Genomic DNA, 144,179 nt, shown 5'->3' with positions numbered 1-144,179 from the left:
ACTGTCGGTACACGATCCGTTCTGCACATGCGCAAGATATTACTGTTTACGACCTGCACAATCTGTTCCACGCTAGCCTCTGGCTAGCCTCCACCGGGAAGCTAACGTTAGTTTAGTACAGCTAATTCGGCTAACCACTAGCTGACAGCTAGATTCAGTCTAAAATAACGTTAAGTCAAACTTAATGGGAAAAGCAGGCTACAGCTAAATTGAGACTTTACAGTAATAACAATAAAGACAAGTGTTGAGAGATTGTATTTTAAATGAGCACAAGTAAAGTAGAACTGACGTAACAGCTGTTATATATGTTAACGTTTATTTTTACGTTTTATTTTGAGGGTCTTTTAAAGTTATTACATGCTGTCTCAGCTAGTGGTTAGCCGAATTAGCTGTTAGCTAAACTAACATTAGCTTGTCATTCTTAAAAAAGTAAGATGTGTTCGGAGTTTTAGTCTATCAAGTAGCTCCGCTACCTTCTTCGTTGCTCTGGTTGGTTGTAGCGCTATCCTCCCCCTTTCCTGTCTATCCACTGTCACTATCGAATAAAAAATAACAAAAAAAAAAAGATGAATGACTAGTCCAGCTGAGCAGGCATCAAGTATGCCTTTCCAGTTCAATAAACCAAGTACTGCCATCTGACTCACACATCACAAGACAGTGTTACAATTAATTAAATCATACCAAAGCGTTGTATGGCTCAAGACTATGGCGATATAATATTCACTAAAAATCAACCAAGCAGAAAGCACAATAGTAAGTCTGAAACGTGATTGACTGAAGATACAACGATGCCATCACACAACACAGCTGAGTGCAGGATGCAAAATAACAGTCACTTAGTCAGCTGCAACTTCACAAACTGCAAAAGCCAACATATAGGCTACTGCACTTGACCACTAAGTCTCACACAGGCCTATAGCAGCAACACAAAATTATGATGCAATACGTCTGATATGCATGGCATTTCAATAAACTAAACAAAATATGTGCATTATCTGGTCACACGGTCACAACAGATTATATTAACCTACTCAATTTACAGATAGAATAATAGCTCTTACCTTTAGAAGTTCTAATTTCTTGTCTTTTTCTTTGCAAAGTCGCAGATCAAATCCTCAAAGTCCAGCTCCCTCAGCAGCTCGCTAACCCCTACTACACATGCGCTGCTGTGTGTTGGGAGCACTTTACAGGCAACACAACAAATGTCTCCGGTGGACAGTGATCTAGAATCCACTCCCGCGGTACCGTTTCACCGTTGTGAAGGTGTCGGGTCAGTGCCTCGTTAGTGAGAGAGCGGGTCTTTCTGCCGCCATCCTCGTCCCCCCTCCGAGATGCTGGACATTTAGCCGCCAATTCTGAAAGGCTAATATCCCTCTGGGTATAACTTCCTCCCGGACGGTCTCTGTAATCGGTCCCCGTAGTGCAGGCTCTTCAGAGATGATGGTACCTGAGGGGCCATTACCTTGTTCTGTAATGCTGATGACCGGCCTCATCTCTGTCTTTTTCCACAACAACTTCGCTAAAGTTAACGTTAGCCACCGTTAGCTGTGGCTGAGTGTAGCTGGTAGAAGGCAGCGATTCTTCCAAGATAACGTTGGCTAGCTCCTCGACATCCTCCTCTTTGTCATTCCCAGCTCTTTTAAAAAAGCTATTCATTCGCGGGACATTTTTATAGCAGCCGCTTCTTTCTCTCTCTTTTCCACACTTTCACTCGCTGATGCAACCCAATCTGACCGGGGATCAGTTACACATTAATTCCACTCTTTCAATCTCAACTCATTCTTAGAAAGCTGATCTTGGATCACGCGGCCTTCTCCCAATCATTACATTACATTAAACACAACTTTTATTTTATGCTGATTGGATAATTATCACCATAATGATTAATGCCCATTGGGTAATACGGGTTTGATCGCAGTTTGCCAATAACGGGTGCTGCCACCAACAGGGGGTGCTGCAGCACCCCCAGCACCCCTACTTGCGCCTATGTGCTAACGGTCGATTTTTGTCACCACCTCCACTCCTGACAGGTACAAGGAAAAAGACACCTTTCTGTCTGAGGAGAGATTAAAAAGGAACGCATGTAACACACGTAACCCCACAAACAAATGTACTTTCAGCTAATGGTGTAATTTGCTTTGGAAATAACACTCTGTTTCTACTGTAGCTAGTAAGCTAGTTAGCTGGGCATGCTAACGATTGCACCTTACGTCAGAGCGGACAAATACACTTCTGAATTAATTCCTTACACTTTAGCTCTTTTGTTTTTGGTCTTGGAAAGTAAAAAAAAAACAACCGTCTAAACTCTTTAAATGCTGATTATCTTTCTCACTAAAACCCCCCACAAACACCGTTACTAAACTTTCTTTTTATGCAACGCCTCTCCGTTTATTGTTCTATGCACATGTAAAAGAGTGTAAACAACTCTGATTTGACCATTTTAGCTGCAGTTAAAGGCGATGTCAGAGGTAAAGGAGAATGAGACAGGAGGGAGCCAAAGAAATAAACTGCAGACAGATGGACATTATTGGAGGTAAAAGGTCAAACACACTCAGACATAAACAGGTAGAGGCTAAGATAGAGACATAGATAAACATACAGACTGTCCCCCATTAAGGAAAATAAACACGCATTAAAAGAAAAGTTTGGTGGTATTTGATAGTTTTCTTATTGTCAACAAATGGAAGCATCGTAGCATTCGTATCCTTTGACCTCCACTCAGCCCTTGGAGCAGGCAGCTCGTTCATCTAAATAAAGCCACAGCAGAAACGTCAGCAAAAGTCTGGCGCTCAACATGCAGTGTCCTCCCGATTAGAGGATCACGTCTGACTCTGAGTAACAATATCAGCTAGTCGGGTCCTCTAAGAAGACAGGAAATGAATCAGGCAACCTCACAGCTCAAGCAGCTTATACTTACAGTACTTAGAGTAATACCTTGAAAAGTTTGGAGATGTTTGACAATGACATGCCTCTGACGTGGAGTTCATCGATCAAAATCTGTTCCTCAAAGTCTGGCTCAATAAAAGTCAACAGTCTCCCTCTGTGAGTGTATGAGATTACAGGTGAAGATGACATGCAGTGATTATCCCATCTCTGCAGACTGCACCAAACACCACCAAGTCAGCTTTTACACCGAACAGCAGCGCCAGCACTCCTGAGGCAGTCTTTAAAAGCGGGGAGCCGCTTTCAGGAGTCACTAAGAGAGTCACACAACATCTCGACCGCTGCTCTATTTCAGACAAACAACGTTAAGGACAATCAAATTAAAAGATTACGTTGATTGCCTCCATCGGTCAATGGCGAGCTCTGTGAGTGAACTTGAGAGTCTTGCGGAGACAAACAATGGCACTCATTGATTGATGGGGAGGATGTTTTAAAAATAAACTCCTCGGATGTGACAATGTGTCCTTCACTCCCCACAGAAGCCTACATTTTGATTAGTGGTAAAACGATTAGGCGAGCGACAGAAAATCAACCGATTTTCCTTAACTTCTGTCAAGATTACGCCTTGGAGGCGCCCGATTGCTCAGTTGGTAGAACGGGTGCCCATCTATAGAGGTTTACTCCTCGACGCAGCGGGCCCGGGTTCGACTCCGACCTGCGGCCCTTTGCTGAATGTCGTTCCCCCCTCTCTCTCCCCTTTCAGCTGAAAGCAGAAAATGGCCAAAAAAAATCATCTTAAAAAAAAAAAGATTCAACCAGGGGCAATTCCAGCAGTCGGGGGAGACATTTTATTAGACTACAGCATAGAAAATCTGCTTAGAAATATAGGAAATATTAATTTAAACAAATTGTATATCCAATGGTGGTACATTGGGGTGGGGCAAATCCCATGCCCCCCTTCTAGCCCCGCCCCTGGATTCAACATTTCATTATTTGTCCCAAGGGAGATTTTTCTCAGGCAAAAGGCTGCCATGTAAAAGTAGATATGAAACGATACATACATGGGCAGACATTCAGGATCACATGAAAATCCATCTTTTCATTACCATGAGTTTAGATATACAGTACGTCGCTGCTTATTGGATAACATCTCTGACACACCCACCAAACGAGAGAAAACATACCTCAAAGCCTGTTGCATACCGTTTCACACCGTTCTGAGGAAACTCAGAAACCGTAGCAAAACGGTGAGCACAGTTTTGAGATTGAACGTGCTCCAGGCTTCAAGTCCTGCGTTTGTTTCCGAGCTACTGATGAGGGAGTTTCTGGTTGCTACAGCGCGACATGGTCGGTTAACGCTTATCAGTTCAATTTTTTTAAGCACAAACTGACATTTGGAAAAACAGAAAAATGGGTTCAAATATCCAATTTTTCATTGACAAATTGACAAATTAACAGAATATGCAGGTCATTAACTGCATAAGTAACTAGGCGGAACGAGGGAAAGAATACCATTGCAGTATTGAATAATTGGAGCCCAGACGCAATTTTGTAATTTTTATCAATTTCTGATCCTCTGAATAAAAACAGAAAATTGGAAAAACTGTTTTTTTTATTTGTCAATGCGGAAAAAAATGAAAAATTGGATATTGTAACCCATTTTTCTGTTTTTCCAAATGTTCGTTTGTGCTTAGAAAATTGAACTGATAAACGTTACACGGACTGGACATGATAGCCAGATGGTTCATCCAATCAGTTGCCAGGTATTTTTTTTAAAGTGGCTGCCTTTTTTCAAACAGTTTTTTATCAATGACAGCTCCTCAGATGGTTCTGTGTGTCAAACCATCTGGTGCATCAGGTTAGGAAGCTGGAATCGTCAGACAAATCTAAGGAACGGCAAGAGACTCGGTTTGTTTATGACCACAAACTGGCTACGTGATCCACGTCATGTCCTGCGTACTGCACACTCTACCCAGGCGCCACCCCTCGTCTAAACCAAACGGAGGATTTCCTGTAAGTGAGAATGGGTCTGACACAAACTCAGACAATCTCCTGTCGTGTGGTACATGTGTGAAAGGGAAACTTCAGACAATGCCCATACCTGATTTGTCGGATATTGTTCGGAGTTCATCTGGGAGAAAACATCTTTGAAAAAGAAATCCTTTCTCACCTCTGTACAGCTGACCAATCCCAGCGTTAAGGGTGCGTTCTTTTTGTCAACCGAAGTCGATTTACGAGTCGTTTTCCGGAGTTACGAACCGGAAGTTGCAAAAAGAACGCCACCGAGGTCATATATATACGACTCGTCAAGTCGTCTGAACTCAGAGGACCCCGAGTTCACTTTCAAAGATGGCTACGTCGTGCATCACACGTAGTAAACATTGTGGTTTTAAGCACTTTTGTCTTTGTCGTAACCAAATGAAGAAGTCGTACACATAGTGCTGTATACTGCTACCTATAGACATGTCTCTACAGTCTTATTAGGAGTTAAACATAGTGCTGTATACTGCTACCTATAGACATGTCTCTACAGTCTTATTAGGAGTTAAACATAGTGCTGTATACTGCTACCTATAGACATGTCTCTACAGTCTTATTAGGAGTTAAACATAGTGCTGTATACTGCTACCTATAGACATGTCTCTACAGTCTTATTAGGAGTTAAACATAGTGCTGTATACTGCTACCTATAGACATGTCTCTACAGTCTTATTAGGAGTTAAACATAGTGCTGTATACTGCTACCTATAGACATGTCTCTACAGTCTTATTAGGAGTTAAACATAGTGCTGTATACTGCTACCTATAGACATGTCTCTACAGTCTTATTAGGAGTTAAATACCACCTGATTAGTTATTTTGTAGCTTGTGCAGCTGAAATTGGCTAGAGACGCTCGGTTGCTATATGACAACAACGAATTAAGCCGAGTCTTGAGCAGAAAGCAGAGCAGTAGCCTAACGTTAACGTTAATCAAAACCTAATTTTCATGTATCAAACGGTGTATTTGTGTAATGTGTAACTGGGTGAATAGAATCCTAAATGTTACTAAAAATGTTACAAAAAAACATCTTTTCTCCGACTCGTAGTATTGTGTGACAAAAAGAACGCAACAGTCGCAATTACAAGACAAAAAGAATGCACCATAAGTGTGAATGTCGGATTAGGGGTTTCGTGAAGTTACAGAAGTGGGCGGACTCAGCCTCCGACATTTTATATCTTCATTCTTTATATTCCCTCTCGTCCCACTTTGTGTTGCAACTGCAGCAAGTGCCTGATCCGACTATTCACACAGGAGATGTTTAATTAGATCTCAGATTCATCGTCCTGTATTGTCCATCTAATGAAATGCCTGTAATGAGATACACAGGCTAAGGATGTAAAAGAGCAAACTGCAGCCATTTACCTCAAGGATAAATAAAGTTTTATCTTATCTTAATCCGACGTCAGAAAGGTGTGGAGGGAGGCGGTTTCCGAAGTTATTTTACCATTTTACCAGTTGTGAAGAGGTATACTGGACACTTTAAACCTAAAAAATAAAAAAATACTAGAATTTTTCCTTTAAAGGAGAGGATTTTTACCCGAGTAAAAAAAAAGAGTAAAAATATTTAGCCGCGCATAACAGAGCTTGTGATTTATGTAACTCTGCTTCTTGATTGAACCACTTGGAACTAGATAAACTGTGATATCACTTGCTGCTGGACACACAGTGAGACGTTGTGGGCTATCAAGCGTCAGGAAAATCAATTACTGGCATCCAAATGTTACCAAACAGCCAAGATTTAAGCCTGTATATCCCCCAATACTCATATTGCAATGTTCCTGAGTGAGCAGCACGACACAACAAGAAGGCGCTTCAAATTCAGATTAGATTATCATCATTCAAGCATGTTAAAACGTAAAGGAACAAAATGTGTGACCCAGGCCCAGCAGTGTACACAATAAATTACATTTGCAGTGTTTCAGCTAAAATAATGGAGACCCTCTAAATAATAAATAAAACCTAAAACAGTTTAAAAAAAAATGTCAGTAGAAAGTGCCTTTACAACAGATTTGCGTTTTATTAATCCCACAGGATCCAAGCCCCTGCAAAGCGCTCCATCTGCACCACAGCCAACACACAGAAAAGGCCTCGCAGATTGGAGCAGCTAGCAGCAGATGACCCCTCATTACACGGACACACAGCAGGATTGTAAAATGCTAATGTTCGCCATCATCACACACGCTCACTCCCATCCACATGCTAAAAGGCCCCTTTCATTGCCAGCGCTCTCACCTCCAAAAACACTCCCACTGTCACACCTCTGAAAACGTATATTCTTGGCTTTCAGCGCTGGATATTATGAGCAGAAAACACAGCGTATAGCTCTTCATTACACTTACATCGATTTTACTGTTGCGCTCGTGAAATCTGCTCAGTTCTTTGAAACAAAAAAGGCAACCAAAAAGCTGTGAGCAAATGATGACAAAAAGACAGAGGCGGTAGTGAGAGGGAGCAAAGAGTGAGCGAGTGTAGGAAGAAGTAAAAACAGACGTGGGAAGCAGACAAAAACGGTAATTCAAGACCACTTTGCTCACTAATGCTGTTTTCTCAGTCAGCACCATTGACAACAGGAGAGCAGAGGGGCTGACTATCTAAATCTTCCAATAAGAACGGATGGGAGCCCAAACATTGGTAGCACTAACCACTTTGTTATCACAGCTCTCACACAGGCATGTGTGTGTGTCCTTCTTCCAACAACACAACCTTGTGTCCTCTAACTGAAGGATAAGCAGGCCGATATTCTGCGTTTTTATTTTTGTCTAGGGCTGCAACTATTGTTTTCATTGTTGATTAATCTGTTGACTATTTGCTTTATTAATCGATTAGTTGTTTGGTCTATAAAATGTGGATCAGTGTTTCCCGAAGCCCAAGACAGCCCGGTCTCACAGAATTCGGTGAAATGATCACGAACTGTTAACAGCGCATTACATGGTGGCGGCACGGAGTGTGTGAAAACTCTGTGTAAAGTCAATGAGAAGATGACGTAGCATTAAGAGCTACTACGGTAGCGAGTAGTGTGAAAGCCCGAAAATCCGCATAGGGACGTTGGTTGGGGGGGTGGATGGGTCAAACAAAACATGACTTTCAGTCAGGAGACTGGAGATTGTGTCCCGCGTGTCACATTTCCTAAACCCAACTGTCACTTTCTTCTTTTCCTAAACCCAACCGTCCCGTTGTTGGTCCCGTGTGTCATGGAAACGTAAGCCCACCCGAGACCTTTTCCTTAACTTAAGGGACCGTGTTCATTTCACGGAATTCTGTGAGATCAGGTGACCCAAGATGACATCCTCGAAGATATTCAGTTTACTGTCACAGAGGAGAGAAGAAAGTAGAACATATTCACATTTAAGAAGCTGGAATCAGAGAAATTTGACATTTGTTTTGATAACAAATGACAAACTGATTAATTGATGATCAAAATAGTTGGCGTTTAATTTAATAGTTTACAACTAATAGATTCATCTTTGCAGCGCTATTATTGTCACTTCATTTAAAGGTCCCATGGCATGAAAATTTCACTTTATGAGGGTTTTTAACATTAATATGAGTTCCCCCAGCCTGCCTATGGTCCCCCCGTGGCTAGAAATGGTGATAGGTGTAAACCGAGCCCTGGGTATCCTTCAGACTTCAGATACAGTATTAGGGGACCATTAAGGTCTATAGACTTCAGATACAGTATTAGGGGACCACTAAGGTCTATAGACTTCAGAAACAGTATTAGGGGACCACAAAGGTCTATATAAAAGAGACTTCAGATACAGTATTAGGGGACCACTAAGGTCTATATAAAAGATACTTCAGATACAGTATTAGGGGACCACTAAGGTCTATATAAAAGAGACTTCAGATACAGTATTAGGGGACCACAAAGGTCTATATAAAAGAGACTTCAGATACAGTATTAGGGGACCACTAAGGTCTCTATAAAAGAGACTTCAGATACAGTATTAGGGGACCACTAAGGTCTATATAAAAGAGACTTCAGATACAGTATTAGGGGACCACTAAGGTCTATATAAAAGATACTTCAGATCCAGTATTAGGGGACCACAAAGGTCTATATAAAAGAGACTTCAGATACAGTATTAGGGGACCACAAAGGTCTATATAAAAGAGACTTCAGATACAGTATTAGGGGACCACTAAGGTCTATATAAAAGAGACTTCAGATACAGTATTAGGGGACCACAAAGGTCTATATAAAAGAGACTTCAGATACAGTATTAGGGGACCACTAAGGTCTATATAAAAGAGACTTCAGATACAGTATTAGGGACCAAAGGCAGGCTGGGGGAACTCGTCTCACTCATAAAGTGAAATGTTCATGCCATGGGACCTTTAAACCAAAAAGTAGTAGTGTAGATGTAGCTTTGGTCTTTGACCTTGTCCTTCAACTTTTTGACTCTTGTGAACTAATTTAGCAATCTGTGATCAACTACACAAGATGCTGAAATCGATCCTGATTGTCACAGCAATTAAAGAACTAAAGCAACATGACGTTTTATATCTGCAATGTGACTAACACAAGCAGATCGCATGTGCAGCTGGTTCCACAGAGAGAGACGCTCTGACAAACAGCCCTGCAGACGTGACGGAGTCGATGTATGTGTTTCTGTGTGTGTTTCTGTGTGTGTGTGTGTGTGTGTGTGTGTGTGTTGTACTTTTCTCCAGGAAAGGTGAGAAGAATAGAGTCTTTTTTCTACCCCCACCGTGCGTTCTAAGTCTAGACTGAGCCCCAGATGGGGGAATTCATAAACTGCAACAAATGAAGACAAAATGCTTCCAGCTGCCCTTGGCGGCCAGCGGGGGAATGGATCTGTTCTCCGGTTCACTTACTGGGGGGGGGGGGGGCATTTGACAGAGTCTTCAACAGGACATGCAGCTCTGTCCTCACTGAGCTGCAGAGAAGACACTTTTCCTGCAGTGTCATTTATCATCAGGAGCATCCAATCGCATACAGCCAAAGAATTGGGTTTCATTAGGGCTGCATCGACCAATTATTTTCATTATTCATTCATTTTCTGACTATTTTTCTCAATTGATTGTTTGGTTTGTGAAATGTCAGCAAATTCGGGAAATGGCCTTTACAACTGTACTATCAAAGAAGATAATCAGAATAAAGTATATTACAATTTGATTAGCTGGAACTAGTCAATTTTTGTTAAAAAAAAACATTGACAGAATATCAAAAAGGGTTGAAGATGAATATACTGTCCAATCGACTAATCGATCATTTCTGGTTTAGATTTCATTCATGAAAAGCAAGAAAAGTCTTTTGAATGGATTGAAAAGTTTGTGATTGTTTTGACTGATACACCAAATTATGCAATGCAGAAAACATCTGCAGTGAGATATCACAATTTTTTTTGTGAGCATTCATTCAAAAATGAAATCTCATTATTTTAGGCAAAAACAAATGTAGCCTATATATCTTTGAGGACGTGGGGATAGCCCAAAATCACCTTTTAGAAGATATGATTCAAAACAAAGCAGCTCTGCATTCACCTGTGTGTCCTGTGTGTGTGTGTGTGTGTGTGTGTGTGTGTGTGTGTGTGTGTGTGTGTGTGTGTGTGTGTGTGTGCGTGTGTTCAGGTGCACACAAACTTATCTAAAACCTTTTCACGTACACACTCACCTTAGATTAAACACTCACGGTGCCAACTTTTCCTGCCAAGGGCGAAACTTAGCTGAGGCTATGCGAGGCTATGCGGGGCTGTGCGCGGCACGCACGGATGCGTCAACGGCAGCCGTGTTTGTGAGGTGTCTCCGGGGGCTCTGCCTCCTACAGGTCCGGCTGGATGTGTCAGTGATGCAGTGCACCCTGCCTCTCTCTCTCTCTCTCTCTCTCTCTCTCTCTCTCTCTCTCTCTCTCTCTACAGTACGTGGCTCAAGTTGTGCACTTAAATACTGCACGTAGGGGCAGCAAACACGCAAAAAAAAAAAAAAAAAAAAACGCAACGAGCTGCTGAAAAATAACCGTCATTCCTTGACTAACACGAACGCGGCTGGCTACAGAGAGGAGTCTACTCACCAGAACACGGGATGTTATCTCTGGAGCAGCAGCGGCGTTTTTCTCCCAGAGATGGTGATGAGATGCTGCAAATGAGACACTGCGGTCCACATATATCCGCTTCCTCCAGATCCGTGTGGGATCAGTGTGTGTGTGTGTGTGTGTGTGTGTGTGTGTGTGAGTGTGGAGGGGAGAAGGAGAAGGGAGGGGAGGGGAGGGGGGAGAGGGGGGTCTCTTTCACGTCAGGTGGAAACAGACGCGATGAAATGGACAGATCTTCGTCGTGTCTTCACTGTCCGCCTCAGCTGCTCAGACATCTCAACTCTTTTCTCCCTCTCTTCGTCTCCTCCCCTCCTCTCCTCTCCTCTCCTCTCCAGCCTCCCCTCCCCAACCCACCGGGCTGGGCATGCCCTGACCACTTTATTACTGATATCAGCAAGGGCGGGGGAGACACACGAGTTGGTCCAAAAAGTACCTCAGAACACACCGGAGAGATGAGACGTAATACGCCTCCATAACAGCAGGCAGCGCTAATCTGTATTGTCGCCCAAAAATGAAAACCGGCAGCTGATTGGATGAACGCGTCACGTGGGTCTGGTTTCTCCGGAAATTCAAAGACAGACTGTCACGGTGGCTCGATCTCATATTGTATTAAAATAGTTCACCGAAACATGTATCTGAAAACATTTTAGGCCGTACTGTTGCTGTTGTCTCCATTTCAGATCGACAAAGGTCAGTTTAAAAGATTTTCGTCAGATTTTGAGAGACTCCAGTCACGCTCATCCCGCCCCCTGTTTACGGGTTAGCTCTCCACCAATCAGATGGGTCATTTGAGTCCGACTGCCGGCAGTGCCCGCCCCCCCGATTATACATCGGCCAAAATGAACGCCGACGGCCCCTCGGACGGACGACGGCACGGAACACACGGAACAGACTCGAGTCACTGACCTCGCCCACGGCCGATTATCGGCTCGGTGTGTCTCTGGCTTTATACTATATATCCATAGACAGTTAATGAAGTGGACAAAGTGACGCCGTTGTTTTCAACGGAGACCAGTGGAGGATATCAGAAGTCTCTTTCCCGGTGCTGGCTGAGTGTTACTGAGCAGCCTCCAACTGAGCTTGAAGACGTAGATGTGACGTGAGCAACGTGTCTGAAAGTGTGAAGTCTTCTGGTAGCTGTGAGAGAGAAATCTCAATCATTCCCAATCTTACAGAGACGGAGAGTGTAGGTATATGTAAGGAGATAACATAGACACAGGCTAATTACTGATCACTAACATGCTAGTTAACATTAGTAATTAAAACTAAACAGATAATGTGAGTCCAAACTGCCTGTGAGCTTCTCCTGTACTATACGGTAATTCCTCTACTGTGTAACAGTAAGTCTCGTGGTTATGACACAATCGTTAGCCTATTTTTATAAAAGCGTCTGCTACGGAGCCATAACGTGAGCTACAAGGTAATGGAGCCTTTTATACATTGTCGTGTTTCTTTAGAAATAAACAATGGACAAATAGAGTCTTTATACGCTTCAGATGTAAAGTTATTCACTGTCAAAGTGGCGCCAAAAAGCCGGTCCCTTGCTCTTTTCAATCTCCTTTTTCTTTTTCTGGGTGAAGAAGAAGAAGAAGACTCCTGTTCCTGAAATTTGGATTTTGAATACGTGTGGTCCTCCATCTTTCCTTCTTCATACTTGCCGGAGCCGGGAAGCTACGATACCCGTTAGCAGCATTAGCAGCTGTGAGTTTATCATGTGACAGAGAAAACATGAAAGGCGGAGCAGTATGTCCTGTATGTCCCTTACCGGCTAACGTAGTTCAAGATGGAGCATGAATATGGAGAGTTTACCCCAGTTCATGCTAATGCAAATGTAACATTTCAACTTCAAGCCAAAAGGAATACTTGGAATTGATGGTGGAGGTAAATATTCATGAAAAAGGAGAAGTTGGTGAACGGGCAACACAGATTTTCATAATGAACAATTAAACAACTTACACACTGAGGCTTTAAAAATGTGTAATGCTATTTATGCAAAATGCCTATACCCTGCCAATGTTATGTAACTTAAAAAATAGAAACAGCCGACAGTTTTCCCCCCCTTATGGCAGGAGTGAAAATGAGTCATCCTCAACATTTGTTGTGTTCTGGTTTCAAAATGAGGAAGACGTCTGGAGAACAGTTAGACATAAAACAGGATGGAGGAGCTCTGCAGGAGGATTCTTTTCCTCGACAACTATCATGTTTTCCCCAAATGATGTGCAGATTTTTAGGGATTCTATTATCAAATTGCTTGAAAAATAGTGCATGTTGCTGCCGCAGATGGAGCATGCCCCTGGACCCCCCTAGGTTTGGGCTGAGCCCTGAATGTTCCCAATATCTGGCTCCGCTGCTGTACATATTTAAAGTACAAGATCTACATGCATCAGAGATTTAGTTTGAAGGTGACAGAAATGATTCTGCATGCACACCATCAATAAAATCTGTTGAGGTGTTTACTGGTAATAATGAAACTGATGATTTCCACGGGGAAATAAAAACATTCCCCCACCTCGACCCTTACTTTGTCCTCTGGAGTGTAATAGCCTGTCTGTTGTTTATGTGGGATGATGAGCTCATCCTCATATCACTGTGACCTGAATGTTAATAGACAGGAAGTACTTTGAGGGAATAAGCTGCCCTATAAAAAAAATGAAATAACTATACACATTATGTAGGTAGAAATGAGTTAAAACCGACTTTTGGACATTCTGTTTTATTATACAATAATTATTATGCCAGCAGTCAGCAGTTGTGTCCGTTATAATTCCTGTTATAATAATTTTTGGAGGAGTCCTACTGATGCACTGACTGGAAAGCTGATCATTTAGAGCAAAGGTGTCAAACTCGAGGCCCGTGGGCCAAATCCGGCCCCTCGCAGATTTTGATCCAGCCTGCATATTCATTTAGGTTCACAATACATTGTGGCCCACCTAGCTTTTGTTGCTTTTTCAAAAACAATTGCCACTTTTTTCAACGTTTTTGGCGTTTTTTTAGACAATTTAAGCGCTTTTTTTGACGCTTCTTTTAATGTTTTGCCACTTTTTTCAATGTTATTGGCGCTTTTTTAAGACAATTTGTCGATTTTTCACTTTTTTCAACATTTGTGTTGCTTTGTTCTATGAAGGCTAAGGACCTTTGTCTATCTATTTTAGGGCTTTATGAGGCCCAAACTGTAAGTTAGAAAGCTATATGAGACATTCAATAATACAGTCAACATATTTGACTTTTTCTGTTAAATAAAAGCATGTCAATAAACTATACATGTCTGGCCCTTAGAGCAAAGGTATCAAACTCATTTTCCCTAAAGCCCCTGACACACCAACACGAATATCGGCCGTCGGACGGTCTGGCGAGGTCTGTGACTCGAGTCTGTTCGGTGTGTCCCGTGCTGTCGTCCGTCGGAGGGGCCATTGGCCTTCATTTGGGCTGACCTGACATGCTCAGACGGAAGGCGGGCACTGCCAACATTTGGACTCAAATGATCCATCTGATTGGTGGAGTGCTAACCTGGAAATGACGAGCCGGATGAGCGTGACTAACGCCTCTCAAAATCTGACGAAAATCTTTCAAACTGACCTTTGTTGATCTGAAATGAAGACAGACTCAGCAACTGCACGGCCTATTTTTTTGAAATGTTTTCAGAAACACGTTTCAGTGAACTATTTTAGTCCAATATGAGATCGGATTCTGAACGAGCCGCCATGACAGTCTGGCTTTGAATTTCCGGAGAAACCAGACCCACGTGACGCGTTCGTCCAATCAGCTGTCGGCATCTTGTCGGTGTGTTCCGAGGCACTGTTTTTTGGCCAACTCGGGGAGGCAGTCGGTCCGACTGCCTTGTCTGCCGAAGGTCGGCCGTCGGGTTGGTGTGTCACCGGCTTAAGGGTCACACTGGAAAACCTGAGGGGCCTTGACTTTGAAACGTGATTTAGAGATACGGTTTATAGCATTATGTAGCGTGCGTCTTCTCAAACTATCAGGAACCCGGTTTAAAGCATGTGCCTGTCTCCACCTTACATCCCTTAATGCTGCTGCTGTTATTTTTTTCCTCAAGATTACTTTCTTGGGCATTTCCACCTTTAACAGAGAGGAAAGCTCAGGTATGAGAGAGAAGGGGAAGACATGCAGGAAACAGCCAAAGGTCGGACTCGAACCCTGGACCTTCTGCGTCGAGGAATAAGCCTCTATGTATGTGAGCCTGCTCTACCAACTGAGCTAACCTGGCCACAAGATTCACATCTTCAAGGACAACGTAGGATATCTTACAAAAGGTTATGCACAATTAACCGGCCACTCCGCTGTTATTTTCGTGATCAGATACTGAAACACTGCACGCTGCTTGAAGCTCTTTAACTTATTACTCTTAATATTAAAATATGTAGGAAAAATTGAAAAGGATCCAGAGAAGAGCTACTAAATTAATTCCAGGAATGAAAAATATGTCTTGTGGAGATAGATTGAGGAGATTAAATTTACTGACTCTCATATTTAGGAGATACAGAGGTGATAAGGATTCTGGTGTACAAGCTTATACAGGGAATATATGATGTAACAGTTGAGCCTGTCTTTCAGTTTTGGAACAATAGGTATGAGACACGAGGGAATTCTTTAACATTTTACCCTAGAACAGGCTTGTCATTTTTTTTTTTTAGATCAATTTTGTATTGTGTTTTTTTTATATTTAGAACATACAGAACATACAAATATAATTGAACAAGAACAAGCCAGCTTTGAGCTATCTTTTTCTTGATTGCGGTTGAGCCGGCTAGCCAAATTTTCTTTTGCCTCCCAAGCAGGTGTAATTTAGAGTCGTCATTGAGTAACAAGACAATCGGGTCAGTAGGACTTCGACATCCTATCACATCAGATATTATTGATGTTGTTTTAGAACATAGTTGTCTGAAAAGAGAAAGAACGTTTTCACACTCCGTGTGGTAAAATCTTGGAACAAGCTTCCAGAAGAAGTGGTGCCTTCCCCTTCAATTAATTATTTTAAGAAATAGGTTGGATGCATTTTGCCTGTCAAAAGGAGTAATCAGTCCCTCCAAAAAAAGTGATTATTCGATCAAATAATTCAATGCATAATCAGCCATAGTCCGCATATTTATCCGGGGGCTGCATTTTTTCAAATAGCCTACGGCGCATTTTATTTATTTATTTATTTAATTCTTTATTTTTTATTATTATTTTTTCATATTTTTTCTGTTATTTTTTAAATTTAATTATTTTAAATTTATTTATTTTTTTCTCTCCTCTTCTTTAACTTTTTAGGGTAAGGACAGTCGTGCGCTACCAGAAGTCATTTTGGTGTGGATGGTGGTTTATTAAATATGCAGGTCTTGCATGATTTCATAATCTCCGCATTTTCGTTGCAAAAAAAGTCACACATATATCTTAGCAGAGAGTTGAAAAATGTTGCGTTTACTTCACACAAGAGCAGCCATTTTCCCCTGTTGCCACAGGAACATTACGAAGTGACGCAATGTGAACATCATCAAAAAGCTGGGTGTTGGGGGGGAATCACTTTTTTTTCCCGCAATTTCAATGCATAAAATTGCATAGCCTAAATATCGAGCACATTCCATCGCATTTTTAAGAAAACGTGCCGCATAATCAAGCATTTTTGCCCGCAACAATCACAAAAAAACTCCGCATTTTTCTGGAAGGACTGTGTAATGTGTAATTCTAAAGCTTGTCAGTAATTTATTTATGAATTGTTAGAAAACTTCAATTATGAAATGAATGTGTTTTATGAAAACAAGATGTTAAAATATACTCTCCCTGGGGTCAAGTGTTTGGGGATCCCTGCTGCATCGGGCCCCGGAGCAGCATCGTCGTGCCCTCGGCTGCCGCCTGCAGGCAGAGAGGGAGGCTGTGTGATGGTGGGGGGGTCCAGAGTCTTCTTGTTAATCAATCTGACGGCTGCTGCGTTAATTAGAAATAAAGGACTTGTTTGGGAACAGCGTGTTCCTGCTCTTGCTCATAGCAGCTCATTATGACGCTGAGGAGCTCCTTCATGCTTCGTCCAGCAGATGGCCCTAAAATCTTCATTCTTTGTTTTAACCTTAGAAGATTTTTAACTCAGCAGTGCTAGACAATTTTACCCAAGTACTGTACTTGGGTTTAATTTTGAAGTAATTTACTTGAGTATTTATATAACCTCCCCAAGTTCTCTAACACTACACTGCTCCTCCGCTCTCGTCACTGGTTACCAATCCACTTCAAGACACTAGTACTTACATACAGGGCCACGAACAGATCAGCCCCCAGCTTACATCCAGGACATGGTCAAACCATATACCCCAACCCCCGCTCTTTGCTCTGCATCTGCATTTAATGTAATGTAATGTATTTCCATTTGATGCTACTTTATACTTAAGACAGTTTAGAGGAATTGTACTTCACAGCCATTTAGGAGCTACAATTAATTTTCAAACTAAGATTTTACATGAGCTTTAAAACATTGTTTAAAGCGCCCATATTATGCTCATTTTCAGGTTCATAACTGTATTTTAAGGTTGTACCAGAATAGATTTACATGGTTTAATTTAAAAAAAACACCATATTTTTGCTCTTTTCACCCTGTTTTAGCTACCGAGTGAAACATCCTTCTGTACCATCTTTGTTGGGATTCGCACATGCTCAGTAGCTAGGTAAGGATCACATCTAACTTCAGTCAGTACAAGGCAGGATTAGCCGGGAAACTTCAACTAAACGAGGGCGCACTTCCCACTTTGTGTGGAATACCTGCAGAACAGGGACATGGAAGTAGTTCTTTTGTAGATGATGGTGAACTGGTGTGTGTTGTAGCAGTGTTTTGCCATTGAGAACGAGGGGGCTAACCGCTAGCATTCTAGCGCTAGCGTGGTTTAGCCCCCTCGTCTTTGCTAGTGACGTAGAAAGCCGTGCAGATTTTGACCAGCTCACCCGGAGACTGAAGGTAGGACACATTCAGAAACCGTATCTCACTCAGAACAGCATGGATGTTTGGTTTTCAAGTTTGCATGCGTGTGGAAGCACCAGAGACACAAAATAACACCCCAATTTTTTTCATAATATGGGCACTTTAAAAAAAATGATCATGTTTAAAATATAACCCATTCTTACCGATTTAACTACCCACTCAAACCAATGCTTTCACACTGATCTCGAAAAAGTCATTCATGCACTTATTTTCTCCAGACTTGACTACTCTAACGCCCTCCTTTTTAGCATCAACCAAAAAACACTTTTGCCTCCAACTAGATCAGAAAGTAACAGCCCAATCCTGCTTCCTCTCCACTGGTTCCCTGTTTGACAGAATTGTAATGATCACTTTTAAAGCATGGATGAGTCCAGCCCGATATAGGACAGTTTGCAGCCCTCAGGTGGGGCCCTTCTGACCGTGCTGTCGTCATTAGGGCCCCTTGACTTTGGAACAACCTGCCTGAGGAGATAAGGCTCGCAGAATCAATAAACTCTTTTAAATTATTTTCTTAAAACCCATTTTTAGAGACTTGCTTCTATGTGATATATCTATTTTATTTCCCTTTTTTATTTTCTAAATTCTACCCTTTTTTATTAGCATTTTTGTTGCATTTTGTCTTCTCTTATATGTTTTGCATCTTTTTTTCTTTACCCAAATGTTGTCTTGCTAATGTTTGGCTCCACTGTTATACTGATTTATGGATATCCTGCCTTTGCCTTTGCATTCTCTGTCAAAAAAACTCTGTTTTTAAAGGGTGATATATACATTTATTATTATTCAGATAAGATCAGCTAATAAAGCCTGCCTTAAAGATGATATTTTGTTTTAGTCGTGCAGATTCTTATATTCTCTACAAAGTTACAGTTAATGATGATACAACGAATCAGTCGCACAACTCACTGAACCTGAGACTTGACTGGTTACCTTTGCCCTGCTGATCATCCAGCCTTGATTCCTTTCCATCACAACACTGAGCTAACAGACGAGTGTGCTGCTGTGCAATCAGGAGTCTTATGTAACTGCAGGTGTGATGTAAATGAGTCTCTCCCCTTTGGCACGGATAGATTGCAAGAGTACAGTACATCAATGGACACATTCAGTTTAGTAGCAAGATACAGATGAGGAACCATTTACGTGTGTGTGACGGCAGTTTCTGGATTTGACAATGTGGCCAACACAAAGGCTTAAGATAAGATTTAATCACAACTAATTATACTTTTATTATAAATTAATCTGCAGATTTTTTTTCACAAAAGTCCAAGGTGACGTCTTGTTTGATTAGAAGTCTGGGTGCACACTAAAAAATGCACAAATATAAAAGTCTTAGAATGGGAGTCAGTGGCCTAGAAGGTGGGAAAAAGTCAAAATACGTAAGACACTGGAACTTGGTTGGCAGTAATGTGTGAAGAAACACTACATAACTTAAACTACGGGTTATCTTAACCCAGCAAAGAATTATTAGCCTACTACCAATAAATTGGTTAATTAACCCATAAAGTTGGGTGGATTCTACCCAACTTGCTGGGTCAAAGTAACATCGGGCGGGGTCACATAACCCAGCAATAGCTTGGTTTGACCCAGCCAGAAAATTGGGTTAAAATTAATTAACCTTGTGCTGGGTCAACCCAGGCCTTTAATTTTTGACAGGACAGCTTAGACACGAAAGAGGAGAGAGAGGGGGAATGACAAGCAGCAAAGGGCCGCTACGTCAAGGACTGAACCTCTTTATATGGGAGCGCACTCTACGAAGGTGAGTTACCCAGACCAGATGCCCAGCACAAGGTTTAGGCTACTTGACTCAGGAAGTTATAGGTTGTAGAATCATCCCAACTTGGTTGAGTCTGAGTCAAGGTGACCTAGTGTTGAGCATGGGTGTATTATAATAAGTATATTGTTGGGTTAGCCCATATTTAATCCATCTTGGGCTGCAGAAACAACTCAAGTTGGCTAATATTCAACCCAGCATATTTTAGTGTGTGGTACTGGTGGTGACCAGAGTGGACTGACTCACTGGGAGTGATGGGGTCAATGGGGTCAACGGTTCTCTGTGTGTTGACGCCATTGCAACCGTCACAGCCATGCCCCGCCCCCTCCGCTTCCATCACTGCACGTTCCGAGAACGTGCACTCACTGCGTCAAACCGCAGAGTGACAGCACGGAGAACCGGAAACGAATGCTTTTACCTTCACAATAAAAGTTAGGACTGAAACTAATGATCAAAATACCAATGAGATTTCAATAGAGCCTAAAATTGTGTTAAAAAAAACAATGGAATAGATAAACAAGTTGAACCAAGAGCATTTTTATTACATAAAGTAGACTACTTAATTAGCTTGATCTTTAACCAAACTAGTCTTTGATTCTTTTTCTGTTAATTACTATGTTATTACTCATTAGTAGTAATTGCATTGCATTATTGGTAGCATATTCCAAGCTGATCTGAGCTGTTCTCTAGTTACAGTTTTTCAAGACTGTGTAATAGGCTACATTGTGCAGCAGTTGCAGTAGGCCTACAAAGTGGGTAAAAGTGCAAATAAACAATTCAAAAAATATGAATTATTATTATTCCTTATCTGAGCCCATATATATACCCCCAAACTAAAAGAGTGTCAATATGGCCTGACCTGAAGCATTAAAGGTTGCCAATATGAAAGACCAAGAACAATGGCACACTCATTTGCTGCGTCATTGCGGCGGCGCGTTTTATTTTGAAAGTTCAAACCGGAAAGCATTGCTTGATTTTAGCTAGCTTGATGGCCGTGAGGAAAGTGAGAGGCAGTGGGGAAGTGCATCTGGTGGTACCTCATTCTCTCCCGTCGTCCCAGACTCCAGCCGGTGATAATCCCGTTAATATCTGCTGGATAAAGGAGCACAAGTCACGCTGTCTGTACCACGTCAGTAGGCCGGTTCGGCGCGGTCACGTTTATTTCCTCCCCGCCAAAAAATTCTCCAGAAACTTCGGGTGTTTATAGCGAAGAAAAGCGGATAAAAAAAAATGAACGCGAGTGAGCTAAATCCCCCGCTAGCGGAGTATGATTTCGAGCGACTTTTCGACGAAAGACGAGCCCTGGAATGGATGCAGGAAAACTGGTATGTATACAGGAGACAATTATCTTCCAGAAATGCTAAACAAATATGATAAAAATGTGGGCTTGGTCCTCCTCCTCCTCCTCCTCCCGTACAGACTGTGGTGGGCTCCGTCTGCATCGTTACCTCATGTCCTGTCAGCGGCTGCTCGCCATGCTGACCCAGTGTCTTACATTATTATAAAGCTGCCCACATCTCCTCCGTGAATGTGATTTATTGTGCACGTTACTGTGTCTAGTCCCAGGCTAAAATACATGGAAAATCCCCTAAATTAGCTTTAATTCAAACGTCCTTGAGGATGCAAGACACGACTTCATCCGTGCTCCCCATAGGTCGGTCTCAATTGAAGCTTTCTTTTAATTAAATTAACAGCTGCATGGGAAATAACTGTAGCTTTGTGTGCTGTGTATGCAGAAAACGTGTGTTGTCACTTAAATATACACAAAGGGGTTCAATCACAGCTTACATTGATACAGAGTGTTGTACAGAGGGAGAGATCCCTCACATTTAGCAACAGGGAAACCTAAGAAGACCACATGTTTTAGGCTCACTTCCATGAGGCTATGCAATGCTGTGTTTCTGTGACAGAGGCAAGTGAGCTGTCACATGAAGCCTAATAAAGCTCAGGGGGAAAAGTGCAACACCCTTCCCGTTCCCTCCTCCACTGTGCACACAGCGTGGAAGATGTAGACCCCTTTTTAAAGAGTAGAGAGTGAAGGAAAGCTTTGTGTTGTTGATTGGGCACGCTGATTGGGTCGTCCTGTAACTTGGCTCTTATGTCACACACTTATTCGTCCAGACAAGCAGGTTCATGCCAGTTCGCTTCAATTTATATAATAGGATGACTCCTTTTCTTTCCCTTAAGGGCCTGACGCACCATCCCGATTATCGGCCGTCGGACAGTGTGGCGAGGTCGCTGACTCGAGTCTGTCCGGTGCGTTCTGTGCCGTCGTCAGTCAGTCGGAGGAGCCGTCGGCTTTAATTTGGGCTGATTTGACATGTTGAATCGGCCAATGGGCAGAAGGGCTGCCACCTCTTAGTCGATTAGTCGACTAATCGGTCGTTTTGGTCTTAGTCGACTAAGATTTCTTTAGTCTATTAGAAATTTTTTATGCTTATTCATGCTTAATTACTCATTTCCAAGAAACTTTTGAGCACGTTTATGGTAAACACAAGATTTAAAGTGGTGCTTTTGCAGGATTAATTGTGGAGAAACTCAGTTTTACAGATGGTTAATGAACTACATTTATATTGTGCTTTTCTAGTCTTAACCACCTCTCAAAGCACACAGCTCTGTCAATTAAATCAACTAATAGATTAGTCGACAAAATTGTATAAGTGTTAGTGGACTAAGAATTTCTTTAGTCAAGGACAGCCCTAGTGGGCAGTTGGACTCGATGACCAATCTGATTGGTGTAGTGCGAGCCCTTGACTAGCGAATCAGTGCGCGAGAAAACCTGAGCTGACACCGCCATCGTGACCATGACTGACGACAGCGAGCTCTGTGTTTACGAGGTCTAGAGAGATGTTCCGTCATTTCCGGTTTAAATTTTTTTTGCCGACAATACAGATTAATGCCGCTTGCTGTTATGGAGACGTATTATGTCTCGTGCACGCGCAGAACGTACGCTCAAGTCGGCGTCGTCCGAGGTACATTTTTGACATCGGGGGAGCCGACTGATCAGTCCGACTGCCTTTGGTTGGTGTGTCGGCCCTTAAACCTCCCCTCTTTAGTCCCAACTGCTTCTTTGTTGGTTCTGACACCAAGGGTGTAGGTTTTCAACATTGGGGGGTGGGGACACACAGTTTATAACCATGGGGTCTCGGGGGTCCTAGCCCAGGAAGTGTTGAGCGTCAAACACTTAATTTCCTGCATTCTGGTGAATTTTTATGCAATAGCTTATGGTGCAAATGTCTTTATTTATGTAACATTATTATTCTCCTGTTTTGTTCAAAACTTTCTATATATTCAAAACTTTCAACCTCTTTCCGGAGGTTTTTTTAGGAACCATGTACATCTCAACAACAAATCTATTAGGGCTGTGTTTGATTGAAGAAATTCTTAGTCGACTAACACTCATTCAATTGTATCGACTAATCGATTAGTTGATTTAATCAACAGATCTGTAAATCTGAGTTCCTCCGCAAAGAGTCATGCTAAAAGGATGCATATATGAATAAGATAATGCCTCCTTTGCATATTTAAACACAACATTTCAGAAAACGTTTAACACAACAAATAACTGCCTTAATGAAAGTAATCAAAGTAGGTTTCACGGTGATATCTATTAGGTAAAATGTCAACCCTTAATTCTTGTGTTTACCAGAGATGTGCTCGTACGTTTCTTGGAAATATGTCATTCAGCATGAAAAAAGCATCAAACATGACTAATCGACTAGAGTATTTCTAAGTTGACTAAGACCAAAATGACCGATTAGTTGACTAATCGACTAAGAGGGAGCAGCCCTAGAATATATTAGAGAATGAGACTACCGTTAAAGCCAGAAGCTCCGACGTTTAAAATCTGCTAGGGCTGTGCTCGATTGAAGAACTTCTTAGTCGACTAACACTCATTCAATCGACTAATTGATTAGTTGATTTAATCGACAGATCTGTAAATCTGAGTTTCTCCACAAAGAGTCGTGCAAAAGCACCACTTTAATTCTTGTGTTTACCAGAGATGTGCTCGTACGTTTCTTGGAAACAAGTCATTCAGCATGAAAAAAAGCATAAAACATGACTAATTGACTAAAGAGATCTAAGTTGACTAAGACCAAAACGACCGATTAGTCGACTAATCGACTAAGAGGGAGCAGCCCTTTTTTCCGTACATGTTTTGAGCCCCCTGAACGGTTGGTTTTACCTTGTTTGGGGAGTGGATCATATTTTTTGAGGGGGACAAATCTACCTCTTCTAAATATTCGGAGGTGTGTACAAGTGTCGATGAATTAGTGCCGATACGATTGCCTGCATTGCTTTCCTTTAAAACTAGGGTTGCAGATATTTATTTTGATTATCGATGAATCTGTGGATATTTTTTTAATGAATGAATGAATGATACCTTTATTGCCCCCGAGGGGAATTTGCTTTGCACAAAGAGCATACATACATAACAGCACATACTGCAGTGTAACTTATGAACTTGGCCTGCTGAACTGTTATTGTAACCTGACTCACCAGTAGCTTATACACACAAACCCTGTCGCTGTCTGACTTGTGTTGTGTAACCAACGAAGACATGAGATCAAGTGACAGGCGACCCTGCCAGCTGGTGTCGTGTTGCATGAAATACTACAATATGTATATTTTTTTATATATACATTTGTCTTGTTGGATTCACAGAAGTTTAATAAAGAAAATACATGAACAAAGGAGTTTTTCAGAGGGTGCTGTGGGCGAGCTTAGCCCATTTGAGGGGGAGCTGTCTAAAAAATGTAATTTCATCTAAAATAAATGCACATCAGAAGTTCAGTCCAAAATCCAAAAGTATTCGGGGGGGATGTGCTGCTTTTCTCCATTTTATAGCAGTAAAAATCTGAATATTTGTTTGTCAGATGAAACAAGCCCTTTAAAGATGTCATCTTAGACTAGGAATATCTCATTATTATTATTATCATTATTATGTAGCAAATGACCCTGATCATCCCCTCAGTCAACACTTCACATTACTTCCGTCTGACCGGAGATGCAGGACTCGTACGGTGCAGATCCCCCTGGCCATGCAGCGCTTCTGTCGCGCCGCACTCCACTTTATTCATATGGGTGACGTCAAGCGACTGTAACGTGTCTGCAAAGCATCCTGGGAAGGCGCCGCTGCATTTGAAAAATGCTGCGCTTTTAAAAAAGCTGGCCGATGCCCATCTTTATGCAAATTAATCCGTTGAACGCGACTATCCAGTAGAAGTAGACGAAAATCTTTCAAACTGACCTTTGTCGATCTGAAATGAAATGAAGACAGATTCAGCAACCGCACGGCCTATTTCTCGCTTAAAATGTTTTCACAAACACGTTTCGGTGAACTATTTTCGTAAACTACTAGCTCGTATTCCGAACTGGCCGCCAATACTGTCGTTTTGAAATTCGGGAGTAGCCAGACTCACGTGGCACGTTTGATGTGGATCTGTACCGTTAACCCCTATTTTCCTCCGGTCATGTCTGCGCTGTGTGGTGGAAAAACATAATAAGATATAGGGCTGGGCAGTATATCGATATTATATCCATATCTGGATATGAGACTAGATATTGTCTCAGATTTTGGATATCGTCATATCATGATATGACATAAGTGTTGTATATTCCTGGTTTTAAAGGCTGCATTACTGTAAAGTGATGTACTTTTCTGAACTTACCAGAGTGCTGTAATTGTTCCATTATTTGCCTTTACCCACTTAGTCATTATATCCACATTACTGATGATTATTTATCTAAAATCTAAGTGTGAAGATATTTTGTCAAAGCACCAATTGTCATCCCTAGAATATCGCTGCAATATTGATATCGAGGTATTTGATCCAGAATATTGTGATATCTGATTTTCTCCATATCGCCCAGCCCTAATAAGATCCCACAGATGTGTTTTTTTTTTTTTTTTTTTTTATAAAGACAACGGCAGAAAAGGGAAGACATGGAGTTTAACTGTGGGAGTGCTTGTAGTGGAAGGTACTGTAGATACTAGCTTAATAAACACGGGATTGTTCTGTAAAGTACTTTTAGAGACAATCAGATCTCGCTGGGCAGCCAGACGCTCGGCTTCTGAGACACAACGCAGCCTCTCTACGATAGCAGCCCTGAACAGTCTGCCTCTTTGACACGGTTATGAAGTGGGATGATGAATGCATTCATGGAGATTTTGTGTATCGTCTATATATTTATATATGTATGTTTCTATGTGTGCATCTACTGTATATGTTTTATGTGTTCTTGCTGTGAAAACGTATATCCCTTTTTAGGACAATAAATCCAAATCTAATCTACCGGTACATCTTTTTTAAATATTTTACTCAGCCAGCTCCTCTCTGGACACCCCTGGGGGCTTTTGGCTTCATGCAGGTTTTTTCTGCTTCCAACATGGTTGGACTGGGAACGGCTACCCGAAGCCCCCGTAGCATTAACTGGGTCAAGCGGCATCTACTCGGCCTAACATGTATTATGCCAATCTGGATTAGTCATCTGGTCTATTCCCAAACCACCTCAGACACACGCACAGCCTCCCAGATTTAATGCAGTCACATAGTCTGGATTTAAAGAAGAAAAAAAAATAAAAAATGCTGTTCTTTTTCTCGCAGCAGCGTCACAGTGCACGCTAAGGCTGAGCAATTTTATCGATATAAATCGATATTTTTTCCCCCAAGAAAGTATCGATTTTTATGCCGCGAGTATTGATACATAAGTCCCATTCAAATCCCCCGTGTTTACCCCCGTTCACGTTGCAGGAAGAGCGATTTGGTCAGCCAGCCGCTAGTGTCGCTGTAGAGCTGCCAACGTCAAAGCTTTTAGTCTGGCCCGCAGAATAATCATGAATTCACAAAATGTAAAGAGGAAAAAATGCGTTCTGTTATTTATCATTTCAAGCATTCAGAGCAAAAACCCAGCCCCCCTGTATTTACATCTCTATTCACATGCCGGGATTCTGTACAGCGATGACCGAGCTCCACACACACACAGCTGAGCCGAGATGTGTATGCGTTAAAACACACACAGCATGAGCCGAGGTGTGTGTGTGTTAAAGGTTAAAACAAGCAGCACCTGACTGGGAACGATACAGAGTTGGGGGCAGATGAAGTCACGCTGGTCTCTTTTCTGTAAATAGGCTCCAATTAAACCTTCGTGAGTAGAAAGTCAACACTTATCAATGCACTCACCTGTGTAGACCGGCATAAACATGTAGAAAGCGATATTTCAATCTGCTCAGTCCACCGCGCTGTTTTACGCAAACACAGCTCTCTGCAAATAGCGATTTTTTACAAACAAGTTAAAACAAAAGCAGTTAGTTTGTAGTCTAACTGATTATCTTAGGTTGCCGAGAATCTGGAAATTTTGACAAATTCTTGTAAACCTCACTGCTGGCTGAACAAACCAAACCCTCCGCTGGAGCAGACAATCTGGAGCTACTTAATATGCACGTGAATGACGCGATCGTTATGTTCAGTGATGATGATGATGATGGTTGTATTATTTTGCAACAACATCGTTTCATTGCAAATGAGGCATACATGACGAGTGCATAGCCTGCTTATCAGTCCATTCATCATTAAAGCTGGGCTTTTGGCTTTTCCACGTCAACTTTTCCCTTCAGCCTCTTTGACGGTGACATGTTTACCTGACAACAGTCGTTTCTTTCTGCAAGCATTTTCCACCAATCAGGATGCTGCATACTACAATAATGTTTCCATAATCACAGACTTTAACCATCACTCCTCAGTGAACTGCCTCCTAGTCTGAGATCTTTTTCTAGTTAAAGAGCCAGTTATCATTATGGAGTTTCCATGTTTTTTAGGAGTTTGCTCACACTAATACATGTTAAAAAATAGTAGCATTAATTCAGTAAGAAAGTGAAAATTTCGAACAAGAATAGGCGTATTAGGTATGAATTCATTTTATTTTATTTTCAGAGTGCTTAGAAAAATTCTGAAAAAAATGTAGTCGATGATCCCTGCTGTAGACTCTCTGTCCAGTCAGAGACATATATTGTGTAAATGTAGTTGATGGTCCCTGCTGTAGACTCTCTGTCCAGTCAGAGACATATATTGTGTAAATGTAGTTGATGATCCCTGCTGTAGACTCTCTGTCCAGTCAGAGACATATAATGTGTAATTGATGTTTTCAGTTCAATTAATTAAATCCAAGTAAATGGAACAATCACAAGATGTCACCAAAATCACTCGGTCCCCTTTAAATCTTTCAGAAAATGATGTAAGTGTATCGAAATAAATCGAATCATATCGTCGGCTGAATATCGTGATATATATCGTATCGTGAGCTGAATATCGTGTATCGTATCGTGAGATTAGTGTATCGCTACAGCGCACATAATCTCTTTTTCTTTACCATTTAGTATTCTGAGCGGAGAGTTGGCCTTTTCCTCTCTGTCGTCATGTTCTTCTGTTAATTGAAATGATATCGCTGGTGGTTGTTGATAAGCCGGAGGGAGAGGGGGGGAGGAGGGCGGTTAAAATTGCCTCATCACTCCGATCTGGCAGTCTAAATGGTCACTGTGTCAACATCTAATCTCCGTTAATCCTTTGCTGTGATTACAAATGAGGATAAGTATAAGGCTGAATGATGGGTGTATAAAAACATGATGTACTGGTCATGTGTTTACCTGACTCATGGCCTCAGCAAGCAGACAGTAAGATCATTTCAAATCAAATGTCACTTTTTTTTTTAACATTAATATGAGTTCCCCCAGCCTGCCTATGGTCCCCCAGTGGCTAGAAATGGTGATAGGTGTAAACCGAGCCCTGGGTATCCTGCTCTGCCTTTGAGAAAATGAAAGCTCAGATAGACCAATCGGGAATCTTCTCCTTATGAGGTCATAAGGGGAAAGGTTACCTCCCCTTTCTCTGCTTTACCCCACCCAGAGAATTTGGCCCACCCATGAGAGAGAGAGAGAGACATCATGGCTTGCAAACGAGCAAAGTGGCAGTTGGTCAAGGCCACAGACGAGAAGAGACTTCAGATACAGTATTAGGGGACCACTAAGGTCTATATAAAAGAGACTTCAGATACAGTATTAGGGGACCACTAAGGTCTATATAAAAGAGACTTCAGATACAGTATTAGGGACCACTAAGGTCTATATAAAAGAGACTTCAGATACAGTATTAGGGGACCACTAAGGCCTATGTAAAAGAGACTTCAGATACAGTATTAGGAGACCACTAAGGTCTATATAAAAGAGACTTCAGATACAGTATTAGTATTAATATAAAAGCATCCAAAGAGCAGCATGTCATAGGACCTTTAATTGCAGTTGTCTGTTCCTAATTGTGTAATGTGGGTTACGTAACAGCACTGTATCTGTATAATCCTGTAGTACAGTCTGACTCAGGTGATTTAGGGTTTAGCACGGCTGTTTGTCAGGAAGCAGTCTTCTTCCTCTTTTGGTAACCTGATAAAGGTCAAAGTACATTTAAAGGAGATTATTTCAGATAATTCAACTCAACACTGATTTTAAAATACTGGCTTTTTGGCCACTTCTTATGACAAATGATGTTGAAGGAAATATTTCTTATCATTTGTACTAATAGTTAAATCCAAAAGGGCAGCAACTAATGATTCATTTCTGTCAATTCATTATTGATGTCAGAAAAGGGTGTGGATCAGTGTTATTAAAAGCCCAAGGTGACGTCCTCAAATGTCTCGTTTTGTCCACAACTCAAAGATATTCAGTTTACCGTCACAGAGGAGAGAAGAAACTAAAACAATATTCACATCTAACACACTGAGATCAGAGAAGTTTTCTCAAACGATTCTTTGAGATTAATTTAAAAGTTGACAACTAGTCGATTAACCGATTAATCTTTGCAGCTCTAGTATCAAACACAACCTTTTAACACTGAAATCCCCACGAAGTGGCAGGTATATCCATTTTCTCAATTTCTAAGAGACAGTGGCTGGCTCTTAAAATTTTATGTTTATGTGTTTTATGTTACCAGAGTGCCAAAGACGAATTTCCAGTGTATGTAAATTCAGTGGACAATAAAGTTTTATCTATCTATCTATCTATCTATCTATCTATCTATCTATCTATCTATCTATCTGCAAAAACCTGCACACTGCTTGTTTGTTCCCAGTTCTTCTTTACACTCAGTTGCCAGTTTATTAGGTACACCTAGCTTAAACTGATGCTACAGCCCTGCAATAAATCCTACCTTCATGGAGGATAAACTGTATATTCAACTGCATTTTGGAGAATCTAGTTAGTAGTGCTCTTATATTGACAGGTGTTTCTATTATTTTGTCCACCCTATTAATATTAATGAGGCTAGACTAAGCAACAGACACACCTCACTAGAGCTGCAAAGATGAATCGATTAGTTGTCAACTATTCAATTAATCACCAACTGCTTCGATAATAAGTTGGTTTGATTCATTTAAAAAAAAAAATATATCAAAATTCTGCGATGTCAGCTTGTTAAATGTGATTGTTCTAGTTTCTTCTCTCCTCTGTGACAGTAAACTGAATATCTTTGAGTTGTGGACAAAACAAGACATTTCAGGATGTCACCTTGATCCACATTTTTCACCATCTTCTGACAATTAATAGACCAAATAACTAATCGACAGATTAATGACTATGAAAATAATCGTTAGTTGCCTACACCTCTCACTCTCCCAGATAATAAGGTCTATTCGGTTTTATTCAGTAGTGCTGATTAGTTTATAATAATGCTGTTTCCCGTCCACAGGAGCAAGGCGTTCATGTTCTGTGGCCTGTACGCTGCGCTCGTATTCGGCGGTCAGCACTTCATGAGGGCAAGGCCGAAGCTGAACCTGCGACGCCCGTTAGTGCTGTGGTCTCTCAGTCTGGCCATCTTCAGGTGAGTCCCAGTCAAGACTGCTTGACGTGCTCTGGTTTAATGGCATTTTTTTAAACCAATCGCAATCGTTTTGGGCGGTGCTGCACTCCGCACAGAGCCGCTGCAAAGTAATCGTGCGAGCGAGCACTCAGACTGGACAGATAGTCTAGCTAGCTGTCTGGATTTACCCTGCAGAGATCTGAGGAGCAGTTAACCATAGTCTTCAGAAATCCACCGAATTTAAAAAAATCCGGTGAAATTTCTTGCAGCACCGGAGCAATCCTGGAAGTGGAACGCGAAGGATATAGACAACAGGAAATCTAATGTCTGATTTAGTCATAACACCAAAAGTTCTCCGCTGTGATCCTCCTTAAATGTGAGGATTTGAGGCTTTTTTTTCTCCTTATTTATATAATTTAACTTGAATCTTTTGGTTTTTTTTTCAATTGCTGAATTTGCTCTGGAAATTGGTCAGGGACATTTCTGAATGACTAATTGAATTCAATGATCAACCGATTGGCTGATGGATACAGGAAACGATTGTAAGTTACACTCCCAGTCTGCAGTGTGTTACAGAGGATAGGTCTAACAAAGAGTCTAAAGGTCACTGTAGGCCAGAATATCATTTTATTTCTCTTAAGAGATGAGATAAGCTGTGTTAACCGTTCACGAGTAATTTGACTGAATTATGAGGCTTTCTGGGTAAACTGAAGGATTACATCATCATCAATGCTCTTACCTACAGGACGCCACCAGTGCTGGAAGAGTGCTGGGAATGTGTTGGCGTCTGAAACCAGTTCGATGACAGAACTGTCACCAACACATTCTTCACTGGATTTAAAGCTGTAAGCTGTGTACTTAAAGGACAGGCCAAACCCCCGAATATAATGCATGAATGATACAGAGTAGTACACCGTGGTAACACAAACATCTTGCCACGGCTGCACAATTAATTCAGTTTTAATCACGAGCATGATTTTGGCTTCACACAGTGATAGACAGCCACAGACAGCAAGTCAGGACGCCCAGGGACTACAGGTGGAAATTAGCAATTGTTGCTATAACCTGGCCCAAGACATATTCTCTTGTTTAACAAGTTTAATGTTTATTTGTGCATTGTCCCTGTTTCAAATAAATCAATTTCCATTCCATTTCCATTCCATTTACAGACCGACTAACACGTTGTTGGTTTGTGTCTTTTCATGGGACTAGTTGACAATAAGAAATATATGTAGGAAATCTCTGGGTTCATCCTTTACCACAACCTTGTGAATTAGAAACATAAGAAAGATGAAGGCTACATTCACATCGCTACGTTTTGGTTTAAAAACGAATATATTTTTCTACGTTTCCCTCTCTCATTCCTCCAGCTCTGGCACCCCCCTTAAAAAAAAGAAAACGTGTGCCAAAACTTAACGAAAACGTAGCAATGTAAATGTAGCCGAAGAGTAGAAGTGTGATCCAAACAGCGTTGACATGGCAGCTTCATGGCTTGGCTTGTAAAGATGTCAAAATAAGATCATTTCTTTGATTCATCACTGATAGACGTGTCGGGACAATGAAAGTGAAGGAGGGAGTCTGTCAGTCGTCATTCCAGTCATACTCTTTTAGTTTTATCTTTTCTGCAAAGCAGTGGAGAGATGTATTTACATTTTTTAAGTCAATAGGGGAAACTAAATACCAAATGAGATTACAGTTTGAGCTTGCAAAATCTGAGAAAAGTCGTATAGAGTTTATATCTGCTCGTTTGTTTTTTAAAATAGTTACAACATTACTTCCTGCAATCTCAGGATCAATGTATGATTGCACTGTGCTATGATTGCAGGGCTCTCAGAGGGTTGTATTGACAGAGCTGAACAATGGACGTGTTGAGTAAACTCTCTGGAAACTTGCCATGGGTTGTGAATATGGTGCTTTTAAGGCTAAAGTTTGTGACCTAGGAAGAGTCTTGACTTTTGAAATGGGATGTTTTATATTATATATTCATCGCTGACTGAATGATTACACCGTGTCACATCAGGGCTCCAGACTGAAAGCATCCTATTTTATTTGAGATTGATGTGGGAGAGGACTGTGTTGAATGACATGAACTGTTTTGGGAGGCCTTAGGAATGATCGTGTTGTGTGCTTCAGCCTCAGCCTGTATCGTGTGTATAATATCCAACAAGGTAACCTGAGAATGGCTGCTAAATAGCAACCGTGAGGAAGGGATTTTACTAGTGTAAGACTGGATGTTGGCTCTGATCTCCCTGTTTGAGCTGGAAGCAGAAAGCCCAGATTGGATTTGTTTTGATCAGATTTGATTCTAGAAGATTTAATAGCATCAGACGGACTCTTCTCAGAATATACGCTGTGAACAACATTTTTACAACAGTAGATAAAATTGCTTTAAGTGCAAATAAAAAAACCACAGAGTCTCGGATAGTGCTTCTATCCTCAGGCCATCAGGGTGGTAATGCCCCCTGCACATTTCTTTTATAACTTTCTTTTTTCTTATCTGGTCTTTTAGCATGATCTTTGGGGCGCTTCACACTGCATTTCACTCCACATATTAATTATAGTAGGTGGCAGTTAAACCTTTTAGGCCTTTGGAATTATATGGAATGACTTTTCACTTCATATTGTGGACCAAAAAGGGAACCAAGAGAAATGATTGATATTGCATTTTAAGGGTCAATATTGGGTCATTCAACTGAAAATCTCACAGTCCAAAAATCTGTTTTCAATTCAGGATGAAAGACATGTCGGTATTGGATAGGGCTGCACAAAATTATTTATTTAAATCGTCATCGTGATATCAACTGGCGCAATTTACACATCGTGAAAGGTGCGAAAAACACTTTTTTGTTAGTTTAAAAGGTCCAATATGTAATATTTGTACTGTAATAAATCCAAAAATGACACCAATGCCTCATCAGATTTTAAGGAAACATGTTAAACTAACGCCGCCATGCTAACCCTGTTAACTGTTAACGTTACCGGGAGGACCAGGCAAGCAGCCCATGGCTGTTTACAGCGTGTAGCCTCTTCAGCGACAACAGTTTATTTTAAACCACGAGAAGGGGGCTGTAAATCGGAAAGAGAGGACTGTGAGTTGCAGTGTGTTTAGCAATTGTTGCCGTAATTCTAGCTAAGCCAATGAAGTGTGTTCCGTCGGCAAGGTAGTGGTATTTTTAGCGTTTCGTATTGTAATTCTAAGCAGAGGAAGTGTGCCTGACTGGCGTGTGGAGAGGACAGTGAGGTTGTTGTGTTTTTAGCGGTTCATACTGTAATTTTAAGCCGAAAAAGTGTGTCTGTCAGTTGGTTACAGAGCTCTGCGTGAGCACAGGCTTTTATGACTGTCAATATAGCCAGCATCTACCGTTAGCTCTTCCGCTGTGCTGTGGAGTAATGTCTGGCTACGTGAGACTAGCATCTACCGTTAGCTACTCCTCTGTGCTGTGGAGTAATGTCTGGCTATGTGAGACTAGCATCTACCGTTAGCTACTCCGCTGTGCTGTGGAGTAATGTCTGGCTATGTGAGACTAGCATCTAACGTTAGCTACTCCGCTGTGCTGTGGAGTAATGTCTGGCTATGAGAGACTAGCATCTACTGGCGTTAGACTACTCCGCTGTGCTGTGGAGTAATGTCTGGCTATGTGAGACTAGCATCTAACGTTAGCTACTCCGCTGTGCTGTGGAGTAATGTCTGGCTATGTGAGACTAGCATCTACCGTTAGCTACTCCGCTGTGCTGTGGAGTAATGTCTGGCTATGTGAGACTAGCATCTACCGTTAGCTACTCCGCTGTGCTGTGGAGTAATGTCTGGCTATGTGAGACTAGCATCTAACGTTAGCTACTCCGCTGTGCTGTGGAGTAATGTCTGGCTATGTGAGACTAGCATCTAACGTTAGCTACTCCGCTGTGCTGTGGAGTAACGTCTGGCTATGTGAGACTAGCATCTACCGTTAGCTACTCCGCTGTGCTGTGGAGTAATGTCTGGCTATGTGAGACTAGCATCTAACGTTAGCTACTCCTCTGTGCTGTGGAGTAACGTCTGGCTATGTGAGACTAGCATCTAACGTTAGCTACTCCGCTGTGCTGTGGAGTAATGTCTGGCTATGTGAGACTAGCATCTAACGTTAGCTACTCCGTTGTGCTGTGGAGTAACGTCTGGCTATGTGAGACTAGCATCTAACGTTAGCTACTCCGTTGTGCTGTGGAGTAACGTCTGGCTATGTGAGACTAGCATCTAACGTTAGCTACTCGGCTGTGCTGTGGAGTAATATCTGGCTATGTGAGACTAGCATCTACCGTTAGCTACTCCGCTGTGCTGTGGAGTAATGTCTGGCTATGTGAGACTAGCATCTAACGTTAGCTACTCCGTTGTGCTGTGGAGTAACGTCTGGCTATGTGAGACTAGCATCTAACGTTAGCTACTCCTCTGTGCTGTGGAGTAATATCTGGCTATGTGAGACTAGCATCTAACGTTAGCTACTCGGCTGTGCTGTGGAGTAATATCTGGCTATGTGAGACTAGCATCTACCGTTAGCTACTCCGCTGTGCTGTGGAGTAATGTCTGGCTATGTGAGAAAAGCGTCTAGCAACATTGTTGTGAATGCTGCGGTCTCAGCCTGGCAACCCCCGTGAACTTCGAGTCTGGGCAGGAGTGGGCGGGGGAAACGACTCTCCAGTATTTTGAATTGGTAGTGCAGTAACTATTTTAACCGCTAGACGCCAGTATTACATACAATATTACATGTTGCACCTTTTAAAAAAAAAATCAGTAGAAAATGTAACTTAATGTCGTTCTTTTTTTAGCGGTGCCTTTTTATGTATAATTTATGTTACATTTCTTCACTAAAAGAATGTCAGAAATGATTTCCTTTCATTTGTTTTAAATTCAACAAGCCATTTGTTGTATTTTAGCCGAATACTGAACACTTTAATATCTGTTTATGTATCTCATTAATATCGTTCTCGCGATATTCAACAACGTTATGGCATATTTTCCTCATATCCTGCAGCCCTAGTATTTGAGCAGCTCTCAAAAAAAGAAGTCAGGAGACAAGTATGTGTTTTAACTGTTTGCTAACGTGTGTTGCATGTTGTGGGTTCACTCTGCAGTATTATAGGAGCACTGAGGACCGGACTGTACATGCTGCACGTCCTCACGGCCAACGGCTTCAGACAGTCAGTGTGTGACACCAGCTTCTACAGCGCCCCCGTCAGCAAGTTCTGGGCCTACGCCTTTGTTCTTAGCAAGGCCCCCGAGCTGGGTAAGGCTTCCTTTAGTACTTTCTCTCTTTCTGATATTGTCCTAAATGTCAGAAGCTACTGAAATGTTAGATGATCTGTATTGTAGGTCAAAAGGTGATGAAACAACAGTTGTATGTAACTTAGAAGTCTAAAAAAAACACTGCTACCTTTTTAACACTATTTAACCAGAATTCTTAATCTCTTGACCATCAAATCAGTGCTTATTGGGAGTTTGGGATGACATTTCTTGACTTATCTCCAGGTAATGAGTAAACCTGTTGAATATCCTATCAATGAAGATTAAAAAGCAGCAGTGCTGTTACAGACTTCTTACGTCAGGATATTTACATGCAATCACAACTTTAAAGTGGACATATTGTATTATGCTTTTCAGTGTTGTCTGTCATATGTATAATGTTATAATGTTCAAATAATGAGGTAAACGTATTTTAGAGAAATCCCCGTGAGCTAAAACGTTCAGATTTCCGACTGTTCTCAATGCTCCAGTGCTCCAACGGAGCATATCGCACAGAGGGTGAATACAGGTGCAGCAGCCGTGGTTAGTATGAGAAAAATACACTAAACATTAAAGCATGTAAACATGTTTAAAACACAACAAAACACAAAATACAAGTATGAACCTGAAAATGCGATATAATAGTTGCCCCTAAACCTTGAGTGACCAAATCAAAACCCTCTTGGAGCACTTAAACTCTAAGGGGCCTATTTTAACAATGCAGGTGTGTTTAGGGCGTGTCCAAATCCACTTTTACTAGTTTGACGGCGGAAAAAAGGGTCCGTGCGCCAGGCGCATGGTTCAAAAGGGTTGTACTTAGTGTCTTCATTAATTCATAGGTGTGTTTTGGGCGTAACATGGAAAAAACAATCCATGTCATCTCCCATTCCCTTAAAAAGCCAGGTGGGTTTATACCTTGGCAAATTGCTATTGTGATGGCCGGTTTGCACCGTAATATTTTTATTTGTAATCTTTTGCATGTGTGTGCTGCTGCGCTTCCGTGTGTGTACCGAGCATAGTGTGTGCGCAATGCACAAGCCTAGGCGCATTTTACTAATGCACTGTTAAAAAAATAAAATAAACATGCTGCGTTATTGACTTTAGACCAGGTTTTTGTTGGTCAATTCATGTTTTCAGTCAGACTCAGAGACCGAGTGCTCTGGGAAATAGAGGCAGATGCTGAGGTGGCAACAAAATCCCATTAGTGGATGATCGATACAGCGTTTCCTCAGCCGCACACAGGAAGAGTGTCTTCATCCACCTATTGGTCGGGCCATTAGTTTACTACAGGATCTATACTGTTTTAAAACCTGAATATATGTTATCTGTCCAAATGAGCCTTAAAAAAATCTGAGATAAAGGATCATTCTGGTTTATGATAACACAGCAGTATCATCACAACAAAAACTGATGGAGCAAGGAAGCAGTCAGATCCTCAAACAGGTTGTAAACAAGCCAACAGTTAATCTGTATGGAGCTAAATCGGGGCCAAATGTTTTGTTCATTCGAAAAAAATATATATAGTTGAAAAAATAAAGCTTGAAATTGAAAATTTAAGTTTTGGTCAAAACTTGGAAAAAATAAAACCATGTATTTGAACTAAAAATAAGTGTACCAATTTTTCTTTCAGTTTGAATAAAATATAGATTCAATTCTGGAATTATTTTGAATAAATTATAAATTTTCACTTTTATATTTGTTTTCAGTTCCACATTTCATGTTTTCAGATTCAAAAGTTATTTTTTTTACGGCTTCAAATCTTTTTTTTTTTTTTTTTTTTTAGATCTGTTTTTCACTTTCAGATATTTTTTTTTCGGTTTGAGACTTTTGGCCCTGATTTGGCGTGGGGGGCGTGGCTTCAACTCAGAGGGGCGTGGCATTATGAGTGACAGCCTATCAAAGAAGGCAGAAGACTCCTCTGTCATGTTGACTTCAGGAAATGGTGTTACTGTGGACACAGGATTAAAATCACAGACGACGTTTACTAATCCGACCAGGAATGCGATGCCAGTGTTCAGTTCATGACCATTTACGTTAATCGTGCTACAAACCCATTTTGTTTGGGTGTAACGATTCAATCCTCAATGATCCAATATCATCGATACAACGTGAAAATATCGATGCATATCGTTATCTTTAAGATAGCCCTTATTTTTATATTATTCCCACTTTATATTTATTTGTATTGTTTGTTTGTCTGGAAGAGCTTAGTAATAAAATTGTCAAATCATATTTTAGTTGCTTTTTGCAAATGTATGTAACATATTGTGTTAAATGGGCTTGTGTATAGTCTCATAACGCTCGCAGGCCCCTGAATTTAATTGAATCAAAATCGTATCGTGGCAGACTTTGTGATATCAGGAAATCTCGTATGGTTGTCCTAAGAATCGACATAATAACGTATCATGATAAAACGTGATTTTCACGCCTACGGACCAAAGTACAGAGGTGGACTGTTGGCTGGAGAGGTGCCAGTTCACCTCCTGGGCACTGCCAAGGTGCTCTTGCGCAAGGCACCGAACCCCCAACTGCTCTGGGTGCCTGTCCAGTAGTCGCCGCCCCATCACTCTGACATCTCTCCATTAGTGCATGTAGTATCCATCATTAGTCATCATTAGTGATAGTATGTGTGTGTATTCCAGACCTGTGTATAATGTGTGTTCTAACAGAGTGAATTGTAATTCCCCTTGCAGGGTTAGTACACAAGTATAACATTTAAATTAATGAATTATTAAAATGATAACTCCCAGGTGACACAGTGTTCATCATCCTCCGGAAGCAGCGCCTCATCTTCCTGCACTGGTACCACCACATCACCGTGCTGCTCTACTCCTGGTACTCCTACAAGGACCAGGTGGCGGGCGGCGGCTGGTTCATGACCATGAACTACGTGGTCCACTCGCTCATGTACACCTACTACGCGGCGCGGGCGGCCGGCCTGCGGGTGCCCCGTCCCTGCGCCATGGTCATCACGGCCACGCAGATCCTGCAGATGGTGATGGGCCTGGCGGTCCTGGGCCTGGTGTACCACTGGATGCACGACGTGCACTGCCCCTCCAACGTGGACAACGTGGCGTGGGGCTTCCTCATGTACCTCAGCTACTTGGTCCTCTTTGCCTTGTTCTTCTACGACACCTACCTCCGAGGCTCCTCCGGGGACAAAGGATCCAAGGCAGAGTAGCACGTCTGGACTGTGCTGCCGAAATGTGCCATTACGTAGAAACGACCAACAGCGAGGGGCCACGAATGTGTGAGTCACAACTAGGTAACTGGTTGCTCGGCCCTCCTCTTTTTAAGACCTTTTCACTTGACTTTTTATAGGCATCTGTAGCTTAACACAGTGGATTTAGAGCGCTCGGAAGGAGAGCGGTTCCGACTGAGCACAGCTTATGATCTTGTGATTAGTTGGGAGTACAGTCTGGGAATTGATTTAAGAAGGGGATGGAGGAATAACATGTTTGTGTTTGACTTACATAGTTCTCACTTCATTTATATGATTGCCTTGGTGACTTACTCATGGCCAGTATAAAACAAACAGCCCTATGAGGGCTAAATGTTTGCCAGAGGTGTTTAACAAATGTTTGTATGTGTAAAAAAAAAAAGTGATCATCCTTGATGTATACGTTAAAGCTCTGAAGTAGGAAAAAAAAAAGTACTTATATATTGTTAAAGGAATAGTTCAACATGTTGGGAAATGCTCCGCCTACAGTACTTGCAAACACTTACTAAAAAGAAAGGTTAAAATCAATGTGTGAGTTTAGGTGGGAGTTATGTTACTTCTTGACAAGCAACAGTTTATCCATCCGCCCAGTACTACTCATCTCAGAGTATAGCGCGGGTTGCCAGGTGCAGCCGGTGCACAGGTTTTGGTGTCTGCAGAAAGACGGGCTGTTTGTACACATAGCTATGAAAAGTAACGCACTGTAATTTGTGTGTATTCCACGTATTTATTATCGTGAGCAGCACATTGACTGTTGCTGTATGAGACGGCAAAGATCCACATAGGGAGGAGGTTGGGGTGGATGTTTGACTCCTAAAACGCAGGGCTTTCAAGCCGGGGAGTGGAGCTCGTGTCCCGGAAGAAGTTAAGGGAAAAGACTTTCACCCAGGAAACGGGTGTTCGTGTCCTGGGAGTCCCGGTGTTTTAACCCAAACCACAAACTCTTTTTCTAATCTTAACTGGTCATTTTGGTGCCTAAACTTAACTGTCGGCACCTTTTCTTCAAATAAACATAACCGTAACAGGCGCTAAACTTAACTTTCATGTCTGCTAAACGTAGTAATTTTGTGGGATATCATTGGATCCCGTTTATGAGAATGCATTAAAAGGAGATGTTGGTACCAAACATGGAGACAAGACTTCCACAGTCAATACTTCTAGAAAGTAACGTCCCCTAAAACAACAAATTACCTTTTTAACATTTCTCTTTATGTACGTATAAACACAAACCAGATATAACGTGTTAATAAGTGAGCGTTGGAAGTGCTGCTTTATGCTAAGCTAAGCTAACCACGTCCCAACTCCAGAGCTTTAACGCTCCGACAGGAAGCGTAGAAGTGTAATTACCCAAAATGTTGAACTATTCCTTTTAAAATAATGTCTGTTTGAGCCCTGGCCCAACTGTGACCTGCAGGATAGTGAGTTTATGATTACCAAAAGGGAATGACGACTTCACGATGCACTGGATGAAAGAAGGGTGTTTTATCATATTTAGTTTTCACACACACACACACACACACACACACACACACACACACACACATAAACCACAGGGCATCTTTTATTATTAACCTGGGTGTGTTGACAGTAAGATGAGCCATGCTGTCACACACTTATAAAAGGAACACTGGCGATCAGATTAACGCAGCCAAAACTTGGTGAGCACTTTGTAGATGATAAGATCTGAACACATTCCTCAGCCGACGGCCGTCCCAAAGCAAACGACTTCTAGGAAGTAGGTTATGTAACGTTTAGAGCTAAAGTCCTCCCGGCCCCTGTTCTGTTCTTTTGTAAAAGCAAGTCAATATTACACACTGTGCACATTTTGCCTTCTTCATCTCACCTGAGAACTTAACACTGGACGAAGCCCAGTCTGCATCTCCCCTTTGTGACCAGGAGAGGTTGTTTTTTTAGTTGTTGTCGGCCTATTTAACCAGCGGCCAGATGTGAGAGTGTGTGTGTGTGTGTGTGTGTGTGTGTGTGTGTGTGTGTGTGTGTGTGTGTGTGTGTGTGTGTGTGTGTGTGTGTGTGTGTGTGTGTGTGTGTGTGTGTGTGTGTGTGTGTGTGTGTGTGTGTGTGTGTGTGTGTGTGTGTCCCTCACACAGTCAACCATACACAGACACACCCAAAATGATCTGTCTGCATCTACTGTAGAACTACAAGTACTTTGTCTGCTGTTAAGGACTTTAGACCATCAGTGAGATGTAAAGAGGTGAGAGGTTGTCCCGTCGACTTTACGCAGGACTAATTATGGAATTACCAGATGAACCGGTTAACAGTCACCTGCAGTAATGTCCTCAGAAAGGTACTCAATTATTTAGTTTATAGCACTTTAATAGAAACGGACTTCAACATAAGGATATAATAAAAAAGAACAAACGTGTTTTTTGAGTTTATAAATCATATTCATAATAGCAGGTTTCCATTCACCTATTTTTATTTTTTTGCATTGCATTACAAAAGCAGAATGAAAAAGCCACAAACTTTCATAAACTTCCTCAATTGCGCAAAGCGTTTTTACGCTCGCTTGATGTAGTTTTTGCTTTTGTAGGAAAAAAGAAATAATGCTCTAACTGGGATATGGAAACGCCTTTGCCGGAATAAGTTCTGACGTAGCGAATATTAAATAACAGAATTGATCAGCTGTTTTCCTGTCGGCGTCTTCCTAGATATTCCCATAAAGGGTCTTTGTCTGCAGACAGCATGTATCATGGCCAATAAAGTATGTCTTTTTTTTTTTCCTTTCACTGACATGAAAGAAAAATGTAACTTGCCCAATCAAACTAAATTCCTGAAGACCCTTTTCCATTTTCCTCTTTTCTCTCGACTTGTTTTGTTTCCGGTTAGCAACCTCTACATCCTCAGCTCGGTTTACCGGAGGATCACCGCCACGTGTAGCCTATAGCGCTAACGTCTGACCAAACTACGCTGTAGGCGAGTTTATCCGCTCCAAACCAGTTGATGGAAAGGCAATTTGCCTTTCGGTTTTGTGACTATGCAAAAGTTTGCTTAAAAGTCACTAGACAGTGAATGCGAACCACTAGGGGTGGGAATCACCAGAGGCCTCACCACACACACGCTTTTTTTCCAGCCTTTCCAACTTTTTCCCCAATTTCTAATAACTGTATGTCCCAGAAAGATCTTCTTTTATCTAAAAAGATACATTTCTGTTTGTTCATCTCACTTCAATTTTATTGCTGCAAAATGGGATTGTCAAGCAGACAGACTGACCAACTAATATATAATAATAGATCCATACTTGGCGTCTGTGTATCGATACAGTATTGCCACGGAAAATAACGCAACACTATGCTGCATCTATTCTCCTCCCACACACACACACAAACCCAGCTTATGGTGATCATTGCAACAATAGTTATTCACCTTTTTTCCAGAGATAAATGCTGCCTAGTTGATTTAAAAAAAGCCACAAACCAAGATTTCTAGAGGCCCCAAAACTGAAATTGGAGAAAAGTCAGAAAAGAGAAGTCTCCCGTATCCCTTTCTAAATCCTCTTGTCAACCGTCATACTGATCTCGGGACATTTTGGGGTTCTTGCCCCCAGTTTGGAAACCACTGGTTTTAAGAACGGTCTTCTTCCTTTTGCAAATATTTGTGAATGTGTGGAAAAAGCACACACATAGTTACACATCTGGCCTCTGGAATTTCTGTTTCGTTGCCATTTTTTATTTTAATGTAATCATGCTCATCCTTTGCTGCTTGTACACTGGGTTTGTCCTGTTTTTCCTTGTGTGTGTGCTGTAATCCAGATTATTTAAATACACCCAACCCAACCTACTGTAGATCCCCACAGGGTGTAGCACCTGAATTGGTAATCACTGAACTGATAAATTGATTCAAATTGTACTTTAATCGTTCAAAATGCGGGCTGTGAAAACATCTGAGGTGTTAAACAGAAAATAACAGTGATTGTTTGTGCTGCACTCAATGAGCTGCCCTGAAGAAAGGTAGATGTGTCCAATGTAAATAAAAATAATCTATTTATTTTCTTAATATATAACCTCCTCCAGCAGATCTGAAGTGGTAGATGTTAGAGTATTTTTTTCAGGATGTCAGGCAGTCAGCTGTGCTTCCTCTTTCCATCCAAATGTCACGTTTGTGTGTTTCTTCATTCCAATCAATCTGCTGACAAACTCACCGTGACACTACTTCTGCCTCTTAAGTGTTGAGAGAGGGAAGGATTATTATGAAGGTAGACTCTTAAAGCCATTAATACTTCATGTTGAAAGGAGTGGGTTTCATTTGAGTTAAAGTAGTAGTGTAATTTCATGCCAACCTTTTTTGTGTTTTTTAGGTTCTTTTTAGGTGTGTTGTTGCAGCTTATAGCGTTAAATCGAGGGTGGCTCAAAACATATGAAGTGAAGATGTCTGTTCTGCCATAATGTTTAACCACTATTACTGTCTTTTTGTCGTGGAGGAGCTGACGTTTACATCAGGCACTTGTTATTCCTGCTGAAAGCGTGGCTTTAAAAAAGGGACATGATTTTGACAAGATGGTGTTTTTAAGTTTTCCAGCTCCAACATCCAACAATCTCAGCACTTGGTACATTAGTGGGTGGTTCCATCTTCACGCACACTTTAGGGGAAAAGTCACACTGCCATATTTTACCTGTTAGACTGGAGATATACTCGCTTTTTAACCACGCATCGGCATAGACAACCGGCTGCATCGTGAACCGAATGGTTCCCATACTTGGCGATGTACCACATGTTACTGTAGGATTCCACTAGAGGGCACCAGAGACCTGAGAACGAGTAGAACATCTGGAACATCACGGCTGGGGGAAAAGACATGCCATCGGCACCTAACCCAATTTGTTTTTTTCCAACATTTTCCGCCGTGCATGAACACAACGGTCTCAGACTGGTTTCCATTTTTTGCACATTAACTTCTGATATGGTACTGCTCTGTCACCACGCCAGCTATTTTGATATGTGTCACTGTGCAGCGACAATGACATCGTACAGATGCGGGTAGTGGCGGACTTGTTGGCAGCCATCATTTGTAAGTTAAAAGCAAGTAAATCTCCATCTTTATTCAGTAGCGTGTAGGCTGGGTAATGAACTTGATACTTTTTAGGCACCGACCGAATTGCCTCTAAAGCATCAAGTATTGAAAAATGCCTCGTCATTCAATACCCAACGTCAATACCTTTTTTTTTTTTTTAAAAAAAAAAAAAAAAAAAAAAAAATCTCAGCCGTGTCAGTGAGCCAATAAGCACGCAGCATGCTTCTACCAAGATCTGATAATGTCTGTGATTGGCTGTCTAACGTTACAGTGAGACGGGCTCACGTAGTAGGAGCTGGAAAATAAAAAGGTTGTGCCGTAATGTTTCTTTTTGTTAAAATGGATTTTATAAAATTGGCATTGACAAAAAAAAAAAAAAAAAAGTATTGTTTAGGAACCGGTATCGAAGTCACTGTATTGGTATCGGTACCGGTATTGAAAATGTTTTAGCGATACCCAGCCTTAGTAGCACGTTGCATCTTCAAAAGGTATTTCCGTGACTTCACAGAAGTCCTCTGTCTGCTCGGAGAAATGACATATTTGCCGTTTGAATCTTTGCAGATTCAACATGCAAATATTTCAACCTATGCTTCAAACCATACGACGATTTTCATACGATTACGGGTCACAAACACCCGCGGAACGTTCAATCTCAAAAATGGCGTGCACCGTTTAGCTACGGTTTCCTGGTCAAACAACACGTTTCCTCGGAGCGGTGTGCAACGGGCTTTGAGATATGTTTTCTCTCGTTTATTGGCCCAGGTGTCTCAATCAGCGGAGACGTGTCTGTAAACTCGTGGTGATAAAAAGGCAGAAAAACACAGGACTTTCACCCGGGAGAGCCGGGTTCGCGTCCCGCGTGTGGCGATTTTTCAGCGTTTTTAATTTTTTTTAATAAGCCTTACCCAATGTTTTTTTCCTAAACCCAACCATTTATTGTTTTCCTAAGCGTGTTTTTGTCGTTATTTTCCGTGTTTTTGTCACTGTTTTGTTACTAAAGCCTTTCCCTGTGTTCTTTTCCTAAACCCAACCATTTTTAATTTTTTTTTTTTTAAACAGCGTGTGACGTTGTGGGTGGAAATCCCGTTTTTTTATTTATATTTTTTTTATTTGTCACTTTCTGCTTTGATTCGTCATAATTCCGGGAGGCCACTAGAGGGCGCCACCGCTATAAACGTAAAAATGACTCGTTATTCAGACTGATCTCGTGAAATGGCATATGTATGACCCGCCAATTCGTATGCCATTATTGGCGTGTTATCAAGACGCATAATCGCTTTATTTTTTTAATCGTGTTTATCAACGCCGTTTGGCCTCCATTGACTTACATTACCTTGCGTGTGGATTTACACCGTAGCGAGTAGTATGAAAGGGCAAAAATCCCCGTATGGAGATAGGATGGGTAAAACACAGGACTTCTTACCCAGGAGACCAGGGATCGCGTCCCGCATGTCACGTTTCCTAATCCCAACCGTGGCTTTCTTAATGTACTAAATCCAACCCCGTTCTTTTCCTAAACCGAACCCGCGTGGGACGTTTTCCTAAACTCAACCGTCGCTTTCTTCTCGCGATAACACGCCACATGGCACGTATGTTTACGTCCGCTGTATACGGCGTAGACATCCACGTGGATAGCTCAAAATGCGTACAGATAACACGCCACTTAGCTTTAGAAAGTGGGCGTTTGTGTTCACGCAAAGTCATGATGCCATGTTGCGTTATTGCTGCTTGAACGAATTACCTATGGGAGCGTTTTTTTGGGAGGACAGTCTTGAATATTTCATTATTCCAGAAAGTGGAACTCAAACACACCTTTGATGATGCAACCTGCAGCTGGGTAAAACGTTTAAACTTTTCCACCAAAGTTGGCGTAGAGAATCCCAGATGTACGAGGTGCTGAAACCACCGTTAGGACTCGGATCGGTCTTTACCACCGACGCGTTGCCGTCACGTGTTTCAGTACGTCTCACCACGGCCGAACCTGCAGTTTAACTGGAAGGCAGCAGGAGGATCGTGTAAAGAAGGTGAAGACTGTCTGAAGTGTTTTTAACGTCAGTAATGATTCCCGGTTTGAACAACTTTTAAACTTGAAATTATTATGCGTCATTTGTGTGCCAAACAATGCTTCTGTTTATTTGTTTTCTATCAATGTGAGCATGTTGGTCTGTGCGTTAAAGCTACAGTTTCGCTGATTTCACCCCGGTGGATTCTATGAAGGAGAAAAAAATGTTAAAAAACAGTTAAAGGGCTTTTGATGTTGAAATGTATGTAATAAATAAATGACAATAATGATTTTAAAAGGTCTCCGTTCATTGTTTCAGAGGGGAAGGAAAACAGTTTCAAGTCTTAAGACTTTTGTAACTGATTTACAAATAGACTCACACAAATACCAAATAAAGCAGAGATATTCAACAGGGGGTCCGGGACCCCTAGGGGGTCCTCAGTCATTACATGGGGGCCTCCAAATTATTAATTTGTTTTTTTAAATATTAACTGTCTTAACATGAATCCAACATATTAGCAAATATAAATCCCCACTGATGATAGGTCTACTGGCCTATAGGTAAGGTAGCCACTTAGGTAGCCATCTACAGATACAGTTCATCTGTAAACATTTATGTTTACCTTTTAAAACAGGATTTATAAAATCATGCCAACAATTACTATTTTAACGGTTTCGTATTCCATGCAAAAAAGGTACATATAAAGGCTTTAGGGCACCCACAAGTTTTGTAGGCCCAGTTTTATATGCAACTTAACCCTTGTGTTGACTTCGGGTCACATTGACCCGTTTTTAAATTTTTGTTATATATCAGGGAAAAAAATGGGACGTAGAAATAAGCACTGAAAATGTGTACAAGAAAAATTTTACAATTTAAAACGTTGGAAAAAGCAAAACCAAACTGTGAAAAAAGGACGGGAAGACAACACAAGGGTCAATTGTGTGTGTGTATATATATATATATATATATATATATATATATATATATATATATATATATATATATATATATATATACACAAACACATAGTAGGGGGGGTCCCTGGGGTCCTTGGCTTAAAACACGTTGAAGGCCCCTGCCCTAAAGTCCTTTTTAAAAATGATCGTCAAGAATAAAACTCAGTTTGAACGTGCTCATATTCTGCTCATTGTCAGGTTCATAATTATATTTAGAGATTATAGCAGAATAGGTTTACATGGTTTCATTTTCAGGTTTTGCAATATTTATAAGAAGCATTTTATCGTAGCAAAACTCTGTGCCAACTAAAATCTTCTTCTCTGCTGAGGACAGACTGATTTAGGAGACTGTTACTGTATACTGGAACTGTTGAGCCCTGTTGAATGTATCTGCTCTATAATGTAACAGTAGCTGTGCTCTGTGCTTGGTTTCTGACTGGAGCATCATAAGTAGGCTAAGTGAGCCTCAGGTGTTTTAATCTGAAGCTGCAGCGCCCTCATGTGGCAGAAATTCAGATTACCGGACCTCTGCTGCAACAGCCGCTTCTGGAAAACACTGGAAACTGCTGTAGCGCCATTTATTTCCCATTTAAATACACGTTAATTGAAAGCAGCTGTGCGAATCTCTGCGAAGCGCACGCGAGGAGCCACGTTTAGGTTGCCTTCAGGTGCCACGGGGGAAAGAAATCTGGATCACAAATCAGAAAAGGAGTTATTGCTAAGTGAGTGGCTAATTACACCGACAAGGAATTTGCCCGTGGTGGATGGTGCATTATACATAAGCATATTAAAAGGAAATCCATGTAAAAGCCTCGTGTACACCGGACAATGAAAGAAAAAGTGTTAAAGCAAAAATATTTAAAATAAGTCATAGAAAAGTGCAGCTACAATAAAAGATAACAATGGAACATGGTTTAAGAAGGGCCATGAGGTGAGGAATGGGTCATTCTGAATGCAACGTGATGAGGTAATGACCAAGTTGATTCGGATCTATTCATTTCAAACTTTAAAATCCAAAGACATATTAAAAATCTGAAAACGCTGACTTTCCCCACTCTGCAGAAAACCTAAACACACCACACCCATCCCTGCCAACTCAGAAACAGGAGCTTACAAATGGGCACTTGAAGGCATAATTTCCGCTTTCCTGGAAAACATTTGAGCTTATTTTAAAAGGGAGAAAAAGAAAACACGAGATTCAATAACCCCGACTACAATAGTGATGTGTGATGAAATCTGTTTTCCAGGAACTAGGCGGAGAACAAAATGATCACTTATCGGAAGAAAAAAAAAAAAACAACCTCAACACAACAACACCTGCAGCAGCTGGTCACACTAAACTGTATGGAGTCCGCTCAGCACACACACGTTTATAAGCGCTCATATATATAAAGTGCTAGGAAAAGGACAAAACATACATTTCCTAACACTAGTTGAATGAAAAGTGGCTTTAAAGCAGCTCAGACTTTTTAACTAACCTAACCCAAATAATGCTGTTAGGCAGACCGGGGACAGTTGTAACATTTTTGACATTTCTGACTGTATCTCGGAGCTCTTTTAAGCCAGCGCGTTCAAAATGTGATACAAACTAGTAACAAGTGTCAGCTAAACTGTGTAGCTGTTAATCTCTGGACCCCAAACAGAAAACGCATGGTTTACTCTCAAACACAAGGAGGAAAATGCTACAACTGTAGTCTACATTATAAGAAGAAAAAAAACATTTAAATTCAATAAACATTTTGCTTGGGGTAGGTTTTAACATTTTCTAACCCACACTCTTGTTACTAAACCCAGACTACTGTCGCCATGAACTAGCTTAATTTACTAGCTAACAGCTAAAACCTTAGCAGTAACAGCCTGCATTAAAGATATCCATATACACACACAATAAGCAAGATTTAAGTGTGTTGAGTTTAACTACAAAGCTGACAATGCTATCACAAAAATAATTGAGTTTTTAAAAAAAAACGTCCTTACCTAAAATAGTTTTTTCTTTCTAAAATGTGCAGTGTCTGCCACGGGGCTGACTAAAGGGAGCATGTTTAGAGTGACTAGTGTGTGAAAAGCTGTTTACAACGTGTTCCTGATTGGAGAAAATGGACGCGTTTGTACAGCGGACTATCCCCCGGTCTCCCCTGTGAATTTTATATTATTATTATTTTTTTTAATTCATGCACCTTCAAACAAGGCAAATTCCTAGTAACCTAAGTGCTACTTACCTGGCAACACATCTGTCTGATTGTGCTTGAAGGGGTAAAACCCTCCGGAGTGAGTGTGAACTATAGGAGGAGTTTATGAAGTCCCCGCTGTCTCCTCTCCGCCGTCCGGCTGCAGACGGAGGACAGGCTCCCTGTACGTTGGATGAATGAAGACGCTTTTCTCCGAACCCCGGACCCAGGTGGGATAAACTTGCATCATATTTGTCACTTTTTTGGACAATGAAATCAGTTGCGGCTGGTGCAGAGGAGCTCGGACAAGCTGCGACTTCGTGCAACTTTTCTTCGAGTTTGGAGGAGCTGAGATGAAGAGGAGAGCCTGACGCTTTCTCCAGCGAACAAACCAGAGGTACGATCAGACATGCCAGTCCCCGTACTGGACCTCTGCATGCACACTACTGTAGTAGTAGTAGTAGTAGTAGTAGTAGTTTATTCAGTCATCATAAAAACAATAATTAATGCCAGTCCCTGTACTGGACCTCTGCATGCACACTGTAGTAGTAGTAGTAGTCAGTGGTGGAATGTAAATGTCAATACCACACTGTGATTTATATAATAATAATCATAATCATTTCAGCTGGACTTGTAGGTCGTTATATTGTTGGCTATGTTTCATTTATAATAAAGCATCATATTTTATTAACTACATGTGTTTTGTGTGCAAACATCTTAATGTGTAAAGTAACTAGTAACTAAAGCTGGAACCCATGAATGTAGAGGAGTAACTAAAGTAACTAGTAACTAAAGCTGTAACAGATGAATGTAGAGGAGTAACTAAAGTAACTAGTAACTAAAGCTGTAACAGATGAATGTAGTGGAGTAACTAAAGTAACTAGTAACTAAAGCTGTAACAGATGAATGTAGCGGAGTAACTAAAGTAACTAGTAACTAAAGCTGTAACAGATGAATGTAGAGGAGTAACTAAAGTAACTAGTAACTAAAGCTGTAACAGATGAATGTAGTGGAGTAGAAAAGTAAAGTACAATATTTCTCTCTGAAATGTAGTGGAGTAGAAGTACCTCAACATTTGGACTTAAGTACAGTACTTTTAGTAAATGTACTTAATTACATTCCACCACTGGTAATAGTAGTAGTAGTAGTAGTAGTAGTTTATTCAGTCATCATATAAACAATAATTCATGTCTCTTTAGTGAATCAGAATCAGAAAAGGTTTTATTGCCACAATAAGTTACATTGATGTGGAATTTGCCCTGGTGAAAGGTGCATACCCAAACAAACATATTGTCACCTTCCTAAAATAATGGCCTAAGTCATTTTTTGACAAAAATGATTTCTTTGCCTAAATCATCTTATTGTGCTGGCCACCTTTTGGTATAAGGGCCTATGTCAAGCGTGTGACATAGGCCGTTTAGTTTTTTGTGTTTTCTAAAAAAAAACTGAAAAAATGACTTGGGCCATTATTTTAGGAAGGTGACGATGGTGTTCAAACCTGAGAAAATGAGACTATGTGACAACTTTGATAATCATTTAAATGGTTTGAATGGTTCTCCCCATTTTCAACCGTTTTCATTGTGCAAAAAAAGGACACCGTTGTTTTAATTTTCTTTATTTCTTGTGTCCTGTGTAGAACTGCAGAGATGAATCGATTAATCAATTAGTTGTCAACCAATACATCAATCGGCAACTATTTTGATAATGGGTTTGAGTCACAAAGTCTCTGATTCCGGCTTGTTAAATGTGAATATGTTCTAGTTTCTTCTCTCCTTTGTGACAGTAAACTGAATATCATTTGAGTTGTGGACAAAACAAGACATTTGAGGACGTAACCTTGGGCTTTGGGAAACACTTTTTTTTGACATCTGACATTTTATAGACCAAACAACACAACTAACTGATTAATCAAGCAAATAAGCAGTTCTTTCAGAATCAGAGAATTTTACTTTTTTTCATAAAAAAAATTACTCCAACAGATTCATCGATTATCAAAATAGTTTAGTAGTTGACAACTAATTGTTAAATCTTTGCAGTTCTAGTATTAAATGTTGCCTTCAAATGTATTATTTTGTTCAACTAACAGTCCAAAAGTCTAAGACATTCAATATATAAAACACAGAAACAGAGAAAATCTTCACATTTGAGAAGCATGAACAAGAAAATTGTATTAATTGGTTAGTCTTGTGTCCCAAAAGTACATAAAAGGATGGTTAAGGTTTTTTTTCTGACGTATTTTTTTCTGAATTATAATTCTGCCACTAACACAAAGTGGTGATTGTGGTTGTAATGGCTGCAGGTGTTTGAGTGTGTGTTGTTCTCTTCAGCTGGTCATCATGTCCCTGTGGATGATCCTTCCTGTCAGCCTGCCCGTCTTCACCATCACCGGGATATGGCTCGTGTAAGTACCTCAGAGTTTGTGTGAACGTAGTCTTGCATTGCCAGACCTTCCTCCACAGCGCTGTGTAGGAAGGTCTGGCTAGCCCACATAGCATTTTGGGATGGGAGGAAAAACAAGCTCTGGTTTATTGGCATTTCTTTAAACCAATCACAATCGTCTTGGGCGGTGCTAAGCGCCGGGCAGAGCCACGGTGACTCTGCAAAATAGCCTCAGGAAGGAACTTGTTTTGGTGGAACGTGTGTACGTTCAAAAATTGTTTGTCGTGCAACAGAAAACTCAGTTTGGACAGATAGTGTAGAGGCTAAGCCCAAGCTTTAAGCCCCTGTGGTGCTGTTCAACGGGTAGAATAATTGATGCACTTTTTACCTTTTTTTTTGATCAATGAAAGTCCAAGTCATGTTTGCAGTTTAAACCTTTGGTTCCATTTATTTCAATAATATCTTTGTTGGGTTTCCAGACAAATCACTGCTTATATGTATGTAGTGGTGTTGTGTGTGCGTGTGTGCGTGTGGTCAAAAACTGTATGTGTTTCCCGGGTTGCACCTGAGCAACCAAAGATTGGTTCCGATTTATACCAAGGGCACTAATTGGCTCTTACAGATAGTCTAGCTAGATGTCTGGATTTACCCTGCAGAGATCTGAGGAGCAGTTAACCATAGTCCTCAGAAATCCACCGGAGTTTAAAATGCCAACACAAAGAAAAGAGGAAGGGGATAGAGATCCGGCCAAAAATCAACGTGGATTCTTTTCAGTGGCACCGGAACGATGCCCTAAATGAGTCGTCGATGTAGACTAGTGGGAAAGACATCAACATTTGCTTCTTCCGTGTGTTTTCGCATACCAAATAAGTAGTTGTTGCCTGTTTATCTATAGACAAACAGTCTGACGTGCTGCAACTCCAGCTGTCTTTACATCAGCCTGGTCAGACTGTTGTTGTCACCGCCGTGGTCGTGAGGACCTCAACCGGCTGTACAAAGTTCATGAACGTAAAACGGTTTCCTTCTTTGGGATGAGAGAGTACCGGCTCGCTGTTTGGTCTAATAGACCGTGCCGGAGAAGACTCAGCCTTGACATTTCTCTGGGATCGTCTGGTCTGCGTGTCCCTGCATCTGGATCTGTTTTGCTCCCAGCTGCCACATCTGTCCCGTCACATGACAACCGGACATGATAAGAGCAGCTTTTCATGGTGAGAAATGAGCGAGTTCAGCTGCTCCTGTGACTGTGTTCAGTGTCCAGGGTTATTCCCGCATAGTGGAATTTTTGGCGCCCCCACCCCCCAAGAGGTTTTAGTCACCCGCAAAGGACCACTAGCGCTAAAATGATTGAAGAAGAAGAATAAAAAAAAATAGCAATTCAAATCTTCTCTATGTGTGTTTATCAGAAATTTACCAAATAACCGGATATAGCCTTAAATTAAAAGACTGATAGCACTCCTATGTTTGCATGCTAAATATGTAGCTCAGCATAAAGACTGGAAACAGTCAAACACACTTGGACACGTCTACTGCAGATGTTAAGGTTATTCCTGGGCTGTGTGACTGTGTCTTTGTCTCTCTCGTTGTCTTCCTTTCTCTCCTCGGTGTGAGCCGATTGACACAACAGTCTTCCTTTTGTGAGAAACCTTTCACACCTTCCCAAAGTGGCCGCGAAAGGTTTTCACACCGGGTCTCCAAAGTTTTCCCCTGTCAGAGATGAGTCCCCCCAGACACGTTGACACCTGTCTGCTCGTGCCTCTGAATGCTCCGTTGTACGACCCAGAAACAGAACGGAAGCATGGACTGCAGCTTCAACCGAGCTTGTGAAGTTTTCAGAAGAAAGAATGGACAGATATGGCTGTAAAAACAATAAGAGTTCTGTGTTTTTAACTCTTTTATACGGTGGCCGACAGGTGCAAACGCCCTGCAACTTCAGAAAACACATGCAAATAGACAAAACACAAGCAAATTAAGAAAACAACTTCATTAATTTTACAACACATGCGCAGCATTGAGCAAACGCGATGCAAATACACACAACACAACCAAATACATAAAGGTGATGCAAATAAAAAACGATGCAAAAAGAAAAGCAAACCCTGAAAACAAATGCAAAAGAAAAACGCTGCATCCAGATTCCACAACGGAAGTTCTCCAGACCTCTAGAGGGAACAGATAATCAGCTGGATTTTCGACCCCTTTTCGGCCTTTTTATTAGAGTCGGGTATGGCTGCATAGTAAAAAAAGGAACTCCTGTCTCATGCCCTTATTAATGACATAATATAATATATTAGTAATATACAGTCTATGCTCCCGTCTCAGCCGGGAGGCTGGTGCCGTGCTCAAGCTTCGACTTTTCAAAATAAAAGCTCGCGTTTGTCTATTTTTTGTATTTCAAGAGCGTATTGCTCCACAATATGAACACAGATTGGTAACTTATTTTGTTGTATAATCACAATATTACACTTAGCAGTGGAACAGCTGATTTTTTTTGGGCTGGGGGGAGAACATAACAGTCTATGAGAGAGAGAGAGAGAGAGAGAGAGAGAGAGAGAGAGAGAGAGAGACGTTTAATCTCAGAACGGTGTGCAACGGTGAGATCATAGACTGTAAATATTTAGTCTATGTTTGAGATATGTTTTCTCTTGTTTGGTGGGTGTGTCTCGGCTCGGGTCACAGCTGATACTCAATCAGCAGAGACGTGTCTGTAAACTTGTGGTAATAAAACGTTTAAAACTTTCTGCATCAATGTTTAACGTTGACGTTTGTTTAAGCCACATTAAATAAGAGGGTTTAATTTCTAGGTCCGAAAGCGCATCACTGAAGTGTAGACTGCCCTCAAGTGTAATATTGTGATTATACAACAAAATAAGTGACCAATCTGTATTCATATTGTGGAGCAATTCGCTCTTGCAATACAAAAAACAGACTATTTATAATCCCTCCCTGTTTAGTTAACCAGCCAATTTACCGTGGGATTTATCAAACTGAATAAATCCAGCCTGCAAATAAAGACAAAACTGCTTTGCTTGCTCTATTGTGTTGTAAGTAAGACATCTGCTGAAAAAGTTATTGTATTCATTAGCATGATTGCCGTACTGTTTAGTTCAAAAACATCCAAAACACCGAAGGAAGACGAGCCGACCAAACGCGAGCTTTTATTTTGAAAAGTCGAAGCTCGAGCACGGAGCAGAGACTGTATGTTACTAATATATTATATTATGTTATTAATAAGGGCATGAGACAGGAGTTCTCTTTTTACTATGCAGCCATACCCGACTAATAAAAAGGCAGAAAAGGGATCGAAAATCCAGCTGATCAGCTGTTCCCTCTAGAGGTCTGGAGAACTTCCGTTGTGGAATCTGGATGCAGCGTTTTTTTGTTGCATTTGTTTTCGGGGTTTGTGTGCTTTTCTTTTTGCATCGTTTTTTAATTGCAGCGCGTTTGTATATTTGGTTGTGTTGTGTGTATATGCATCGCGTTTGCTGAATGCTGCACGTGTTGTCAAATTAATGAAGTTGTTTTCTTAATTTGCTTGTGTTTTGTCTATATGCATGTGTTTTCTGAAGTTGCAGGGCGTTTGCACCTGTTGGCCACCGTACTTTTAAATCCCAAAAGCTGTTATCTCCTCTACCAAAGTCCATCACTGTTGTTCACGTAAAGGCGAATCAATTCTCCTGACCGGACCTTGTTATCAGCGATCAGTAGAGGCACTCACAAGTCTAATTTTAAGTTTTATCTCCATGTAACATGTGTCATCGTCACCTTGTTTTGTTTCCTGTGAATCTTATCCGTGGCACAATGTGTCTTTTGAGTGTTTGGTGGGATTCAAAGTCATGTTATCTTTTATCCTGACATATTTAAAGCCTCAGATTACATGTTGTTTACATGTGGTTACAGTTAAACGATGAGTCAAAGAAACAAGAGCGTCTGCAGCCATGCACACGGCCCTGGGCTGTGCACTTAAGTTGAACAAGATGCTCAAAACTGCGACTTGTTCCTCTGAATTTCTTCATGTTTTGGAAAACTCATACGATCCTGCATTAACCTGTCAAATTGTCACTTTCAGGAAAGGTTAAGTGAAATTTCATGGAAATCCATCCAATAGTTCTTAGATTAGTTCTTAGGTTAGATATTTCAAAGTGGACATACCAACAGATGCTGGCTGCTAGCAAGTTTGAAACTCTGAATGTCTGCCGCTCTGTGTCTCGTTGAGGCCTAAAATGTGCTTCAGAGTGTATTTAGCAGTAAAGAAAGTAAGAGACATTTTTTTTCTTATGTGTAGTTTAGTACTATTCTTTCTGGCATAATTTATCATTATGGTCAACTACTGTGTGTGTGTGTGTGTGTGTGTGTGTGTGTGTGTGTGTCTCGTTTAACTACATTTGTGGGGTCCAACCGGGAATACAGTATACTTGTGGGGTCCCGACAGCCTTGTGGGGACAAAATGCTGGACCCCACAACTTTAAAGGGCTGTTTGAGGGTTAAAACTTGGTTTTAGGATTATTAATATAATTAGGTTATGGTTAGGGTAAGGGTTAAGGTTAGGCATTTAGTTGTGATGGTTAAGGTTAGGGTAAGGGTTAAGGTTAGGCATTTAGTTGTGATGGTTAAGGTTAGGGTAAGGGTTAAGGTTAGGCATTTAGTTGTGATGGTTAAGGTGAGGGTAAGGGTTAAGGTTAGGCATTTAGTTGTGATGGTTAAGGTTAGGGTAAGGGGCTAGGGAATGCATTATGTCAATGGCGGGTCCCCACAAAGATAGTGAGACTGTGTGTGTGCAACTCATGCAATGTATATGGGACTTCTAGCCGTAGGCTAATTTGCAGTCCTTGTCCCTGGTTAGGCGTTTATGTAACTCAGGAATTGTGTGTGATAAATGATCTCAGGTTTGCAGCCAGGCTGTGTGTTTGTGGAGTTATTGTGTGGTTGAACATTTAAGGGATTTAAGAAGCAGCATCATAGTGCAGGTTAAAATACAGCCAGCAGCTTCTGCGTACACGCATTGAGGAACACAAGCCTCAGTCTGTGAAAGCAACAGTATGGTAATATGTGTGATACGTTTTGTTAGCACTGTGTGGCGTATTTCTGGTTTGTTAAACGGTGATAAAGTGCTGACAGCCATGTTTTAAGAGTGGAGCTGTCGTATCAAAGATCACTATCGCGTTCCACTTCCAGGATTGCTCCGGTGCAGCAGGACATTCCACCAGATGCATGTATTTTCTGTGTCCTCCCACTTTTTTGTGTTGTGTTCTGCTCCTCAGATCTCTCCAGGGTAAATCTAGACAGCTAGCTAGACTATCTGTCCAATCTGAGTTTTCTCTCGCACGATTATTTTGCAGCGGCTCTGTGTGGAGATTAGCACCTCTGATTGGTTCAAAGAAATGCCATTAAACCAGATAACGTTTTCCTCCCATCCCCGAAGGCTGTGTGGACTAGCCAGACCCTCCTTAAGTGTGCTTTGGAGGAGGGTCTGGCAAAGCAAGACAATATCAAAGATTGTGTCCGTATCTCCAAGTTATTTATTTCTTCCTGTTCAGTTCTTTGACCAGTGATTTTTCTCTCCTTTAACTTTACAGATATGCGATGGCCCTGTACAACCAGCATGTCTGCCCTGTGCATAACTGGTACAGTACACAAACACACACACACACACTGCTTTATGATGTTATTGTAACGCACAAATGTGTACTGTGAGTTTTTCAAGAATTGCGTTTTCAGTGGCCCCATCTAGCTACCTACTGTTTGTATGAACTCAAAACGTGATAATGTGTCAGTGTTGTGTTCACGACTTGTTTCTGCTGTCCAAAAAGTGGCCCAAAAAATATATGCTAATGTAGTTTTAAAGTTGCGTTGGTTTTTAGTGGAGTGTCCTAAAAGTTAGCATCTCTTTGAGCACGACTTTGCAAACACCAGAGACAGGGAGGTTAGAGATGTTTTAATCCTTAGATTACATCGATGTGAACACATGGCGTCCACACTAGAATTTCAGGTCACTTGAGCAATAATGAAACGGCTAAATATCTCTGGTCAACAAATCACATACATGTTCATCACAGCTGACATTTGGTAAAGAGTCTTTGCTGGTTTTAAACCCTATTATCAGAATCAGCTTTATTGGCCAAGTTTGTGTAAACAAACAAGGAATTTGTCTCTGGTTAATCCTTGCTCTCAAAGTACAACACTCACTTAAAGTGCCCATATTATGAAAAAATCACTTTTTCTGGGATTTGAGGTGTTATTTTGTCTCTGGTGCTTCTATACACATACAAACTTGGAAAAAAAAACATCCATTCTGTTCTGAGTGAGATCCGGTTTCTGAATGTGTCCTGCCTTCAGTCTCCGGGTGAGCTGGTCAAAATCTGCACGCCTTTCTACGTCACTAGCCGCCATTGAGAACGAGGGGGCTAGTTAGTCCCCTCATTCTCAATGGCCAAACACTGCTACAACACACACAAATTCACCATAATCTACAAAAGAACTACTTCCATGTCCCTGTTCTGCAGGTATTCCACGCTAAGTTGGAAGTGCGCCCTCGTTAAGAAGAAGTCTCTCGGTTAATCCTGCCTTGTACTGACTGAAGTTAGAGAAACAGCTAGCTAGCTGATGTAATCCTTACCTAGCTACTGCAAATCCCAAATATGGTACAGAAGTGAGATGCCTCACTCTGTAGCTAAAACAGAGAGCTCCACACAAAGGGTGAAAAGAGGAGCTGCAGCTGTGCAGTACAACAAAAATATGGTAAAAATTAAACCACATAAACCTATTCTGGTACAACCTCAAAATACAATTATGAACCTGAAAATGAGCATAATATGGGCGCTTTAACATATAAAGAATAAAAACAGGACAGTAAGAAATATAACAAAAATACTCTTAAGGATGCAGTATAACAATACAATAGAATTTACAAAATTACAAGAAATATACAATAACAATTGAAGAGAGGGAAGGAATAGTGCAATATCAGTGTAGTCTGAGATTTAAGATTTAAATATAAATAGAGTGCAAGGCAGTTCAGTGCAATGGTAATATATTAATAACAATATTGGAATTGTAAGATTGAAATACTAAAAAACTATTTCTGAGCGTTCAACAGAGTGACTGGTTGGGGAAAGAAGCTGTCTTTGTGTCGGCTGTAACTGTGATTTACATCCTCGTTTTCCAAAAGTTTGTTACCCCCTTGTCTACACAACAGGAAGCCAGCGTTTTATATACAGATGAGCTGCAGAACAGCTCAGCTCCTGGGGCTGAAACACAGCAGAGCAAAATGCTTTTTCCAAAGAAGTGTGGAGGTTTTTATTCAGTTCCTGTTAATGTGCCACAGAACTCAGGCACTGATTGTGAGTAATTACTAGCAGACGCCCATCGTGAAAACTGTGGAAGGAAAAACTTTCTCAGCTGGCAAGTTTATGCAGCATTGATTAAGGAAGAAAAAAAAAAAAAAAAAAGTCATTCATGGTGGACACACTTTTGTGCCAGGAATCTTTTTCTCAACCTGGTTCAACGAGGCCTCGCCCCCTACTTCCTGTCAGGTCTATCCATTCACACATACGGTGAGGCGTGAGATGGAGAGATGAAGATGGGGGGAGTGGACATTAAGAAAAAAGTGCTGCTGTGTGTGTGTGTGTGTGTGTGTGTGTGTGTGTGTGTGTGTGTGTGTGTGTGTGTGTGTGTGTGTGTGTGTGTGTGTGTGTGTGTGTGTGTGTGAAGGAAGGGAGTTTAGATTAGTTGGAATTCTAAATTTGGTGGATTAATGAGGACTATGGTTAACTGCTCCTCATACATATACTCCATATACTGGCGATTAGACTCCAACAATTGCAATGGAATCTCGCCAAAGACTAACATATCAACCTATTATGCACCATGTTCATTGAACTTATTAAAGTGATCTGTCCTGATTTGTTATATATATATATATATATATATATATATATATATATATATATATATATATATATATATATATATATATATATGTGTATATGTATGTGTGTGTGTGTGTGTGTGTGTGTACACACAATATATACATACATACATACATAATACATACACATATATACATACATACACACATATATACACATATACTGTATATATATATATATATATATATATATATATATATATATATATATATATATATATATATATAAGAATTTACGCTGAGCTTCATTTGTCTCTCGACATTGAGTCACAGCTGGTACAGAAAACACGTAAATACAGTTTACAACTGAATACTTAAGTACATTTTGAATGCAGGATTTTCACTTGTAACAGAGTATTTCTACACTGTAGTATTTTTACTTTTTTGTTTATTATTAAAGGTGCTCTAAGCGATGTTTGGTGATGTCACTTCTTGTTGATGTTCAAAGTATTGTCCAACAAAACGAGGCTAGTTCGCCCCTCCCTCCTCCTCCTGTCCCCTCCCTTCCGCGCACTAACACCCCCAGCTCCAACTCCTTCTTGTCAGTTATTGGCTGGAACACTGTTTGTTATGTTTGATGGAGCAGGTTGGCCAGTTCGTTTTTGTTGCCATGTGTGGAGCCTGGGCTGTCTACAGAAACCGCGTTTTTTTACAGTGTGTTCATTGGACAGGCAGCTAGTGGATAGTGAGGAGATGTTCGCTGTATGTGACAATAAACATGTGACATTGCTTAGAGCACTTTTTAAGTAGTCTTGCTTTGCCAGACCTTGCTCCACAGCACTGCGGAGATAGGTCTGGCTAGTCCACACAACATTCCGGGATGGGAGAAAAACGTGCTAAGGTTTATTAGCATTTCTTTAAACAAGTGTTTTGGTGGAACACGTGTACGTTCAAAAGTAGTTTTAGTCGTGCAACAGAAAGCTCAGATTGGACAGATAGTCTAGCTAGCTGTCTGGATTTATCCTGCAGAGATCTGAGGAGCAGTTAACCATAGTCCTCACAAATCCACCGGAGGTTAGAACGCCAACACAGAGGAAGCCCAAAGCAGCGGATATCCGGTAGGGCTGAATGATTTTTGAAAATAATCTAATTGCGATTTTTTTCCCCAAATATTGCGATTGCGATTCGATATTCGATTATTTTTTTAAGCTCTTTGTCTTCTGTATTATTCAACAAAGACAAACAATAAATCATTGTTTAGTATGAACAACACACAATTACACACTAGACAGTTAAATAAGTAAAAACACATACATACATATACATACATATACATATATATATATATATATATATATATATATATATATATATATATATATATATATATATATATGTGTGTGTATATATATATATATATATATATGTATATACACATATACATATATATACACATATATACATATATATATATACACACATATATACATATATATATATATATATATACACATATATATATATATACACATACATACATACACACACATACACATATATATACATACATATATATATATATATATATACACATATAAACATACATATATATATATATATATACACATACACACACATATACATACATACATACATACATACACACACACACACATATACATACATACACACACATATACATACATACATACACACACACACACACACACACACACACACACACACACACACACACACACACACACATATATATATTTAATACCCGCTAATCAGAGCTAGCTCGTTGCCAACCGAGCCTTCAGTTCTGCGTGCCTGTATCCATTAACTGCATGTATGGACTCGAGCCCGAACAAAACCCTTCATTTTATTAAACTGGCTGTAAAAGTTTTAAACTTCAACTCAGAATTGTTTGAATGACAGAGATCAGCTCAAGGTACAGTGTAGCGTTAGCGTGCTTAGTTGATGCTTTCTCTGCGTAGTGCAGACTGATTTGCTCTCGCGAGTCATCAAATCGAGACCAAAACGCAGCTTTTGAGATTAGGAAATCGCGTTTTAACATATCGCGATATCGCAAATGCATTGATCGTTCAGCCCTAATATCCGGCCTAAATGAGTGAAATCCAGCGGAATTTCTGTCGGCAACGGAGCAATCCCGGAAGTGGAACGTCGTGGATATAGACTAATTATTAAGTGAAATATCGGAGTACTTCTTCTACCACTGATTGTCTCCTGTAAGGACAAAGGAGTTGATGCATTCAAGACAAACCTGTCACAAACTAGAAGGGCACATGGAGAGCACAGACCTCCGCCAAGGCCAGACGCCTTATCTCTCGATGTAAACGAAAGTAGAAAACAGTTTGCGTATTCGCCCCCGTGATTTGGATCCACTTCAAACGTTAAAAGACTCTTCCTCGGCCCATGCTACACCCTTCCACCAAGTTTCATGAAAATCAGGGCCGTAGTTTTTCCGTGATCCTGCTGAAAGACAAACAAACCGAGCTGAAAACACCACCTCCATGTGTTACGAGGTAATAAATAAAAGCACACTTGCAAATCTGCGATCCCACTCTTTGCTAAAAACAGACAATAGTTAGATAATAGTTTATTGTGATTTCCATACCCTCCATTAAAAACGTCTTCACAAATAATGCTGCTCTCAGGTTTTAGTTCTGCAGAAATGTATTCCTGTGGGCGGATGAAGAGGAAATCTAACTGTTTTGTATTCAAAACACCACACTCAGCTCAGCCTTTAACTGTTGTAAAAAGAGACCCTTAACCTCAAAATATTTGGGGTTAATTTTCTACAGTTGTTACTTAGATCATGAGTCATAATTCTCCGAATGTGCCGGTTGATGCTCAAACATTAACAGCGCTTCATTATGCTCCATTGAGCTGCTGACAATACAATCAAAAGACCTGAACTTTTGACCTTTGAACTTTTTAAGATGAGTTTCAGAGATTCCAGCTTGGCCCAAAATGAGTTTTTGGACACATTTGTTTTTTTATTTACAACTGATGTCCCTTAAACCTTAAAGTGGCTATATGTAACTTTCAGTTTGTGTTGATTCTAGCGGCCACTTTGGACAAAAGTGGTAGTGTTTCTACCACACCTGCTGTTGTAAAGGTCTTTTCTTTACAGCACTGTATTGCTAAGTTAGCGTTACGAGAGTGTCATATAGTTGCGATGAATGTACAGGGGGACATGGGAAAAGTCTGTCACTTTCCCTTTTTAGCTTTTAGTTCTTCGTTTAATTTCCTTTTTTCCTGTGATAGCCCTGCCCCATCAGCCATAACTACAACTTCTAAAATAAAATAAAATACAATTAGGCCTTATTTATTCTGAGCTTTCATTTTCTCAAAGGCAGAGCAGGATACCCAGGGCTCGGTTTACACCTATCACCATTTCTAGTCACTGGGGGACCATAGGCAGACTGGGGGAACTCATATTAATGTTAAAAAACCTCATAAAGTGATATTTTCATGCCATGGGACCTTTAACCCTTTTGTCGATGCTTCCTTTTACTACCATGTACTAACAACACTAACACCAACTTATTGCCAGTTTTTCAATTATTTTTTGGAGTTCATGGTCAATAAACCTAATTCTTGAGGTAAAAAAGCAAACATTATGAATTATTTAGATTAATATTAAAGGAAAGATAATCACATAAGGGTCAGCGTTCGGTCGGGATACTGTTTAGAAACATTTAAAAAAAAAAAGAAATTTAAAATGCAAAAAATTGAATAAAACACCCAAAGTTCATTGAAAGTAGAGATCTGATCTTTTGTTGTACTTGGCGAAGCGTGTTGCATGGAATCAACAGTGTTATTTTTGGCACTCTGTGTCCATTAGTATCTTTAGACTGAGAGTGTTTGCATGTCTGTGTTCGTGTGTGTTTACAGGCTTTATAATGACTCGTGTGAGGAGCTGCTTCCACTACAGAGGGGTCCAGTTCTGTGCTGCACCCTGGACAACATCCCACTCATCAGGTCAGTGATCAGACCTCTGCAGCTACTTCACCGCGAGTGTTTTAGTCATTCTGCAAAATCCAACTCCTCTTGTATAGAACTGCAGTTGTCTGGTTCCTGGAAGTGATCGTCAATGAAGCGAACAATGGCATATTGTTGACATTGAGTCATGTGGTTTCTTGAAGCCACAGTGGTGAATCAACGATGAAACTGACCGAGGACTCTCTTTTAGACAAAAACAATAATATCAACAGAAAACATATATTATACGCGCCATGTGACCGCGGGTATCGAATCACGTGAAAGAGCAGCTTGCTTTGCTGTGGTCTGTGGTTTCCATCCATAGTTTTGATTTATAATTTATTTTAACAATAAATAGTTGCTTCATTTCTGCTCTATAAAAAAATAAAAATAATCTTTTCATATGTCGATGCACGTTGTGTGTCACTTGGCACGCAGCTCAGCCTCTCATCAGTGAGTAAATAAACAGAATGCATCTTTTGTGTGTGACATATAAAACATTTAAGAGGTTGCAACAGAGCATTTATCAGTCTATAAATATGTTGAATATTGCGCAACCTCTGGTCACTTCTCAAGCCAGGTGTAAATTAGTCTCTCATTGCCAGACCTTCCGTCACAGCGCTGTGGAGGAGGGTCCGGCTACTCCACACAGAATGGGCGATTCTAGGATCAGACCTTTAGGGGGGGCTCAGACCCTTGATGAGAATGTGACACGGTGCCTTGCAAACGTGTGAACCCCCCCTCCCCCTCACTGCTAAATCAATAATTTCATTAGCCAATAATCTCTGAGCTAGATACTGAACAACATCAGCTAACATTTTTTTGACACTATTATCACTAAACTTGACACTTTATAAATCACAGTAATCCATCCATCCATCTTCGTCTGCTTATCCGGTATCGGGTCGCTGGGGGAGCAGCTCCAGCAGGGGACCCCAAACTTCCCTTTGCCGAGCAACATTAACCAGCTCCGACTGGGGGATCCCGAGGCGTTCCCAGGCCAGGTTGGAGATATAATCCCTCCACCTAGTCCTGGGTCTTCCCCGAGGCCTCCTCCCAGCTGGACGTGCCTGGAACACCTCCCTAGGGAGGCGCCCAGGGGGCATCCTTACCAGATGCCCGAACCACCTCAACTGGCTCCTTTCGACGCGAAGGAGCAGCGGCTCTACTCCGAGCTCCTCACGGATGGACCCTCCTGAGGAAACCCATTTCGGCCGCTTGCACCCTGGATCTCGTTCTTTCGGTCAAGACCCAGCCTTCATGACCATAGGTGAGGGTAGGAACGAAAACTGACCTGTAGATCGAGAGCTTTGCCTTCTGGCAACGGTGCGATAAATTGAATGTAATACCGCACACGCTGCGCCGATTCTCCGACCAATCTCCTGCTCCATTGTCCCCTCACTCGCGAACAAAACCCCAAGGTACTTGAACTCCTTCACTTGGGGTAAGGACTCATTCCCTACCTGGAGTAGGCACTCCATTGGTTTCCTGCTGAAAACCATGGCCTCAGATTTAGAGGTGCTGATCCTCATCCCAACCGCTTCACACTCGGTTGCGAACCGATCCAGTGAGTGCTGAAGGTCGCAGGCCGATGATGCCATCAGGACCACATCATCTGCAAAGAGCAGCGATGAGATCCCCAGCCCACCGAACCGCAACCCCTCCCCACCCCGACTATGCCTTGATATCCTGTCCATAAATGTTACAAACAGGATTGGTGACAAAGCGCAGCCCTGGCGGAGGCCAACCCTCACCTGAAACGAGTCCGACTTACTGCCTAGAACCCGGACACAGCTCTCGCTTTGGTCGTACAGAGATTGGATGGCCCTGAGAAGAGACCCCCTCACCCCATACTCCCGCAGCACCTCCCACAGTATCTCCCGGTGGACCCGGTCATACGCCTTTTTCCAGATCCACAAAACACATGTAGACTGGTTGGGCATACTCCCAGGCTCCCTCCAGGATCCTTGCGAGAGTGAAGAGCTGGTCCATTGTTCCACGACCAGGACGGAATCCGCATTGTTCCTCTTCAACCCGAGGTTCGACTATCGGCCGAACCCTCCTTTCCAGCACCTTGGAGTAGACTTTACCAGGGAGGCTGAGAAGTGTAATACCCCTGTAATTGGCACACACCCTCTGGTCCCCCTTTTTAAAAAGGGGAACCACCACCCCGGTCTGCCACTCCTTTGGCACTGGCCCAGACCACGCAATGTTGAAGAGGCGTGTCAACCAGGACAGCCCCTCCACACCCAGAGCCTTGAGCATTTCTGGACGGATCTCATCAATCCCTGGGGCTTTGCCACTGTGGAGTTGTTTGACTACATCAGTGACCTCCGCCTGGGAAATTGACAATGATCCCCCATCATCCTCCAGCTATGCCTCTAACATAGAGGGCGTATTAGTCGGATTCAGGAGTTCCTCAAAGTGCTCCTTCCACCGCCCTATTACCTCCTCAGTTGAAGTCAACAGTGTCCCATCCTTACTGTACACAGCTTGGATGGTTCCCCGCTTCCCCCTCCTGAGGTGGCGAACAGTTTTCCAGAAGCACCTTGGTGAAGACCGAAAGTCCTTCTCCATGTCTTCTCCAAACCTCTCCCACACCCGCTGCTTTGCCTCTTTCACGGCAGAGGCTGCAGCCCTTCGGTCCCTTCGGTACCCTGTAACTGCCTCCGGAGTCCTCCGGGATAACATATCCCGGAAAGACTCCTTCTTCAGTTGGACGGCTTCCCTGACCACCGGTGTCCACCATGGTGTTCGTGGGTTACTGCCCCTTGAGGCACCTAAGACCCTAAGACCACAGCTCCTCACCGCAGCTTCAGCAAGGGAAACTTTGAACATTGTCCACTCGGGTTCAATGCCCCCAGCCTCCACAAGGATGCACGAAAAGCTCCGCCGGAGGTGTGAGTTGAAAGTCTGTCGGACAGGAGCCTCCTCCAGACGTTCCCAATTTACCCGCACTACCCGTTTGGGCTTACCAGGTCTGTCCAGAGTCTTCCCCCACCCCCTGACCCAACTCACCACCAGATGGTGATCAGTTGACAGCTCCGCCCCTCTCTTCACCCGAGTGTCCAAAACATACCGGCCTCAGATCAGATGAAATGATTAAAAAATCGATCATTGACCTTCGGCCTAGGGTGCTCTGGTACCAAGTACACTTATGAGCATCCCTATGTTCGAACATGGTGTTTGTTATAGACAATCCATGACTAGCACAGAAGTCCAACAACAAACAACCACTCTGGTTTAGATCAGGGAGGCCGTTCCTCCCAATCACGCCTCTCCAGGTGTCTCCATCATTGCCCACGTGCGCGTTGAAGTCCCCCAGCAGAACAATGGAGTCCCCCACTGTCAAGGTCTCCAAGAAGGCCGAATACTCCAAACTCTTGTTTGGTGCATATGCACAAACAACAGTCAGAGTTTCCCCCCCCACAACCCGCAGGCGTAGGGAGGCGACCCTCTCGTCCACCGGGGTAAACTCCAACGTAGCGGCGCTCAGCCGGGGGCTTGTGAGTATCCCCACACCCGCCCGGCGCCTCACACCCTGGGCAACTCCGGAGAAGAAAAGAGTCCAACCCCTATCCAGGAGTATGGTTCCAGAACCAAGACTGTGCGTAGAGGTAAGCCCCACCAGATCTAACCGGTAGCGCTCCACCTCCCGCACCAGTTCCGGCTCCTTCCCCCACAGAGAGGTGACGTTCCACGTCCCCAGAGCCAGCGTCTGCTGCCCGGGTCTGGTCCGTCGAGGCCCCTGACCTTCACTGCAGCCCCATGTGGCAGCGCACCCGACCCCAGCGGTTCCTCCCACAGGTGGTGGGCCCATGGGCTGGAGAGATGGGAGCCACGTAGCTTTTTCGGGCTGTGCCCGGCCGGGCTCCGTGGCAAACCCGGCCACCAGGCGCTCGCCGACGAGCCCGCCATCTGGGCCTGGCTCCAGACGGGGGCCCCGGGCTTCCTCCGGGCAGGGTCCCTCCATCTCTACCTTGTTTATTCATTGGGGTTTTCGAACCATTCTTTGTCTGGCCCCTCACCTGAGACCACTTTGCCCTGGGAGACCCTACCAGGAGCACAAAGCTCCAGACAACACAACCCTCAGGTTCACAGAGACACACAAACCTCTCCACCACGATAAGGTGATGGTTCACGGAGAGGAAGTCACAGTAATAATGACCAATTTATTGATTGACAAATGAATGTTAGAACATTGTGTCAAATTGGTCATTATTAAGTCACAGTAATAACAACCAATTTGACACAATGTTCTAACATTCAGCAATTTTAGTTGCTTACGTTTCCATTTGGGTTCTAATCTGCACCATGAAATGACCAACTTCTTCTCTGGGGACTACCAACGTTAAACTTCACAACCGTCTCCTGTTCTCCCTCTGACAGATCAGATAAAGACTCAGCCAAAGGCGGGAGTCTGGCACTACCTCCTCCGATTGGCCAACACTACGTTTCTGTTAATGGTGATTGTCCTCTGTCACTAACAGACCAGTTCACAAACTCTCACTTGAAGCACTTAAATTAATTTAAAAAAAAACTATTACTATCATAATTTTAAGGGGGGCTACGATGAAATTTTAGCCTCCCTAAAAAGGGTCTAAAATCGCCCATGCCGCACCGCATTCCTGGATGGGAGAAAAACGTGCTCTGGTTTATTGGCATTTCTTTAAACCAATCACAATCGTCATGGGCGGTGCTAAGCGCCAGACGGTGCCACGGTTCCTCTGCAAAATGTCAGATTAACGCAAAAGTTAAACATGCAAAGAGAGAAACGCACTCTTCTAAGCTCACTGTTATGAATCTGTCTTCGTATCAAACGGCATACAGTGACGTTTGTATAGTCATGTTAAAAGAAATGGTACCAGAAGCTAATTGAGTGTGTCTCTAATGGAGCTGCGATTGGATGCATTGTAGTGATATTGGGCGAGCAGCTGCAGAGTTTGTTGGGAGATGAGCCCACACTTGCCCCGACTGAGGCTCAGTCAGAGGAGGGGAGGCTGACCTCTTCACCTCGACAGGAAGAAGAGCTTTTGTTGTGTGCAGTGGATCCTTCAACGTTCTTTGAAATGTTGCCACACTGAGTCGCAAAATGTAAGCTAGAAATGCATTTTTTTTTCTCTCCTCCGTGCATTCATACCACAACACCCAGAACGATGAACAAGGGGTTCATGTTGCTGTGGATGCATGGCTTAAATACTTGTAAGGGGCTTTTGGTCTATAGATAAAGATCGCATTGTCATTATTTCCTCGACCTCCCAGCAAGTCTGTCGTTTTCTGTTTTTTTTTTTGCCACAGAGTAAGTAAGAGCACAAATACGGTTGCGCTGCTTTTTTTATGACTACTTCTAAGGAAGAGCAGTAAGAAACGCGGCGGTCACAGAACGGTTTTGAACTCTGCAAGAACTCGATTGAACTCGCACTTTAGCCCACTGAGCCTGCAGGCCAGCACACACTAACTAACCCCCCCCTCCTCTCCTCTCTGTTTTCTTTGCAGTAAATGTGGAACTCTGCCACCCGAAAGCTGCTTTTTCAGTCTCATCTGCAGCACTGGATCCTTTATGGGTACGTATCAACACAACTATGTGTACAGAGAACATAGCTCTCTTATTTTTTTTTTACCCTCACACACATTTACCCAACATGCTGCTCTTGGTTGAACGAGGCTCTGTGCACTCAAAACTTGCGGCTTGTTTTCTCAGCTGTAATGGCTCCTGCCAAGTCTCTGTTTCCAGAATCCACTGCCAGGTCCCGCCTCACCCTCTCTACCCCCTCTACCCCCTCTACCCCCTCTACCCCCTCTACCCCCTCTCTCAAGGAAAATGTTACTCTATATGCCAATAATGTTGCATTTTTATGACCTACGCGCATTTACCCTCTAACCACGAGGGCAACTACTGCCCTGCTGTGTGCCAAAACTACTTTAAACTAATCTATTCTGGTCGATGTACTCGGAGTGTGCAGGCTGGTGCACGTAGAGGTTCTCTTTCTGAGAATTTACACTCCAGGAGTTTACCATATAAAAATGTTTCACTTGGAGGCTGACAATGTACAAGCTCGACATTGCACAGAGCAATTATTTCCAATCTCGGGAACTGCCCTGATTTTCTGTCAGGTTTTGCAGCCGAAGTTTGATGCTTGAACAGAACTGGTTTGTAAAGCGTGATTTATGCTTCTGCGTTAAATCTGGGCTGTGGCTATGTACGTATTGACTTTAAAACTCAAAATTCACAACCATAACCACACACACACACACACACACACACACACACACACACACACACACACACACACACACACACACGGTGTGAAGGAGCCTTTACTGGAAAGTTTTGCACTCCTACAATTTGTCTCCCAAAATATTTTGTAACTCTTGCATTTTAGAAGAAAAGGGTTGATGTTGAAGTGATTATTAGATAACACAGTTTTTTTGTGTGTTTGTTTAAACAGCGCTGTGGTGTCTTTTTGATGTATTGTTTCAGGGGAAACTGGGTTTGGTGGATGAATAAAGTGTGAAGTGCTGCTGATCACGTAGGCTTATCTCTGCACAACACCCTGCTGTGTGTAAACTTCCATCAATACAACACAAGGGCAGCTAAACGCTACACAATACTACAAACGGCAAACTGAGGACAAATATTACAGTTAGACGTAACAGAAGTTCTTTGTTGTCAACATTTTTAATTTAGAGAGTTTACATGGTTAAATTCTTTTAAAAACACCATCTTTTTGTTGTAGTGCACATTGCTGCAGCTCCTCTTTTCACCCTGTGTGTTGAGCTCTCTGTTTTAGCTACACAGTGAGGCATCGCTCTTTTATTCCATCTTTGTTGGGAGTCGCACATGTGCAGTAGCTAGGCAAGGACTACTAGCCAGTCAGAAGCAGAGTATGAGGGCCCTGACAGTACCTAGGTAAGGACTACTAGCCAGTCAGAAGCAGAGTATGAGGGCGTGCCCTGACAGTACCTAGGTAAGGACTACTAGCCAGTCAGAAACAGAGTATGAGGGTGTGCCCTGACAGTACCTAGGTAAGGACTACTAGCCAGTCAGAAGCAGAGTATGAGGGCGTGCCCTGACAGTACCTAGGTAAGGACTACTAGCCAGTCAGAAGCAGAGTATGATTGCGTGCCATGCTAGCAGCTAGGCGAGCATTATAACGTGTGTTACAAAGTGACACACACGTTTGTCACGGAAGTAAAGGCTGGACTACAATAGAGCTGTTTGGAGCAGTTGGTGAACAGTGTTTTCTTTCCTTTCTTTTTTTTTTTTTTTTTTTTTAAATAATTTTTTTTGGGGCTTTTCCTCTTATTTATAAGTGGATGGATATGAAAGGGGGAGAGAGATGAGAGATGACACGCAGCAAAGGGCAGCAACCGTGAACAGTGTTTTCTGTCGGAGATGGTGAGTCCCTTTGGGGTGGACTTTGGGCTTTTTCACTTTGTAAACCTGTAACATGCACAAAAAAGATATATAATTATCATCATAATAATAAATTGAATTTGTATAGCGCTTTTCAAGGATTCAAAGTAGAGATGTTCCGATACCAGTATCGGTATCGGCTCCGATACTGCCTAAAACGCTGGTATCGGTATCAGGAAGTACTGGAGTTTATGCACCGATCCAATACCACGTAATAAAGCCCTAAAGAAAATCTACATTAAAAGTAGTTTATTTATGTTCTTTTTCCGTTTTTCCGTTTCCAGTTTGACTGACTGTCAAACTGGAGAATAAAAGAAAGTTCTGGGGCATTCATTGTTTGTGTTTGTTCATGTTTCACAAAGAGTTTAACCTGAGCCAGACCGACAACAAAGATAGAAATCATATCACATCCATACAGGGATAGTAGTATACAGCTGTTAAAACATAATGAAATATAAGACACCGTGGTATCGGATCGGTACTCGGTATCGGCCGATACACAAGTTCAGGTATCGGAATCGGTATCGGGAAGCAAAAAAGTGGTATCGGGCCATCTCTAATTCAAAGTCGCTTATATATAACACAATAAAGGAAAGGAAAAAAGCATAATATGAGCACACAAATTATTTCACTCAAAGATACTAATTACACAGATGTATATTTACACATAAATAATTACTCTGGATGTACTGTCTCTCTTTTAAACTATGCATTCATATTTTCTGGTTTTATCAGCACAGTCTGACTTGTTCCCCCAGTGATGGAAGTTTAATAGACCTTTTTCACAGCAGACATGTTGACATGTCATGGTAGGAACAGTACAGGTGTATTCAAACCCATTAATGATGGCTGCATCCCACTTAGGAGAGACCCTGGTATTGTACATGCTGACTCACTGAAATAGCTTACTGGGACACTTGATGGAATTTGTATTTATTTATTTATTTTATTATTTCAGGACAATGCACATTTAATGTACAGCAGTACACGTAAAAGTGCCAGATTGTAGCCCAAAGGCTAATTTCCATCTGTAGTTTGTTTGTCAGGTAGAAATTACAATAAAAAGATATACACTAGTAACATTTGCTATGTAAAACAGAGTACAACAGGACAAAAGAGAAGAAAAAAAAAAATTGAATTGAGCCATCGTTAAGGTTATCAATTTCAGCTGTGCTGTTCCTACTATGACAAGTCAAAATGTTGCTGTGAAAAAGGTCCATAGCTGATGTTCACTTGGATACTGTAACCAAGTAACTTATTTAATATGAAATAATATTATAATTGTAAGAAAATATGTCGACTATGTACATATTACAACTACCAAATAAAAGTTACTAACAAAATTCATTAGAACTCAAAGTGGGTTTTTAATGTAACAATGTGCAAAAGACATATGTTACACATGCTCAGACGGTTTCTCTCTGTGGGTTCATGTTCAGTCATTGTGTCGTATCTGTTCGTGTGGTCGGAGACAAGTTCAATGAGCACAGCATCAAACTCAAACACTACACATATTGTTACAGTAAATGATTAAACTTTGATGCGAGTGTCCTGACTGAAGTTGCATATTTGTGCTCTCTTTGGTCGTTGAATCACACCAGTGGCACACCTGCTTCTTTTTCTAAGAAAATGCTGGAATTTCAAGACTTTTAAAAAGCCCATTAACCTGTCTCAGGTTTCTTTTCCTTCTGTGTCTATTTATCTCCCAACTTGGATGTTAACCCCCGCGCTGAGTGTCCGACCATTTGTTGGTTTCACATAATCTAGATTAGGTATTTAAATTTTTTTAATGATCTAATGTTAGTTTAAAAGCATGTAATATTTCTGTCAGTTCATGCAGTTTGCACCTCATTACTCACTAATGGAGGGTCATCTGGCTGATGGCCACATTAACCAACGTTGTGTCAAAATTTTGGAGCTGGAGAAGGTCTGTGGAGGCAGAGGTCAACGAAACATCATCCTGGATTGAGGCTCTAATTTGCTGCATCCGGCTTCAAATCCAGTTTGCAAATTTGCGTTTCCTAGGATAGCGAAGGAATTTCCCGCCCTACTCTGCCATTGGCTGGATCTCACTTGGCTTAGTCTCACTTTGCCAGACCTTTCCTCCACAGCGCTGCGGAGGAGGGTCTGGCTAGTCCACACAGCATTCCGGGATGGGAGAAAAAAGTGCTCTGGTTTATTGCCATTTCTTTTAACCAATCACAGTCGTCTTGGGCGGTGCTAAGCGGCGTACGGAGCCACGGCGCCTCTGCAAAATAGCCTCGGGAAGGAACTTGCTTAGGTGGAACGTGTACGATCAAAGTAGTTTTAGTCGTGCAACAGAAAACTCAGATTGGACAGATAGTCTAGCTAGCTGTTGGGATTTACCCTGCTTTGATCGGAGGAGCAGTTAACCATAGTCCTCAGAAATCCACCGGAGGTTAGAACGCCAACACAAAGGAAGAGGAAGGAAACGGGCGGCAACAGAGCAATCCAGGAAGTGGAACGTTGTGGCTATAGATACACTTCCCTTAAATTGCATCCCAAGTTCCTCCACTTGCTTCCTTTCTCGTGTCTTAGTCTTAGTCCCACCAAGGAAGCATGTGCGAGATGGAGGAAATCATGCGAGGAGAGAGGAAACGAGGAAATGAGAGGGAAGAGACGTCCTTTCCTCTTTCAGCTGCACTGCTTCCGGGAAGGCTGCCCTCGTGTATCCTCGCTCATAGCTCTTCAGAGATCCCTCCTCCATCCTACCTCCTCACTCCTTAAGGTCAGGACTAAGAGCTTTGAGATGGCCTTTAAGAAGCAGGGCCAGAAGGACTTCCGGTTCAACCGAGGGAAGTGAGATTCAGCCCTACTCTGCCTCTGATCGGCTTGCCCTGGTAGTCTTACCCTAACCCTAACCAATATCGCTCCTCACGTCTAAACCTAACCAATCCAACCAACGAAGACAACGAGTACTAGCCAATCAGAGCACAGTAGGGTGGGTCATGCCTTCACCATGAAACGCAAATTTGCTCTGAGCTTAGTGGTGCCCAGGACGGTTGCGATTGGTTTAAAGAAATACAAACAAGAGTTTTTACCCCTATCCCAGAATATATAAGCAGTGTAGCCAGAAACTACTCCATTGCTGTGGAGAGAGAACAGTATTTTTCAAGAAAAAGGCAGAAAATAGTAAAAATAATATATGTTATCATTTTCCAAAGCCTAGGTGACGTCTTCAAGTGGCTTATTTTGTTTTGTTCAACAGGCTAAAACCGAAATATACTCTTATTTATTATTATTTGTGACAAAGAAAAGCAGCAAATCTTTTTATTTGAGAGGCTTAGAGAGGGAACGCTTGACTCTTTCAGCCATGTTAGCAGCATGAATACAAACAGAACGGCAACTTCGGTTTGATTGGTCTGCCACTTTGTTCCAAGCTGAAATATCTCAGCAACTATTGGATGGATTGGCTTAAAATTTGGTACAAAATCAGTTTAATTTTTTCATTTCTCCAATACTTTATGCAGCTCTAAATGAAAGCTGTTAGTGCAAGCTCTCGCTCTGGAAATTCCCCAACATCAAAAGCTTTTTTTTCCTCTGCTCTCATAAACAATACTGTGTTTATGTTTGGGAGGCAGTTTGTTAAAGTCGGGGGGTGTGGTGTGAGTGGAAATGAGAAGATCAGAACGCCAGTGAAGCACACCGATTATCCGGCCGCTGCTGGTTCGCCGCTGGACTCGCGATGTGAACATCGTAACAGTCGCTGTGTGTCCTCTGCGGCGCGGCGAGCAGCAGATGTGAGCTGCGTGAGCATCAGGTGGACGCGTGGGAGAGCTTTGATGGAGCAGTTTGACAAACAGACATCAGGAATCTGCTCACACTGAGATCTGCTGCAGGTTTAGACACAACGCTGAACTCGCTGCTCCTTTCAATTCAAATAACTTTATTTATCCCCTGGGGGGCAATTTAAAAGCACGGGGAGTAGTTCTGACGTGAAAATAAACATACTAATGAACAGGGGTGGGATGTAACTAAGTACATTTACTCAAATACTGTACTTAAGTAAAACATTTTAGGTAGCCTACTTTACTTGAGTCTTTTCTTTTCATGCCACTTTCTACTTGTATCATGTGGACGCACCAACAGTTTTGTTGTCATCACTTAGAATTCCTCTTTAGAAACTACGCACTTTAGCTTTAAGGACATTTTCCTGATGATAATTACATACTTTTACTTTAGTAACATCTTCAATGTGGGACTTTTTGTGGGAAGTATTTTTACAGTGTGGTATAAGCACTTTTACTTAAGGAAAGGATCTGAATACTTCTTCCACCACTGATACTATACACACGTTGCTATATACCATAATAAATAATAATCAAAGTGCAAAAGTGCAATAACAGAAGAGCGGCAGCAACACATTTTATAATACAAAATGATTGTCAGACACGTGTGTGTGTGTGTGTGTGTGTGTGTGTGTGTGTGTGTGTGTGTGTGTGTGTGTGTGTGTGTGTGTGTGTGTGTGTGTGTGTGTGTGTGTGTGTGTGTGTGTGTGTGTGTGTGTGTGTGTGTGTTAAGAAAAAGAGAGAGAGATTAAGGGGGGAGAAAAAAGGGAGGCATGTTGTCTTTATCGCCTGTTAATTACATTTTATTTATTAATTTGTCTGTTTTCTGTCCTTTTTAGCGTTGCCCCAACTTCTATTTTTCCTTTTTATATGCAGGTGTGCTTTTGTTTCTTCTGTCAAAGTACTTTGTAAACTATTGTTTTTAAATGTGCTATGCAAATCGAGCTCTTTTTTTTTTAGCGTTATTAAAGCTACGGTAGGCAGTTTCCTGGAAAAGGACAAAAAAAGGTCCACATTTTTTTCGTTCTTCTGTAACGAGCATAAAGAAGGGAATTGAAAAATGAAATTCCACACAAACATGCTATTTAGTAGGCTAAAACAGTGTGAGATTTTTTTTTAGTACGTCCGAAACCTAAGAAAGAATTGCATACTATTTCCGGTAAAATATTACAGTATGCAATCTGGACGCTACACCGGCATAAATATCCCATAATGCAGTGCGGACGAACGGACAGCAACCAAGGCAGCTCTGTAACATCAGAAACTCTCTAATTTACATTTCTACATATTTAAGCGACTGTTGGTCTAGTTATCTACCACTTTATGTAGTTTAAGCGTTGTCTGGCGATGCCGCTAGAGCGGAAGTCGGCAGGGGTTACCATGGTTACGCGTCTTCAACGTCAAGGAGGCTCTCAGGAAGTGACGTTGAAAATTGCAGCTTAGTGCGTCCAAAAAGATACACACTCCTGTTTATTTACACAAAAGTATGTTGGAACGATAGTTTACATGTTGTGTATGTAGCGCAGGGTTTGAGACACAGTTTGTAGTTCCTGCACGGTTCCTGCGATTGAACACATTTGATTTAAAGCGATTACCAAACTGTGTGACTTACTTCTGTCTCTCTCCGTCTGCTCGTGTAGTGATGCTGATCGGCCTGCTGCGTTACGCTCACGTCATAGAGAAGCACCAGAACTGTGTCCTGAACACCGCGGGCCTCTCCACCGCGTGGATCTGCGCTGCCGGTCTCATCATGGTCGGAAACTTCCAGGTAATTATTACATTACATTACATTGCTTTTATCCTATTCTATATATATTAGAGGTTGCACGCCTCTGGAGCAACTGCAGGTTAAATGTCTTGCTCAGGGACACATTGATTGATGTATTGCAGTGGGAATTGAACCCAGAACCCCTCAGGCATGTGTCATATCCACTGTGCCATCACGACCGGTAATCACAATCCGATCAATCACTTTGAAGAGCTGCAGCTCTTTGTGTTGATGATGTTGGTTTAGAGGCTCACCGAACAACAAAGACAGTCGAGGTTGACCTTTACTCCCAGATCTCGTCTCTGTTTCTGTGTAATCATTCACTTTATGTCCACTGGTGGAAGAAGTAGTCAGATCCTTTACTTAAACCTACATTGTGTAATATTTTGAGTCGATTCTTAGTAAAACCCCCTTTGTTCTTTCACAAATACGTGCTCATTCATGTGTAATTACTTCCACCAACTAATCAAAGTATTCTCGTACGCGTACAGTCTGCCATTTAGAATCATTCAGAATACATATGAGTGAGTTGCTCAAATGACGGCCGCCATGTTGCAGCTCCATCTTTAAAATTGTTCGCCAAAGAGAGACATAACTCCGCCTTTCGCGCTTTTACACTCGGTGGCCAAGTGACGAATTCCAGGGAGGGGGAGGAGATTGCTCTATCTGTGGGCAGATTTGAAAGCCTGTTGAAGATGGAGGATCACACCTATTCTCTAGGAAATGTAACGGAGTTGCCAAGTAAGTTAAAAAGAGAATTAAAACGCGACAGGCAAAGCACTGCTAGATGAGAGAAATTCTTACACAATGTAGCTTTAAGTAAAAGTACTAATACCACACTGAAGACATACTCTTTAAAGTAAAAGTCCTGCATTAGAAATTGTTACTTAAGTAAAAGTATTTAAGTATCATCAGGAAAATGTACTTAAAGTATTAAAAGTAAAAGTACTCAATGCATAAAAATCCTCCCATTTTAGAAACTGGAAACGATCCAAACAGAGCTTTCACTCAACTAAGTTTTTGATCAGCTAATCATTTCAGTTGGACTTGTAGGCCGTTATATCGTTGGGAAGTTTAATTTCTAATAAAACATCAGATTTAAGTAGAAAGTGGCATGAAAAGAAAAGATTCAAGTAAAGTACAAGTACCTCAAATGTGTACTTAAGTAGTACTTGAGTAAATGTACATTACATTCCACCACTGTTTATGTCAATCAAGAACGCGTTCCAAGTCTGATATTTCTCTGTGGGGTTAGCTCTAGCCATGTTAGCCATTGCTAGCAATATCACATGTAAACAACACTAGCCCGACAGAATTCGGCCCGAGCCCGACAAGTACATTTTGATTGACAGCTTTCTAAAAGCCCGAACCCATTTACAGCCCGACATTATTCAAATGTGCGCACGCACACAGCTCTTTTGCCTTTTGTCAAGAATGAGTCATTTATACATTTGTTAACTTTATTTATTCATGACCAACGTAGGCTACTTGGCCACTTGGAAGTTGAAACAAAGAAATAAAATAAGTCCTCCAGAGGCCAGCCTCCGTTTCACCTCCTCAGCATCCATTTTTGCGCTAATCGAAACGCATCACCTTACCGCTCATTTACAGCGCAATCCGGAGCGCAATCCGGAGCGCAATCCGGAGCGCAATCCGGAGCGCAAGCCCGAGCCCGGCCCAAACCGTGTAAAATGATAGAAATTAAGACAGGGCAAAGATCTTCAGCTCTAAACAACGCACTGTGCTGTTTTTTGTGTGCATTCAAACAGCACAACAACATGTCCACAGATAGAAGTTGGCCAGGACTGTGTGTACGACTGATTTAGTGAGACACAAATAAGACAAAAGTGCTAATAACTGTATGTTACTACAGCTTTCACTACTGTTGATGCACGGGGCATCCATGTTGGACTTTTAGCTCGGGGAGTTTGACCTTGGAAAATTGACTTCAGAGTACAAATGGAACGCACTATTTATGCCCGACGAGGTGTCCATTATCAGGAATTAATGGACAACGGTGAGTCCAGTAATGACCTGATGAGGGACACTTTGAAAGGCTCTGCTCATATTATGGTCACTTGCCGAATACATTTTTTTTAAAACCATCAATTTATATTTTAATGTGTTTTTCAATCAAAATCTAAAGCAACAATAACTCTATTTCCCTGTTAACACTTGAGTGTTTGACTAACACCTGGAATGATCATTCCCATCGCTCAAGGTTCTTACGCAATGCAAACGTTGTTCACTGCTGCGTAGATACGACTTGCCGCGCTTAGCAACGTGAGATATTTCTGAAACATCTCAACAATAGGACGGGATTGCCATGAAATTTGCACAATTTTGTTGTGGTTTCCAGACAATTTATTCCAAAGAATTTGGCGGTGCTCTGACTTTTCCTCGAGCGCCACCATGAGGTTGACATCTCTCGACTAATGAATACATTTGAACACATTTGTGTTCAGAGTTTGTTAGTTTTGTTAGTTCCTAACCTTTTTAAAACAGCAGAGTCACCCAATAACACCAACTAACCGATGGAGGCAGAGGTAGACCAGCAACTCTTGTGTTCTGCGAGGTAAAATTACTGTTTTTGTCAAAGGAGTCTGGTGTAACTGATAGAACGTCCGAAATGGTGGCAAAACAAGTTGGCGCACACGATACAAAAGCTCCAAAAAGTAAATCAAGGATTGATTTCATGAAAACAATCAAATGAATAAATAAATCTCCTCCTCCTGCAAAAAGCGCAGCAGTTTCTAAAATGTAAGTTACGTAATATCTTACATAATGTGTTGAGAGAGAGAGAGAGAGAGAGAGAGAGAGAGAGAGAGAGAGATAGATAGAGGGAGAGAGATTTCTATCTCACTGTTGGTGTTTCTGCCACCTGTTGTGAATCACATGCACATGTTTATAATGGAGGTGGATGTTTGATCTTTTCTGCAGAGTAGACCAGGTGTCGCCTAATTACAGTCAGCAGGGCATTTTGTAATTGTAGCAGCGTAACATGAGGCCATTATACTGGAACTAGACATTAAAACTATTGTCTAAAAAAACATTATTAAAATACCAATCAAATGTACTTTTGATTCTGTGCCTACTAGAAATATGCATGAGGTTAGAACACTGCCTTATTCTCACTTCAGTGTTTTTTCCCCCCTGTACACTGTTACGACTTTGCTGGTTAGATAAGACTTCACATGATTTGTGGGTCAGTGCCATGGCAACTGAGAGCAGAGGGTCTCTGTGGACTCCATGTAACATCAGCAGCGTGGAGGTAACATCCTGCTTCTCTTTAACTAACACACAGGTACTCTCAGACCAAAATCTCTGCTGCAGGTCACAGGAAATCATTCTTAGTGACATCAAGAACACAGAGGTAAACCAATGAAATTGGTCCCTGCATCTCTCGCTGTCATCCCCGCTGCAAACTCAGCTCCCTCTGCCTTACCGATATTTCATCACCATTTTGTTTGACAAGAAGAAAGAATAACGGTTTGTTTCTGCAACCACAGATATAAATGCATTTCAAACTTTTCTCACAGATTAGTGTTTGAAAATTGTTTTAAAAGTAGCGGAGACCACCAGTAGTGTTGGTCTATCTGACCTTCAGGACAAGATTAACTCCTTAAAATAAAGTAATGGGGGGGCGATAACACTATATATATATATATATATTTATAAGGTGTTTTTTTTACTTTATACGTTTTTCTGTAAATATACACACAAACATTCAAGCACACATCCCACCCTACCCGAGACCCAGAGTGAACAAATTAAAGAGAAAAAATAAACACAAAAAATAAATAAAATAAATAATAATACTAATAAAGAATAATAAAATAAATAATAAAATAAAATTAAGGTGAAAAAATAATCTACCTAGTACAAAAGTATATACACACACACACGTACCCTTTTTTAAAGATAATTCTTTGGGCTTGTGGACTTTTATTTGATCGGACAGACGAAGACAGGAAAGGGGAGAGAAGGGGGGGGGACAACATGCAGCCAAGAGTTGAACTTGAACTCGGCCAATGCGGCATTATTTTTTGACCATTCGCTGTCAATCCCTTAACCACATGAATGTTCAAACAGTTTTAAACAAAGCAATTTTTTTAATACTAAATAAAACAATGTATTGTGTGAATTATTTGAACTGTGCACACAAAAGCTGCAAAGAGGCACTGTGGTGCTCTAAGAAGGGTGTTCACGTGCGCTGAACTAAAGACCCAATATGAGACTGATCAAGACGTCAGAAAACCAGATTTGGTATGGATCGGATTGATACCAACACCTGATAGAAGGGTAAACAGTACACGTGTAAGTGCTGCTTCTGCTGGTTAGAAAGGCTCCGCTGAACACCTCTCTGATGTGCCCTCCACCCCCCGGTCTCTCAGCACTTTGTACACCTTCCAAGTAAATCTCTTTTGATGTTTTCTTTGTTCTGTGTGGAAATTGTCCCGCAGGCCTCTCTGCGGTAGCATGATCCTAAAAACAAGGCGTGTTGTGTGTCTGGGTTCCTGTGCTCGGCACAATCGAGAAGTCCAATTCAAGGAGGCGCTCTTGTGATAACGCCCACCACTCGTTTTAAGAAAGAAGATTAGTGTGAGGGTCCCCTTTTGTGCTGAGTTCTGCTGGTTTGAAACAGCTGATGAGATAATTACAGACAGATTTTCAGTAGAGACGAAGAGCTACAGCACTTGTGCGTACATGTACAGGAGCATACTCTGCATACAGGAACAGTACAGACTGAGAGTTTTCATCGCCTTAGGTACTCGCTGTGTTAAATCTGCTGCTCAACATGTGCTAAGTGTGTTTTTTTTTTTGGCAGGAATGTAGTCCAGCATGCATTTATGTGTTTAGGCATGTGCAGTGGTGCAAATAAACCAAGTACTTTTAATCAAGTACTGCAATTAATATTTGTACTATTGTAGGTTACGTTTCACTCCACCGCATTCCTTTGCTTGTCATACTGCAGACTCAGATATGATGAACTTATTAAATATGGTACATTGTTATGGATGAAAATGAAAACTATGTTTATGATATTTTAAATGTCAACTTTCAAAAGTGTGTTGAGAGACCGGTTGAGGAAGGTCAGAAGCTCCACAGGAGGTTTTAGAAAGTAATTTAGGCCCAAACTTATGAATAAGTACACATTTTTGTGACAATGGATATTTGTTATTAACATAATTTTAAGGATTTCTTTCATATGTATTTCTTCACTCCGGTCTATCTGTACATCTTCATACTCAAAGGTGACCTGTGAAGTGTGTGTGTGTTTGTGTCCACCTGATGAATGTACCCTAAGTCCAATATTATTTCCTCCTGAGGGAAATCTCTGTCTCTTTAGCTGCGGAATACCGCTTTTTCTCTGAAAAGTCAGAGTCAAGCAGAACAGTAAAGTTCTAGGCCTGAACACCAAAACAATCAGCTGAATATAAGTGTATGAGTGTGAGTCTCTGTGTGTGTGTTTTTTATTGTTAAAAGGATCCCCATTAGCTGTCACCAAAGTGGAATGAGCTAGTCTTCCTGGGAAAAAAAAATCACTTAATGATAATCTAAAAGCAGTAAAGCATTCATCGGAAATTATTCAGAATAAGTTATTACAGTATTACATTCATTATTAGATTCATACAGTAAATATGTCCATTCCCTACTCACAATTTTAAGTAGTGCATTCTCAGATGGTACTTGAAAGAGACTTTGCTATTCATTTTACGTATATTCAGTGGGCAATTATTCCAATGATTGATGGCACGATAAATAACTGTTCTCTTTAAAGCATTTGATTTGGGGCGTGGTAACATCATCTGGCCATCATCAGCTGACCTAAACAAATGAGAATGAACCTGATCACACCTAACAATTTGGTTATATAAGAAAACGGGTTGAGAAGAAAAGACAGTGTTTCTGAAAAATGTAGTTGTATTGAAAACCAGCCTGTTCTCTACCGTTAACCATGAGAGTCGACGTTGCATACTAATAGTGTTTGTTCTTATGGGACAATGTAATACTAACCTCACAGCTCTTCTTTTGGGTAGTTTGTAATTTCTTTAGTTGACCTTTTAGATGTAGATGACCATACAAGTGCACAATAATCCAGGTGACATAAAATTAAAGATGTAGCCACCTGTCCCACGATGTGTGTAGGGACATAAGAAAGACATTTCCTAATCAACAACAACAACCCATCTTCTACACTATGGTATCAATATGTTCTGCCCTTGACAGCTGACTATCTATTATTGTGCCCAGTAATTTTACTTTATCTACCATTTCTATAGGTTCCCCAGACAAGTTCAAACTCCTCTTTGGTGTGGATGACAGTGTATGACTTGATCCCAAGATAATTGATTTGGTTTTCAAGATGTTCAGTACCAACTTATTTCGTTTTATCCAATCAAAAACCATATTTAACTCAGCTGATAAAACATTGTCCAGTTCACTGACAGTTTTTGTAGCATAATACAATGTGGAATCATCAGCATACATTTGTATAGTTGCTTTACACAAAACTGATGGTAAATCGTTTGTGAAGATGGCATATAAGAGTGGTCCCAGGCAGCTCCCTTGCGGGACCCCGCAATCCAAGACCTTACAGTGAGACCAGCTGCCAGTGTAATAAACCTGTTGCGTCCTACTTGTGAGATAACTCTTCATAAATTGGATGCCGATTGGACTAAATCCATAGCATTCTAGTTTACCGATGAGTAGATTGTGATCTATGACATTGAATGCCCCCATACAATCAAGTAATACTGCACCAGTCATCTTTAAATTATCCATTTCCTTGAGCCGGTCATCTGTCATTACTGTAAGCCAGTGTAAGGGCAGAACAAGTTGAATGGTTATGTCTATAAGCATGTTGGAAATCAGTGTTCAAGCTGTTACAGTCAAAGTATTCCTGTATTTGTGTGTGTACTATTCTCTCCATCAATTTACTAAAGTGTGTGTGTGTGTGTGTGTGTGTGTGTGTGTGTGTGTGTGTGTGTGTGTGTGGGTTGGAGGCCCTCTTCTGTGTGTCTGCACACGTCTGGGCCCCTCTGATTACATTTCGGGGCACAAATTGCACAGTCCATCATCAGGGTCCGTCGTCCAATTCGCGGTTAAAGGGTGGTCCTCTTGTTCTTCTCTGATTGGCTGCAGGGGCCCTCCTCCCTGTGTGTGTGCTTCGTCTTACATAATGAACACCCGTGTTTCCCTTCAGAGCAAACATGGCAGCAGGAGTCCTTGAGGAGGCGATGTACTGTAAAAAATGTGCTCCAGCCGTCTGCTGAGCGATAAACAAGGGGCTGCTGCTTACATCTCAGAGATGGGAGTGTTGATGTTGTGAAGTGAAGTTCGTGAACAAGATTTGCCAAAGAGGGGAGAAGCGTTGTTACATATCAAGTATGTTTTCAATAAGATTTCATTATAGCCTCTTTTAATTTGTCCACATTTCTTAAGGAGCCTTTTTATTTTACCCTTAAGTGATTTTAATCATCTTATCGCACACTCTGTGACAGTATCACATTCTGTATCATCCTTTGCATCTAAATGTTTTTTTTGTCAGAAAGCAGTCATGCCAATTTACCAGAGCTCAGCTGGATGGCTCCAAATTGCTCCTTTTGTCTGACCAACAGTCTAAAACCCGAAGACATTCAATTTACAATCAAATTAAACCAAGAAAAAAAACAGGAAATCTTCACATTGTATAAGCATGAACCAGAAAAGTTTGGGCATTTTTGCTTGATAAATGTGTGGATATAATAATCTGATAATCGACCTAGAATTTCAGCACTAGTTCAAACCAAGACTCCCATGTTTTTAAAAGGCTGCCAGATGACTTAACCCCATGTTCGGGATGTGTCATCATCGTACCAGCTGCTGCATTTGGAAAGATATGAGCGTGCACATGTTTTAAAAGGACTTTCTCGGTCTGTGATGCTGAAACTGGTCGGGTTCAAACTGACTGCGTCTTCTGTCTCTCAGTGTCAGACATCAGAATGGAGAGGATGTCATTGCTTTTGTACAAAATGCCATACCACGTTATTTTGCTGGTGCAGACTGTCCTGTTCTAACCTGCAACCTTCTTTCTCGGATGATATTGTAACTGTGATTACCCAGTGAGTGTTAGGTCACCATGACCCATTTGTTTCTGTTGGTGTGTCATTTGTGTTTTTTTTTTTTTTATATCCGCTTGGTTGTGTCCATGAGAAATGATGCTCAGATTTACTGTCCATTATAATGATGACTCCCAAGACATAGGAGAACTGTTTTAGACAGCAGATATGCTTGAGTTGTATTGCTGTGTGTGTGTGTGTGTGTGTGTGTGTGTGTGTGTGTGTGTGTGTGTGTGTGTGTGTGTGTCTGATATCGATACATATCTGTGAGATTCAATATCCATTTTATTTCTTTATTTGTCTTTATGGTCCCATAAGCTTTTTTTTAACATTCAAGTGACCTCACTGCAGCACAAATATTCTAATAGCCCAGATTGTCCTGAAAAAAAAAATGGCGCTTATAGATTGACTGTGCACAACAGGGTTGATTTTTTCACAAGCTTTTTTTTAGAAAATAAAACCAGGCAGACCAGAAGTTGTCAAAAATACCTTAGGGCTCAGAGGGTTGTTAAGGGTTAATGGTTAGAAAATGATTTGATCAGAACATCAGTAACACTTTGTGAAAGGGATCAGCTCATCTGTACCAGATCAATATTCAGCTATAGCACATGTGAGATGGTTATCGTTGCTAAAGAAGAAATAACTTAACATCCTCAAAAATGCATGGCTCACTGATCTCTGAAAAGAGAACAAGACAATGCATTAGGTACAGTGGTGCTATGTGAGGTCAATGCTAACGGCTTCAGGTTAACGCGCTAATGACAAAGCTAACGTGCCGATGTTTAGCAGGTGTAATGTTTACCATGTTCACCATCTTAAGTTTGGCATGTTAGCATGCTAACATTTGCTAATTAGCACTAAACATAAAGTACAAGTGTAATGTTGACCATGTAACCTTGCGTTGTCTTCCCGTCAACCATGAACTTGTCCTTCCTGGTCAAAATTGAAAAAAAAATGTTTTATTATTCATGGTCATTAAACCTAATTTATATGACATTATACCTACTTTTTTAGTTATAAACTAGCAGAACAGAGCAGTGAGACCTAAATGAAAACCCATGATATTGCTACTTGTATTTCCTTGAGGTTAAACAGTAGCTGTGCAAGACTTTAAGTGATTTGTGTGTTTATTTCTCAGGTGGATTTTGCCAAAGTCCTTCACTATGTCGGGGCAGGAGTGGCGTTCCCCTCCAGCATGCTGTTTGTGTGTCTGCAGTCGGCTCTGACATACCGACTGGCCAAGACCCAGGGGGAGTACCGGATGGGTCACCTGCGTGTGGGGATGGCCCTGCTGGCTCTGATCGCCCTGGTGCTCAGTATCCTGCCAACATCAAGCTAATCCCACTCAGCTAACACAGTACAACATTTTCTTAAGATTCAAGGGATTATCTTCTCTTGTTCTGTGAGTTTAGAGGAAGATCAGTTAAAATATAATTTCAAAAACAAAATTCTAGAGAGAAAATAGTTTTCAGAAGTTTTTGTTTCTGTTATTATTTCTTCAAAATGTCTATAGATACAGATATATCAAAACTACAGTGTAAAAATACTCTGTTACCAGTAAGTCACCAGTATTTTCTCCATCCATCCATCTTTGTTCGCTTATCCCGTATCGGGTCGCGGGGGTAGCAGCTCCAGCAGGGGACCCCAAACTTCCCTTTCCCGAGCCACATTAACCAGCTCCGACTGGGGGATCCCGAGGTGTTCCCAGGCCAGGTTGGAGATATAATCCCTCCACCTAGTCCTGGGTCTTCCCCGAGGCCTCCTCCCAGCTGGACGTGCCTGGAACACCTCCCTAGGGAGGCGCCCAGGGGGCATCCTTACCAGATGCCCGAACCACCTCAACTGGCTCCTTTCGACGCGAAGGAGCAGCGGCTCTACTCCGAGCTCCTCACGGATGACTGAGCTTCTCACCCTATCTCTAAGGGAGACGCCAGCCACCCTCCTGAGGAAACCCATTTTGGCCGCTTGCACCCTGGATCTCGTTCTTTCGGTCATGACCCAGCCTTCATGACCATAGGTGAGGGTAGGAACGAAAACTGACCGGTAGATTGAGAGCTTTGCCTTGTGGCTCAGCTCTCTTTTCGTTACAACGGTGCACATGTAGACTGGTTGGGCATACTCCCAGGCTCCCTCCAGGATCCTTGCGAGAGTAAAGATCTGGTCCGTTGTTCCACGACCAGGACGGAATCCGCATTGTTCCTCCTCAACCCGAGGTTCGACTATCGGCCGAACCCTCCTTTCCAGCACCTTGAAGTAGACTTTACTGGGGAGGCTGAGAAGTGTGATACCCCTGTAATTGGCACACACCCTCTGGTCCCCCTTTTTGAAAAGGGGAACCACCACCCCGGTCTGCCACTCCTTAGGCACCGCCCCAGACTTCCACGCAATGTTGAAGAGGCGTGTCAACCAGGACAGCCCCTCCACACCCAGAGCCTTAAGCATTTCTGGACGGATCTCATCAATCCCTGGGGCTTTGCCACTGTGGAGTTGTTTGACTACATCAGTGACCTCCGCCTGGGAAATTGACAATGATCCCCCATCATCCTCCAGCTATGCCTCTAACATAGAGGGCGTATTAGTCGGATTTAGGAGTTCCTCAAAGTGCTGCTTCCACCGCCCTATTACCTCCTCAGTTGAGGTCAACAGCGTCCCATCCTTACTGTACACAGCTTGGATGGTTCCCCGCTTCCCCCTCCTGAGGTGGCGAACGGTTTTCCAGAAGCACCTTGGTGCCGACCGAAAGTCCTTCTCCATGTCTTCTCTGAACTTCTCCCACACCCGCTGCTTTGCCTCTTTCACGGCAGAGGCTGCAGCCCTTTGGGCCCCTCTGTACCTTGCAACTGCCTCTGGAGTCCTCTGGGATAACATATCCCGAAAAGACTCCTTCTTCAGTCGGACAGCTTCCCTGACCACCGGTGTCCACCATGGTGTTCGTGGGTTACTGCCCCTTGAGGCACCTAAGACCCTAAGACCACAGCTCCTAGCCGCGGCTTCAGCAATGGAAACTTTGAACGTTGTCCACTCGGGTTCAATGCCCCCAGCTTCCACAGGGATGCACGAAAAGCTCCGCCGGAGGTGTGAGTTGAAAGTCTGTTGGACAGGAGCCTCCTCCAGACGTTCCCAATTTACCCGCACTACCCGTTTGGGCTTACCAGGTCTGTCCAGAGTCTTCCCCCACCCCCTGACCCAACTCACCACCAGATGGTGATCAGTTGACAGCTCCGCCCCTCTCTTCACCCGAGTGTCCAAAACACACGGCCTCAGATCAGATGAAACGATTATAAAATCGATCATTGACCTTCGGCCTAGGGTGCTCTGAGGGTACAACCCGCAGGCGTAGGGAGGCGACCCTCTCAGCCAGGTGCTTGTGAGTATCCCCACTCCCGCCCGGCACCTCACACCCTGGGCAACTCCGGAGAAGAAAAGAGTCCAACCCCTATCCAGGAGTACGGTTCCAGAACCGAGACTGTGCGTAGAGGTAAGCCCCACCAGATCTAACCGGTAGCGCTCCACCTCCCGCACCAGTTCCGGCTCCTTCCCCCACAGAGAGGTGACGTTCCACGTCCCCAGAGCCAGCGTCTGCTGCCCGGGTCTTGTCCGTCGAGGCCCCTGACCTTCACTGCCACCTGTGTGGCAGCGCACCCGACCCCAGCGGTTCCTCCCACAGGTGGTGGGCCCATGGGATGGAGAGGGAGTTGCCACGTTGCTTCTTCGGGCTGTGCCCGACCGGGCTCCATGGCAAACCCGGCCACCAGGCGCTCGCTGACGAGCCCGCCATCTGGGCCTAGCTCCAGACGGGGGCCCCGGGCTTCCTCCGGGCAGGGTAACTTCACCTCTTCCTCGTTGGCTCATAGGGTTTTTGAACCAGTAGTTTCTGCATTTCAAATCTTACTTTAAGTGCTCATATTATGCTTTTTGGTGTTTTCCCTTTCCTTTATTGTGTTATATATCTTTTTTGTGCACGTTATAGGTTTACAAAGTGAAAAAGCCCAAAGTCCCCCCCAAAGGGACTTACCATCTCCAACAGAAAACACTGTTCACCAACTGCTCCAAACAGCTCTACTGTAGTCCAGCCTTTACTTCAGAGACAAACGTGGTCACTTTGTAACACACGTTATAATGCTCGCCTAGCTGCTAGCATGGAACGCCCTCATACTCTGCTTCTGACTGGCTAGTAGTCCTTACCTAGGTACTGTCAGGGCCCTCATACTCTGCTTCTGACTGGCTAGTAATCCTTACCTAGGTACGGTCAGGGTACACCCTCATACTCTGCTTCTGACTGGCTAGTAGTCCTTACCTAGGTACTGAGCATGTGCGATGTCCCAACAAAGATGGAACAGAAGTGAGATGCCTCACTCTGTAGCTAAAACAGAGAGCTCAACACAAAGGGTGAAAAGAGGAGCTGCAGCAATATGCAATACGACAAAAAATATGGTGTTTTTTAAAAATTAAACTGTAGAATGTAAACCTATTCTGATATAACCTCTAAATGCAATCATGAACCTGAAAATAAGCATAATATGAGCACTTCAAGTAAAAGTACAACAGTGTCAGCATCAAAATATACTTAGAGTATCAAAAAAAATACCACAAAGAAGTACTTCTAATGCGGAGCAGTGTTTACAATATTGTTCTGGATTATTAATGTGTTGCAGCTGGTAAAGGTGGAGCTAATTTCACCTACTTTGTACACTGCTGGGTAGTTTAATCTATAATTCATAATTTATGAATTGATTTAGAATTTGTTTTAATGATCTGAATCTGCAAAGTAACACAAGCACTAAATACATGTCGCGGAGTAGACCTAAAGAGGAAAGACTCAAGTAAAGTGCAAGTACCTCAAAATTGTTCCCAAGTACAGTACTTAAGTAAATGTACTTAGTAAAACAAAAAAAGAGGTGACACACCTAAGACTTCACACATTTACCTCAAGTGATGAAAACAGATTGTCACAATGGGTAAGACATTTCTAAAACTAAGTTTTACAACTTGTTTATTTACCTATTTTTAATTACAATAATGAAATAATTACTCTATTCTCTCTACTCAAATATTATTGTAGCTGAACATACTGCTTACATTTGGTCAAATTAACAACAATATCACAGCCTGCCAAAATCATCTGTGTGTCTGAAAACACCTCAGTCCCCAGAGGGTTAAGTAAAGTATTTGAGTAAATGTACTTAATTACTTTTCCCCACTGCCAGTGGGTTTTGTCTGCTTGCATGATTTCGGCTGTGATGCTCCGGTGTAAATTGTCCTGCGTGGCCCCCTGCTGGAGAAAAAACAAACGCTTTTACATCCCCTTCCTGAATCCAAATGTTCACCCTCTGGACTTTTAGCCACTTCTGTTTAAAAAGTCTCGCTACATGAATACATTTATACATAAAAAAATAAGACAAAAGATGTCTTCAAAAATCACATCTATGAAGACCACTAAGAGAGAGAGAGAGAGAGAGAGAGAGAGAGAGAGAGAGAGAGAGAGAGAGAGAGAGAGAGAGATTTACTGACCTGGCTGTGCAACCGTTGTCCTCCTTAACCTCTGATCACCAGGTGGAGTTTTCTTTTGCCAGGAGAGCTTCGCCCTGCAGCACGCCTCCGCCATCTTTGAGTGGATCTACTGCATGCTCATCATGCTCTTCTACGGGACGTTTGCCTTCGAGTTCGGTGGCATGTCGGGGGACACGCTGATGGTGCTGTCCCGAGGAGGAGGAGGAGGAGGATTAGAAGGAGGAGGAGGAGGAGGGGCGCAGAGCTTCTCCACCTCCGAGAACAAGACGGAGGTGGGTGGCGGCGTCTCCAACCAACATCACCAGCCAGAGAGCTTATCGATGCTGTAACCGAAACTGCAAACAAGCGTCAGCATCCCCTGGAGTCCAGAGGGCAACACGTGGGCCAATCTGGAAGACTCCAACATGGAGCCTGGAGCCTGGAAGCTCGTCACGCTCCCTGTTTCACTCAGCCACAGTGCCAAAGCTCTTCTGCTCAGCCAGGACCAAAGACTAGAGATGGCCGCATACCATTTTTTTGCATCCCAAAACCGATTCCGATGCCTGAATTTGTGTATCGGCCGATACCGAGTAGGGATCGACCGATACTGTTTTTTTTTTCAAGGCCGATACCGATAATTAGTAGTTAATGAAACCAATAACGGAGATTTGGAACCAATATGCATTGACTATGAAAATGTAAATCTTTAAATCCAAATTAGGATTTTGGAATGTTACAAACTCCAAGGCAAAACTTTAGATTTAATGCTTTAAGCAATCATTTAAAGCTATAGTGCGTAGTTTTTGCCGCCCCCATAATGAATTCCATGTAATTACAACAAAACTGTCGGTGCGTCCATGTGAAACAAGCCTTCCGTAATTGCACACCACCCCCCACCCCTCCTCCACACAGTTGCTAGTAGCCAAGGAGGACACGGAGGATTAAAACAAACATGATGGACTCTTCAGCAGAGGTCATTATCTTCACTCAAATTTCTGATCGCAAAAGTCACCGGACGCCACAATCTTCTGAACATAGTCCTACTGAGAAATCCAGAGAGCTGTGTGGAGCTGATAGTCTTAATTAACTTTGTAGCAACTCATTTGGCAATGGCTTGAATGTAACAGATGTTCGTTAAAGGTCCCATGGCATGGAAATTTCACTTTATGAGGTGTTTTAACATTAATATGAGTTCCCCCAGCCTGCCTATGGTCCCCCAGTGGCTAGAAATGGTGATAGGTGTAAACCAAGCCCTGGGTATCCTGCTCTGCCTTTGAGAAAATGAAAGCTCAGATGGGCCGATTGTGGGACTGGCTCTAGTGGCTGTAATTCTGCACCAAGGCTGATTTTCGGGAAAGAGACCTAGTATACAGATACAGTTTTAGGGGACCAATAAGGTCTATATAAAAGCATCCAAAAAACAGCATGTCATAGGACCTTTAATATCAAAAAGTTACGCACTGAAGCTTTAATACGCTAAATACACAGGGCTGTAGCGGAGCCAACGTAGCGCACTTTTTAATTCATTAACTTTAGCGCTTATTACATGAGAAAACAATGAACGCCATAGAACTTTCTTTTACCATCAAGTTTGACAGTGAGTCGTAACGTTAAAAAAAACATAAATAACCTACTTCAAAGTAGATTTTCTTCAGGGCTAAACTACGTGGTATTGGATATACCGATACCAGCATTTTAGGCAGTATCGGAGGCTTTTCTGATAACATGTTTCGGTATCAGAAACATCTCTACCAAAGACTGAAACACTCTACAGACTTGTACCCTGCTTTGCAAAAGACATTGCACAATTTCAGAAGTGCCTTTCTGAACCATGAAAGAGATACACACGCATACACCGCACACAGTTGTCGCCGTCTGTTTTAATTCTCTTAATATAACAATCACTCTCTGCATTCTCGGCCAAAAGTCGCCTTTTATCAGACTGGACGTCCATGAAAGGGCCTCAGATACAGCAGCGTCAGTTTGTTTGAATGTTTTAGCCGTTCAGACACCAAGCTCTGTGTTGTTGTTTTTTTAACTCAGGAAGTTTTGTTACATAATCAGCTTTTGAGTTAGGTGAAGTTTCTCCAAAAGACGTCATATTGGCCAGATAAGTTCTGTTATCTGCATATTTTGTTTTTTGTCTTACTTCAGCTCTATGCCAAAGTTTGTCTGTCTGACAGTTTGAATGGGACCAAACTACTCGGTAAGGAGGGATGTTGTCGTGCTGTATTTGATCATATACAGAAATACTTATAATAATAATAATAAGTTTAATAACATATGCAGAGAACAAAAGAATTCAAGTAAGTAGGAATAAAAACATTTCTGTTTATTCATACATGCCGCCTTGAAGAGAAATGAAATGCTTCTTGTTAAAATGTTTTATTGTTGAAAAAAAAACATATTTACATAATTTTCCAGGATTAATGACAATGAAAGAATGAGATTTTAGATGAGAAACACGTCACACAAGGTTCCAGATTTTCAGGTTTTTCTCTGATTCCACGACATTTAAACACTTTGTTTATTGTTGCTTTGTGTGTCTGCAGGTCTTGATGACATTCAGTTTTTAGTGTCTATATATATATATATATATCCAATTTAAAACATCTGTTCAGAATGCAGGTTTGTGCATTTATTTCCAACTGAAACCCTAAAAACTAGTAAGACTTTCAGTCTATATGTTTGGAAGAGGATTAGGGCCACATGTGAAAAATGTATTTGAGTTCTGAGTTTTAGGTCTAATTTTTTTTTTTACGTTTTTAAATTTAAAAAGAGTCAGAATTCTTCTGAGAAAACAGTCAAAATGATTTTTTTCTCAGAACTCTGATTTATTTATTTTTTAACTTTGAAAAAAAAAAGAGTCAGTCAATACATTTATTCACATGTGGCCCTAATCCTCTTCCGTACATACAGTATGCAATCATTTTAAGACCTTTTTAAAGGCTTTAGATCACTGGTTTCCAACATGGGGCTCCTGATCCCCACTGGGGGCCGCCAAAGCTTCACAGAGCCTCCGAGGCCTTCTGGATTTTAAGGAGTGTAAGACAACTTTTAAAACATACTAATATACTATTGCCTATATCTCAGCATTTCTTCATTTAAAAAAAAAAAAGTTTTTTTTCATAATGGAACCCAAAAAAGTAGAGTCGAGTCGGTACCATGTAATGAAAAAATGCCATTAGGTGTCGTCAGTTTACTCACTGATAGAAAATGGGTCCCCTTAAGGAAAACGGGTTGTGGATCACTGCTTTAGATCGTCCAGTGAAACTTGCAGCTGTCTTATTATATAAACAGAAATGTTAGGAAGCATTCAGGATTCCAAAGTTATGAGTTGCTGACATTTGAAACATCTTTGGGACGTCTAGATCTCATCTCATCTTTGCTTTGCCAAGTGTCCATAGCTCTTAATGAAATTTATAATGTTTCAGCACAGAATAATATGAAACTTAAAGCTCCGGTTTTCTCTAATTTCCACCTCTAACATTTGAAACTTCTTTGGGATTTGGGTCAAAACTGTTTTTTTGTTTTTTTTAAGAAATGAAAAAAAGGCTAAATTAAAAACATTTTATTGAGCTATTTACCCCAGACGTAATCGACCTGGTCACTGTTTAAATTTTTGTGCTACCCACAGACCGATGTAAAGGTTGACCAATAGCCAAGGGCGTACATTTTTGGGAGTGTGTGTTGGGGGGGGTTGAGCTCTCCACTCCTGATTTTGAACACTTAATTTTCTGCATTCTGGTGAATTTTTCTGCAAGACTTTGTACTTTCTCTGCATCCAGTTATGGTCCACATGTCTTTATGTGACTTATGTAAAGGAAAAAATAATAGGTTCTTTGGGTGGGTTGCACTGGACAGTTTTTATTATGGGGGTTGTAACACCCCCATTGCCCCTGTAAATTACTCCTATGCCAATAGCACTGATTTATAAAAAAAAAATTTAAATGAGTAAAAATATGGAGATACAAGGTTTCTGCTGGACAGCAACGATATGTTTCTTGCCCTCACATCTTGTCTTTTGTTTTATTGTCATTCTGTGTAGATCAAGTGTTTGCAAGTCATTTGGTTCGATACCAAATAATATACAACTACAACAAAGGTGGAGAAAACACAATAGCGCATCAACTTCCAAAACTTATAAAGAGTTTACAGCAAGAGTTTATACTGTAACGTTGAAGACTTTAGATTATCTGCAGACTCTCTGCCAGCAGCCAGCTATCTATCATAGAAAAATACTGACAAGGATGATTAAAATAACTGGTGTAAATGCTCGGGTTACAATTTATGAGTGACTCACAATCTTTGGTATATCTGCTGTATATCTTCTGTGTCTGCAGGATTACATTCTTGTTTTAATACCAGATCGTTTAAAACTTCAGAAACAATAGGTTTTTTTTCTTGAACATGGACCAAAATAGTAGCGTCAGGGAGCAGATTTGATTTCATGCTGAAAAAAAAAACAACCTAAAAAACTATTGACACCTACAGACTTTACTCTATGTGAAACTTTAAGATCTTCCAGAAGGCTTTAGATCATCCAAAGGCACACTAAAACCTGCATTGTACAGTAATAATCATATAAAAATACTGACCACAATAACAAAAATGTAGATTTTTCTTAAGACATTAAAGTGGTTCAAACATAGGCATGGCTGCTCGCCCTTCACATTTTGGTCATTCACTTATTTCTGGACAGAAAATTGTTGCAAACAACCAGTTTTAGTGTGAAGCAAACTGCAGGCATGTCACTGTAAACCAAATCGATGGGACAAAAATACCAGTTTGCTCACTCGCATGTCATGTCACGTTTGAGGGGTCATCCGCTATGGATGGAACCTGTTTCTCTCCTCGTCCAATCACCAGTGATTATCTGAACCCACCCAGCTGCCTTTACCTTACTGGGTTACAGGATCACAAGGACATCTATCTATACATCACACACACACACACACACACACACACACACACACACACACACACACACACACACACACACACGCACATAGATACTCTAGAAGTTGAGGTTCTTTGGGACCTCCCAGGGGAACTCCTTCCTGCCAAAGTGTCCGTAGCAGGCCGTCTTCTGGTAGATTGGTCTCTTTAGGTCCAGGTCTCTGCAGCACAATCAATAATAAAATTCAAGTTAAACATGACCGGGGTGAAGTGTAGTCAATGGTGGAAAGTAACACACATCTACTACTCTAAGTACTGTACTTAAGTACAAATTTGGGGTAATTAAAGTGCCCATATTATGCTCATTTTCAGGTTTATAATTGTATTTTCACCTGGTCTCTGTTTTAGCTACAGAGTGAGACCTCTTTTCTTCTCCTTCTTCTGTGTTCTTTGATTGCACTCGCACATGCGCAGTAGCTCAGATGTAGAGCATGTCAGCTAGCTAACTAGAGACAGTAAAAGAAAGGCTGTTTCTCCAACTTCAGTCAGTTACAAGGCAGGATTAGCTGGGAGACTTCTAAACAAGGGCGCACATGTAAATAGTTCTTTTGTAGATTATGGTGAACTTGTGTGTGTTGCAGCAGTGCTTTGCTATTGAGAACGAGGAAGCATGCTAGCGTTAGCGTACGCTACGAGCTAACGGTTGCGGTTAGCCAACTCGTTTCGGCTAGTGACGTAGAAAGTCGTGCAGATTTTGACCAGTTCACCCGGAGACTGATACAGGACACATTCAGAAACCGTATCTCACTCAGAACACCATGGATGGATTTTTTCCAAGGTGTGTATGCGTGTAGAAGCACCAGAGACACAAAATAACACCCCAAATCCCAGAAAAAGTGATTATTTCATAATATGGGCACTTTAAAGCTATAGTGTAGTGCGTAGTTTCTGTTTCCCCCATGAGGAATTCTAAGTAATGACAACAAAACTGTCAGCCTGTCCACGTGATACAAGCCTTACGTGATCGCCCCCCCATTTCCTTGATTGGGTTACAGGTGCATAGCATCGGCGACAGACACCCAGGCTTGAGCCCCCCTACAAAGGGTCTAAAATCGCCAATGTTGCTAACCGTAGTCATTATAAATTGTTTTAAACATTCAGTATGATAATATCAGGTGTTTGCTTACCGGTGAACGAGACATGAAGTAAAATCAATCATGCTGCACATAACGACAAATGAGATGCAGTGTGATCAGTTTAATGCCGACCTGACGATGACGCCGGGTCTGAGGTCAAAGTTTTTATTGACGATCTGCAGCAGCTCCTTCTCGCTCAGCTGAGAGGAGCCGTAGGTGAAGAGGGAGATGGAGAGCGGGTGGGCGACTCCGATCGCATACGCCACCTGAAAGTACAGACAAGGGAAACAGACAGATAGATCCCTGATGACCTGTGAACAAGGGCGTAACTCTGGGTTCAACATTGGGGGTGTTGAGATCTTCATCTGTCTAGGGAGGTCCCCGGACACGTACGCACGTATTGAAAAAAGCGACAAAAACATCGAAAACAGACTTGGAAAAAGAAGCGACAAAAAGGTCAAGAGGCGACAGGTGTCGAGAAAAGCAACAAAAACTTCGGAAAGCGGGCGACCTATAAAAAAGGCGACAAAGAATTCGAAATAAACGGTCCAAAGAACACTTTCAAAAAAGTCGACGCAAACTATCCAAAAACTTTACAAAAACCGGAAGAAATGTTGGAAAACCGACAAAAAACTTTTATAATACGACAAAAAAAGCCACCAAAAACCTTAAATGGGAACAAAAAAAGCACAGTTTGGATTATCTATGCTTGTGATAGAGAGAGTTTTAGTTTGTCAGTGATCTGTATTTTAGACAAGGTTCAGGGTTAGGAGTAGGATCTTTTTTAACACCTTTGGACATATTCTCTGTTATTTTATCAGATAATCTCAAGGTGGGAGGATAAAATACTAAAGCACGAAGAGCAAATACTGTACAATTTCATCTTCCAAAATAACTTAGAAAATGGAGAGCTGCACCACATCAAAGGCTAAAGTGTTTTTCCTCCGAGCTTCAGGAAAAAAGAAAAGCATAAAAACCGGCGCAAGAAGCTCCCAGATGCCTCGTATATTTCGGAAGGATTAGTTGCTCTCACCTGCACCAGCACCCTCCTGCACAGTTTGGCCTTCACCAGAGACTTTGCCACCCAGCGGGCAGCGTAGGCCGCCGAGCGGTCCACCTTGGTGTAGTCCTTCCCAGAGAAAGCCCCGCCGCCGTGGGCCCCCCAACCTCCGTACGTGTCCACGATGATCTTCCTGCCCGTCACTCCAGCATCACCCTGACGGAGAGTCGCTCAAACATTTACATTTCCAATGTACACAAAGAATGCTTATGCAAGACCTGGATCTTTCTTCAGTCTCTTAAAAAGAGATCTCAATGGGAGTTACCGAGGTTATATAAATGTGAAACGTGAACAAGCATTAACATAATCCCGAGTCTGTTACATCTTGTTAAATTGTGCCAAAGAAGTGATAATGTGATACACTTTTCGTAGAAAACAAACCACAACGTTTAGGGCTGCAATTAACAATTATTCCCACTGGTGAGTCATTTGTTAATAATTGCAATTAACAGACTTTTTATTTAGTCAGTAACATGTAAGAACAGTCATCATTTCAAGATGACATCTTCCAATCGCTTCTTCTAAAACAAACAGTCCAAATTCATAGATCGTAGATGTTAATCTTCTGTAAATCAACTTATTTAATTGACTTATTGATGATTTAGAACACAAAGTTGAGCAGTTTGCATCTTCACATCTTGTGCATACTGTAAAACCTTCATACTTATTTTTATGGCAGAGTGGGGACTTGCTCTTCATGAATTTCCAAGGTGCATGAAGCAAAGAAAAAATGTCTGAAATCACAACTTCATTGTGGGACCAATACATTTTGGCTTGTAGCCTTCATCAGATCAGAGTCATCATTGGACATTTATGGGTTTTGGTTTCCTTGACTTGGGGTTAAGATGAATTGGGCATACATGTACCTGTGTGTGTGTGTGTGTGTGTGTGTGTGTGTGTGTGTGTGTGTGAGAAAATGAATTAAAACACTTCAGAAAGAACATTTTGGCAGCATGAGCCTGAAAGAAAGAGGACCTGTTTACCTGGGGCCCCCCGATCACAAAGCGTCCGCTGGGCTGCACGTGGTAGACGGTGTTCTCATCCAGGTACCTCGAGGGGACCACGGCCTTGATGACCTTCTCCTTCAGGACCTTCTTCTGCTCCTCCAGACTCACGTAGTCGTCGTGCTGCACGGAGATCACCACGGTGTGAACCCTGGTGGGGATCACTGCGCCGTTCTCCTGGGTGTAGTGGACCGTCACCTGCATGGGTGGGAGCAAGGTTATCATAGGTTCACATCTTCAATTAGTTGGGGCGATCTCGAGCTCACTCAGTAGAGTGTGCGCCCCATGTAGGCTAAGTCCTTGGCAGCGGCCCCGTGTTCGATTTCGACCCACGGCCCTTTGCTGCATGTCATCCCCCCCCTCTTTCTTCCCTCCTGGCCTCAGCCGTCCTATAAATTAAGTCCATACAAAGCCCCCAAAAATAAAAAAGTTGACTGTCACCTGGATGGACGGGAGTGTGTGGAGCAAGGTTATTATAGTGTAGTTTTACAATTACAATTAATTTTATTTTAGCTTTGACTTTTGGGTTTCATTTTAGTTACATTTTAGTGAGTTTTCACAGAGTATTTGCTAGTTTTAGTTGAATTTTTCAGAAAGGTAAGGTTTTTATGTATTTAGTTTTTGTTTTTATATATTGTGTTTTTGTTTGTTTCGTTAGGGTCAGGTATAGTGTCTCAAAAGTATATATCTACATAAGCATACAAAATACATGGTTGGCGAATACCCATGATGTTTAATGTTTAATCTTTGCGCTGCGTTAAGTGTCCGATGTAAACCACAGTGCCATCTCCTGTTCCGTTTCTGTGGTTCAATGTCACAATGAGAGTTGACTAAAATTCATGCCGCCTAGTGAAATATTATGGCTAAAAAACAATAACTGAAATGATTTCTGTTTATTAGTAATTTCTTTTTCATCCAGGCAATATAGGTTCAGTTTAGTTTTAGTTTTTCTAGAATATCTTTCACTGCTTTTTTTTATTTTTTTGCAGGTAAATCTTATTTTGTGTAACGCTGCATTTAAAGTGATAGACATTTTAAAGTGTCTGCCATAACACAAGAAACTCCACATCTTTAGACAACAATCCTCTTCTCATATCTGAGCTTTAGCAAATGAAGAGCTGTCAGTCTTGACACATTTGCAGTGAGCTCAAAGCACCAAATACGACACATGCACAGGCTGAAACTGTTTTTTTGGGGGGAGGCGGGGGATTGGAAAGACGTCTCCCAGCTCAGATGTTGCATACCAAGCACATTTTGGAGGTCAGGATTACTGTCCCACCTACTACTGAGTAACTAAACGCAGCTGCTTGAGCTTGACCCCCTCGCAAATCATCGGATGAGCGTCAGACTTTTTAGAAGGATATTATAGGCTTTTAATGAATACAGAAGGCGGAGTACTGGGATTAGTACTGAGCAAAGTCAAAATCTATAAAAGCATCTGGGATTCTGTACGTATACACACCTGTATAAGTCTTGTCTGTGTCCTGTACCTATTATACTTCTTAAAGATTATTTTTTGGGCATTTTTAGGCCTTTATTGACAGGACAGCTGAAGACATGAAAGGGGAGAAAGAGGGGGAATGACATGCATCAAGGAGTAAACCTCTATATATGGGCGCCCGCTCTACCAACTGAGCTAGGTACCCTACCTATTATACTTCTGAAGTTAAAATACATCAGAATATATGGGATGGAAACCTCCTAACATCAGACATACATTTGGGATGATTGATTCCACTTCATGACAACATGTGTATGTGCCTGAAAGATCTTTAACTGGGATATTTTTGCACAGATGTCCCGGAATTAGTGAGGTGACATCTTCATTTCAATGTAAAGTAGTTATACAGTGTTAAATTCATGACACTCAGCGCAAATTGGCCCTGATGTTTTAAGGAAAGATAGTCTGTTGATGTTTGGTTCAAACCTAAATTCCGAAGAAGTTGGCTCATAAAAAACCACGCCAGCGAACGTAATGTTCGCTGGCGTGGTTTTTTATGAGCAAAATCCTTAGTCACGTAAATGAAAGCTGAAACAGCAGGTGCTCGGTCACGGAAGGCTTTTATCGCGTGGAACTTTGTTGTTGTCATTACTTAGAATTCCTCATGGGGGAGACAGAAACTATGCACTATAGCTTTAAGGGCTGAACCCTTTAGTAAATGTCCCTAATTTCTTTTTTTTAAGATTATTTTTTGGGTCATTTTTAGGCCTTTATTTCCACAGGACAGATGAAGACATAAAAGGAGGGAGAGAGAGGGGGAATGACACGCAGCAAAGAGCCGCAGGTCAGAGTCGAACCTGCGGCCACTGCGTTGAGGAGTAAACCTCTATATGTGTGCCTGTTCTTCCAACTGAGCTAACCTGGCCACAAATATCCCTAATTTCTGATGAGTTCTTCTGGTTGGATGATTAAAAAGAACGCTGTACTTTTTTTTTAAGGATGGGCAACTTTATTGTTGCCAGATTTAATTTGTAAAGTCTTGCTCAGTAGACACATTTCTTTATTGGCAAAGTAATGTGAAAAGTTATAACTTTGTATGTTCAAGTCTGTATGTTCACATGTTCATGTTTTGTATGTTCAAGTCTGAACTGCAACAGTTTTTAGTGTCTCATAAATTTGGGTTGAACGCTTGTGTGTGTGCGTGAAACTATATCGGCGAATGTTGTTGTCTTTTGGCTCCCACCTGTGTCTTGGAGTCCGGGCGGAGCCAGGGGACGGTCCCGTTACGTCTCAGTTCGGCCATCTTGGCGTTGAGTTTGTGGGCGAGGACGACGGTGAGGGGCATGCACTCCTCTGTTTCATCTGTGGCGTATCCGAACATCAGACCCTGTCCTCACAGGATGAAACTAATGAGTTATGATGTCATAAATGTCTTTGTCCTATGCACACAGGTGGAATGTAACTAAATACATTTACTTCAGTTCTTAAATACAATTTGGAGGTACTTTATGCCTGAAAAATAGGCCATTCTGCATAATGCATACTTTGACTTTTTGTATTTTAACCCTAACCCAAGCTGATAAAAAAAAAAAAACAGAAGTTGTTCGCAAGTTGTGTTGTGTTTTTGTAACAAAGTACAAATACTTTGTTACTGTACTTAAGTAGAATTTTCACGTATCTGTGCTTTACTTCATTATTTATATTTCTGGAAAATTTTACTTTTACTCCACTACATATCCTAAATAAAATGTATACTTTTACTCTGATACATTTCCCCTCAGCGTCTCCGTTACTCTTAAGAAATGTTTCCGTAAATTAGGAGTGAAAGATTCTTTCTCACAACATTTTTCAATTATGTTTCTGTTTTTCTTCTTGTTGATGTCAGGCTTGATGTTTTAAGGGGCAGTAGGTAAGACTTATAAAACTAACTTTCTGTCATATTTTGCTGAAACTGACCCTATGTCCCAGTAGAACTACATGAAGCAGGTCATTAAAAAATAAATCCAGCTCCTCTGGCTCCACCTACAGCCTGTAGTGGGATTTTCAAAAGTCCACAGCTCCCTGTTCAGATGCACCAATCAGGGCCAGGGGGGTGTGTGTCTAACTGTGTGTCAATCACTGCTCATGCATACGCATTCATTCTCCCTTGTGGGGGGAAGAGCTTAGGAGACCGTTTTGGGCTTTAACAGAAAGGGGGGGAGGGACTGAGAAGTTGTTGATGTTCAAATTTTTTCCAAGTCCTGGATCCTCGCAATCCTACCTACAGCCCCTTTAAGAAGGTGTGGAAACCCTGAATATTCTGCTTCACTATGAGGAAGCCACAATAAAGTTCATAATCAATGTTTTTTTTTTTACTTTTACTTCGAAAACTTAAGTACATTTAATATTATAAAATTACTTTTGATACTTAAGTACAGTAAATATCAGATACTTTTAGACTTTTGCTCAAGTAGTATTCTAAAAGGTGACTTTCACTTCTACCAAAGTCATTTTCTGGTAAGATACTTGTACTTTTACTCAAGAATTGCTTTCATGTACTTTATATAAGACTGTTTTTTGCAGATGACCTGGTCTCCAGCTCCAATGTCATCCTCCAGACGATCAACATGAACTCCCTGTGCGATGTCGGGGGACTGCTCTTCGAGGGCCACCAGCACGTTACAGGTCTTATAATCAAAACCTGGACAGACCGAGAGAATGAGAGGGGGACATGCAGGGTTTATTTATTTATAGATATTATTATCAGACTTGAACAATACTCTTTGACAAAGGTCCAAAGGTTAGTTTCTTCAATAAATGGTGATGCTGTAGCAAGAGCAGAGTGCAGGATCTTATGCAAAGTGTTTCTTCGCATAGATAAATTTATGAAACATCTGACACAATGGATAATACATTTCAGCGCAGTGATGAGAACCACAGTTAAAGGGAAAGAAAAACAATAGTAACTGTCATAAAGGTGCCCTGCCACACATATATTCATATATATATATACATATATTTCATTACTTTGTGGTAATGTCTGAAGTTCTACCATGGACTCTGTAACATTTTGTGGGAAAAATACCTTGGTTTACCTTGTTTCAAGCCATTCTAGCGTGGTATAGAAAGTCTGCAGGAAGACTCAGATCGATTTCTGCCAGTTCTCATTAATATTCAACAAGCTAAGCTGCTTGACTCTGATTGGATAACAGCTAGCCAATGAGAGCCTGACTGTCAGAATCCTTTACCCAGCCCAACTGGGCGAGCTCATGAATAGTAATGAGCTCAGGCAACATCACGTCAGACTGACCAGCTTTTGTGATTGGTCTGATTTCTCCTCTTATTTCTTTTCAGTGGCAAGAGCTGACAGAGGAGGTAGCAGTTCATTTTCACATTCACGACATAACACAAACACATATGGACCTGACAGATTTTAAAAAATGCAAGTAAAAACTTTAAATATTGTTCTGTGTGTCTCAACAGGTCAACGGAAAAGAGAGCCATACTTTGCTTCTTCTCCTTTGTTTTTTTCCAGCTGTACAAAATTTAAACACACATACATACACAGAACAAACAAATACAAAGTTTCAACACTCAGACATACTGTACACACATCGAACCGAGAAAATAAATGAGATTTAAAGAAGGTTAAAAGGAGCTGCCACTTGCTTTACTTATCGGAATCACCTCTCTGAGAATATTTGATCTTTTCCAATTTTAGGAAAAACATAACATCCCTGAGCTATTGAATGTGGAATTTTCCATTAAAGAACTCCTGACTGACAAACTGTTTGTTTCCTGTTCTTGTGTACAGACATTGATTTCCAGTCCAGTCCTCATTCATGCTTATGAATTCAAGCTATTGTTTGGAGGAACGGTTGCAGAGATGTAAAACAAAGCTTTTGGTTCCCCTCACCTTTGTCTGAGTTGTCATATCCGATGTCTCGGATGGTTTCTCTCACCACCTTCTGGTAGTCCACGTGGGCTCGGGACGTGATCTCCCCACAGAGCAGCACCATGCCGGTCTTACACACCGTCTCTGTTTCAACACACAGAGGACATCACACTGCAGGTTTGTCTTGATACCATAAAGTTGTCAGAATGAAGTGATCAGAAGTCAGTTTTCACAATTCCATCTGAAGAATAATTGCTTGCAGTGTTGTCATGCCATGTATGACTTTAAAGAGTACTCCAGAGTTTTTGCATCACCTTCCTAGAACTATTCCCCTCGTTCTTCTTCCTTGTTCAAACCTGGCACCTATATTACCCACAATGCAACTGTGTAGCTTATTGCACTCACCACAAGCCACTTTGGCGTCCGCGTCCTGCTTCAGGTGAGCGTCCAGCACAGCGTCACTGATCTGGTCACATATCTTATCTGGAGAACAAGACATTTTTAAATACGTTAACATCTGTTTGTGTGCCAATCTGTTCCCTCGTGTAACCTTCTGCTGCACATTCCTCATCTGGGCCGAGCCTGAAAATATCCTGTTTCACCGCTCCGTCACAGGACTACACATCACTCTTATTAGGAGCTGCAGCGCTATGAATAGACTCAACCTTTTAGAGCCACGAACCCCCCCAATATAATGAAGTTGGTGTTCATGACCTGACTTGTTCTCTACCCCGACCCCACTATCAGACCCTTTTTCTGTGTTCCAGGTACCAAACTCACTCAGTAATGTCAAAACCATTCCCCAGTCTAGAATATGTTATTTCATTATTTTTTCTCCTCAACTATCTGGCGACCCCCTAGACATTTTCTTGTGACCCTCTTGGGGGTCCCGACCCCCAGGTTGAGAACCACTGACAACTCTGACAACTAAAGTTATCTTTCACACAAAACCTGTGATCACTTTATAAAATATGAAGCATCGTTCAGTGCACAAAATCCCCTTCTCATCAAGTCATTTAGTCCATAACCAAATCCTAAAATTAATCTCTACCAGCGAAAAAAAGAGAATATTAAAACCTATTTTTAATGCAAATCAACTTGTTTCAAGTATTTTCAGAAAATCAAGTTTAATTTTCCTTAGTTCTAATGCAGCAACATTTTTTTTTTTTTTTTTGCTTGTTTCAAGCACATATTTAAACACACTGATTTAAATTACGATCAAAAATATTAAAAATTATAAACAAATTGTTGTATAAGTTTTGCATCAATGTCTAGAGGGGCCGCAGCTTTGAAAGGTATGTATTATGTCACAAATCTTATTTATTTATGTTTTTTTAAAGATTCTTTTTGGGGCTTTTCCGTCTATATTTTGACAGGACAGCTAGGTGAGAGAGGGTGAGAACACGCAGGAAAACATCACAGGTCAGATTTGAACCTTGGACCTCTGCATCAAGGCATAAACCTCCTAGTAGGCTATATGTGCGCCTGCTCTTCCCACTGAGCCAACCCGGCCACATGTCACATATCTTTTTGACCAATAAGAATGATAAAGGTGTCATTTGACCTGACCTAACAGGTGCAGCTGAGCTAACAAGAGATTCAGAAAGATGACGATCAGTCAGTCTAAAGACACCCACAGAGTCCCGGGATGAGGTCTAATCAGCCAGATTAACTGAAAAAACCTGTGTGGTGTTCAGGGCCTTTCAGTTCAGACGTTCATGTGTTCATCAACAGATAGGAAACAGGTGTGTGTATGTTGCTCTACATAGTATATTAACTTGGCTGCGAAGGGGAACTAGGCTACTCAGAACCGATAACAGGACTCCTAATAGCTACCGCAGAACAACTTGTTTGGTTCATGATGTTTGTCTGGTTTTGTGTTGTCGTTTGTGCTTTCACCGGTCGCTTTGTAACCGAACAATATCCGACTGTCGGCGCCACGCATAAAGCTCCAGCGAACAACACCGAGGTTTTAGACATAGCACTGTATGCTGTGGCTTCATTCAACGAAGGCAACTCAGGAGGCATGTTTAATTACACAATTGTGAATATAACATCGGCTGAAATTCAGGTAACGTTACTACTTATTCTAGTACTTACAGGAGTTTAAAGTTGTGACTTTAATCTTTAGAACTCAAATACATGTTTGGCATTGGCCCTAATCCTCTAACCTATTCAATGATGTACATTTATTTTATGATTTAACCTCATGCCTGTGAGTCCTGAGGCCTGTACTATGAATCAAGATCATCATGCCCTGGCTTTCTTTCAGTTACCCAGCTTCGCTAACCCTGTAACGACTGCGGTCTGCATAATTTTTTTTTTTATTTTTTTTTTTAAACTGTAGTTTTTCCAATCCAGCGATGCGCTTGTTCACACAAAAGAGGCGTGAGCCGCATATTTTACAATAGAGCAAACTATAATTCCACATAAATATGAAGGACACGGTTTTGCAGGCAAAACGCAATACAGTCGCTGCTTCCTAAACCGGGAAGGAAACCCAGCAAAATGGCCGCTGTAAATGTGTAAATCACAACTCTTAATATCCCTCCCCATCAGTCAGGACCAAGTTCTGGCTATTTTGCACGTGTCCTTTCCATAAACTTTCGTTGCTTTAGCCTTTTATTTTAGTTGCAACCCTGGCAGTGGGAAGTGATGAGAGCAAATGAAGAAAATGTAGCCTAAATCATAAATTAGGCTACCACGGCGATTGAACCCGTAACAAGTAATCCCTCGTTACACAAACCCTGGGTTGAACCTGAAGTTTGCTCGTTAACGCCAAATCCTGCTTCATAGTACAGGCCTCTGCTGTTTCCTGTAACTTTAGGTTGTCGACGGATTTAACTACATCCTGGAAATGATCCTGGGACATACAACGTGCAAGACGGGCAACGCTGCTGCTAGCGAGAACGGCGCCGCTGCTGCTAGCGAGAACGGCACCGCTACCGGCACCACCGCTGCTGCTAGCGAGAACGGCACCGCTACCGGCACCACCGCTGCTGCTAGCGAGAACGACACCGCTACCGCCACCACCGCTGCTGCTAGCGAGAACGACGACGCTGCTGCTAGCGAGAACGGCACCGCCACCACCGCTGCTGCTAGCGAGAACGGCGCCGCTGCTGCTAGCGAGAACGACGCCGCTGCTAGCGAGAACGGCACCGCCACCACCGCTGCTACTAGCGAGAACGGCACCGCTACCGGCACCACCGCTGCTGCTAGCGAGAACGGCACCGCTACCGGCACCACCGCTGCTGCTAGCGAGAACGGCACCGCTACCGGCACCACCGCTGCTGCTAGCGAGAACGACACCGCTACCGGCACCACCGCTGCTGCTAGCGAGAACGGCACCGCTGCTGCTAGCGAGAACGGCAACACTGCTGCTAGCGAGAACGGCACTGCTAGCGAGAACAACACGGCTACCAGCACCACCACCGCTGCTGCTAGCGAGAACGGCACCGCTGCTGCTAACCAGTCATGTGACTTTGAGTTCGAGGCAAGTTTAAGCTTTCAGGTCGTTAATGGAAACTAACACCATAAAGCCCAATACTTGTCTGCCCCAGTATATCAATGTCAAATGTTTAACATGATTCACTAATTGTTTGCCTTTTTTATATTTCAGGAACTTCAGTGCAACTTCACCGTTCATGAGATGTCTTGGGACCGTTCACTTTTAATTATTGAACAGGAGTGTGATGCCTAACACTGATTCTGACTAGTGTAAAATAAACATATTATTGAATCTTGTTTCTAATATGGAGCTTTATTAAAATAGGCCACTATCAACACACTGTACTAATGTTCATGAATGGTGACTTCATTGGCTCACAGATGCTGCTTCTAACTGAGTAGAGTAAGTGGAGTGACCTGCACTCATTCATTGTTCAGTGAGTGACTGGGGCAGCGTGTGTGTCTTGGTAGCTGTAAAACTCTGCTTGTGTCACACACATGGCCTCTTTGGAGATGTGTCTACACTGCAACCATGATATGGACTCTACATTGACGCAGGGCTCTTACAGATTCAACTACCCAGAAAAGGCATACTAATCCTTTTCACATACTTATGTACATTTTGCTGTTACCACTTAATTACCGTTTAGAAGGATCATTTCTACTCTAATATTGAAACCTCTATATGAGTAAATCTTTTGGATCATTGAAGAGGAGTGCACAAACTGCAAACCAGGGGCTGGAGTAACTTTATACATCTACTGTAAAAGTCATGTTTGTGTACTTTTACTGTGATTAGGCTTACTTTTTATTTTTTTACTTCTACTTTACTTGGCTGTTAATACCCCACTGGGCAGGCACGCTGTGACCCAAATCAAAACACACCTGAGATGATTCGTGAACTAGAGGTGCATGCTGGGGTCTGGCTGTCGCTAACATGCTAACAGTGGCTCCTGCTATAATTGCTGCCAGGACCTGGAAGGTCTGCTGTAAAGCTCTGCTTGTGTCAGACACATGTTGTTGTATAATGGAGACCAGACTACACCTCTCCATGCTGTAACACGGTCTCCAGAAGGACTCTTCATTGAGGCAGGGCTTGTCCAGACAATTAATTTTTTTTTTTTTTTTTTTTTTTTTTTTTAATACTTCAGTTCATTGGTCTTTCTATCCATTGTATTTCTATGGTTTGTGACTTGTTCTCTACCCCGACCCACCTTCAGACCCTTTTTCTGTGTTCCAGGTACCAAACTCACTCAGTAATGTCAAAACCATTCCCCACTCTAGAATATGTTATTTCATTATTTTTCTCCCAAACTATCTGGCGACCCCCTGGAAAAATGTTTGAGACCCTCTTGTGGGTCCTGACCCCCAGGTTGAGAACCACTGATCTACTGTACTCAAACACATTTCATTACACTTTTTTGATTGTGACAACTAGAAAAAAGTATTAAAACCTATGTCCAATGCAATTCAACTTGTTTCAAGTATTTTTGAAAAATCAAGCATTTTTCTAATGCAACATTTTTTTTTTTCTTGCTTGTTTCAAGCACACATTTAAACACAACACTGATTTAAATTACAATCAAAAATATGAAAAATTATAAACAAATCTTTGTTGTAGTTTTGGATCATGGTGTAGAGGGGCCAGAGCTTTGATAGGTATGTATTATAAATCATATTTTGGGCTTTTCTACCTATATTTTGACAGGACAGCTAATAGTCAGGTTCATTATATTCAGATTTTTGTGGGATTTTTTTGGGGATTTGCTAAACTATACATTTTTGGAAAGGTTATTGAATAAAGAGTCAGAAAATCAATGTTTGCATTTGCCCAGATGTCTATGTGGCGGCCATATTGAATTTTTTTTAAATGGCCGCCATAAAACTTTAATTTGTGATATCTCGGCTTCTGAATAAGCTGGAAAGTTGATTTTAACTGCTACACCCACATTTGCAGGGTCAGGGAATCCAATGATGCTAGTTACACTTCACCATATTAACCCTTTGATGCATGAGTAGGTAAAAAATGACCCGTGTGGTTGTTTTCTGGCAATATCTTTGTAATGAAAAGTTATCATTTCATATTCCAGCTGTTCTTCAAAAAATAAAGATTTTTTATAACACTCATTAAAACATTTAATATTTATTGTGGGAATTATTACCAATACATGCACATTGCAAACCTACTAGAATGGGTGCTGAGAGGGATCCACATACAAAGTAGGGCTGGGCGATATGGACCAAAAGTCATATCCCGATATATTTTGGCTTTAGGTTTAAGATCCAACCGATCACCACTCTGTCTTTGGCTGGTCCGATCTGGATCAGCGGGGACCGGCGCAGCAGCGAGGCAAAGCTGTGTTTTTACCGGGGGAAGAGACGCTGCGGCCGGCCACGGAGCTCTCCGCCTCCCGCTGCCGCCCGGAGCTCAGGTTGCTGGTCGGCGGCATACATAATCATAAAACACATTGTCACCTGTTAAATGTTATTCATTGCTGTTTGTTCTTTTCATTTCCTCTATCGAACATAATTAAGCAGTACAAAAGTCCGGCATCTTTAGCGTTGATCTGAATGCTTCGGACCTCTGTTCCAAGATGGCGGCGGTTTTGACGTATGTTTAGAACCTCAAGGCGACATCTGTGTATATATCTATGGGAGCAAGGATCACATTTGAACTATATCGATATATGCGATATGGTCTAATTCCATATCTCATTTAAAAATATATCGATATATTTTTAATATCGATATATCGCCCAGCCCTAATACAAAGTAGTTCCTGTTGAAAGATTTTATTTGTAGTGATGTTTCGAGCCAATGGCTCTTCCTCAGACATGCTATATCAGAAGTGTCATCCCTTAAAGGTCCCATGACATGGTGCTCTTTGGATGTTTTTATATATACCTTAGTGGTCCCCTAATACTGTATCTGAAGTTTCTTTTATATAGACCTTAGTGGTCCCCTAATACTGTATCTGAAGTCTCTTTTATATAGGCCTTAGTGGTCCCCTAATACTGTATCTGAAGTTTCTTTTATATAGACCTTAGTGGTCCCCTAATACTGTATCTGAAGTCTCTTTTATATAGACCTTAGTGGTCCCCTAATACTGTATCTGAAGTCTCTTTTATATAGACCTTAGTGGTCCCCTAATACTGTATCTGAAGTCTCTTTTATATAGACCTTAGTGGTCCCCTAATACTGTATCTGAAGTCTCTTTTATATAGACCTTAGTGGTCCCCTAATACTGTATCTGAAGTCTCTTTCCCGAAATTCAGCCTTGGTGCAGAATTACAGCCACTAGAGCCAGTCCTACAATGAGCTTTCTTTAGGATGTGTCATTTCTGTGTCTGTAGCTATTGAGGAGGAGAGAGGGGGGGCAAGGTGGAGGGTGGAGGGTGTGGCCTTGACCAACTTCCACTTTGCTCGTTTGAAAGCCATGATGTCTCTCTCATGGGTGGGCCAAATTCTCTGGGCGGGCAAAGCAGAGAAAGGGGAGGTAACCTTGCTCCTTATGACCTCATAAGGAGAAGATTCCTGATTGGTCCATCTGAGCTTTCATTTTCTCAAAGGCAGAGCAGGATACCCAGGGCTCGGTTTACACCTATCACCATTTCTAGTCACTGGGAGACCATAGGCAGGCTGGGGGAACGCATATTAATGTTAAAAAACCTCATAATGTGAAATTTTCATGCCATGGGACCTTTAAAAATATTGTTTTACAGAGGATCTAACACATGTATAGTAAGTATTATCTTCATTTTACCTCAGAAAATATGTTATACATTTCAACAACATATTTATACATGTATGACTACAGTTAACTAAGCTAGCTAATATTACTGTATAGTGCGTGTCATATATGACTTTTGCTCCTCAGACTTTTGATATACTGGCATAGTTGTTGTGGAAGATAGCACTTGTGGACGGTATGGTGCTTGTGCAGAAGCTGAGCAAAAAAAACAGCGACTGTATTGACAGTCAAGGATCTGAGTGGCTGCTTCAATGACAGACTGATGCAACTAACACGTGATTATCATATCGTCGTGTTAGACACATATAGGGCAGATTCTCCGAAGAGTGCAACTAGATAAACGAAGACAAGGAAACGCTTCTATTGAGTATCAAGTCAGAGATGACACCAACATCAAACACATCCCAATGAGCAGGTTCCTCTCCCATGACAAGACTAAGAGTGATCTGATTGAATATCTTGCTGCCAAAACTCTGGAGTACAACAAGGGATCCTCCAAGCTGATCATCACATCTGCTTCTGGGTTCATTCGGACCAACAAAGACCTTGTCTTTGAAGAAAACAACCACAAAGAAGCAGACACTGCTGATCCACCAGGCTGTGCTGGCTTCACAACAAAATCCACATGATGCACAGTTGGTGTTTTTCTCACCAGATTCAGATGTTTTAGTGCTAGTCACAGCAAACTATGATCTCATGTTGAAGAACACATCCATTTCTATGGCCTCTGGTGCAGATTGAACCACTGTGGCAAGCTCTAGGTAAAGAAAGAGCAAGGGCTTTGCCAGCCTTCAATGCATTCACAGGGGCTGACAACACAGAAAGGTTCTCCCGCATAGGCAAGGCAACCTGGCTATACAGGTCTACCTCAAAGCAGATGAAAATATTGTCAAAGCTCTGCAGATGCTTTTGGATGAAGCAGATGTGACAGAAGGAATGCTGTCAGCCCTGGAATCCTTTATATGTGCAGCTTACTCACCCAAGGGGATCAACATCAAGGCAATCCCTCAACTGCGATGGCATCTCTTCTGCAAACATAGGGCAGAAAGTGACAAGCTCCTTCCAACACTTGGAGCTCTGAAGCAGCACATCTTTAGAGTCCATGTCCAAACAAGAGTATGGGCACAGGCAGCCATTGCTCTGCAGGATCCACAGCTGGATCCTCTGCAAAATGGATACTTCAAACACTCGGATGACATGCTCAAACCAGTGACCACAGAGGTCCTCCCAGCCCCAAAGGCCATCCTTGAGTTGGTTCAATGCAAGTGTAAATCTGCTCTTCTGGGAGGTGCTCCTGCTGAGCTAAGGACTTAGCCTGTACTGACACGTCTCAGTGCAGCAGCCAATGCCAGAACAATGACGATTCCCAAGCCGTGATGTATGAAAGCGATGATGATTATGATGATGTATAGAAATTGTCTAATTAAAAAGATTGCTTAATCATTGGCACAAACCTCCAAGTATATGTGCGCCTGCTCTACCCACTGAGCCAACCCGGCCACATGTCACATATCCACCAAACTCACTCAGTAATGTCAAAACCATTCCTCACTCTAGAATATGTTATTTCGTTATTTTTCTCCCCAACTATCTGGCGAACCCCTGGAAATTTTTTTGCAACCCTCTTGGGGGGTCCCGACCCCCAGGTTGAGAACCACTGATCTACTGTACACATTTTTGATTGTGACAACTAAAGTTATGTTTCACACAAAACATGTGATCACTTTATAAAATATGAAGCATCGTTCAGAGCACGAAATCCCCTTCTCATCAAGTCATTTAATCCATAACAAAGTCCTAAAATTAATCTCTATCAGCGAAAAAAAAGAGAATATTAAAACCTATTTTCAATGCAAATCAACTTGTTTCAAGTATTTTCAAAAAATCAAGTTTAATTTTCCTTAGTTCTAATGCAGCGACATGTTTTTTTAATTCTTGCTTGTTTCAAGCACACATTTAAAGGTCCAATATGTAATATTTGTACTGTAATAGGTCCAAAAATGACACTAGTGCCTTATCAGATATTAAGGAAACATGTTAAACTGAAATACTATCTTTTCTGACAACAATGCTAATGTCAGTATTTTTTCTTTTTGAAATTTACATTCCGTGACGGAATTTATGTTTATGTTTTGATCTGTGTGTTGTTATCAGCGGCCCAGTTTGACAGAGACGTAATAACCCCCTGGTAAATATTGGAGATGTATTTGAAAGATAGAGACAGCTTAGATCCCAAAAGGACGCGGAGTTGGCTTATTTTCTCCTAAACAGGTAAGCATTAGATTCAGGCTAATTTATCACAGCTACTAGGGATGGGCATTTTTTTGTCATTTCAACATTTGTGTACTCACATTGAATTATATAGCTAGAGTAACCGAGTTGGTTACTCGCAAAAACAATTGAGACATAGACAGTAAAGTGATCCCGACTGGTCCTGGCTAAAGCCGCCATGCTAACCCTGCTAACGTTACCGGAGGAAGCAGCCCATGGCTGTTTACAACGTGTAGTTCAGCGGCTCGAGCCGACAACGGTGAGTTATTTTAAGCCACGAGAGGGGGGCTGTAAATCGGAAAGAGAGGACTGTGAGTTTGCAGTGTGTTTAGAGATTGTTGCCGTAATTTTAAGCCAATGAAGTGTGTTCCGTCGGCAAGGTAGTGGTATTTTTAGCGTTTCGTATTGTAATTCTAAGCAGAGGAAGTGTGCCTGACTGGCGTGTGGAGAGGACAGTGAGGTTGTTGTGTTTTTAGCGGTTCATACTGTAATTTTAAGCCGAAAAAGTGTGTCTGTCAGTTGGTTACAGAGCACCGCGTGAGCACGGGCTTTTATGACTGTCAATATAGCCAGCATCTAACGTTAGCTACTCGGCTGTGCTGTGGAGTAATATCTGGCTATGTGAGACTAGCATCTACCGTTAGCTACTCCGCTGTGCTGTGGAGTAATGTCTGGCTATGTGAGAAAAGCGTCTAACAACATTGTTGTGAATGCTGTGGTCTCAGCCTGGCAACCTCCGTGAACTTCGAGTCTGGGCAGGAGTGGGCGGGGGAAACGACTCTCCAGTATTTTGAATTGGTAGTGCAGTAACTATTTTAACCGCTAGCTGCCAGTATTACACACAATATTACATATTGCACCTTTAATCATACTGATTTAAATTACGATCAAAAATATTAAAAATTATAAACAAATTGTTGTATAAGTTTTGCATCAAGGTGTAGAGGGGTCGCAGCTTTGAAAGGTATGTATTAAGTCACAAATCTTATTTTTTTTTTTTTTTTTAAGATTCTTTTTTGGGCTTTTCCGCCTATATTTTGACAGGACAGCCAGGTGAGAAAGGGGGGAAGACATGCAGGAAATTGTCTCACTTCAGATTTTAATCCTGGACCTATGCATCGAGACATAAACCTCCAAGTATATGTGCGCCCGCTCTACCCACTGAGCCAACCCGGCCACATGTCACATATCTTTTTGACCAATAAGAATGATAAAGGTGTCATTTGTCCTGACCTAACAGGTGCAGCTGAGCTAACAAGAGATTCAGAAAGATGACGATCAGTCAGTCTAAAGACACCCACAGAGTCCCGGGATGAGGTCTAATCAGCCAGATTAACTGAAAACACCTGTGTGGTGTTCAGGGCCTTTCAGTTCAGACGTTCACGTGGTCATCAACAGATAGGAAACAGGTGTGTGTATGTTGCTCTACATAGTATATTAACTCGGCTGTGAAGGGGAGCAAGGCCACTCAGAACCGATAACAGGACTCCTAATAGCTACTGCAGAACAACTTGTTTGGTTCATGATGTTTGTCTGGTTTTGTGTTGTCGTTTGTGCTTTCACCGGTCGCTTTGTAACCGGACAGTCTCCGAATGACGGTGCCTCACAAAAAGTCCCGGTGAACGACTCCAATGTTTTAGACGCAGCACAGTTTGCTGTGGCTGAATTCAACAAAGCCAACACAGAAGAGCTGTTTGATTACACAATTGTGACTATAACATCGGCTGAAATCCAGGTAATGTTACTACTTATTCTAGTACGGTGGAGGATTAGGGCCAATGTTAAATGTATTGGAGTTTAAAGTTGTGACTTTAATCTTTAGAACTCCAATACATGTTTGACATTGGCCCTAATCCTCTAACCTATTCAATGATGTACATTTATTTTATGATTTAACCTCATGCCTGTGAGTCCTGTGGCCTGTACTACGAATCAAGATCAACATGCCCTGGCTTTCTTTCAGTTACGTTTGTTGCTTTATCCTTTTTTCAGTTGCAACCCTGGCAGTGATAAGCGAGAAGAGCAAATAAAAAAATATAACATAATTCAAACCGATGAGCACATTGGCAACACACTGCTCAACAAGCCGACAAATAGCCTATACGTTAATTCCCTCCGTGATACACAACCCTGGGTTGAACCTGAAGTTACCTCGTTAACGCCAAATCCTGCTTCATAGTAAAGTCCTCCGCTGTTTCCTGTAACTTTAGGTTGTCGATGGATCGAACTACATCCTGGAACTTACGTGCATGGCCGATAGCGAGAACACCGCCGCTGCTGATGGCGAGAACGGCACCGCTACCGCCGCTGCTGATGGCGAGAACGGCACCGCTACCGCCGCTGCTGATGGCGAACGGCACCGCTACCGCCGCTGCTGATGGCGAGAACGGCGCCGCTACCGCCGCTGCTGATGGCGAGAACGGCGCCGCTACCGATAGCGAGAACGGCACCGCTACCGCCGCTGCTGATGGCGAGAACGGCACCGCTACCGCCGCTGCTGATGGCGAGAACGGCACCGCTACCGCCGCTGCTGATGGCGAGAACGGCACCGCTACCGCCGCTGCTGATGGCGAGAACGGCACCGCTACCGCCGCTGCTGATGGCGAGAACGGCACCGCTTCCACCGCTGCTGATGGCGAGAACGGCACCGCTTCCGCCGCTGCTGATGGCGAGAACGGCACCGCTGCTGATAGCGAGAACGGCACCGCTACCGCCGCTGCTGATGGCGAGAACGGCGCCGCTACCGATAGCGAGAACGGCACCGCTACCACCGCTGCTGATGGCGAGAACGGCACCGCTGCTGATAGCGAGAACGGCAACGCTGCTCCTTACCAAACATGTGACTTCCTCTCTGACCCCAAGGCAAGTTTAAGCTTAATGATTAATGTTAATGGAACTCAAACACACACCTTAAAGCCAAATACTTGTCTGTCCCAGTATATCAATGTCAAACGTTTAGCATGATGCACTAATTGTTTGCCTTTTTTATATTTCAGAAACTTCAGTGCAACTTCACAGTTTATGAAGACTTTCAGAAACTTTCACGTGTGCTTTCTCAAAATCTGTGTAAGCCTACTGATTCTGACTAGTGTGAAATAAATGTATTATTTGAAATGGAGCTTTATTAAAATGGGCCACTATCAACACCCTGTACTGATGTTCAATCATGAATCGGTGATTTCATTGGCTCACGGATATGCTGCTTCTAACTGAGATGAGGAAGTGCATTGATCTGCTCTCACTACTTGTTAAAGTCACTGACTGGGGCAGCTGTGTGTGTCCCACACATGGCTGCTGGCGATGTGACTACACCTCTCCACACTACAACCACGGTCCTAAGGACTCATTGAGGCAGGGCTCTTACAGATTCAACTACCCAGACAAGGAATACTTTTCTCTTTTATACTTATGTACAGTTTGCTGTTACGGCTTAACCCTCTCATTGTCCCTGGGTCAAAGTTGACCTTTTTTCTTAAAAGTCTGAAATGTGGAGTTCTCTCAAATTGTCAACGTGGATGGTTTCATACCTTGCTCTTTGCAAGGAAAATTAACGATCAGTTGACTAGGCTACTTTCATTAAATGTGGGTGTCTTCAATTTGAAGAAAGTGACATGTCGGAAAGGTTCAAAAACGTGGCTTAAACGAATGTCAAAACACTGGGAAAAGCAACACAAGCGTTTTCTTTTTTTTTTTTTTTTTTTTTTTTTTTTTTTTTTTTTGGCTGTTACTTCTTCAGTATTGTTACAAGGGTTATTTCTCTGTGGTATTACATTTAAATGTTTAAATATCTTAGACTACTGGAGAAGGGAGTGCACTAGCTGCAAACCAGGGGTGAAAAATTATAGGTTACATTTACTGTAGTGGGTACCTCTGCTTTTATTGTGTTATCTATTTACTTTTATCTTTTGTGCAGCACTTTGGAAACCTTGTGTTCGTTAAAATCGTGCTATATAAACAAAGTGGATTGGATTAACAAAGTCGTATGTTTGTGTACTGTATAAACTGAAAAAACACCCAAAAGACAATGAATAAATCAGCTGCAGGTCTGTCTGCATGATGGCCCACCCAGCAGGCACACGGAGTGACCCAAATCAAACACACCTAATGTCTACCCATAGATATATAATGTCTACCATACGCTAGAAGACTCTGAAAAGACTATTTTATGACGCCTTAAACCAAACGATGGAGACGACAGGAGCACCCAGACTCTAGCAAGACCAGTCTGCGATGGTGGAGTCGCTTAAACGTTCGGCATAAGATGATGCGTAAAGTGGACTACATGTCATCAACAGTGGATCCTGCAGCGGCGGGGGATTTGCTGAGAAACCTTTCTGCTGTTTGTGACAAAGATGTGACCCAGCTGTGACCGCAGAGCTTTATTCAGCTTAACATGTTAGAACCGGTTCAGGTATATGGCCATATTCAGGAGCCCAGTGGGACCAGAGAGACCCGGGACTGGTTCTATGTTGAACTGAATGAGCTGTGAAGTTGAACAGAGTTGATTAAGGACTTCAAGGCGACAGGTGAGTCCCACAACAAACTTGTGTTGGTGTTGAGGTGTGTAAAAACTGAGCAGCTGTGTTTTGTGTTTGTCGCTGCAGTCAAGTTTTAATGTCTTTACATCTCCGTTGTTGTTGCCTTGGTGATGTTTTATTCTGCTGAGTGACACGCCATTGCTTTATGTTAACATTTAGCCTATAGGGCTGCAACCATTGACTGTAAATATTAACGGCAACTACCGATTATTTTCATAGTTGATTAATCTCTCATTGCCAGACCTTAATTCACAGTGCTGCGGAGGAGGGTCTGGCTAGTCCACACAGCATTCTGGGATGCGATATTACAAATCCCACTATGGCCACGCCAAGACAATAGCATTTAGCCTATTGGCCAGGCGTCCATGAGAATGCAAGGTAACGTAACCCCATTTGTTCAGGTGTTATCGCCTGACCAATCAGCTATCCTAACCTTAACCACTCGAGCTGCTTCGTAGGGTGGGTCTTGGCGTGGACATAGTGGCATTTGTTATTTTGCTTCTGGGATGGGAGAAAAACGTGCTCTGGTTTATTGCCATTTCTTTAAACCAATCACAATCGTCTCAGGTGGTGCTAAGCGCCGCACAGAGCCCTGGCGCATCTGCAAAATAGCCTCAGGAAGGAACTTGTTTTGGTGGAACGTGTACGTTCAAAAGTAGTTTTAGTCGTGCAACAGAAAACTCCGATTGGACAGATAGTCTAGCTAGCTCTCTAGATTTACCCTGCAGAAGTCTGAGGAGCAGTTAACCACAAATCATAAATCAACCGGAGTTTAGAATACCAACACAGAGAAAGAGGAAGGTGACGGACATGCGGCTGAAAAGAGTGACATCCGGCGGAATTTCCGGCGGCACCGGAGCAATCCCGGAAGTGTAACGTCGAGGATACAGACTATTTCCACAGTAAATAAACAAGAAGTCCACCAACTTCATGAAACCAGGAGAAACAAGAAGATGATAAAAGAATTTAATCAAAATGCTAAACAAGTCTTAACACTAACAAGCACTAGGCCTAACTATTAACCAAACTGCAACAGGAAAAATATCCACAAGTGACTAAGAAGCACTAAATCTTCTGTCTGACTCTGCTACATGAACCAATCTGGTGAGCCCTGAAGAATTCTTTGGCGAACGTTCGGCATGTACAGTACGTGAAGTGTCGAGGGCAGTGAGTCTGTCTGAGAGCTGGGATTAGCAGCAGCAGATTCCAGTATGTCTGTAGTGCTGAAGCTAAACTTTGTCACACAGTATTCAAGTGAGTTTGTAACGCTGTTTAACGCCCACCTTACACCAAACTACTTTTCAAGCGATTCCACTGTTGCAGACTAATTTCCAAAATGGGAATGAAATCCTGAGAGTCTTGCTAGAGTCGGGGTAAGGTGGTCATAAAACTCAATTCCCAGTCAGTCTTTTTCCCGTCTTGACGTTCAGACAAAATCAAACGTGTTGTATATATTAAGTCTTGGTAGCGAATTTATGGTTGCTATGGCGCTGCGCTAAGCTAAACGCTAAAGAGGGAAAGTTGCCGATTTTCAACCCTTCTGAAGTGAGTCATCCAACGGGAGTTTTCCCCGGCGTATGAACACATAATAACACGATAAACGTGATATTACGATATCCAGAATTTAAGACGATATCGAGCCTCATCTATCGAAATCGATATAATATCGATATATTGCCCAGCCCTATGTTAGATGGTGTCAGACTGTAGTCTTTTACAAAGTCTGTTCAAAGTCTTCTGGTGTATGGTAGGCATTAGGGTGTAACGCTTCATATATGTGAATGGCAGTTAGTCTGGTAACCTCTAAAGGCGGAGAAGGCGGGAGAAGAGCTTTTTTCAGTGTGGGACTTCAGAGTGCGAGCATGTGGCTTTTGCCTGGAGGCATGTTCAAACTCACAAAAGAATCAGTAGAAAAGAGTTGTCCGTTCGTTTTTGTCCAGCACTATTCGCGTATCGTAACTGTGGTACAAAAGTGGCTCTGGCTGCAGCTGCAGCTAGAGCTGGGCAATATAACGATATTATATCGATATCATCATATTAGACTAGATATCGTCTTAGATTTTGATTATCGTAATATCGTGATATGACATTAGTGTTGTCTTCTCCTGGTTTTAAAGGCTGCATTACAGTAAGGTGATGTCATTTTCTGAACTTACCTTACTTACTTATTATTTGCCTTTACCCACTTAGTCATTATATCCACATTACTGATGATTATTTATCAAAAATCTCATTGTGTAAATATTTTGTGAAAGCACCGATAGTCAACACTACAATGTAACAACTGTAACATCTGTTGAGTGTTGACTCTACTCAAAATCCAAAGTTTAATGAATTAGTTTTATTCTCAACTCGGTTGGTTTTACATTTTCAAACTTCACGAGGCGACTTTGAACTAACTGTTTAAGACAAGTTCAGTTACGTCATGTTTTAAAGCAGCAGGGGAACTTGTGGAACCAGTTCAAATACATTTCCTTTACAGTGAAGCTACGGAGTGCAACTCTCTTGCACTTGGATTAAAGTGGATTCCTTTTATGTGTTTCAGCTCCTTTCCACTTATGTGACGCACACTGTAGTCAAGCCTCTCAAAATACAAGCAAGCCCCGTCTCTGTGCATACTGCAAAGTTTTTCCTGGGCGTCTCTACGACGAGTAACGTTACACAGCCAATCACAAACATTATTAGATCTTGGGAGAAGCATGCTGCGTGCTTATTGGCTCACTGATACTGATGAGATTTACTCTTTAGGTATTGAACCAAGGCATTTTTGATACTCGATACTAAGGATGCAATGTGGTCATTGCCTAAAAAGTATTGCAGTTCGGTACCCAGCCCTAATCTACAGTGCATGTTTACCCTTTGATGATGCATTAAATCATGTTAAAAAAAATGGCCAAATGCCAATTTAGTTTTTTATACCCATGTAACCCAGGATTCATGCTGTGAATACAAATGAATACAAATCACAGCATAAATCAGAGTTGTCTGGCTCTTCAAACTCCTTTTTTCACGGTACGGTGCCTCCATGCACGGCGCAGGATTCTGCACATTCCTCAAAGTCATCAATGATCACTGGAACATAAAAGTATTTAACCGCCTCTCCTGGTTCATAATGTGCAGCAGCAGCATGGATAGGGAGTCCTCTACTCACCAGGGTGTCCCTCTCCCACAGACTCGGAGGTAAACATGAAGGAGCCGTCCCGAGGAGCGTGGTCGTAGATCCCATCCACTGTGCCATTCATTTTGTGTGAATTTGTGTGCCGTAGACTGTTTAGAAAGTGGCAGAAGTGATGACTGTGGAGCGGAGAAGCTCTTCTCGTGTTTCTTATCAAAACAGGAGGACAAAGACGGGACAGAGAGTGGGGCTGCAGTCCAATCGCACTGTCCCAAGGCAAAAGAGAACAGCCGAGAAACTCTGCACTATATAAGGCAGAAATAACACACACACACATGGGGGGGAGGGTGCCATGTGAACCCGTGGGTTAGACCATTCCGAGGCGAGGTGGGGGGATTCCTTTCTCTTCTTCTTCTTAGAGACACTTTTCTTTAACTCTTCCCTGGCTGAAAGTTCCCACTCTGTCAGAAAGTGGACTCATGAAACTCCCGTCTGTCTGATAGTCAAACTGTTGAATCAGAAAGTTGATTTTGTCCGAGTTTTACTTTGGAGCTCCTCCGCGGATTCATTCATGCCTACTCTTTTGTTTCTTTGTACCTGGGGGCCCGTGAGGTCCGTGATGGGGCGTCTGTAGCTAAGCACACACAGAGCTCAGAAATGAAATGATGCAGGACCAAGTAACCCAAGTACATTTCCTGTGCAATACTTAATAGAGCTGCAAAGATTCATGTCATTTCATTTAAAAACTATATTTAAAACTCGGGGCCCATTGAGGGAGACCCTCATTTTCAATGGGGCCCGAGTGCTCAGCATGCATATTCAGCAAATGAGGTTATAATAATAATAATTACAATGACATTTAAAGTACAACAGATACAAAAAGTTTTAAAAAATCAGGTAAAACAGAAACAAGAAGGTAGATAAAGTAATTTATCAAAACCTTAAACTGACTGACAGATGGAGGAGAGACCAACTGTAAGGTGCTTTGTGCTAAGTTGTCAACTATTAAATTAGTGGTCAACTATTTTGATAATCAGTGATTCGGTTTCAGTCTTTTTTTTAATGAAAAAACAGTAAAATGATATTCACAAACATTTAGCCATAAGACAAAGCAAAGACAACTGTGTTACTGAAGAGTGCAATTGCTATTGCTAAACGGGATTTTGTATTTGTATTAGGTGTCTGTGTTGTCCCTGTTTTTAATGTGTTCTATTTTAAATTGTCCCTTGTCTGTTTTGACATTTTATAAACTTGTAATGGTGTCCGATCTTGGCCAGGTCTCCCTCGAAAAAAAACATTTAAATCTCAAAGGACTTCCTGGTTAAGTAAAAAAATAAAACTGGAAATATTTTATATTAATCGATTAGTTGTTAACTATTAAAATAATCGTCAACTATCTTGATAAAGAGAAATCAATAGAGTCATTTTTTATTACGAAAAAATGTCTCTGATGTCATCTTGTTAGATGTGAATATTGTTCTAGTTTCTTCTCTCCTCTGTGACAGTAAACTGAATATCTTTGAGTTGTGGACAAAACAAGACATCTGAGGACATCATTTTGGGCTTTTGGGAAACACTGATCCACATTTTTCACCATTTTCTGACATTTTCTAGATCAAACAACTAATCAACAAAATAATAAAAAGATTAATCAACTATGAAAATAATCGTTGTCACTCAGCACAAAAAAACATCAGCAAGGCAATAGTCTATATCGACGAAATTTCATTTCCGGGATTGATCCGTTGCCACCGGAAAATTCTGCAGAATGTCCCTCATTTTGGATGTCCTCTGTCTCTGTGTTGGCGTTCTAACCTCCGGTGGATTTGTGAGGACTATGGTTAACTGCTCCTCAGATCTCTGCAGGGTAAATCCAGACAGCTAGCTAGACTATCTGTCCAGTCTTTTCTGTTGCACGACTAAAACAACTTTTGAACGTACACGTTCCACCAAAACAAGTTCCTTCCAGAGCCTATTTTGCAGAGGCGCCAGGGCTCCGTGCGGCGCTTAGCACCGCCCAAGACGATTGTGATTGGTTAAAAGAAATGCCAATAAACCAGAGCACGTTTTTCTCCCATCCTGGAATGCTTTGGGGACTAGACAGACCCTCCTCCGCAGCGCTGTGAAGGAAGGTCTGGCATTGAGAGATAAATCAACTATGAAATTAATCAGTAGTTGCCGCCATAGACTGTTAATATTTACAGTCAGTGGTTGCAGCCCTATAAGCTAAATGTTAACAACATGAAGCAATGGCGTGTCACTCAGCAGAATCAAACATCAGACGTCATCTTGGGCTTTGGGAAACACTGATCCACATTTTTCAAAATTTTCTGACATTTTAAAGATATGGCGTGTTATTTTACAATAACACGCCATTTGGCTTTATGAAAGTGGCGTGTATATTTACGCAAAGTCATGATGCCATGTTGTATGTATATATGTATATATATGTATATATATATATATATATATATATATATATATATATATATATATATATATATATATATATATATATATATATATATATATATATATATAATATCTGAAAACAGGTTGTTATGTTGGTATTTAAAGACTATAAAAACACTGTGTTGTCTTATTTTGAAAGTATTTATTAAAGTCCTACTGCTAGGAAGTAAAACCTACACGATAGTGGCTTTTTTCAGGTTTTTGCTTGACAAAAATACTTCCAACAAGTTAAAACAAGGTCACAAAGAGGGTGTGTGTTGCTCTTGTTGGCTATTTTGTTTTCTGCTCTATGTAAAAAAAAAAAACCTTATGACACAAATCAGGAAATCGAGACACTACAAGGTCTTCTAATCCGTACAATTGTCTCTGACATTAAAAGTACCAGTGTAGAAATACTCTGTTGCAGAGTGAGTTGTTGAGTTTATGAACTTCTCAATGTAATGGTACATGTTTGTAATAAGTGTAGTTTTGCTTTTACATAAATAGCTGAAGTAATCTTTGAACTATGTTCACTATCTTTTAAAATATTACTTTGAAAGCTCTCCATGGTCTGGCTCCAGTCACTGAGCTAATTTAAAACAAGGAAGGATATTGTGTGTTTGTTGTCAGGTTCCCGCTGTAATGTGATGTGTTGGCCACTAGATGTCAGCCTGATGCAGAAGCTCTGCTTATATTAAGACCATTCTTTGCACATTTTGAGTGATAAACAAACATCTTAGAGTACGACAGCAATTTTTTTAATACAATCTTCTGGCTTCCGTTCCTGTCACTTAACTGAAACTGCATTGACCAGAGTAGTAAATGATCTATTAATTACTGCCAACTCTGACTCAACATCTTGAGCTGAGTGCAGCTTTTGATACAGTTAACCCCAGAATACACCGTGTGGAGAATTATTTTGGTGTACAGGGGGCAGCCCTGTCATGGTTTTAGTCATATTTATCAAATAAAACTGAACATGTCAACTACAACAATACCAATTCGGACTCTAGAGTGAAATCTGGTGTACCCCAGGGATCGGTCCTTGGCCCAATGCTCTGATTGATTGATTGATGAAAAATATTAAGCCATTCTTTTAAGTAAGCAAAATGGCAATATATCCAACTTACTCTGGGTTATTTGCTTATTCACATTGAATAAAGCTGCTAGGAGACAGTCAATAGAGGAAATGTTCATATTTGATCCCAGAATTTAGTTTGGGACAATAATATAATAATTGTTTTGTGGAGTCTTTACATTGCTAATATAAAAAAAAAAGATGATTTCATGCAGCAGTGAGACTGTTGATGCTGCAACATCTCCCTCTAGTGTTTGATTCTATACAGTACATACATTTGAGGTACTTTTGAATATTTCCGTGTTCTGCTACTTTATACTTGTACTCCACTACATCTCAGAGGTAAATATTCCACTTTAGTTACTTTTCAGATAACCGTTTTTCATCCCCTTCCTGTCCGGTGAAAACCACGTATCTCCAGATGTGTTGATGTTGAATGTTTGTGTGACAAACTGAAGGATGAAGTCTTCCTTTATGTGTTGAGAAAATTCCCCTACTTCTTAAGCTAAATAAAGTTGTAAAAAAGCCTCTTGGATTGGCTGGAAAATGCATCGTCACAAAGAGAGAAATATTTCATAGATATAATTATAATTTTATCTTACATTAAAGCAATTTTCACCACCGTTTAAAGGCCGATAGTGGGAGTGAATGTGAGTTATTTAACAGTAATCCAGAGGAATTATCACAACTTGTCTGTCTGATTTGGATGAACTCGTGTTACACAACTTCCCTCTCAGAGTGAGCAGGCAGATGGCCAGTCACTCTTAATATTTTTAAGATGACTCTAAACAGAGAAGCCTGAAGACTTGACTGGCATCCAGAGAACTCATTACTGTGATGTGAAGTGCTTTGTGCAGTCAGCACAGATCTGAATCTACTGTCACAGTCAGCTCCCAAATATTTGAGCCACGGATTCTTCTCTAACTTTGGAGTGCTGCCTCTGTTGGCTCTTTAATGTACAGTATTTCACTACAGAATGAACACCAACATGTACAAACAGGCAGTCCAAAAACTCTGCTTTGTTTGCTTGAACCTTCAAGAAAATGAGCTGCACCCTCTTAGTCGACTTAGATTTCTTTAGGCGATTAGACCTTTTTAATGCTTTTCCATGATGAATGACTTATTTCCAAGAAACTTATGAGCACAATATTGATAAACACTATATTTAAAGTGATGCTTTGGCACAATTCTTTGTGGAGAAACTCAGTTTTACAGATCTGTCGATTAAATCACCTAATCTATTAGTTGACAAAATCATATTGGTGTTCGTCGAAGAATTTCTTTAAGTGAGGACAGGCCTAAAAGAAACATATCCTCCATTTATATAAATCTAACATATATTCCACCCCTGGCTTTTGAGGTTTATGGATGTTCAAATTCTCTATTTAATGACAGAAGACATATTTAGGCAGAAAAACTGCTGAGCTGTGTGATCTCTAAGAATTTAAAGTGGTGTAGCACAAAAATCTGGATCATATGCTCCTATGCACTTCTTAAAAACATCAGCTAAAGACGTGCATCTGTCGTGGTCATCGATGGATTATGAGACAGTGGGCCCCTGGGCAAAGACATGCAAAAGGCCCCAACATCTTTCCTACAGAAGCAAGAGACGCAGACTTGATGCTTTTGCCTGCTTTTTCTCTATATATTATAGTTATATTTAGGCTTTCCACACTGCATTCTCTTAGCCCAGGGTTAGCCTAAGCCCAGGGCTATAGACCGAATCATAGTGACAGCGACAACGCTAACACGAAAATCACTTCCTGGTAGACAACTTGGCGTTGATTTGAATTGCAGAGATATGTGAAATCGTCAAACTTGTTTATTTCTGTTGTCATTTTCTGCCGTAACAGTAACATTTAAAGATATAAAGTTAAACACGGAGGTCCGGCCTATCTGACGTTCCTGCTATGTTCATTTTCTGTGTTGCTTTGCTAGTGTCTTTGATACACCATATACAGTATATATATTTGTATGTATGGGACGCATGGGTTGTCTACCTGAACGTTATCGTAAACAGACATTGTGATTGGGTCTTTACGACTCACACTGTGTTTCTACTAGCCCTGGTTAAGTGTCAGTTGGTCCACATAACTAATTTTAACATTTTAGAAAGATGTTGCTGCAACATAAATTCCATTAACCCCGTTTCACGCTGACACTTTCTAGACGTCTCCTGGTAATACTTGTCCTGTGAGAATATGGCTTTAGCTCCAGGCTAAGATCTCCCTTACTGAGTGCAGTGTGAAAAAGGGGGTGTTATGGCGTTTTTCCATCACATGGTACCTGCTGGACTCGCCTCCACTCTACTCGCCTTTTTTGGTTTTCCATTACGAAAAAAAGTAATTGGTACCATATGTACTTTTTTTAGTACCACCTCAGTTGAGGTTCCAAGCGAGCTGCGGCGATACCAAAAGTTTAATTTTTTTGTTGCTGCCTCCAGCTTCATTTGAAACTAAATGTGTCTTCTGGCTGTGGCAACAACAACACACCTTCGACGTTCTGCGTGTGTCGCGTTAGGTCACGGCAGTTTCATGCGGCGGCAACGCTCGCCTCACGCATGAGGCGGTACTAAATCTGTAATGGAAAAAGGAGGATGGGGCACCGGGGTCGAGCCGAGCCGAGCAGGTACCTTGTAGTGGAAAAACACCATTTTATACAGTGAGTGCTGCATCTGTTGTGTTTTGCTGTCCACAATCTGAAGATCTGGTTCCATAAATGCTATTGTTTAATTTACAAATGAGATATAATGTGTAATTTAGAGGTGCTACTAGGTGGATTTTGTTACCTTCGGACAGAGCCAGGCTAGCTGTTCCCTCCTGTTTCCAGTCTTTATGCTAAGCTAACTGTCTGCTCGCTGTGGCTTCATATTTATCATAATGACATCTGTGATATTGATCTTCTCATCTATCTCTAGGCAAGAAAGTCAATAAGCTTTTCCCCCAAAATGTCAAATTGTTTCTTTAACAAAAAAAAACTTCTGCAACTTTTAATCCTTGTTTTTATTTAACTAACCCTAAAGCTCCACTTTCTATAAATGTTCCTGGAAAAAATGAAACGTCCTGCAGTCAGTGAAGAGGCGCCTGCAGGTAACAGACTGCTCACCACAGGAGGATTTTAAGGGTGTGTAAAAGGGAGATTTTCAGCCGGAGAAGGATCCCACGGCAACACCTGGCCCACAGTGAACTCCCAGCAGCATAGATCCAACCATCTTCAGCCACACAGCCCGTGGCAGCTGTTGTACCAGGCACATTTCCAAAAAGGAGAGACAGACGGAGAAAAATGTGAGAGAAAGACCGAACAAAGAGTCTTGTCCTGCCAACACATCTCAGCTTCAACATTCCCAAACACATCTGACCGTCAGTAATTCCACTGCTGTTTTCCGGAGCTGAATGGTTTCTCGACTCGGTGTAAAAGTTGGCGCCCGGTGTGTGTGTGTGTGTGTGTGTGTGTGTGTGTGTGTGTGTGTGTGTGTGTGTGTGTGTGTGTGTGTGTGTGTGTGTGTGTGTGTGTGTGTGTGTCATAGTGAGAGGCCACAGCGAGGCCGGGGTAAGAGGAGTGACACAAGGCTGCACTGTTTAGACCCCCGGGCCTCCGCTGTTTTATGTGCCAAGACTCGACCTTTGTGTGCCGACCACACCGATCTGTTACTGCAGCTTCTGTTCAGTCCGGAGCTCACTCACTCACACAATCACTGCATGGTTTTATATAAAATAAAGCCATCTCACTGCCCATCCCTTGCACTCCATTTTGGACAACAAAAGGAGGTTTAATTTCTCAACTATATTTACTCTTCCGTTCTACTTCCTATGAAGGTCTCCCCATTGTACATGTATGATACGACTAAGGGACTGAGGCTGCATCTACACCACTTCTTTTCATTTTTTAAGTGGTGTTTTGAGACAAAAACAACCTCCCTCCACACAAGAGTTTTAGCTCCAGCAGCAGAACTAATCTCCGTCCATATTAACACGCCTAACAACATGTATCACATGACCATTCACACACACTGGGCATGTGCGTGCCGGTGTAAACCGAAAGTAGATCGTGTGACGTTACTCTGCGGTTGTAAATCATGGATGTGTAAGTTGAAAATACAGAAAATATTTTGGAGAAAGAACAACAATAGTGAAAAGTAAGAGCAGGGATGTATTATCTTGCAGCGAAGACGAGTTGGAACTGTTACTGAAAGGTCTGTAGCTACCTAACTGATGAGGTCTCGTTTGTGCCCGTCCAGACTAGAGCACGATCGATAAAGGATTTTTAAGGCCGATATCAATGCAAATAATTGGTGATTTAAAAATCCAATATTCTGATATATCGGCCGATATGTATTTAAAAAAGATAAATCCAGAAACGCCCAACATTAGTTATTTGTAGTTATTTATGAGTCCTCACTAAAATAATATGATAGTGCAGTTAAATCAACTTGTTTGTTTTATTGTCACAACAGAACAGAGGAACATCAAAATATATTAAAGTTCTGATAAATATAATGTATAAAAATACAAACTTAAGATATGAAACTTAAAGTCCAAACTTAAACACAATAACGGAAAAAAAAAATCAAAGAGTTGCCACCAGGGACGCTGTAGAGCGCCATCTGGTGGACAGACTACGCAACGCCAACACTCAGAACATGGTTGAATGGTGTTTTGTCCATTTTTATTTTATTTTTTAAATATTCATTTATCGGCCATTATAAATGCCGATACCGATAGTTTGGAAAATGCCTAATATCGGCCCGCCAATATATCGGTCAGACTCTAGTCTGCAGTGTTTCCAAATGTCTCCGTTTCAGGGACTCGGCAACGCCGGAGTGGTAGTAGTAGCCAAACGTAGTTCAATCAGGAGAGACTTGTTTGCAGATAGGCAAAAGGTTTTAATATACCACAGCATGTAGTGTACAATCTATTGGAGATTGGACTCCATCGTTATTAATACATTTAATATATTAATAAATTAATGAAGGGGTAGTGAACCAAGATGTAACCCCCACGATGGAATCCAGACACCGGTGGTGGCGGAGAAGCTGGAACACCAGACCTGGGAGGCATCGGAGCGACAGCCGGAGAGGAGGAGGAGGGACAACGTCTTCCTGAAATGACAGCTGATAGCACAGGGAGAGAAGCAGCTTTTTAAACCAGTGATGAGACGCTGCGATTGGCCTATGGGATCCTTAGCCGTTCCTGATTGGTTTATCAGAAGGTGAACGCCTCCAGCGCTGATTCGCTTTAGGAGGGACTGATTACTCGTTAGGTCTTCCTGAAAGAATTTTCCCTGAGCTACATTAGCGTAAACGTAGCCTGAAGCTCTACGTTAGAGAGGACCCACTTGACTGGCATTGTAGTTATGTTTATTGTACTTTGCTTGTGTATATCTGTAGCAAAAGGACAATAATAAAAGTTGATCATAAAAAATAAAGCCATTTATAACCCTTTTATTTCCCCTTTAGTATGTATGGGATCATCTTACTCCACTCTTTGTTGTGTTATGCTTCTTTTTCTTTTGAGATGTATAAGACCACATAAAATACAATTAATTTTTTATTTATAGTATCAAATCATAACAACAGTTATCTCAAGGCACTTTACAGATAGAGTCCATACACACCTGCCTAATGCACATATCTTTTTTGCACATTCCGCACTCAATCCATTCAGCCTCCTTTTTCTTATGTTAAACAGCTTTTTACTTTATATTAGTTTCTTTATTTATTGTTATTGTTTGTTTATGTATGCACCGACCACCAAGGCAAATTCCTCGTAAGTGTAACTTACTTAAAACCCTTAAACTAGAAACCCTTTTCTGATTCTCATTCTGATTCTGATTCGCCCTTGCAGGATAATAAAGTGTACTTTGATTTTGATTTTGACTTATTGAAGCTAAGGCGGAGCAGTATGTCCTGTATGTCCCTTACAGGCTAACGTAGTTCAAGATGGAGCATGAATATGGAGCGTCTACCCCAGTTCATGCAAATGCAAATGTAAAATTTCAAGCCAATAGGAATACTTGGAATTGATGGTTGAGGTAAATATTCATGAAAAAGGACAAGTTGGTGAACGGGCAACACCGATTTTGATAATGAACAACTAAAAACGTTACACACTGGACCTTTAATAATCCTTTTGCTCAATCCTGTTTTCTCATTTTTGGGATGTAAATAGAGAGAGAAAACCTTTTTTGAGTCCTGCATCTTGCTCTTTGGTCCCTTACATACTATTTTAGACACATTTCTTCAGTGAGCTGTTGAAATCTATAAATAACATCAAAAACATATTTACAGTCAACTGAAAATCAATTATTTTTATTTCAGACATGTGGTCCACTGAAGACAGAGATACAAACAGTAAGGTAAGATACACATCGTCGACACATATTCTAAAGGACCCAAATAATACTAATCATTTAGAATGATGTGTATTTATGATTGTATTAATTATTGATGCATCCGTGTGTTCATCACTTTAATGTGGCAGCTGGTAAAGGTGGAGCTCACTACTTCATATCCTGCTGGGTATCTTAATCTATAATATATCATCATTTATGAGTTGATTGTTGTTAAATATTATATTGTGTATCAATCTAAATCTGCAAAATAAATCTGTCAAATAAATGTAGTAAAGAGTACTATATGTCCCTTTAAAAATGTAGTTGAGCAGAAGATAAAATGGAAATACTTAAGTGAGGTACAAGTACCTCAAAGTTGAAATTAGGTTGCCTACAATATTTGAGTAAATGTACTTAGATACTTCTGCTTTAATGAGTACTTTAACTTTGCGTGGCTAATACTTTTACTTTAATTTTGAATGACTTTTACCTGTACCAGAGTATTTTTACCCTGTAGTTAGATATGATAAATATGTACTAAAGTGGTCGTAGCTGTGTGTGTGTGTGTGTGTGTGTGTGTGTGTGTGTGTGTGTGTGTGTGTGTGTGTGTGTGTGTACATTATGTTTTATAGAGAAACTGAAACACTGAGCTTGTTTACTCCCTCCATAATGGCTCAAGGTGAGCACACAGGTTGCAAATCAGCACAGCCAGTCTTCTCCTCTCCTCTCCTCTTTTCCTCTCCTCTCCTCTTCTCCTCTCCTCTTTTCCTCTCTTCTCCTCTCTTTTCCTTTTTTTTCCTCTCCTCTCCTCTCCTCCCTTTTCCTCTCCTCTTCTCTCTTCTCTCTTCTCTTTTTTCCTCTCCTCTCCTCATCCCCTCTCCTCTTTTCCTCTCTTCTCTCTTTTCCTCTCCTCTTCTCATCTCTTCTCTCTTTTCCTCTTCTCTCCTCTTTTCCTCTCCTTTCCTCTTTTCCTCAACTCTCCTCTTTTCCTCTTCTCTCTTTTCCTCTCCTCTTCTCCTCTCCTCTTCTCTTTTCCGCTATTCTCCTCTTTTCCTCTCCTCTCCTCTTTTCCTCTCATCTTTTCCACTCCTCTCCTCTTTTCCTCCTCTCTTCTCCTCTCCTCTCTTCCTCTCCTCCTCTCCTTTCCTCTTTTCCTCTCCTCCTCTCCTCCTCTCCTCTCCTCTCCTCTCCTCTCTTCCTCTCGTCTTTTCCTCTCATATCCTCTCCTCTCTTCCCCTCGTCTTTTCCTCTCCTCTCCTCTCCTCTCCTCTCCTCTCCTCTCCGCAGCGCCCCTCTCTGGCCTGCCGCTGCACTGCGAGGAGAAGCTGTGTGAACCCGGTGAGCGACTGCCGCTGAAGACACAACACCGCTGTCTGCTCTCAGGTAAGAAACCCCCCCCCTCGACATATATTTCTTTTTATTTGACCGATCCAATGTCAGTGCGATCACACCGAAACGTCTTAGCGAGCCGCCGACATGCGAGCCCAAACCCTGCGTCGTATTTCTCCATCGGCATTCGTCTTGTCACTTAATATTTCTTGCATGAGGTGGGAGAGGTTGGGCCTCTGAGCGTTCACACATATAGAAATAGCATGCACATGAATGCAATACCTGTTTCTCTCACTATTTCTGCTGCACACATTCTCCTGCAGCGGCTTATTTTGCACGTTTAGGTGTTTGTTTGTTTTTTAAGACTAAATTGTGCGCGATCTTCATCTTTGTCTCCATCGATCCTCCATTAAACAATAAACAAGGGAAACGTGTTTTTGTTGCAGCCAGCCTCGCTCACGTCCCCTCCTCTAGCGCGGCGTGTTTTCTCCTCATTCCCAGCGAAAAGCAAAATGTCTCCATCCTCCTCCGGAGCAGGTCCTTCTCTCGCTGCAGCCGCGCGGAACTCGTCTCTGCGCGCATTAACAACACTAATCCTCCACAATATCTGTAATCTAATTATGAAAAGGAGGACAATACTGCAATGTTGTTTTTCTAATATATAGTCCAATGTATCAGCTTCTTTTCTTTGTGTCGTCTGGTTTGATTGAGTGTGAATTTGTGGCTCTTCGCGTTGCTTTTTTTTTTCTTTCTTTCTCGCTTCTGGATCTTTCGCTCCTTTTTTTTTTTTTTTTTTTTCATCTGAGGGCCTAAATGGTTTCTACTGTATCATCGCTGTATCCGTGCCGCACACATCCACTCCTCTTTTTATTCTATAGTCCATGCGTCTAAAGCAACGCACAGACAAGCCCCAGGTGTATTACATTCATTTACATGAATGCTCATGTTCCTACATTATTTAGAGAGCAGATTCGGTTGGGGAATCGGGGGGGAAACGATGCCTTGCGCCTGCCGTGCGCAAATGCCAAGCCCATTTTTCATTTGATCAACAGTGGAGAGTGTGCGCACGGCAGCGCAGAGTCTCACAGCGCTGTCACACAGGCCCGAGCACTGAACCGGGCTGCTTATCTGACACATATGGGCTGCTCAGTAATCCGCCCGGGGTGGGTCAGCGGACAGGAGCTGATGCACACTAGGTGCATGGAAAGCCTTTCACCTGAAAACAATAGGGCCTAATGAGCTATTTGCACGTCAGAGGTAATAATAGGCTACCTGTGGTCATGAGGAATGGATTGATTTTTTTGGAGGGAGTCTCTTTCTTCGACTCAGACACACCTCTTTCCATCCTTCTGGGAAAAGCCAGCTTCTTGATATATAGATTTCTGCAACAAGGAGGGGGGCATGTTGTAGTCTGTAACTGCAGCTTGGAGCACTTCCAATGGGCCAGATGATGTGCGGACAGGAATGAAAGAAATCCCAGTGTCATTTTGTTAATGTTTGGATAGACACAGAACAGCATTCTGCAAGTTTCTGCAGTGCTTTAGGATGACTTGTTACTGGAGAAATGTACACAGCGACGTCTGACGAGGACCCCTCCTTCCCAAAGAACTGCTGAAGTTGTAGTTTAAAGGAGACGCATGTTCATTTCGCAGGTTCCTACTTGTATTTTGGGTTTCTACTTGAACATGTTTACATGCTTTAAAGTTCTATAAACCCATTATTATTATCATACTGTCTGAATATACCTGTATTCACCCTCTGTCTGAACAGATCAACATAATTGTATAATATGGTATAAAATCAGGCGACGGCCGGATGGTTAAAGTTGAATTTAGCTGAGAAAAGGTTATTGGGAGTCGGGTACCGGTCAGTGTGAGGTGGCCGTTGCTAGTTGACTTTATCCGACAAAAAGTGAGCGTCATGTGGCGACGACAGTTAAGTTCAGGCACCAAAACAACTAGTTAAGTTTAGGGAAAAAAAGATTGTGGTTTGGGTTAAAACATTTGAAGATTCAAGATTCAATACTTTATTGCCATGCAACTAAGTTGCTAAGGATATGGTGCAGTGTGCTCATTACAAAAAAACAGAAAGCATTCATAGCAGGACCTGCAATACCTGTTAAAAATGCATAAAGACACATGAAGACACAACTTTCTCTCTTTTACCATTTAACACATAACAAAAAAGATAAATATGTCCCGGGACAGGAAACAAACTCCACTCCCCCCCGCTAGTCGCTTGAAAGCCCTGTGCTTTAGTGCCTGCCCCCCCTTAGTCTGTATCCTTGACTACCGGGATTGCTCCGTTGCTGCCGGAAAATCCGCCGGATTTCACTCATTTAGGCCGGATCTCCGTTACCTTAGGCTTCCTCTGTGTTGACATTGGGGCTGCTCGATTATAGGAAAAAAATCATGATCACGATTACTTTAGTCAATATTGAAATCACGTACTCATCGACTTTTGGAAAGATGTTGCAATTATTGAACTCAAATCAACAGTGAAAACACCTTGAACTGTTAAAGTCCCCATCATAGTTTTCCCATTTGAATTTTTTTTTGTTCATTCAGAACACGAGACCAAATAAGAGTTTACATGTAAAACGTAATGTGCAAACAAATCGTTTTTCTCGATTATTCTGCTTTTGTGATCATTAGGAGCTGAAATTGTATTTGCGATTACAATTTCAATTAATTGCACAGCCCTAGTCGGCGTTCTAACCTCCGGTGGGATTCATGAGGTTAACTGCTCCTCAGATCCCTGCAGGGTTAATCCAGACAGCTAGCTAGACTATCTGTCCAGTTGGAGTTTTCTGTTGCACGACTAAAACTAGTTTTGAACGTACACATGTTCCACCAAAACAAGTTCCTTCCAGAGGCTATTTTGCAGCCACGCCACGGCTTTTCTCCGGCGCCTAGCACCGCCCAAGACAATTGTGATTGGTTCAAAGAAATGACAATAAACCAGAGCACGTTTTCCTCCCATCCCAGAATGCTGTGTGGAATAGCCAGACCCTCCTCCAGCACGCGTTGGAGGAGGGTCTGGCAAAGGGAGGCTACAATAGACTCAACACAGACAAACAAAATACAGATGATCCCAGTACTAATATATATCTTAAAGAATATTAAACAATCAAACAGTTTTAAGCAATTTTTCCTTCAGACTTTTTTTGAAGAGGGAAACAGAATTCAACAATTTCAAGTTTTCATCAAGCTTGTTCCAGACCTGTGGTCAGGGGCGTAGCACGAAATTCTGGGCCCTGTAGAAAGGCATTTTCTACGGGCCCCTCCCCGCATCCACAGCTATTCATTCTAGCATCTTTTTGGGCCCTCCTCACATGAGGGCCCTGGGTACTCAGTCCCCTTTTCCCCCCCAGTCCGACGCCCCTGCCTGTGGTCCCCCTCCTACAAACTACACTCAGGCCCGTGCTCTTTAGCCTTAGTTTTTTGCCAGTGATTAGGTGTTTTTACCTTGTGTCATAAGTGTGACAGATTGGAACAAGCTCACACAATCAAGCTAAAAAAATGTTTAAATCAGTATATTAACCCACCCTGACATCGTCTCCATCTTAATAAAAGGTTGGAGGACAGCAGACACAACGATGGAAATGAGTGCAGGTTGATTGGTGCAGGTTCATTGCACTATTCCTTTAACTGAAACAATCGCTCTCTGAATTAATTGAGTCATCAGCTTCAGCGACGGGTCCTCGAGCGTCAAACGTTATGAAATGAGTCCACACTGAAGAGCTCCATTTAGAAAAGAGTGACGCGGGGGGGGTGTAGGCTGGAGTCCAGAGGTGACCTCATCCAGCCGGCCTCAGTCTGAGGAGCTTAGGCTGGCAAAACCAACAGCATCCCTGAGATGAAATGACCTCCCTACAGTCGTTATTCTGGCATATAAATTATAAGTTATAAGTTATTCTGACTCAGACATCTGCTTTAGAGCTGAAACTATTGGTCGATTCGTCTCTTAGTCAATAGACAGAACATGAATCCACAACAAGTCATTTTGAAGTTCTTTTTCGAGCGACGATGCCAAATAATCTTCTCAAATGTGAAGATTCACTGCTTCTTTCTGAGTGTAAACTAGGGACAGATTGACCATTGAGTCTGACTTAATGTCCCCCCCTCCCCCACAACACTATCTGACTCTCTGTTACTGGGGATTATGTTGAAAGTTTCCCATTTATTAACTAATTGTTTAAAGCATATAAACAAAGTTTTGTGTTTGTAACATTCCAAAATCTTAATTTTGATTTAAAGATTTTTATTTTCACTGTAAATCCAAATATCGATTATCGGTTTCATTAACTACTAATTATCGGTATCGGTCAATCCCTAGTGTAAACTAAATATATTTAGGTTTTTGAGCAAACAAAGCAAAACATTTTAAGACGTCACCTTGAGTTTTGGGTAGTTGTGATACTATTTTCTGACACACGATAACTGACAATGAAAATAATCTTAAATTGCAGCCCTAATCTGCTTCCTATGGGGTTACTTTTGATCAATGACTCATATTTTGGATAATCAAACATAAAGTCATTATCATCATTCTTTTCATAAAATCGTCTATCAAAATTTGGAAGACAAATTGATTCCTAGATCCCATATATCCAATATAGCCAACTAATACAATTTTCTTTTTGCACGTATACATTAGTTCAGTAGTAAACAGTTAGAAAAAAAGACAAGATAAACCTTAACGAGTTGTAAACGTCTGCTACTCAGACATATTTCCAGTTCTTCTTGTCTTCTTGTTAAAGAGAAGAAGAAATGCCACAGCGGGCTCTAAAGGCTCTAAACTGCAGTCTTAGGCAGAGTTAATTGGCACCATGCTGATGGAGGATGGTTCATTTCACCAGTAGACGTGTGTCTGTGTGTGTGTGGTTTTGTGTGTGTGTGTGTGGGTCTGTGTGTGTGTGTGTGTGTGTGTGTGTGTGTGTGTGTGTGTGTGTGTGTGTGTGTGTGTGTGTGTGTGTGTGTGCCGTGTACATATTGGAACATGCAGCAGCTGGAGATACTTTACTCTGCACCATGACAACACAAGATGAATTCCTCATATTTTGAATTTCATACTGCGAGGTTGTGTCTTTTACTCCTTCTGCAAACTGAAAGTCGAGCTCTGATGATGTAACACGCGTCTTGTTTGAAGAGGCTGAAGGGAGGATGTTTGGAAAGGCAGCAGGGTGTGGTTCACATCCTGGAGGTATGAAAACCACGGTGGTAAATATTAGGGGGAAATCAATACAGCATAGTATCGCGATATTTTTTGTGGCAATACTGATACATAGACGCCAAGTATGGATCTATTATTATATACGTGTTGGTGAGTTTGTCTGCTTGACAATCCCATTTTGCAGCAATACAATTGAAGTGAGATGAACAAACAGAGAATGGCATCGCACATAAACCCACAATAAACCCACAGTAAACATGCTTAAGACATAATCATACATGATCTCATCCAATGCGTTCAATGACCATCTGATAAACCTCACAAAAGACCCCCCCTACCCTCCCCCACACTCACAGAAGAGGAGAAGAGAACCCACTGCCCATCCTCCCCCTCATATTGCACTTAATTCTACCCAGATGCATATTTCCCATGAAATCATGCTGTGGTCAATATGTATTGCACAATGCCCAAATGCAGAACTGCACAATGCCGTATCCGTTTGTTCTATAAAATGTCATCTTCACGAAGAAATTTGCACATCCACCAATTCTTTGATGCAGGTGCGTTGGCAAATATCACATCAGACTAGAAAAAAGGAAAATACAGCACTCAGTATCACAATCTTGACGAAGGTTCAGGGACGAAACCGCATTATCTTCATTAAATTGTGGTGCTGAGCAAGAGCAGAGTGTGGGATCTTCCTCTTTGAAAACTAATCTCAGAAAATGTTGAAAAATGTGGATCAGTGTTTCCCAAAAGCCCCAGACGACGTCCTCAAATGTCTTGTTTTGTCCTGAACTCAAAGATATTCAGTTTACTGTCGCAGAGGAGAGAAGAAACTAGAACAATATTCACATTTAACAAGCTGCAATCTCTACTTTTTTTCATAAAAAAATGACTCAAACCGATTAATCGATTATCCAAATAACTGCCGATTAATTTAGTAGTTGACAACTGATTTGAGCCGGAGGCACTGCAAGATGTTTCCCCTCCAGCACTTCAGAGATGGAGGGCAAAATGGAAACGGGCTCCACCTTCAGCCCCTCCACCGCAGGGCCGGGCCCACATTATAGGAAGGTGGAGTGGCTCTGTGGCTGCTGGAGGCAGCCGCAGGCCGAGAACACAGGGAGAGGGAATGATGGGGGGGAAAGTAGGTCAGAGATACAGAAGCAATCAAGCATGAGCGCAGCATCCTCGTCTCTCGGCTGAGCTACAAGCAGCGCTGGTGAGGCGGCAGGACGGGGCACGGCATCAGACCAACGCCTTTGTTTCGGGCTTTGATCTGTTTTAGCACCGAAACGATTACACAATGACTCAATCGACATGAAACGATTAAACCGAATGTTAAATATCCTCTGCTTCCAGTTTCGCATTGCTGCTTCTCTCTGTTTAATGTTCATATAAATGGAATATCTTTTCTTTTTTTTGTCAGACAGAACAGTTGAAGACGTCAACTTGCATTTTTTGACATTTAAAGCGCCCATATTATGCTCATTTCAGGTTCATAATTGTATTTTGAGGTTGTACGAGAATAGGTTTACATGGTTTAATTTTCTAAAAACACCATATTTTTGTTGTACTGCACATTGCTGCAGCTCCTCTTTTCACCCTGTGTGTTGAGCTCTCTGTTTTAGCTACAGAGTGAGGCATCTCACTGCTGTAACATCTTTGTTGGCAGTCGCACATGCGCAGTAGCTAGGTAAGGACTATATGAGCTAGCTAGCTGTTTAAACAACTTCAGTCAGTACAAGGCAGGATTAGCTGGGAGACTTCTTCTAAACGAGGGCGCACTTCCAACTTAGCGTGGAATACCTGCAGAACAGGGACATGGAAGTAGTTCTTTTGTAGATTATGGTGAACTTGTGTGTGTTGTAGCAGTGTTTTGCCATTGAGAACGAGCTAGTATGCTAGCGCCAGCATGCTACAGTTATCCCCCTCGTTTCGGCTAGTGACGTAGAAAGCCGTGCAGATTTTGACCAGTTCACCCGGAGACTGAAGGCAGGTTATATTCAGAAACCGTATCTCACTCAAAACAGCATGGATGTTTTTTTTCAAAGTTTGTATGCGTGTGGAAGCACCGGAGACACAAAATAACACTCCAACTCCCAGAAAAAGAGATTTTAATAGATAAACCCTTTGACATCCGAACCCCCGCTGAAGACATGAACATATTTGTAAGGTCTCAGTTTCTCTGTTTATTTTGAACTAAAAACACAAAGATATTTATTTTCTAATAATGTAAAACAGGATAAAGCAGTACGTCCTAACATTTTAGAAGGTGCAACCAGAGAATATTTGCCATTTTCCGCTCGGTTAAACCAAAGTATTAATCGATTATCAGGATTGTTGATTCATTTACTGTAGATTGACTAATCGATTAATCGACAAGAAACGATCATCGTTTCACTCTCTGGATTGTGAAAGCCTGTAAGTGTGCCTCGTGCTGCTGGTGCCATAATGTCCCCCGTCTGAAATTGAGCCGGTACAGGACGGAATTGCCTGGGCCGAATTTTTTGTCCCAGTCCCCCCCTGGTCCAAACACACAGTTTCAGTTTTCCCGTCGGCAGGCCCTGCTGCATGCTCGTTGCTCCTGGAGCTGTGTCAACATCCCTGTTGACCGAGCGTCTTGGCGGGCTTGCTCGGGAGGCGTGGGCCTGTGCCAAGATTGCGTTTTCACACGGCCCTGAGAGGAACAGGCTGCATCAGCAGACCTTTGAGCCCCTTTTCCCCCTCATGAAGCTGCGACAAAGACCGCTGTCATGTTCCCTTTCTGCAGCAGGTGAAATTTGTGTGCGTGTTGTGTCCCAAAGCAAATCATAAAGAGGGTCCGACCGGCCCAGTCCGGAGCCCCCCCAGACACAACGAGTGACAAACGGGTGTGTTAATGAAAATGCAGAGTCTGTAAGAGGCCTGAAGTCCCACAAGTATTTCCCCACCTGTCTCCTGTAATGTAACTAATGTCCATTCCCTCTGTACATAGAATTATCGGTTCTTATCAGCCTTGAGTTTGTTTGCTCTCTAACCGCCTTAGCTCCCGGATGCAGCGAGTGAACGGCTTCTCAGAGGGATTGTCTTTGTTGGCGAGTGTGCAGCTTTCTTGTTGTTTGGATTCTGTCATGTGTAATGCTACAATGGCAGTTTTGTCCGGGAGCACTGAGAATACACTATTCATTAGGACTTCTATGGAACACACAAACATCCCTCTATCGTTTAGAACACATTGGGATATCCTGTTTTTTAAATGCAGTATTTTTTATTTTTTTTTTAAAGGATAAATCTGGTGTTATTCTATGTTTTTCTCATTGTCAACCAAACCCACGAAAAGACTAAAGCCACCAATGTGTGTGTCTGACCCCCCCGATCCTGTCTGTGGCACTCAGCTTCAAGCTGAGCCTGGTTCCAGACCTTTGAATCTCTGCCTACATCTCTGCTTATTTCAGTGATTCAAATACTGTCAAATAGATCTGCTTGTTCCCACCGTTTTGGGAAGAACCAACCGAGCCAATCAGAGCTCTGTGGGCAGGATTAAGAATGGGGACGTTATGTTCCTGCGCCGGAGCCAGAAAAATTACAAAAGGCGCGGCCGTGAAAATGGCTTCAAGCGTGGGAGAGATCGATGCCGTTGTAAGTGAACTTGCAGAAATAATAACTCTAAATGTGGCGTAACGTTGACGGCTACTAACAACCGCTGCTTCCGTGTCGGGCTGACCGTGGCGTTGGCGGGACGGATACGAGACTGGCTTCTGATTGGTTAGAAGAGCAAAAGAACGACCATTGTCAAACAGAAATGATCAGGATCAAGCCCACTTGTCTTAAGTTATAAATCTTTAAAAAAAAGGTCACAAATATGAAGTTTGATATTAAAAAAGGGTTTTCGATTTCTTAAAAAAAACACGCTGGTCACTGTAGTTTTTAACCAACGTTAGGAAAACAGGAGGAAATACTTCATTTGTTAGGGAACTAGGACTGCAACTAACGAGTATTTTCGTTGTCATCTAATCTGTTGATTATTTTCTCGATTAATCGATTAGTTGTTTGGTTTATAAAATGTCAGAAAATGGTGAAAAATGTGGATCAGTGTTTCTAAAAGCCCAATAGGACGTCCTCAAATGTCTTGTTTTGTCCACAACTCAAAGATATTCAGTTTACTGTCACAGAGGAGAGAAGAAACTAGAACAATATTCACATTTAACAAGCTGGAATCAGAGAATTTTTAATGTGTCTAAAAATTACTCAATAATGGACAACTAATCAGTTCTTCTTTGTAGATCTATTGGGAATTATTTTCAGTTGCGGATTAATCCACACGTTGGTGCTTTAGTGAGTGCTTGTGGCAGCAGGAAAGTGTGTGTGGGGGGATTGAGTCAAAATAAACTACAGTGTGTGTGTGTGTGTGTGTGTGTGTGTGTGTGTGTGTGTGTGTGTGTGTGTGTGTGTGTGTGTGTGTGTGTCTGTGTGTGTTCGTGGTGATGAAGGAACATGTCAGCCAGAGCAACAGTGTGGCTATTTGATGTGTTTTTAACAGCAATGGAGCTCTATGGCACAGAGGCAGAAGCTATAAATAAGATATACTGTAAATATCAGCAGACTTATCCTTTACCTTTTGAGAAACATAAAATGGACATTTTGACGTAAAAAGGAGAGTGTTTTTTGGCCTGCTCTGGTGGCCACTTTCTCCCATTCATGCCATTTGTGCTGCGTGTGGAACGCTGTATAGAAAGGAAAGTACACAGAGGGAAGGTCACATTACTGAGCAAGTGTGCCTTTTAGAGTGGAGTTTATTGGCTGGAGTTACCACGGCAACAGTTTAGGCATTGCTGGTTGTAAAGAGGCTATTTCATCACTGCACGGTGTTTGGGGGGGGAGGAGTCTAAAGAGGACCAGAAGTGGAAGAAGATCTCAGATACTTTTGAAGAAAAGTACTAATTGAACAAGTAAAGTTCCTGTTTTCACAACTGTATCCTACTCCGTGTAAAAGCTGACAAGTATTACCACAAAATGAACTTACAGTATCAGAAGTACTGCATATATATGGCCCCTGTGACTGATATATTATTATATATTATGTGACTGATGCATCATAGTGTAAGCTGTTGAGGTGGAGATAGTTTTAACTCTATAGTCTACTCCACTGGTTCAACCTAGGGTTTGGGCCCTTCCAAAGGGTCACCAAATATATCTAAGGGGTATTGCATGATTAATGAGAGAGGAAAGAAGTAGAAATAAAGTTCTGATACACAAATCAAAATTTATTTTTTGGCTTTTCTCTCATCTTTGCTCTTTTTGTAAACTTGTTGGAGCCATTATGCAACTTTTGTTTTTTGTTTATGTACCACGACATTAATGCATATATGCAGTTTTGGGTTTGATCAGTGGGGGGGAGCATTGTCACCGGAAAGCATTAAGGAAATCCGCCAGATACACAGGTGTGTGGAAAAGGGGAAAGCTTACAGCTTTAGTGGCTTGTCAGTGGTATTGTTTTAGATTAGATTAGATTCAACTTAATTGTCATTGTGCAGAGTACAAGTACAAAGACAGCGAAATGCAGTTTGCCTCCAACCAGAAGTGCACAAAGAGCAAAAAAGTGCAATGAGATATACAAAGTATAGACAGGACAAGAAATATAGTGCAGTATAGACAGTAGTGTACAGTTGGTTTACAGAAGGTGTTTTATAGTAATATAAATATTAGCAGTTACCTTATAAGAGCAGAATACATATGGTTATGTAATATGAACAATGTATGAACAACACGTACAGATATGTGCAATGTAGTAGCAGTAACATTATAAAAGTAGTAAGAATAGTATGTCGTGTATTATAAGAAAAACAGAATAAATTAGGATATTCAGTATGAACCATATAGACAGATATGTACAGTGTGTACAGCTATGTGCAGTGTGGTAACAGTACCATTGTAGTGCAGAAACAGTAACATTATAATATTTTATTAGTCTTTAGTGGGAAAGCAGAATGAAAGCTACCTGAAACAAAATGGACATAATGTAATATACCTGAGCTACGGTGAGCATGCGTCTCAAGCAGTTCTCCCTTTGTCCCACGGCATTGGCCTAATGTACGTCTGGTTGAAAGACCAAAACAATAGATGGTTTTACCTCAAACTTTTTTTAGTTTTATATAAAATCTTAATTTGTAAAGTAACTATATCCGTAAAATAAATATTTGATATTTGCATTTAATCGATGCAGATTAATTTGCATTCCTTCATTATACAGTCCCTCCAGAAAACCGTGATTATGCGATCGCATAATTCAACGCGTAATCAGCCAAAGTCCGCATATTTATGCGGGGGAGGCCGCATTTTTTCAAATATGCCACACTTTCGCCGCATAAATTGCCGATTTCCGTGCAAAATATGCAGGGCTTGCATGATTTCATAATCCCCGCATTTTCGTTGCAAAAATAGTCACATATATGCAATTTCATCGCATTAAATTGCATAAATATCATATAGCATATTCCATCGCACTTTTTAAGAAAACGTGCCGCATAATCAAGGATTTTTGTCCGCAAAAATCACAAAAAAACTCTGCCTTTTTCTGAAAGGACTAATTATATTGACCGATGATAATTTCGTAGTAGACTGATATGATGATATAAATGGTCTTTGGCTTTAAGCAGCTCCTCTGAGAGATTAAAGCGAGTCGTGTTTATGTGCCAAAGTGGACATGAGGGTGAAAATAAAGATCAGAAGCCGACAAATCTGCAACATACAAACAGTGAGAGCAGTCTGGATGCAGTGACTGATTACGCCATAAGCTCTCTGCACTGCCTGCGTGTGTGTGTGTGTGTGTGTGTTGTGTCTGTGTGTGTTGTCTGTGTGTGTGTTTGAGGGTGAAAAAAACATGATTCAAACTGCAAACTGCTGATATAACCGGAGGCTTGTGTTTAATCTGATATGTAATCCTCTTTTTATGAGATTTGAAGTGACATCTCGCCGGTTGAAGGAGCTGTTGGGTCTGGGAGGTTTACTTCCTGTGGTACAGTCATTAGCAGGAGAGTAAAACTAAGTACACATTTGCTCAAGTACTGTACAATCAGTGATGAAAAATCAGATACTTGTACTTTTCTTTAGTGGGGGGGTCTGGGTGTCCTCCCCCAGGTAAGTTTTGAGCATCAACGACTTCATTTCCTTCATTCTGACACACTTTTATGCACCAATTTATGGTGAAATACCTTTATTTAGACTATGTGAAGAAGAAAAACACAGATGACAATTCAAAATATATCAAAAATA

General features: G+C 41.7%; 4 protein-coding genes across 16 annotated transcripts; 3 read left to right on the top strand and 1 right to left on the bottom strand.

Annotated features, from left to right (window-relative positions):
* The first annotated feature begins 20,680 nt into the window (after positions 1–20,680).
* On the top strand, positions 20,681–39,950 carry LOC114548221 (elongation of very long chain fatty acids protein 6). Its single transcript, XM_028568036.1, has 4 exons — positions 20,681–21,034; positions 30,443–30,574; positions 35,660–35,811; positions 38,558–39,950. The coding sequence occupies exons 1-4, from the start codon at positions 20,940–20,942 to the stop codon at positions 38,986–38,988; spliced, it is 810 nt and encodes a 269-aa protein (XP_028423837.1). The 5' UTR covers positions 20,681–20,939; the 3' UTR covers positions 38,989–39,950.
* A 9,208-nt stretch (positions 39,951–49,158) lies between these two features.
* Positions 49,159–90,256, top strand: LOC114548546 (transmembrane protein 150A; the record flags this gene model as incomplete). The annotated part of the gene is made up of 8 exons (XM_028568529.1): positions 49,159–49,580; positions 51,511–51,584; positions 57,136–57,183; positions 63,351–63,437; positions 68,934–69,001; positions 76,304–76,431; positions 85,672–85,849; positions 90,087–90,256. Coding segments are annotated over exons 2-8 (744 nt in total), but the record flags the coding sequence as incomplete, so codon positions are not given.
* A 2,084-nt stretch (positions 90,257–92,340) lies between these two features.
* LOC114548403 (S-adenosylmethionine synthase) lies at positions 92,341–120,877 on the bottom strand. 2 transcript variants are annotated; one of them, XM_028568352.1, is made up of 9 exons: positions 120,596–120,877; positions 103,843–103,920; positions 103,459–103,581; positions 102,131–102,243; positions 100,807–100,950; positions 98,102–98,320; positions 97,092–97,274; positions 96,191–96,324; positions 92,341–95,143 (listed from the first exon to the last, which is right to left on the bottom strand). In XM_028568352.1, the coding sequence occupies exons 1-9, from the start codon at positions 120,684–120,686 to the stop codon at positions 95,041–95,043; spliced, it is 1,188 nt and encodes a 395-aa protein (XP_028424153.1). In that variant the 5' UTR covers positions 120,687–120,877; the 3' UTR covers positions 92,341–95,040. The 2 variants fall into 2 exon arrangements, with proteins under 2 accessions (XP_028424153.1, XP_028424154.1); XM_028568353.1 differs by lacking the exon at positions 120,596–120,877 and adding an exon at positions 115,058–115,241.
* Positions 105,196–116,070, top strand: LOC114548402 (uncharacterized transmembrane protein DDB_G0289901-like). 12 transcript variants are annotated; one of them, XM_028568340.1, is made up of 7 exons: positions 105,196–105,508; positions 106,265–106,515; positions 106,642–106,899; positions 115,173–115,234; positions 115,275–115,650; positions 115,699–115,768; positions 115,903–116,070. In XM_028568340.1, exons 1-7 carry the CDS (start codon positions 105,296–105,298, stop codon positions 115,993–115,995), a joined length of 1,323 nt encoding a protein of 440 aa, XP_028424141.1. In that variant the 5' UTR covers positions 105,196–105,295; the 3' UTR covers positions 115,996–116,070. The 12 variants fall into 12 exon arrangements, with proteins under 12 accessions (XP_028424141.1, XP_028424140.1, XP_028424151.1 ...); XM_028568350.1 differs by having other exon boundaries at positions 105,197–105,508; positions 106,265–106,376; positions 106,476–106,605; positions 106,783–106,899; positions 115,275–115,768; XM_028568346.1 differs by having other exon boundaries at positions 105,197–105,508; positions 115,275–115,551; positions 115,675–115,768.
* Positions 120,878–144,179: the final 23,302 nt, after the last annotated feature.

This window comes from Perca flavescens, chromosome 21 (assembly GCF_004354835.1).
Source record: "Perca flavescens isolate YP-PL-M2 chromosome 21, PFLA_1.0, whole genome shotgun sequence".
Lineage (NCBI taxonomy): Eukaryota > Metazoa > Chordata > Actinopteri > Perciformes > Percidae > Perca > Perca flavescens.
This window is presented reverse-complemented; position numbering and strand designations above follow the sequence as displayed.

What these genes read in the sequence shown, in the direction of transcription:
- LOC114548403 (XM_028568352.1), bottom strand. Translation starts at nt 120,686, where the DNA reads ATGAATGGCACAGTGGATGGGATCTACGACCACGCTCCTCGGGACGGC. An exon ending in ATATGACAACTCAGACAAAG is followed by an intron (nt 102,244 to 103,458) that starts GTGAGGGGAACC and finishes CGGTCTGTCCAG; the next exon opens with GTTTTGATTATAAGACCTGT. An exon ending in GCCCGGACTCCAAGACACAG is followed by an intron (nt 98,321 to 100,806) that starts GTGGGAGCCAAA and finishes CCACCCATGCAG; the next exon opens with GTGACGGTCCACTACACCCA.
- LOC114548402 (XM_028568339.1), top strand. Translation starts at nt 105,296, where the DNA reads ATGATGTTTGTCTGGTTTTGTGTTGTCGTTTGTGCTTTCACCGGTCGC. An exon ending in GCTGCTGCTAGCGAGAACGG is followed by an intron (nt 106,516 to 106,641) that starts CACCGCCACCAC and finishes CGCTACCGGCAC; the next exon opens with CACCGCTGCTGCTAGCGAGA. An exon ending in AGCGAGAACGGCACCGCTGC is followed by an intron (nt 106,900 to 115,172) that starts TGCTAACCAGTC and finishes CGATAGCGAGAA; the next exon opens with CACCGCCGCTGCTGATGGCG.
- LOC114548221 (XM_028568036.1), top strand. Translation starts at nt 20,940, where the DNA reads ATGAACGCGAGTGAGCTAAATCCCCCGCTAGCGGAGTATGATTTCGAG. An exon ending in CTCAGTCTGGCCATCTTCAG is followed by an intron (nt 30,575 to 35,659) that starts GTGAGTCCCAGT and finishes TTCACTCTGCAG; the next exon opens with TATTATAGGAGCACTGAGGA. An exon ending in TAGCAAGGCCCCCGAGCTGG is followed by an intron (nt 35,812 to 38,557) that starts GTAAGGCTTCCT and finishes GATAACTCCCAG; the next exon opens with GTGACACAGTGTTCATCATC.